The 136490-nt window shown below is 37.4% G+C and overlaps 1 protein-coding gene across 3 annotated transcripts; it reads left to right on the top strand.

Annotated features, from left to right (window-relative positions):
* The first annotated feature begins 25600 nt into the window (after positions 1-25600).
* Positions 25601-132265, top strand: BLNK (B cell linker). 3 transcript variants are annotated; one of them, XM_074908396.1, is made up of 24 exons: positions 25601-25667; positions 34473-34535; positions 60833-60879; positions 100739-100804; positions 108632-108681; positions 109660-109700; positions 110523-110679; positions 111904-112073; positions 112580-112661; positions 113404-113484; positions 114907-114932; positions 115484-115512; positions 115823-115918; positions 116694-116736; positions 118949-118976; positions 119293-119365; positions 119906-119936; positions 120971-121013; positions 121759-121843; positions 122262-122293; positions 125256-125335; positions 128971-129054; positions 130028-130183; positions 131551-132265. In XM_074908396.1, the coding sequence occupies exons 1-24, from the start codon at positions 25635-25637 to the stop codon at positions 131668-131670; spliced, it is 1716 nt and encodes a 571-aa protein (XP_074764497.1). In that variant the 5' UTR covers positions 25601-25634; the 3' UTR covers positions 131671-132265. The 3 variants fall into 3 exon arrangements, with proteins under 3 accessions (XP_074764497.1, XP_074764499.1, XP_074764498.1); XM_074908398.1 differs by lacking the exon at positions 131551-132265 and having other exon boundaries at positions 128945-129054; positions 130028-130138; XM_074908397.1 differs by lacking the exons at positions 25601-25667; positions 34473-34535; positions 60833-60879 and adding an exon at positions 82406-82579.
* Positions 132266-136490: the final 4225 nt, after the last annotated feature.

Genomic DNA, 136490 nt, shown 5'->3' with positions numbered 1-136490 from the left:
GGTGCTTTTATTCCTTAAAACTGCCATTATCTATAAAGAATTTACCCAAATAATATTGATCATAGTAAAAATATCTAAAATATCAACCAGGTCTCCAGCTGGTTTAACGGCCCAGTTCTATCAATTTCTGCTTTCAAATCTTTTCCAAATCTCACTTTTTTCAAATTGCACAGCACATTCATTTTCAATTTATTAAAAAAAAAAAATTCTTCCTATTGTTAGCTAGAAACTATGTCTTAGAATAGAACTAAATAACAGTATACAAATATGTTGTAGAATATACTGTACACTTGCTACTTCTGTGAAATTAATTTGATTAAAAATGGATAGGGGTTTTTTGAGAACAAATGAAAATAAGCTTTTGAAATTAAATTTACAAGAGAAGAAATCCTTTGCTGGTTTGATACTAAGGCAATGAAAGGCAAAGAGAAAGCATGAGAGAGATATTTAAATTTACCTTCGACATGCACTGCCAACATTGCTTTATATTGTTTGCCCTGGAATGCACTGCTATATGTGGTAGGTAGAGCAAGAAAAAGGTAACTACCTTCCTGATTTTAAGTACCCAGTGACTTCCAAACAACTGCAGAGGAGATTATGGAGGCTATGTACCATCCTCTCCCAGAGGATGGGGTATTGATCATCGGAGAACCACACTAAAGTTTGTTGCAGACATTGTGTTGGATTCAGGTATCACCCTGAATTTCCATCAGAGCAAAGTGGCTGCAAACAATCAGGTTTACAGCATTTCAGCACAAATCTACTTCAGTGGTAAATATCCCCATTTCCATGTCAACTTGGGTTTTTATTTTATTGTAGCAGAGAAGTCCTTCAGAATGTGTTAGAAATGTTGTATCTTGCAGTTCTCATTGCTCATGTTCAGAATAGGAAGCAAGGTGGAAAAATCCTGCCTAAGTCAGATCTATTAATTTTATTTTCAGTCATTTTATCACAGATGGTTATACAACCCGAGTTATGGAAAGATGAGTCAAAACCTGTTTCCTGAAATTATGGCCATGAGTTTAAAATAAAATTATAAAAGTACTGCTGACATTTCCCCAGCCCTATGGCTCTTGCTGGTTCAACTGTATTATCACAGATATAAAGAAACAGTTTTCATCAGAACAGAATCTAACCATCAAAAATTAATATAGAGCTTTCTGCTCTAGGGTCTTCCTGAGGCCATGAAGAAAATATATACATAGTTCAGTACATAGACTAGACACCATTAATTTCTTCCCTTGCCTAAGGATAACCCAGAAGCCAAAATATCTATTCCTCTTTCTGATTCATAACATTAAAATTGTCAAAATAAATCATTTCAAGGTTATTTTGAAATTATACAAGATATTTTCATATGAACTGAAAAACGGACAAGCAGACTTTAAGAGGCATCACCAAGGAAGAAAAAAAAATTAATAGTGATGGTTCTGGCATTAAGGCTAAACAATCCTGTTTTGGTTGCTCCATGTCTGTTTTCCAGACTACTAATCAACGACTGAACACTGGCCATACACTCTTTACAGCCTTCTAGGCTTGGTAAAATGCTTTACTTTATCTCAAGCCCTACGATGAATAATGTATTCGAGAACAGATTCTTTACAAATGTTAAACATAGTCTTATTTTATGTTATAATTAATTCAGTGCTCTCAAACATGTAAATATAATTTCCCCCAGTGTAACATCAAGATGCTCAGTGCCATTAAAATCCTTCTGGCATAAAAAACATAAGTTATTATTCCCTTCAAGTTACTGTAATAACACTTGAGCCAGATTTTCAAGGGTATTTAGGTGCCAAAAAGCTGCAAACAGAGGCCTAGTGAGATTTTCAAAATATCTAAGCAACCTAGGCACCCGGCTCCTTTGGAAATCAATTTCTGGCTTTGAACCTAAAGCAAAAAGATTTTCTCTGTCTAATAAACACAGTATAATATCATTAAAAGGTCTCTGTCAATGATGCAATTTTATTAAACACGCCTTCTAAAATTAACAGGATTTCCATATCCCAGATGAGTGAATAACCTACTCTCTTACAACATTACATTGTAATATTTTTCACAGTAACATAGAAAGTAGAATATGTATTAGGGAAAGTGCCAATGCAGCGGAGAAAAAACATGTCTCTTATTTACGACAAAAGAAAAGTATCCTGCTATCTGAGTCATGACACCACACAGGATTAGTGGCCTAAAACTGTAGAAACTTGCAGAAATTCTTCTATCTCAGTAAAGTCTCCTGGAGTTCAGATTACTTCACATCCCTAGAGGGAAATCTAGAACAAATTTCCATGTTCTGATGTTCTTGCTGTGGATGAGTTTTGTGTATTATCAAAGGCATGGATTAAGAACAAAATAAACACAAATGTTGATGGACATTTAAGTAAATATCTTTCATCATTTGTGATGTCTGTGCCAACAACAGTATCCCAAGCAGTCTTCAAGCAGTGTCTACTATAGACCTCAGCCTGAAGTTCACAGAGTATTGGTCTGGCTTCAGAGGGGGTTTTCTCGGGAGACAAAGTACAGGAACACACAATTTCTGGGAAGCACAAAATTTCAATATTTGCATGTGCTTTCACTGCACCTTCTTGATTATTGTCAGATAGTCTTTTAGTGCCCTGCTTTCATGTGAACTGCATTGTAAATATTTTATAAAATGTTACTTGCCCATTTTATATCACTTTCCTGTGAAGAGTGAGGAGTGGTGAAAGGTGCTTTTAACACACTGCTGCAGTATACTAACCTTAAGAGAAAGCATGTCTCAAGCATCATCAATAAAAATTAGAGAAGTGATTGTTTGAATACCTTTTTTAATTTCACATAGGCCCCCCTTTGCTGTTGATACCTGTTCTACAATCTCTCAATGCCTAAAAAGAAGATGGCAGATGTTTTTCCTGGTTTTAGTAAAAACTTTACAGAATCCAATTTTATCCTTAAATGAAGTCATTACATTGAACTTTTCTGTATTTGTTGCACTTAAACTTAGCCAATACGCAAACTTGAAGGATGTATATATACCAAAATATAAAATACTTCAAAACCTTTTTTGTGAATTTTTATCTCTCACAAACAAGTGCAGGTTTTGTTTAATCTTTTTATTTATTTATTTTACTTCGGTCTTCTGCTTCCCTTGTCACTATATGGACTCATGAAAACCTCAAGTTTCTGTCCTTAATTCCACATTATGTGGAAAGTTTTCATTATTGTTTAGTAGATAATCAGTTTTAAGATACAATTCTACTGGGCAAAAGGGTCAGTACCTGGACACTGCTACCTGCACTAGCAAATCTTGTTTGAACATATGTTACATGAATCTATTTCTTTAATCCTTATTTTTTTCCCATATACTAATATATAAATTCTTACAAAATAAGCATGGTAAACCAATCTGGCTAGCCTACGAAATAAAGAAGAGAACATCATGCTGTTACATTTGATTCCAGTGTTTTAAATAAATGTACTATTATTAAAGATAAGGAAATGCAGAAAAGTATATTCTGGAAGTGTTCATGTACATTTAAAAAAAATCAATTCTCCCTCATCCCCTTTGGTGTTTATATTCTTTGAACTGTTAGACATTTTCAGGGGGAAAATCTGAAGTATACATGCTTGAGATAGTCACATCAAAGATGATAAACCCCATAAAATACCCAGATGACCAAGAATTTTGAAAAACTGATTAATTGATAGTATGCTTTGAATTTGCTTACTTGACAGTATCATGGTATTTGGCATGTAAGAGTAGGCTTAGAGAGGACATGAAATCTTGTAGTTGTGGTCATCAATTATACAACATTTCTGATGTATGTGGTCAGAATAGCTGCTTGTTATTTTTTCTTTTTTTTCCTCCCAAATTGGAGATGAAAACCTGAATAAGAAGAATGTATTTAGCAACATGTCTCATACCAAGAGCTGACAGCTTCTTTAAATGATGTATTCACAGCTACTATAGAAAGGGTTTGTTCTTCTAAACCCTTTCTGAGGAAACTAGGGAAGAGTGGTATCAGCACTGAATAATTAAATAGAGCAATAGGGTTCCCCCTTACAGCATGGGGAGAAGTAATTGGTGACAATTCCTGGCAGGATCTACTTCCTACCCACATCAATATGCCTATATTCCCTAGAAACAATTATTTTTACTCTTCCTTCTGTCTCTCTGTTCAGTAACAAGGCTTACAATTGCTCTCTTTGGTTACTCTGCTAATGTTAGCTGCTGCACCTTGTGATTGTTATTGGGTTACTCTGATTTTTTGTGCTGGTGCATCAATGGTTTTCTTTATACTGTTGTCTCATGAAAGCCCTGTGAACCTCTTAGCAACAAACTGAGACATATCTGCATAATCCCATCAATATACATGCTCATGCAAGTCGTTTTGATAGTTAAGCATCTCATCTCATTGCCAGTATTAAGGACATTTCTGTTAATTAACAAACACCAAACAACCTTTCAGAGTTGAAGAGCTACACAAATGGTGTTGCATGGCCTGTATTTAAGCAGCTGAAAAGATTATTTCTCTCAACGATGACCAAATAATATTCCTGTGGATGTTTCAGAAACATCTTATGTAAAAAAACAATGCTAGAAATGTCATACAATGTTATCCTGCCACCTTCATTCTGCCATAAAGAATCCTTATTCCTTCCCCACTCCTTTAGTAAGGACACTGCTAATATAACAGCTAAATTGATCATGTATCTTCTTTTAATCAGTTGTTATGACAGTTGCTAAATGGTAGAATTGATGCATCTTGCAGTAACACTGCAAATGCAGTTCTAGACCTACTTACATTACAGAATATACAAACAGCAGTATGTGTGAGATTTATACCTTCTACACTTACAAATGGTAAAGCATGATGCATTTAATAAATATAGATGTACTTAAGTCAAAATAATGAAAAATGGGAAAAAGCTATTGACATACTTCACATAAAGCTTTCAACTATACACTCAATTTTCAGTAGTAGAGGAAAGTTTCACTGGCTTGCAGTTCCTACATCATCAAGCTGGGGAGATAATCAGACCAGGTAATATAAAAGAGAAGAGGAAATATGAATAAGTACCATAGATAATGCTGTTGCAGAGGGAAGAAAAACTTATGAATAATATTATGCGGTATGTCCCCTTGTCCTCTCAAAAGTTTATGTGAATGACACCAAGATAAGGAAGTTTATCTCACTTTCTGGGTGTTGAGCAAAAGCGACAGTATGGTGAGATCTGGCATACAGCACGGTGAGTCCTGGCAGAGCGATTTCTGCACACTCCACTGAAATAAGCTGTAAAAAAAAAAAAAAAAAAAAAAAGTCAGAGCCAGCATCAGAAAAGCTGAAAGAATTGCTGATGAGAATTACACATATCTCTGTGCTATCTCCAGAGAGAAAACAAAACAGATGTTCATCTGAGTGACGTGTGAATTTTGCAGGTGAAGGAAAAATCAGTTAGAAGCTTTTTTGTTCTAGAAATGTGAGCTGAAGGAAGCTAGAAAACAGAGTAGAATGGGGCAGAATTCTCACTTTTTTGATTTATTGAGGTTCTGAGTTCAACTAATGTAGAACTAATTACAGCAGAAGTAACCTAGCTGGATGATTAATTCATAGCAGGAAAGTTTGCTTTATCCAGCTGGATTTTTTTAATACAAACCCACTCTTGATACAGTTTCCACAAAAAGATTCTTTCCATTTCTTATTGACTTCACCTATAATTTGGCAGCTGCCTAGAGTATCACAAAACACTGAAATATTTTTTATTTTGCAGTGTGGATTGATGACTTTACCTTCACTACAATGAAACCTAATTTTTTTCAACTGCATAAAAATTTACTTCTCAAAGCCACTGGCAATTTCTTTTCCAGCTTATATCAAAATTTGCTCCCTCATTTCATCTTGCAGAAGATTCGATATTACTAAGTCAATTCAGAGTTGCAATATCCCCTACAAGCTCTGTCCCAGTGTAGCGTTGCATACTTCACTGTGAGCATATGTTTATCAATCTTTATAAGAAAACCACACTGTCCCTAGATATTTTTGAGAGGACAGCATTTAAAGTCATCTTTCTGACTCCTTAAATCACAGATGTAAATCTCATGCCATTATTTTATGATGCATATGTATGTGCTTATTAGGAAATTCTGTCAAAAGTTTTGACACATCTTTATACAATTCAAAGAGACAGTATTATTCCACCTAATTGAAGTACTTTCCTGTGCTTATAGCTGCAGAGAGGATTCTGTTTTAAGAAATTAAAGCTAATTTTCTACTATTTGAAAAGTCAAAAAACATACTATCACATAACTATGAATGGAGATGGCAATTCAATAGTTAAGTGACAAATCAGAAGACCACACCATACTGAAGAACTTTATGTCAGAATGCTTCAGCATCTTTCTTCCACTAAGGTTTCCTATATCCTTCTCGTTTTCTATTCCTACACTAAACTAATTATTATCATATATTATGGAGCATGACAGCAGGAAGGATATAAAGTAGGTAAATCTATTTGTGAATGCTGTTCTGTTACAACAATTTATTCAAGAATTTACTAAAAATATATGCTATTTATAATTTAAAGACATCACTTCGTGATGTTATTAAGGACACAATTCAATATCACAGTTTTCTTCTGCTGTTGGAAGATCATTATGAGGTTTACAACGCACTAGAATTCAAAATGTCTGGAATACAAACATGCTACAAACATGCTACAGATTTAGCCTCTATTTTGTTTAACTGTGTTGAAATATGTGGAATTACAAAGATGTAAAATCAGGCCAAGTAAGAAGAGAAAAGGCCTAAATCTGATACTATGTTAATGGTTATGAAGAGCAGGTACCAGCAGATGCCAAAGTTATATAGTCATGAGCAAAGTGATACAGTCATGAATTATTTTGACAATATTACTACATATGTATTTTCAAAACCCAACCAGCTCATTTCCAGCTATTCTAGGCTTTCTACAAGCTTGATTGAAGCACCATAGAAGTGACACCAATCTATCACTTAGCTTTCACTGTCTGAGGTAAATGAGCCAAGTAGGAGGATTTGGAGAAAATCTCCTGCAGATTTTAGTACATAGGCCAGACCACTGATTACTTACATGAAGCACTGAAGAAAATACTTCTTTTTCTCTCATACAGTCTTACCCACCAGTCTGTGCTGTACAGACTCATTGCATAGAACACCTGAATATCTCAACATAACATGCACAGCAATTGCACAATAACCTTCAAAGAATGAGGAAGCCATGGGTATAACAACATACACAGACTTCAACTTTGACAGCTGTAAGTGAATGCTTATCAAAATCATGTCAAGAAAAAAAGGTCTGCAGAGGAAGATACTTCAATACCAGTGAACTACTAAGACTAAAATATCGATATAAGATGTAGTCATGCTTTTAAATATATGTTGAAGTAGTCCAAAATGTCTCTTATAAGAAAAAGGTTACAGAAGCAAAATGGGACACAATATAGAAACTACATACACAGATTTGACAGAAGAATTATAAATTGTGTATATGAGTGTCATAATCACTGAACCATGTAGTTACCTTGATAAAATTATATTTTGCTAACAGTAGACTTTTCTGTCTACAGAAAATATGGTCGGTCAGTCCATTATCTTACATAGGCATCTGATAAGGTAAAATGTGTGTCATATTGCACAACTTGCAGAGGGAAAAATCCATGTGTAATTTCATACAACAGTAAATCCAGAAAATTCTATGTCACACATAATTATATGTAGGGTGTATCTTTCCCTTTATGCAGACTCAATGGCTTCCTGGTCACTTCATTGGTATTTAGGTTATGTGAGTTCAAATGTCTATTTGATCCTTTCCTGCACATTGTACAGATGTTGAAAACTTGGGGCGGGGGGGGGGGGGGGGAACAATGACTGTGCAGGATTTTGCTCAGCTTGGGCGGCTGGAAGAAAAGGTTCAGACCAACTTTGCAACAGCCCTTACTGTTCTGGTTGCATACAGCATTATGAAAGGAAACCTAACATAAATATTTCTTAACGACTACCAATAGAGGAAGGTTAAAGGAGCTACCTAAATCAGACTGTGAGAGTGGGTGTTTCTGAAAGAATTTCACATTTGAGGGAGAGAATATTAGAGGAAATCATAATTGTCACTTTGCTGCAGTGAGTGGAAAACAATGGCTCTGTCCAGGAGAAAGGTTTCTGAGTAGGAAGGAACTGATGATAGCAATGATTTAGGCATATATCAAGGGGATGTGATATGCTATTAACAAATACCCTAAATAGCTATTCTCTGGTAGGCATTGTCAAAAGATGAAAGGTATAAAAAATATCTTTAGATTATTTGCATTTAATTGTAAATTATGTATGTACACACATACACTATATATATATACATACAAATAATTTCTTATCTCTTTAGTTCTATATAAAATTATTTTGTCAAAGCATTAAAATTATAGTTCTAATAGTTGGATGTAGGAATTGTTGAAGCAAACATGCTTCAACATTAGCAACCATTTATACATATTCCCTTCACTACTGACTGGTCAAAACCAACAGACAACAAAACACAAACCCCACCAGCCTTTGTGGTGAGATACAAAGCCATAGCGCACACTCCCTGCCGCTCAGCAAATGACCACAGGATCACCTCCTGCCACCTCCACAGCTGCGCTACCCACAATCATGCAACAGCACAAACACCAGTGTAAACAAACAGAAGTACAACCTAAAAAGGTGAACATAACGGCCAGAAACTGAGGATAAATGTTTTAAAGGACTATGCAGGAAAGAAAACGTAACTGATAGTACTTCTTCAGTCATACTCAGACCTATTGTATGTGTTTGGATGCATAACATGCTCTCAAGGCTATTTTACACTGCTTGGCGCATCAATTTAATAGATTCATGGAGTAAAAATTATTGGGAAAATAATGGATCATTAAACTCACAAAATTAAACTACTTTAAATATGCAGTACATATAACAAATGGTACAATTTGTTACCACCTTATCACTTACAACCCAATACTATACATTTGACATAAAAAACTTACAACTCAGCCTCTCTGTAAAATATCTGAGCCAAAGAAGTTTACTCCTGCACCTGACTCTCTAAACCACTGAGGAAAACTTGAAAAACCTTGCTCTTACAAAGCCTGAGCAATCTGAGGTTAGAAGAATCAGCTGAGAAGGCACTCAATTAATATGATGGTGGAGCCAGTTGCTTTATGACTGACTTTTTATAAAAGGCTATACAGCCTCCTAAACCATCTTTAGAGCAAGCAAGAAAGATTTTAGCAATATATTAAAACAGTGATTTCTCAGGTTTTCATTTCTTGTTAAATTTGAGAATATTTTCTCATTACAGCAAAGATTGAAGGTCTGTCCTGTTGCTTTCTTTCCGGAGAAGCCACATTTTACAGGCATCCATTTAACTAGACACGTTAAAAACACTCAACCTTGTTAAGATTGCTTTTGTACTATAAATAAACTGGATACACCTGAACAGTTATATATCACTTTTCACACTAATTCATGCTGAATATGCCTGAAAAGTAGTCAATACTCTTCCCATTCCTCACATTTCAGAACAGGCACATATGTAAATTCAAGTGGCATACTCAGCACTCTTCAGGTTTTTATTTTCACAAGTGACTAGAAGTTCCAAACTCATTCACCTTCCATTTAGATCACTGCTTTTCAAACTTTTCAGCTGCGAGAACATGTAACAGTTTTCCAGTGCAGTCCTAGGACTCAAATACAACAAGCTTAAGCCCTACACATTTAAGAATGCCTATGTTGCAAATTATTAAGCCGCTATCTTGTCACTCCCAGATATAAGTATCTGGCCCCACAGTCTTTTGAGATACTGTCTTAACTCTGTAGCTGAAAGGTAAAAACCAAAGCCCACCTGTATACAAACCCTGAACTGAGGAACAGCTTTTATTCCCACTCTCAATATAGGGGAATGACCAAAGCAATGTCAACCAGAAATTAAGGGCAATGGTTTCTGCAGGATCTGATAAGGTAAGGTTAGGACTGCACTTAGGCCAAATTTAGTACTCTTGACATAATTTTACCTCCAGGACCATGATATTTTGGATAATAAATATTGCTTTTTCATGTTAATAGATTAGGATGATGTTTTGGATAAAGGTTAAGACTATAGCTGAAAGACACAAGAGGAAATAAAAAGGGGCTGATGTAGGTTCAGAAATATGTATTAGGGTTTAAGTTTGATCTGTACTTATCCAGAAGAAGTGTTCAATATGGCTACAAACAAAGGTAGTAAGGATAACCTTGGATTTAGGGTAGCTAAGATAAGAAACTCTAATTTTGGTATAAGGGCTAGGGTCCAGAACAACAAGGTCAGATAACATATACTTAGGTATCAGTATCAAAGGGGCCACCAGACTAGATTTAGTCTCAGACAGCAGCCTCCATTTATTATGGGTGATGCAATATATCAACAACCAGGTTAGGATAATTATTAGGTTTTGGGAAAACAGAGCACATTTACCAGTGTTTTAGACTAAGATTAGAAATAAGAAAATTGATCAAGCACTGATGCGAGCAAGGGTCTGAAACCTGTGCTTGGATTTTGTCTAAAAGGAATAGTTTTTCAACATTAGTTAATAGGTTAAATCTTTAGAGTTCAGAGTTCAGTAAAGAGTTGAATTCAATACAATCCCAAGGCCTATGTCTAAAAAAACTATTGGGCTAGCAATTCTGGGCATGTGGACAATATTAGGGTAACAGGGGTCAGGATTGCTGGGATTATTTAGCTATATTGCCAAATGGGTTTATGGCTAATTAATTCCTGTGAAAATAAAGAAACTTTCCTGTTTGTATAAGTGCGTTAGGTGTGGGGAGGTAACAGCTGTATTTGGGCTAACAGTGTCTGACAGACTGGAGTCAGACCTAACTCAGAAACAGCCACCTGGCTTGGTTTTGTGGTCGTACAAACAATAATTTCCCTCTCAGAACTCTCAGTTGAACTTTTGCATCTCTTCTCTATTTAATCTAAATCTAACCCTTTTCTTCATCCTGTAAAAGGACCCTATTAGGCTCCAAATTAAATACAGTGCTTGGGCAAATTAGTGCATTCGTATTGGCAAGTGCTTTATACTGAATGCAGAGGACCATACATGGTGTAGAAATGTGAGCAGGTAAAGAAAGTGTTTTCAGTTCATTTACTGAACAACTGTTGAAAGAAATGTTTGATTGATTGGAAAAGGCAGAATATTTTCCATGAAATTAAGCCAAACTGTTTCTCTGTGACTGAAAGTGTTCATTCAACCAAAAATTAAACTCCTTATATCAGTTATCCAAAAATACTCACATTCACTTTAGGTTGAACAATGTGTTTTGTTTGATGTGAAGCCAGGTAACTTAGAGCAAATTCAGAATAATTGTTTACCTAATACTTATTTTCTTTTTAAATCTAGGGCTATTTTTATTTTAAAAAAAAAATTTAAACAACAAGTAAAAAAAAAAAAAAAAAAAAAAAACCAAACCCAAACATAAATCTTTAAACAAAGCATTTAATCTATTACCAGTTTTTTCCTCTCCTGAAACTTTTTTTCCAGATTTTTCTGTAACACAGCAATGGTTGCTCTGCCAAAGTTGGTACTATTATGTAGTTAGAATTCACTGAAAAGAAATGCCTCCACGCTCCAGAAGGTGATTAAAAGACAAGTCAACATAGAAGTCCCTGTTTAATTAAACATCTCAGAGGTAATGCTGCTGAATTTAGCAGAACACTACCACCGTTGGAGAAACATCAGTTAGATGCAATGCCAATAAGGACATGATCCCACTGCTTTATTTCACCTCATTCTGCTGGTGACATTAACTGGTTTAGCTAAATTTTGTAAACACAAAGTCCTAAATGGGCATAAGCAATATGAACCTCAGGAGAACCAGTTCCATATAGTATATGTTGGATCTCCTGATTTTCGTAACAGCACTAAACAGTGTTTGGGATGGGGGTTGTTTGTGGCTTGTTTTTTGTTGGGTTTTTTGTTGGTTTTTTTAATATATACTATCGCTTAAAGAACTTGCAGCCATTTCTTTAACTGCAACCTTGATTTTTAAGAGTCATATCATGGCATATCAAGACTAGCACAATGGGATATATATACTTAAGACTTGAATGTATTGAGACTGATATGGTGTAATGTGTAGCTATCTTGATAAATTCAAGATCTCACAAGAAATACATGGCACACGTGATCCATTCACCATCAATTACTGTGCAGCTGGATTGCGGCAAATTTTCAAACACTGGCACCCTTTTATCAAAGATGGATTTTTTTTTATGAACTGTATGCTTCGGTTCAATCACAGTCATAGGATATAAAGCAAGAATTTATTTACATGAATCATAATTTCTGTTATGCAAAAGGTCACACTCTATAATGACTGTTAGTCACTTACAACCATAACACCTATGAGTTTATGAGTCTCTATTTGAAGTCTTCATGAAAAAGACGACTAAGATGAGTACTGTGATTTCTACACTTAGGAGTTTCCATTTTCATTCTTGGTTTAAGGCCAGCTTCTGCATTATTTCTGCTTCAGCTAGCATAACTAACTCAAATAGATGGCAAAAGAACTTGTTTCACTAAGGGATTTTCATTTAAGATTTTCAGAAGTCTAAACAAGCAAATAAGAGTTCAGTAAGAGCTAGGGAAGAGTGGTGCCCTTTACTCTGCAACTGGTACAGAAAAATCCTGCTTGGTATCTGCATATTGGTATGTACATATAGGCATGCACATTTTATTTTACGAATGAAAAAAATTTTGTCTGTATTGGGTAGGCCAAATGCTCAAAAGATGAAAACACTTATGATTCAGTTGGTGGTACTACTTTATTGGAGACAACAGTCCTATATTGCCAAAGATTCAGGACAGCAATTTTTTCCTGGGGGATTCCTAGATCGAAGGTGTACACTAATCTGGGGCACATTTTCTTTCTATCCAACTATTTATTAATATACTATCCAGGCAAGCATATTATAACATAATATCTTGCATAATGGCTGAAAACATTCTATGCTTTAAGACATGACAGTTAAATTCCAGTGTGGTTACTTGTACAACCCTTATGTGCATCCCAGAAATGTTGGTAATATCCATGTAAGTTTAATTTTGTTCTTCACGGGATTTGTTCTAGATGTAAATTCTTCTGGAACTCACCTCATACTTTTTAATAGAAGCATATAAGCCAAATCATTCTGTCCATAAAACAGGAATAAATCAAGCAAGATACTTTTTTCTTTTAAAGCCATATTCCAGTGTTACATCTAGCAATATTTTATCCACCAAATGTTTGAACATTGAACTGAAACGAAGGAAGAATTGTTCAGTGAATGATTTGGATCAATTACTTTAACAGAAAAGAACGATGTGCCTACATGAGGACAATTCTGTGCTAAGAACAGCTCAGCTAAATTCCCATATTTTTGCGATCACTGGTTTTGGTGGGAAAGGGAAGGAATGTTAAATACTTGAATAGTTTACCTGAGAAAGGAATGTGAACTACTGCCCCTGAGTGAGAACACACTCCCTGTTTCCCTTAAACACAAGGTCACTGGCAAGAAAAAGTAATCCTTTCAAAAAATGCAACAATTGTCTTTGGCTCACTGTTAAGACAGAAAATTCTCTCAAGGTTTTGGCCATTTTCAGAGTTGGTTTGATGGAGATCAAGGTATCATTTCCAATATACCGTTGATACACTTCTTTGAACTTGACCTATTGAAGCATGAAAACGTACATGGAATGTCTGTGTTCAATATCACTTATTCCCAATTCTCTAACTCAGAAATCACTGTTTAATCAATCCAAAAGCAGAAAGAAAATCCATTAGGCTTACAATCAATGACTGTATATCATCTTCAAATAAAGCCTTCATTTAAGACCTCATTTCAAACTGAACAAACATTAAGTCCTGAAATGATATCATCAGCAAACATTTATTCACGAGAAAGTGTATCAAAGCCAGAATTTGGCATATCATAATATTGTTTCTATTTACAAGGTGATGTATATACATTGGGAATATCAGCCCTGCCAGACAAATGAGAATGTGAAACTGAGCACTTTAATACTTCTCTCCCTTTCATATGCTGGTTGCAATAAAGAACAGATTTTGAAAATATCTTCTAAAGTAACCACACTATTTTGCTTATGAAGGTACAGTGAGAGATTGTTGCACACCTGTACAGAGCAAAGCTCTGACATGGTATTTGTTGTGTTTCCACTGCTGACAAATAGGGGAATGTTAAGAATTCTGTCTAACTTTGGTAATGGTTATTTGCTTAAACTGTGTGAATAGCATTTAAGAACATAAAGATTTCTAAATAAAAGGCAAAGTATCACATTTTATTTCAAAAGTGTGGCATTACTCAACTATTGTCTTCCACACAGAATTTGCTAGGGTAGACTAACAATCAAATATCATGTTAAGCCCACTTGATACCAAGTGTCAGTAATAAAAAATACAATCCTATATCTTGTAATTAATCTGCACTTTTTTTTTATCTACAGCTCTCAAAACAAGGCAATAAGCACAGCTGCAAATGTCTTCTGCATGCATGTATAGTGTGGGCTAGATTCCTATCTGTTACAGCAGTAAGAATAAAAGGTCTCTTAGTAAATAACATCAACATAAAAGAAGTGCATCAACTATCTATGGTAAAATTACAGATAGAACCTGTGTTTAGTGCATAAATATGGGGAAAAAAAATGAAACAGTGATTTTATATGTGTAAACTCAATTTTACATTTAATAAATTAACCATCCAGCCAAATAAATGAAGAAACTATCACACTCCTTTCCAAGTGACCAAAAATCACCACTTCATTTCTGAAAACTAGTTATAGTGGTTCTGATTCAGTAAGACATTTACTATTTGATTTTATGTATGCATGGGGTGACTTAATTTTGATTCTAAAGATCCAAAGTCTTCTTTTAGGAAATTTATTTTCATTATCAACAAGAGTTGAAGGGATTACCTATGTTCAGCTGCCTTGTGTTAAAGTGGCTGCTTTTGGTCTCTATTCCCGAGTTCTAACGATTCAATATAGTAGTTAAGTACTCCCCCTTACGGTCTGTTCCAACATGGCATTATAATGCTTTATGTTCCTCTTGATTAAATGCTTGCATCTCATATATGCTCTGTATATATATATATTCTTCAAATCAAGCAGTCTATATCAAAATACTCATTCCATAATGAACAGAATGGATTTACAACTTCATTATGCTACTCTTGGAAGAAAGCTGTAATAGTTGGAGATTATATAAAATCAGCTGCACTAGATTAAAAGCTGTTCAACATAAAATGCCTTTCATCATTCAAAGAGTCTTCTGCTGTTCCTATTTTCATCCTAGTGCTGACTGAAAACACACAGGGTATCTCACCTGCTAAGCAACTGTAATATGTTATTCCTCAGTACAGTTTATACTACATTCCCTGCTATATTATGTCCTCATCATGTTTCAGGATGGAGGAGGGAAAGAAAGTATGTTGATATCCTTATCTGAAATATTACTCAAAACAGTGAAATTCACAGCTACCATCAATCCCCTTCACTACTTTTTAGCTCCAACTCATCTTCTCAAAATGTACTGAAAAACATTAACAATGATGTGTTTTCACCGCCTTTGTGCTGTGCCAGTCCAGAAAAGTGCTCTGCTCTCTTGCAAAGTCTTCAAAATTCAGTTGGTAGCTTCAAAGGCAGGCAAGTGTTAACTTCTCCCAGAATATCCTGTAACATTAAGCAAACCACGCTAAGGATTAAGATCCTCTCTAGAAATAAACAACACTTTATTTGATTCAAGTTCTTCTCCCTGAACTTTAACTGAATAGTTTTGGGGTCATTTTGATAATACAGTTTCCTAGAAGGTATCTTTTCTGATAGTGCTTTTAACTTTGCTTACTCAGTTTATAAAAATGAGTGGGTTTAACTGTGATGGATATGCAATTTAGATCTCTAAACAAAAATAATCAGATTAACAATTTTGTGCAGCATATTTGGCGAGAGTGAATGTAAAAAAAAGAGATTTAGAACATTTATTAGAACAGACCAACAGATGCAATCCACTGGGAAATTAGGCAAAAACCTACTAAATCACCAAAAACTAAGCCTCAATACTGACATTCATATATAACATTTGATAAATATTTCCCAGTACTATTTTAATCTCCTCTGGGAGCACAAGAGAGAATCTAAAGAGCCATTCTCTACAAGTGCATTAAATGATGCTCAAGAATCAACATTGGAGGGTCAGCTCTGTTCAAGAAGCTCACTTGGTTTTGCTCTCCAAGTTTTCAAAGTCATACCCACAAAACAAATTATTAGGTAAAAATTTTACAACTAGGTCTTAAAGAAGGTGGTTACCTTCTGAAGCAGGGAAGGTTATTCCTATCAACTCTTCTCCTAAATTCTTCTATTGCTATGAAGCTATCAAATATCAGTGAGAAATTTTATATGAAATGCTACATTTCAACCTTGCTCTTTCTGAGACTGATTGTATTTGGACATACTACTTTTGCAGAATGGATGCTCCAGAATTCTTCTACATGAAGGTGCACAGAAATACTTTTAAGAGTTTCCAAAACTGGAGTTAATAGTAGAAACTAATTGTAAAAGTATTTTCTCACTAGTTATAAGTAGTAAAGGCAAGGATGTTTGTGTTAGAGAATTAAATGCCATAAATACAAAGGCTCTGTCTTTCACACAGGGTGAGCACAGAAGGCAGCTTTTCCAGTATAGAATCACCTTATTGTTGAGATGTATCCCATCTTTCAAGAGGGGGACAAACCCCCACTCCCACAGGCAGTTTGCAATCTGAAGTCAGACAAATTGACAGAAACAAAAATATAGGGAAGCAGAAAGGCAATCCTTATGAATATATTCATCAAACAGATTAATTTCTTTTTTCAGCCATCTCTCTATCAGTAGCAGGGAGGAAGCCAGTCTTTCAGAGAGACAGCCAAAGTTGGCCACCACATGTGTTCTAGGATGGTGGTTACCCTCTCAGAGATTCATAACCACACTTGTGCAGGAGTGATGTTTCAGAGAGCTTCTTGACAAGCAAGTATCTGTGCTCTCAAGTTTCCTGGGATACAGATAAGAAATTTGAAGGAGTCTAATCCAAGAAAACCCCCACAGAAATATTGCATTCTTTCTGGCCTTGCTCTCCTGCTGTTCTGCTCTTTCAAAGAACGTTGACTCACAGGGTTTTGCATGCTGTGAGAGAGACAGCAAGAGGTAAGAGAGCTGACTGCAGTTCATCTATTGTGAGAATAAGAAGGGAAATTTTAAAAGTATTTATAGCATCATGAACTTCCTGAGTTCAGTCTATCCAGAACAGAACCTCTACTGACTCCTCCTCTATGCAAAGTAGTTTTCAGCACTTAAACCTTCCAAAAGCTCATTGCTCGGACCTGCATTTATTTATCAGGTCTTGCTAGATAAACTTATGGGGAAAAAAGTAAGATCCCCAATAAGGAAAGAATTTAATGATTATGTGATTTTGTGGCTTTCCAGATGTAATATCAAAACTACTTGGTAGTTATTGTCCCTTACATGTTATTGAGCTTTCTTTAAAACTAGAAACAAAAAAAAAGACTCTAGAATAAGTACTTTGCAAACAGTCAGTAGAAATCCAAAACCTGTGCTGGCAGGGTAAGCAACATTTCTGGCATCATCTCAGTGATGTGATAGGGACACTGGATCAGAACACCTCCAGCACACAGTGATAGAGTGCTAACTTTAAATGATAAAAATCATTTCAGTGCCTGTAAATCAAACTAAACTAAGGTCAGCCACCCAAGTCAACAGGAAAGAGGAAAGACAAACTACAGTTAAGAGCAATTTTATAATTACATTAAGTAATCTGTAATCAGTTATAAGCTATGGACCATTCCATTTCATTTTGCTGATACTGGTATATCAGAGCCAGTGTACACTCCCATTTGCACTCTTGTGTGCCAGTCACATATACAACACATTAAGTGCTTTAGTTATGAACTGGGGCACAACTGATCAAGAGGTGAGAATTACCAGAGAATTCAATTGTCTGCTGTAGTCTGCCAATAATGGAAAGATGCAAAATTGAAAACAGAAATAATAGATCATGCTCTGGACAGTGGAAAAGATGTGGCAAATGAGGCATGGGATGTTATGCAGAATGTGTAAGTTGCAGAGGACTAAAGTCATCACTGCATCATCCAATTTGTAACTTCTGACTTCAGAGGAAATCACACCATAGTCAAATCTCACTGTTCTGAAGGTCAGTGGTAAGGTTTTTATCAGTCTGACATTTAGTTGACAATTTTTTTTTTTAATGTTTAAGTTCTCATTTCATTTCTTTTTAATAACAAAGGAATGACATGAAGGTTATTCATAAACAACTGTCACTGACTTTTCATAAAATACTTGAATCAAAATAGTCTTCAATTAATCAGGAATGTGTATAACATTATCAAGGTCTCATTCACATCATACATCCAATCAACTTTTGTAAGCAGGCATGGAATTCTAAGATAGGGCTGCTTTTGAGGTGTGTTCAAAAGAAAGTATATAAAAAAAAAAAAGGCAACAGAGTGCAAAACTTTAAGTATTCATTTATTTTCTTTCTCACTTCATATGGTTTATGGTTCACTTCTAGAGAAGTGGTTAACTTTCACTATTTCCAGAGAAGAGAACATTTCCAGAGAAGTGAAGCATTCATCACTGAAAGAAAATAGCTTCTATTTCCACTACTGTTCAGTTTATTGTCTTGCAAAGACCAGTAATGCAGTGCATGGGAAATCAAAAATAAGGGAAAATCTAAGATCATAATTGAGATACTCAGTATCCATCTGAATAGTATATCATCCTCCTTTACTGTTTCTGATAAAAGAGCAGTGTTCTTAAATACATCAACATTGCATAATCAATTATACTGGACACTGAATAAGTCATTTTGCCACAAAAAGTCTTGTAAATGAAGTTTAGACAGTGTGTTTATTTCCCACATTGCTTTAAAGCATATTCAGCATTTGAGATATATCATTCCCATGACAATGTGGATCACACATTCAGCATTTGAGATATATCATTCCCATGACAATGTGGATCCCGTGACAATGGGATCACAAGGAATCATGGTATAACAGTGTTAGACCAGGCAGATAGAATGTCATCAGTGTCAAACTGGCAAATATATAATTTAACTAGAGATCAAGAGAGAAAATCTGAAGGTCAGAAATACAATATTTATAACACTGTCAGTAGATGGATGCATACTGAACACCTCATACCTAGATGCTTAAAAAGCTTTTCAGAGGAATGATTACAACACACAAGAGTAGTTGTTAATGGAGTTTTCTCCACTGAGTTGCAATATGCATGGATACTGAGACCAGCTTTCCCTAGTATATTCCCTAGAAACACCAAAAATCTTGAGATATAATTTAATAGTACTGTTTGCAATGCAAGACACATACAAGTAGCATTCAGCTACTACCCTCATACCCACTGATTCCAACCAGTACCACAAAACCTTTGGCACATCCCATGTCATTATTCACCCTCTATCTCATTACATATAGAAGCCCCAGCATTTTTCTAATAAGCAACATATTTCCTTGGAAATAAACTAACATGATTAGCATGGTTTCTGCCTTTGGAAAAGAGACAAACTAAAAAAAACTATGTATTGTCATCAATTCATACTGGAACAGGTGACTTCGGCACCGTGCAAAGAAGATACCTGTGAGATTCACAGGTTTTCTTGAGCATCTCTATGACAGTTGAACTGAAGATGTTAAAGCTATGGAAGAAAGCGAAGGCAAAAGCTAGTTCACAAGAAAAATAGAAAGAGAATGGACATAACCATATTAAATTCTGACTGTATTCAGCATATAATAGAAGACTCCTCCAGATTTAGTGTGGGGAACAATCTGTCACTGAATGTTTGTTCCTTCCATACCTTCCTTGTTATCATAAGGTCTTTTTACTTAGATCCAATTTCACTTAATACTATGCCGATAGAGAGGTTTGATGTCATTACAATTACCTAAATGATAAAACTAAACTAATAAAAATGAGGTAGAATAAAAGATCATGAAATTGAGTTTAAGTTGTGTGACTCAAAAAAATTTTAAAATACTGTCAGTTTTTTCTTGATAGCTCTTTAATTTAAAATTTATTATCATAAACATAATATATGTTGAAATATTTTTGAGTTCTCCCCAAAAACTGCAGTCAGAATCAAAAAATAAACCAAAACAAACCTACAGATCTCTCAGCTTTTAAGGTCAGTCTTATTTATTGAGATTTTATCATATTCTCTCTCTGTTGACTGTCAAATAAACTCTGCTCATAAAATTTTATCTATGTCAGCAGGCTAAGGACAAAAAAAAACCATGCAAAAGCTCTGTTTATGAGTCCAAAAACCTTGAGAAACATTCACTATTCATACAGCCTGTCTCCCCACCACCTCTTTTCTCATTTTAACTTTTTTTACCCTTCCACTTCTACACCCCACCCCTTTTTCAATCTCTTCAATTTCTCTATCTATCTTCCAGGTCTTTCTTCACCTTTTAAATTCCTCCTTTCTTCTGTCTGTATTTAACAGGCTCAGAGTTCATTATTCCAACTTCATTTTCAGGGGTCTGTTGACTGGAAGTAGGGAGGTCTGCTTATTTTTGGTCCAAACAACATCTGGATGCTGGCCAGATGATACATATGCTCCACTCAACTCCTCTTATCCATAAGAGTAACATGCTTCCTTGAACTCTGAGCTCCACAAACCCATCACTTTTTGCTTCCTTCCTTCCACATGCTCTCTTTATGACAATAAGCCATAAAATTCTGCTCCCAGATCTTCCCCCCTTCATATGACAATTGACCACAGTTTCCCTCAGACCTTCTGCTGTTGTACAGAAAGGTTCTCGATTTTGCAGTGTCCTTTTGCCCCCATCCAGTTTTGTCTCAATGGTTCTAAGTAAATAGAACTAAAGCTATGACTTATGTGAATTCACCAGGTACATGTTTTTGAGCGAAGCCTGCATGTCAGTAGCACAGAAACGCTGTAACGTAATACTATAAATACTTTGCTCTACTACTATACTATATAGTATATATGCACTATATATACACTATATACTGTGTATACTATAATATGATGACACCGTACACCAGTGCTTCACTATTGTGATGCTTCTCTCTAAGTTCCCCAGCTCAGGAAGAGCATGGGTGAAATGTCACCTTTCTTCTTTGAATCTGTAGTTAAGCAGGAACAAATACCACTTCAAAACAAAAGCAATTCTGTTTTCCACGACATACTTTACATTTCCTGTTAACAATGCATCCTAACAACAAATACTTGAGTTACAACTCCGAAGTCTGTTGTGACTGAAGCTCTCCTGGTTCAAGCCACTATCAATAGTGAACTCCAGCAATACCAGTTTACTGTGGAAATCAACATAACTGCTGCTTGGTAGCCGGATGTACTGAAATATCAAAGGCTATTCCAAAGGTTATAAGGGCTGTAAGAAGTACCATGGAAGTATGGGGCAAGTAGGGAATGGAGACATACCTCTGTGCCTATACCTCAAAGTAATGAATGGTATCTATACCACTTGAAATAAATGCACATCTTTGTGTGGTTTTGTTTAAACCTAGCCCTTTTTTGGAAGTTATACTGAGGCAGAATTGTTAGAAACAACACTTGGAATTTTCTTTAACTGCAATTGGCTGGAGCTGGCTAAGTTCATTGAAATTACAGAGAACTCTGGACCTGGGAAGAAAACACAGAAAACCCCCCCACAAACCACCACTCTGATTCTTACACTAACTTCATGGCAGTCTTCAACACCTACAGGGTCAACTTTTGTTTGAGATGTTCCACTGTAATATACCATGAAATAATTCATTAGCATACACACTAGTAGTTGAAGTATTAATTTGACATTTTCCCATTTATCTCATATCAAGAGTCATGGGCATGGTGCAAGACCTTCTACACATATCAATGTACAAGCATCAAAGAAATCAATAGTGTTTAACTAAGAATTCATTCTACACTAACAAAATCCATCAAAAGAACATAAACAAAATAATTTAAAATAAGCACCAGCTGCAGCTTTTCAAATTTAAGCTGCCTAGGAATGTTATTTAAATGATAAGGCAAGACACTGAAATAATATTGCTTTTCTTTTTTGAAATTTACTTACTAGATTTTAATGGATACAAATGTTGCCAGACAGAAATCTGTTCATACACGTTTTCCTATATTTTATCAGGATAGACAACACAGATTAATTTCAAAGGAGAGGTTCTATAAAGAAACAATATACAATGTAAGTGCAAACCATACAAGTCAGCACATGTATCTAGAGGAAGACACAGCAAGCTCTGCCAAAGTGTTCAGAAGAATAAAAACAAAAAAAGTGGATGAGTTAAACTGCAAATACTGAGTACTTGCAAAGGGTATCACAACAACCAAACACTATTGCATCATTCCAGCCTTCAAAAAAACCAAAGAGAATTTCTAATGAATAATGTCATTTTTGTAGCAAGTTAGGTTCTTATCACTGTTATATTTTATTGTACTAGTTAAAAACATGGAATTTTTACAAGATAAAGAAAACTGGGTGCAAAATTCAGGTTACAAACAAATACCTATGAGAATAAGTACATTTTCAGTGCATGGTTAGATGTGGGAAAATCTCTCTAGAATAATTCAATCTGTTGCTAGATTCAAAGAGAAGGTTAAAGTAACAATCAAAAGCCATATAAAAAGATTTTTAGAAGGCCAAGTGATAACACAAACAGCAACTGTCCTTAAGACAATGGGTGTATCCATGTATCTGGTCTCTGTGATGTATCAAGCAACAAAAAACCTCAGCATTCGGCAATAATTATTCAGCTGAAATGACATGCCCCAGGAATGGGTTAAGAACAAATGAAAAAGTAAAGAGGGTATATTTATGCAGCAAACTGGATATAGTGGAAGTGATTTAAAAGTGACAGGTTTCAAATCAGTGTACAACCACAATCTCCTTGGTATAGCAATGATCTTAACCATTCTTAGCAAGGATTTTTGGATCTGGGGTTTGAGTTTTGTGGGTTTCATTCTCATCCATTTGAGTCTTCTTTTGGTCTGGTTCTTTTGCCATCATAAGAAGGAAATGCATTTTAGAGTTACTGTTTAGGGCTACACAGACTGAGACTTCAATTAAGTAATGCAAATAGATGTTTTTCATTCTTTACCATAAACAGTTAATTATTTTTCAGTAACATAGTCTAGTTGTCAGAATCCTCCAATAAATTTTATGTTGACTTGTGAGATAACTGCTCAAAGAAGTTCCATGGATTATTGCTCTGTATTACAACTTAAACTGCACAAAAAAATGACTACAATATGCAGTTCATGGAAGTGGAAAGATACTGTTTACTGAAAAAAAAAAAAACAAACAAACACTAAAACCAGAACAGACATCTATAAACCTCACACATTCATTTTACAATATGATAGCTTTCATAACATTTGGGCAATCATTGACATATTAAGGCTTCCTATGGTTTTCCCTGCTACAGTACTAAACCCTCTCATAGAAACAAGCATGGAGGAAAACACCAGGACAGAAAATAAGGAGATCTGCAAAGATCCATGAAGTTCCCTTTGGCCTCTGAAAAACTCCCTAATAGACTTATTCGGATCATAAAAAAATTAAACTACTTCAGTCACAAAAGGAACCCAAGACTCTTGAATTCCATTTTCCTGCCTCATATAATTGGCTGGCATACGGAAAAATAAAAGCAACTACAACTCAAAAAACAATAGTACATGTTGCCACTGTTGGAGCATATTTTGTCATATGGAAACAGTTACAACCTTAATCCCACTTCTGCAAAACCAGGAAATTGTTGAGTCTGCCACCTTTGGAGTTACAATCAAGCTCTGAGATAGGTCACACCATTACAAAGGTTGTTATGAATTTGGCATTACAGTTTCACAATTGTAAGAACAGATGCCAATTTTAAGCACTACAACATTGCTGTATAAAAATAAGTGATTTTGAATACCTTCTTGTTGCACGATTTTTAGAATTTCATCAAGAAATTCCAAAAAACAAATGTTGAAAACCAAAAAGACAATTTAATAATAAAGGCACGTGCCAGAATGCAATTAAGCTAAATCATCCTAAGTACATAATTACTTTCTGCAGAAACATTTTTGTGAGAAACTCCTTCCCTTAGTACTCAAATGTGGCACTGCTGGAAAAGCCTGTGACACTTCCTTCACTCACAGGTTCATCCAAAGTCCACTCAAGTCAGTGTGGTTCCTGAAATATTAGTAAGAGAAAAACAGGAGAGAATTACAGACCCACCTTAGCTGAAAAAACTAGAATAAATAACAACTATGAGAGAAAACTGAAGTATTTAATTACTTTTCACAGAAAAATTGTGAACAGATGTTTAATTTTGATAGTAGCCACAGCAGGATTAGAATATTTATTACCAATATAAAGGTGGATTAGAAATTTAAATAAGAATGGCATAATGAAATTCTCAACACAGATTATGTAAAAAAACTATGCAAAGCATCATCCTTGAACTCCAAGTGTTATGAATTCAGCATATAATGTAGGTCAATAAAATGATAGTAGCTAAAGAAGGGAAAACATCCATTCTTTAAGATGGGGTAGGGGGAAGGAAGACAGTGATATACAGAACAGTCAGTCCAACTTCAACACTCACAAAGACACTAAAGCAAATGTTGGGCCTTGATATACTTATTATTTCAAGTAGCGACCCATAGGAGTTTGTTCTGGCCTTAATTGTATTCAGTATTTTGTTAATAACTTGGGTGTTGAATAACAAGCACACTTCTAAAGTACATCGGGATGTTGCTGAGACAGCAGCAGACACCACAGAATAAATAATAGTATATTGGGAGCAGTTTGGCCACCCTATTTTTTAGTTAAGATGGAGCCAAATTGAAGACTCTGCTGAGAATGAAACGACAAAACGAGAGTTTGCTAAATGACTACTTATGAACAAACTGGGTTTGCTTCTTCAGGAAAGAGAAGATGTCCAGGTCCAGCCCATCTGGGCAAACAGACACTTTCTCTTGCACCCTCTAGCAGTATAACACAGAATTTATTATTATTTTATTTATTATTATTCTGCTGTGTCACCCAAGGATGTAGTGAACTTAGTGCTTACCCAAGAACTCAGAAAAACAGGTTACAAAACCAATTTCCAAAACAGCCAATTTGCTCTAGTTGTATTTGATCCTGCATCTATCTTCTGAGATCTCTCTCAGACCCTATAATTTCTGTCAGTTCTGGTTTTATTTTTATTTTCTGTTAAATGACAAAAAGACAAAACCAATTAGTAGAATTTTATCAAACTTCCAGACAGATAGCTGTAAGCAAGCCTCCATTTTCTGACATTCTCTGTAGACTTATTCAAACTATGAGATTATTCTAGCTTTTTACTTTAAGAATGTTTTTCTCCCACCCACTATGAATGCCAAGCCTGTCAATCATACTAACAACAACAAAATACATATGGGACCGTTTAAAGAGGAAAAGCAGACATGAGAAACTGCTCCTTTAACTTATTTGGAATCAACTCCAACATGTGTGCCTGGGAGAAGAAAAACAAGTATATGGTAAGTCATGTTACTTTCATTGTTTTTGTATAAAATGGGAAAAAAATTCAGTGACAATGGTTCATATTTTATATAGTGATACTTCATTGAGCTATTTTGTTCAAGTATATTTTCCCTGAGAGCACTATTACTGTATTATATCCAGTAAAATAAGTTGCTTGCAGTTGCTATGGGTTTTTGCAAAGCAGAACTTGACTTTGAAAGTTTTGAAATAAGTTTAGTTCTTATGTTTATGAAATATGTACTCACATTTAGTAAGAAATGCCAGTGGTATGATTCAGGAACCAGTTTTTATACTGCTTATTAACTCTTTCTGTGAAATCACAAATTGAGAACCTACTTTATGAAACTCCAAGGAGCTGTAAGGCTGTAAAAACATGCCTTTTATGTGGCTTGCACATTTCAGACTGTAGGAAAAAAAATAATTCAAATATATCCCATAAAGATGTGTTAACTCTGCTTTAAGTAAATGTTACATATGAGAATGAATTTCTGGTTAGAGGTCAAAATACCTGCTGTGTAAGACACACATTACAAAGTTTCCTCAAATTTGGTAGTTCTCAAGTACTAGATGTCATTTTTGCTAAGGTCTCCAGAAAAATTAGATTTCTTAATATTCAGACTCAGGTTTCTGCCTTTGAGGAGTGAATTTGTAAAGAGTACAGATGAAAAGTGTTGTTTCCAGTTAGATGTAAATTTAAAATAACAGATTACACTCTGCACATGTACCCAAACATATTTTTAAATCTACCAGCGTTCATGCCAGATCAAGAGGCTCCAGGGAATACTCAGTACCAAGTGAACGTGACCTGCCCAGGGCTAGTGCTCATTCTCATTCAACTGTCTACAATCTGCTTGAAAGTCATCTGTAGGCACCTGAACGTTTAGAAAGAAACTGCATCTGTGGCCTGTCTTTATCTAGTGGACTCTGGAAGCCTCAATATACTGCTCAAGGATGCTCCCACTGCAGACTGCACAATGTGTGTTCAGGTGCATGTATTTACTTGGATTTCCATGAAAGATGATACACTGTATAGAGTAACTAGAAGTATCAAGGTAATAAGTAGAATTTGTAACCAAATCTGGGGTCCTCCTAGCCAGCAATTCTTGAAATAATCCCCTTGAGTGTAGTGGAAAGCAAGTGGAAGTCCATGATAACACCTTCCATTTCCACACTTGGGGAAAGAAAACTACAGTATTGATCAAGCCAACATCAGTATCAGCATCAAGAGACTAGTTGCAGGATCTCAGATGATCCTACTCATGTCCCTGGTTTTTAATTTTTTTTGGTTTTGTTGTCATTTTTAATCTGACTAAAACACCAATGGCAAACCCTGTGGTTCAACCACCTCTGCTACAACCCCTTTGGGAACACAAAACTGAACATGACCTTCCCAAACAGATCTCTGTCTCACTCGGTGGAGAGAGGTGAACTGCCTAAACACTGCGCTCTGGTACTCTCCTGAGAGCCCAGAATACAAATTAAGGCAATGTCAACACGGGCAATGATAGGAGAATTCACTAGCAGTTAGTGTTGGGGGAGGGCAATCAGAGAGAATCCAGGTGGGAGAAGAGAGAGGACTGGGCACAGCAAGGTGGGTGAGCTGGCAGGGAAGAGCTTCAGCTCTTGCTGCAGGCTACCAGGCAGAGTAGGAACATAACAGTGGAGGACAGCAGGAGCAGCTCCTTGCATGCCAGTATTTCTGAAAAAACTAGTGGCCTAATGAGCAATCATAGGAAGAGCAGCAGGTACTGCTGGCAGCATGCACTGAATTGCAAAATCCTTAAAAAATTTTTATTCTGTCTTTGAGATGTTCTGAACTAGAACTGCTTACACCTACTCAGTAACCAAACTCAGCCTGTACTGCAGAAATAACAGCATTGCTGCACTTCACTTTATTCATGTTTCACACCTGATACCATCTGTTATTTTGGTGTTTCCCCTTAAGCAACCATTAAACCCCTAACTCACACATACCTCCCAGCCAGCTGCTTCCCACCTCCACCACACATGAAGACCCTACTACTGACACAATCACTCCTGCATTCAAACTAGGAAAGCAAAATTTTTTTAAGGAATAAATGTACTTCTCTCTTCTAGTCCTGCACACAGTGGAAAAGAGTATAACTCCCTCCCATCATCAAGGGAGACGTTGCCCCCCTTGGAACAACTCACAGCCAACACTGTGAAACTATGAAATTCAACATAATTTTTCTTACAGGGTGCCAGCAAGGCACTTGGAGACTATTCTGAGGAGGCCAAGTTTAAGATGCAAGGGCTTTGATTTCAATTCTGAATTTCTGAAATTCCAGGAGTTGAGTTGTCAGATTCAATGTTTTGCAAAGTCAAAAGATAGTAAAGAGTTAAGAACATTCACTAGCAACAACTAGTCACTAGTCAGTCACTCTAACATCAAAAATACATGCAGGAAAAATTGAAGAAGGATAAGCAGATGAGACATTTCAACTTAGCTGAAATCCATTTTAATCTCTGTGCCCCAAATCCATTTTGCAGGGGGAAATAAAACAGGAAGTGTAATTGGAAAGCAGAATATGACATTCCTTGGTCTCCGGCCTTTTATGGAAGCTTTCATATTTGTCCTGTTGTGGTGACTCAGAACTGCTGAGCAAAATAATCTGGGTTTGTTTCAGCAGCTGCAGCTGCATCTTTGCAATTTTACTGCCCACTCTATAAAGCAGTGGCTTTCAAACACTTCCCCCTTACTCCATTTTTGAATGCACACCCTGCCCCCTGCTCCAATTTAAGAATTGCTTATGCTGCTTCTCTCAAACTGGAAGGTTTTCTGTGTTAGAGGTGAAGAGGCAAAGAAGAGCTGTGAGTGGGGCAAGGATGCAGCTCAGAGCAGATGTCTAGACCGGGACAGGGATGGGAAGAAGCAGAAGTTCCCATCCGGAGCTTCCTTGGCTCTGCTCCCTCTCGATTCGGCCTGGGTCCCAGCCTCCTCTAAAAACATGTCTTCTCCTCCTGCAGCCCAGGAATGATTCCTGGCTGTGTCTGCCTAGTCCACTGCACTTCTTCCTCCTTAAAGGGTAACAGTCATGGCTCCAAATCTGGGAATCACTGGTGTAACATATATGATATATATGCATTCAGCATATGTAGAAACCACACCCAGACCCGTAAGTCACTGAGTTCAAAATGGTTGGACCCGGACAATACTATGGGAGTCTTACATGCTTGCCCTGTTTCTGTAGTTTCCTAGGTAGCTCACTTCTGATTACAGTCAGAAAAGAAGATGCTGGACTGGATGAGCTTATGGTCTGACTCAGTACAAGTATTTTGTTAGCCCTATCTTTTGAAAAGATCAATGTAGCACTAGAATGTATTTATTGACAATTTGTTCTTTAGCAGTAATAATGGCAGGAGGGAAAAAACCTCCAAAACCAAACCAAAACAAAACAAAAAATCACAACAAAACAAAAAACAACCTCAAAGCTTTAGATCACACACCACCTTAGAGTAATTGAGTGATTTATTTAAGACCAAGAGTATGATGCCTGGAATTGACAGAGAGTGAGATTATATGATGTGACTATACAGAAGTAAAAGTTTTGCAGCTGAGATCTGTCTTTTTCTGTCTAAACACCACAGCACAGTATGTTAAAACCCACAAGCAAGTCAAATGCAATCTGAAGGCAGATCCAAGCAGCTCGATCAAGAAGTTCAAGGTAGGCAAGAGACAGCTATCTCAAATTGGTTTTGTAATAGAGATGAAAAAGAGTTCCCATATTTAAACCTCTAAGACGATAAGGACTCAGAAATCTTGTATATACTGATTTACAACAGAATTTGTTTAACTGATTTCAGTAATGGCAGATATTTGCATATGTTGTTATAACAACTTACAGTTTCCTTATACTGGAAAGAGTCACTCATAGAAGTATATTGGTACTTCCTAGATGACCCTTTATAGGCATTCACTTTAAGTGAGCAAACCGGAAAAAAGTTGCAAATAGGACTTCCTCCTAGGATTTCTACAGCAGCTCGGTAAAAAACAGTGAAGCAACAGTTCAGTGTTACTCATATAGATCAAGTCTTTCTCACTGAATAGCAACATGGCTACAAAACTACCACCTCAAGAGGAATTTGAGAACTGGACAGCTTCTCAAGTTGCAGATCTCCTAAGACAGGTACTGAATGTCTGTGTAACACTTTACACAGTCCAGTCTATATTCAGCTAGCAGAAACTCTCACTGGATTTATCTTTGAAAAATAGATATGTTCTCCTAAATCTAGCACAGATACTCAAAAGTACTGAAAATAGATTACTCGGCAATTGTCACCCCCCAACAACTTCTTAATATTTCATGAATTTTTTTGTGCTTTTCCTGTTTTTTATAGAAATTTAATTCACAGTTGAAGCTGCTAGCTAAGATCTCCTACATCGCAAATCATATAAAAATGTTTGCTCACAGGGTTATTTCTTATAATAGAAAAGGTATTTCATGCCCCGATTTATTTCCTGCTGGGAAGAAATAACAATTTCAGTGAAAGTGGGTCTAGATTTTGTATTTTAATATAACTTTAAAATTTACAGTTCGTCAATAAGGATCTTATTAAATGTTCACCTTTTCTTCTCAATGCATATATACCACACTAGTTGCTAAATGTTGCTTAAGTTTAAGGTACCTGAGCTTTTGCTTTTTTCTTAATCATTCCTTTGTCTGTTTATAAATTTCTTAGTTCTGCAATGTCCTTTCTAGTGTATGTGAAATAACCTGAATTACACAAAACATTTCAAGCTTGCCTTCAGCCATCCTTTCACTACTGGAATAATCTTCTCCAAGATATATAAAATATATCCTCCATGATATATCCTCTTTTTGATATCAGACTTCTTGTAACTTACTGAATACTATGACTCAGGTTTTAGACTTCTGCCTGTAACTAATACAATAGTCCATTCACTGCATTTTGATATATAGTTGCATTTTACATACCTTTGGGGATTTTTTTAATGCAGATTTCTCTATATAATTTTATATATAGAATTTTTCTATCTTCTGTTCACCCTACTTCTAACTGTAGAAGCACCAATCTTTTCCAGTATGTGCTTTATAGCAACAGTGAGAATTTATTGTCATTAAGGTTTCTCATCTTTTTCAAGTGAAGAAGCATAGGATCTTTTTCAAGGAAAATAATATAGTGTTATAAAGTGGTTTTACACATAAAAGTAGGCCAAAGTTTGAAATGTTCAGTTTGTATTATTATTCTTCCATTTTGCCTTGTGCATAAATACATATGCTCATTCATGTACAATGTAAAAAAAAAAGAAAACAAACCACAAACAGATTTACAATGCAGATGTATCACAGGTAGACCATTGTCCTCACATTGAGAAAGCTAACCTGTTCCATGGAATTAATTCATACCATAACGATATCAGCTAAACTGTGAAGTTGTTACTGTGAACAGCTACTCAGAGGATTAATTAGCTCAAAGTCTTTCAGCTTAAAGGAAGTCAGACTAATTAATAGAAGACATAATGATTTTTAAGTACCCTGCAATTCTACAGCAGAATACAAGACAGAAAATTAATAACAATTGTTCAGCAACTAAGAGGCTTCCAGGGAAATTTCAACAGACACTTTAACGACTGGCTTCCTACTTGTTAAGAGTCTTCAAACTTTATAAAAAGCTGTTAATTCCTATGCTTACATCACTGATTAAAGCAGCTAAGTAATCTAATTTCTTCAGGATAACCAACATTAAGTGCTTTGCCATTCTGCATATCAAAGAGTAGCTCTGAGGAGTAGCAGCTATTTGCCTGTGACCCCCATGTACAGAGCTGTTCAACTCCCACTACCAGCACTTCAGAGAGAGATGGAGCACCAGATGCCACCATCATTTCCACAATCAGACAACATGTTACAGGCTGTGCTGGATCTTCCCCCCACTCCCCACCCCAAGACTGGTCATGTATGTGCATGAACCTTAAAATAATGCTGTTGCAGAAACAAGCACTCTAATATGCCAGAACTGAGATTACCTCTATAACCTGAATTTGTTCCCTTTTACATACACATAATGATAGTCTGTAATTGGTTCTTCATGACACAATTTTCATTCACAAAAACCTGACTCTTTCAATGCAGAGAAACCAGTATGTTTGTGCACTACTCTAGGCCATTACAGAAACTGTAAGGTGCACAAAGCCAGGGCTTGCTGAAAAAGAGAGAATGGATTAATGGTAATCTTGATTTAATTCTGCCTTCAAATACCAGACTCTGTCACTGCCCCAGCTCAGCATTTCTACCTGAAGCCATGCAAGTCACCCAGAAAAAAACATGACATTACCCGAATGCTTGACTTGAAATTTCAGGCTCTAATTTGCAGAGGTGGCAAGAGGGGAAGTTGCAACCACAGTGGCAACTCTGTTCAGAAGGTACAAATGCCAAAATATACATGTATATTTGCATATTCAATATCTCACTAATCCTAAATAGCTGTAGTTAGCCATCCAAAACTACAAGTTTTATTTCTCATGCACCTCAACTCTTCTTACTTATAGAGTTTCTCTCACAGGATGGTCTTCGAAAAAACAATTAATGTTTATGAAGCTCAGACAATAAAGAGAGTGCTGTAGAACAGCTCAGAACAAACAAAAAAAATATAATTCTGGGTTCAGAGAAGGTTTGAATACTCTGCGGTACAGATATACAAGACAGGAGACTAGCAGTGATCACAGAACACAGTATATCTAACAGCAGTTCAGGAAAGTTAAGTGCTATGACTGAAGCTGTGTTCCCTAAAAGAGTTATACTGAGGTTGGTGCAATAATATATGTACACAGGCCTTGTACATATATGTACAGTGCGATTTTAGCATTTCCTTAATTTTAAGTCTTAATGATGTTTCCAAAATGGATTTTTGCATGTTATCAAGTTATTAACTAGCCATACTGCAAAGTTTTTCCAGCCTCATAAAAGACATTTTGTATAAAATCAGTTAACTTCACTACTAAAAAATAATTAACCCTATTGAATTTGCTTTTTTCCTTATAAATAAGTGAAGATAATAAAGGAAACCTGTTAGCCATGTGCATGTATTCCCTTGTTATCTTGCATCTACACTGTAATTGTAACAACACTGAGATATTCCATGTTGCCTTCAGAAGTTACCTACTTGGGTGTCCATTTGTCATGGAGTCTAGTCCCTCTCTTCAATGCTGATCTTAATGCTATGGAGTTAATGTATTTGTAAGAAAATGAAAGCTTCTATGGTCATCACTAAATACCAGTAGCAAGACATTTGTTTGTCTAACAAGCTAATCACGTAAAAAGATCAAGTTTTCCCTTACACAAAAGTTACATGCTTGATTAATAGCATAAGGCAAAACACAAAAGCAGCTCAGACCAGTAACAAGATAGAGCCAATAACTAGAAATAGATGGGCAAAAGCCAAGAGCAGAAAGTGTGCATTGCCTTGATTCTTAGCCTCTCCACCAACATCAGTGCACCTGATGGCAAAACACATCCCACAACCAACCATTGGTCCAACACCCACAACAACCCTCTTTGAATTGTGATCTATTTTGTATTGCAAAAAAGCAGCACTCTCCCAATCATAGTATAAATGAACAAGTTATGTATAAATGAACAAGTTATAAACTCAAGCATATTGGCTTATTGGCCTAACAAACTGTCTCAATATGAAATTTTAATATAAAAACGTATATAAAATATACTTTGACTATTTTTAAGTGTGATCAGTTTTAAGTATTCTAGAAATAAAAATTGTATTGGAAAAGCCACATAAATTATTCTCATAGAAATATTTATTTTCACTATTTCGCTGTTAGTGTCTGAGTTGGTCATTGCTGCTACAGAAATTTACAGCTAAGCATTTCAAATACTAAAACTCATTTCAAGCGTGGTGCATTCTTAAATAAAAGATTTCTAAATTTCTTCCCTCTTTCCATGCATAACAGTGTAATTTCTTTGAAAAGTCAGGCTAAATCATCTAACACAGTGAGATTTTTATGATATCTTCAGCCCTGCTCCATTCCTTACTGCTTTTCAATAAAGGAAATGCAATGTGTTCACTTTTTTCAAAATTACTATTTCATTTCTGTCAAAGAACATTCCTGTTTTATTTTAATTTATAATCAACATCACCTTTCTTTAAAAACACCACCACCACAACCATTTACCGTTTACATTTTGGAACCTGAATTCTTCCCAGCAACGCCCATCTATCATGGGAACTGCAAGACACACTTAGCCCAGACATCTGGTAATGAAGCCAAACAGCAGCCAGTGCATACAGAGGTTGGCAAACAGGCATGTAACAATAGAGTTTTCTTAGATAGACTTCATCTTCCAGCAGTCAGTGATATAACCATTTCCTGAGATGGTGGCATGTCTACTGATGGACTTTTGTCACATTTTGACCTCTTAATCTGTTTCTAATGCTGGCCTCCTCTTATCCCATAGCAATTAAAGTTCCACAGTGTACTTCTGTTAGGCTCCTTATTCCATTGATGTTACATTTGCTGCTTCATAATTTTATCTTGTCTACTCCATTCATTATTTTATCAGCCCTTGCCCCCTGTAATCTTTCTTCCCAAGAAAAATGTAACACTGTCTTACCTCTTATGTGAAGTCACTACCTATTTCTAAGCATTACAGTCATTCTGTCCAATATTCTTTTTCTAATTATCCATGTCAACAAGTATAAAGATCTCCACAACCCTAAGTATTTGAGTATGGATATATTAATTAGTTTGTTTACAAATGTCAAGTTTCCTGCTATTTTAATAATTCTATTTTTTCTCACCTCAGTTTAGAATGCCTGAATCTGCTGTTGTTGTAGAAAAGTTGGGGATGAATGGATCTCATTTCTTGGTAAGCAAATATTTCATAAGAGCTATCATTCAAGCATATTTCAGCATGAGGCATGTATTCTTTACAGTGCCGGGAAATAATCTGACATTTTCTTTCTTTATACACACTTCATCATCTGCTCAGATTTCCCATTTTCGCGGGGTGATTTACATCTCTGACTTGAAGAACCCCCTACACAACAGAAATCCTAGCCAGCCCTTCTCCCCCTCCAGATAGAAGTGCAAGTATACAGAATCAGCCATTAGCACACATCTGTGGCAGGGAATGTCTAATGAAATATAATTTAGAGGGGTTTAGAGGGGTTTGTGGGGTTTTTAAAAGAAAATATATGTTTTAAAACCATTGTTTGTGTAAAAGCTTTTTCATAAAACTTAAATGATTAAGAACATTTACTTGTACAGAATTCTACATCAATTTTGCAATAAAAATTTACAGAGACCAGGAACAATGTCTGAAAAAAAAAAAAATCTGATGGCTTCCTTCGTTGACCTCTGTAGAATATTTCTGCATAACAGTGTGGTTAATTCATTGCAACTAATTAGAAGATAGGAATAGAGGAAATACTTGAACTGGCACAATTCCTCTACCACTAATACCATTTGTGTAGCTATTGAAGTAAAAGACCTTTAATATCTATTTTAAAGGTAAAATAATTGTTATAGAGTATTTATGCACCGCAGAGAAGTTACATTTGCTTGGCACTTCATCTCTCAACAAATCTGTTTTCTGAACGCATCAGGAGTTTTATCTGCTGCTTATGTTAACAAGGACTTCAGTCCTGCAAAGTGATTCATTAGACCACAACTACTCAGGTGCATGCAGGTTCATTTTGTTAAAAATGCATGGCCACAGAGTAAAACTGGGTTTTACTAACAATTCATGCTAGCATAGTAGGGTTAACAAAGCTGTCAAATACAGACTGATTCCTGTTCCATTCATGCATCATAAATTGAATTGCTAAAAGTGGTGTAATCTCCATTGCTAGGTGAGAGGGAGTGAAGTTAGAACTAGGGGTGAATGTGTTGGCTTCTTGTGCCGGCTGCAAGTAAAGCTGTACAGCAGCAGTGGAAAAGGATCTGAGAAATATTTGCAGACATTAGTGGCAACGCTAATCAAAACACAAGTGAAAAAAGCAAGGGGAACAATGGGTGACCTCTGGTGATGGCCTGCAATACAAAGGCAGTATGATTACACATGAAAGCATTTGCTAGTATGTTCTCCAAACTGTGTCTTCTCTTTAACACATCTTTAATTTTATTTTGCACTGCATAAAACATGGCAGTACATGTGTGATACAGTGAGCAACATCAATTTTTGATGACATTGCAGAGAAAATGAGACAGCGCTCACACACCAGTAGTAACCTTCCTACAGCTTTCATGTTTCTTTAATTGAATTGTTCAGTAGCATTGTCAACATAATAAATCTGTAATAAGGTATGCTTGAAACAGAATTAATTATGACAATACTACAAAATAACGATTTGAGAACTTATATTATGCTATCATTTGAGTAAAAGCAATAGTTGAGTAACTACAAGATGATATTCTCCCATGTACAAACTAATATGTATATTAACTTGTAAGTAATTAAAGCAATACCCCACTTTTTTATTCCAACCTCCTCGCCTAGTATACAAGAAACCTATACTATTCTAGGAATGAAAAGTTTAATCTCTGTTACAAGGTGTCTGATTTAGAAAGCATACCCTTAGTAGATCCACCTTAACAATATATAATGGAGTAACCAGATGGCTAAATACACGCTTCCACTCAGAAAATCTGAGTTTCTGTCTACACCACTTAAAGTGTGATTCCCTAACTGGATCTACTGCTTTGTGTAGAGGTGTCTGGAAATCCAAAATTCAAAAATCCTGATTCTCTTATTGCATCTGTTTATTACCTTTGGCAAGAACCATAGGTTTTGCACCTCAGTTTACCATTCAAATATAAAGAGGCATATGATTTACTTCACTACACTCTGCGAAGTCTTAACAGAAGTTCAATATCACTTTTGGACATTGAGCTAAAAGTCACTAGAAAAAAGCTGGCCATCTATCACTAGACAGCAGTGAACAAACAAAACCCATAGAACAGAAAACACTTGAGCAAGCCGGACACCATCTACTAAATAGGAGTGGCAGGTTTACCTTCACATATTGATTTTTAAAAAGCAAACACAAATTTGCCACTGTACATGTGTGCAAGGAGACACTATGCGCATGTGTAGATCTCATGATGTATGTGCAGCATTTCTATGCATCTACCCCAATGTTAGATGGATATTTAGATACAGATCTGGTTTTGCTATGAGATCTGTTAGGTCTCACTGGACAGAAAATTCCTTCTAGTCTGGCAGATAAAGAAGAAAGCAACTCTCTGTAGTGTCTGTCTTCCATGTGAATTTAGTGAAATTTCTCTCACTGCATATTCGAAGATGCACAATTTTCTGTTTTACCTTTGCACGGCCTGAAAAACTGTCTTCCATCCACGGGCATTGCTGCAGAACGCACATAAGTGTGCCTGGGAGGGCCGAGTGCACAGCCTGAATGAAGCCCACTTGATGCCCACCAGCAGCCCTTCACAGTTCTCAGACAAGCCCTTCTCACCAGAAAACTCCTCCAGCCTGCCCCAAACCTCCGCCATGGCACTAACGCCTTAAGCATATGCAGCACAGACTTTTTGTATTAGTGAGATATGCCAAAATTAGGAGAGGCAATGCCCCTCTGGGGCAGGCAGCGCACCAGCCGCTGGTAGGCCTCGCTGGCAGGTACATTTCCGGGAAAGCAATGCATGCAGCCGGCGTGCTGCCCGTTTATCACAGGATATAACCACCGATACACCAGTTGTGCCTCTGTTTCCTGTGTGGTTTCAGTGAGGACACTCACCTTTTTAATTTTTCCAAAGAAAAAATGTGGTCAAAAGTTGAGGAAACGCAGCAGAAAGTAATTATTCTAAAGCTCACCAACTAACTAACACAAAACTTCTTAGGGGGCCTTCCTCCACAACTCGTCCTTCATGTCAAATGCAAATTACATTTTATGTGAAAGTGAATCAGAAGGATTTATCAATACTAAGGTCTTTTTGAAGTTTAAAGTGATCAAAGTCAAGTCATGCAGGCACTGTAGCCACGTAATATAGTATAAGTTGGCCACAACACCTTAAATCAATTTTGACTGGTTTTAGAACAGAAATAGAGTAATCAACATTTATATAGTTGTTTCTTTGAATATTTCTTTGAATGGCTAAAAGACAATCACTTTTATATCAATATTATATTGTTTTATAAACATACTCAGTATCACGCTGATCTTTTATAGGAAACAATTACATGAATTTTAAAAAAATTTAGAAGTAATAACTCCACACACTTCTGTGGAATCTAAAAATGCAAAAGGGTGGTATATTAGATCTGAAGTATACCGTGTAGTTTAATTTTTTATCAACAGCACTATACTTGTGATAGTTATTCAATATGCAGGTCACATCTGAATGATGCTAATCTAGTCCTAATGTGCAAATCAGCATTTAGCCACAGCTGCATTGCACAAAGCATATTATATTCTCTCTTGCTTTTTAATGTCTAAACTTGCTACACTGTAGTCTGCCTTTCTGTTTCCTCTAAAAGTAGGTTACTTGGGGATTTTTTTTTAATTCTGTTTTGAATTCCCAGTGACAGGTCAAAAAAAAAATATATAAAGAACAGTGAATTTTGACTTGAACTTCAGAACTGAAAAAAGGTATATTTTCTTATTGAATTTGTGTATAGAAAACTGTTTTTAAAAGTCTCAGACATAGCAAAATTGTCAGACATTGATTCTAAACAATTTTCATGTATTTCTCCTCCTTCTTGCCATTTCAAAATGTGTTTTGAAATACACAGCTGGAATACAATTGCTTTGAAGAAAACCAGTCCCATTTTCTTCACCAATAAGCTAGTGGGGGTTTTCTGAGTAATATTTAGAAAATGGAACCTGTGTCTTGCTGTGAAGGATTTGCATCTCCCTGCCAGTGCAAAACATTGCCAGAGCATGCCAAGTTCAACTCACCAAGGCTGTACTTTGACATCCATTTATGTCAGCACTGCTACTGAGAAAAAACAACTATCATCCCACTTGGATACTCCTTCCCAACCCTGCAAGGCAGAGCAGCAGACAGGAACCACATCTACTTTATCTAGTGACCACAATGACCAAGCATCTAGAGCTCCTCTGTTGCTATGTGAATGCTGCAGAGCCCTACAAGATCTAAATCACTTCCCCAGTTTCAGCTAAGTATTTCCCAGTACTACAAGTGGTATTCTAGCAGCATGGCATAGGGGAATAAGTGGAAGGACAGATTAAAGTTGGTTTTGGCTGCTTGGATATCTGTTAGGAAAGAGCTAACCAGCATCAGGTTCCCTTCAATTGGATCTGACATCCATCCCTGTATACTTAGTTTTACAAATAAAATTTGGACCATGAATGGCTTGAATTTCCAGAGGAAAACAAAAAAGTTTTCTAGGTCCTACATAAACAACAGAAACAACAAAACCAAAAGAAATTAGAAACTTCAGCAACAGAAACAAGAAGTTTGCTAAACACTTCTTTATAATCTAATTCCTCTGGGAAAGGGCCAAAAAACTCTTGCAATATTTTCCCCCCATATCAAGCAAGTATAGAAAGTTTGCATATGGGTAAGGTCCAGAGAAACATGGGACAATTTGCAGGTACTGTTGAGTCACACTCTTAGGCTGGCTGTTGACCACAATTTCACAGCCAGAGTTTAATAGTATACTGCTTCTCTCAGCCATTAAAAAAAAAAAAAAAAGAAAAAAATTACAAATCACACAAATCCTCAATACTAACATTTTGGGGTACTCAAGTGTTTTGTAAAAGAAGTGATGTAGGCATGGTTTGTCCTGCCTTTGGCAAGCACACAAGGTCCCCATGACACCCACAACTGTTCACCACAGAAAAGTGATGCTACAAAAATACATATTTTCAGCTGCAAAATATGATTAGGCCATGTAATTGCATTAATTTATCCTTTTACATAATTTCTATTCCCATGAGATTCCTTTCTCCTATTCACATTTATCTACCATCTGACACACACCCCCTCTTGTTTTCCCACTACACTTTGCAGGGGCTGAGCCCCTCTTTGACCCCTCCCCTTTACGCATACTTACATTAGGTGCCTTCCAACACCTAGTGCTTTGCTTGGCTTTTCACCAAGGTCCTCCCTCCCTTTTCTCCTCGATTAGATCCTATTTTTCATGAAAGGAAATTTCTCCTGCTGACATTTGTCACTGATTTGCAGTCCTATGGGCTTTCCTCATTTCCATCCTTCTCAGCTGTTGAGGTTCCCTGTCAGAAGCAGCTGAGCTGGCTCAGATATGAAAGGTATTTTTTCAGAAACACTTCCATTTCCAGGTATTTCTACATGCTCTGGGCTCACTTTCTCGATGAAGACCCTAGATAATGATAGGAGCCAGGCATCTTTTATGCCAAGACAAGCGATCTTGTCATCTATCCCTATAGCAAGTGCTTTACAGAGTTTGAAAACGCTGTTACAATAAGGCTGTTTAATTTTAAAGTTTCTCAGGGCAGGTGGAAACTGAAAATTTTTCCTCAGGGGAGACAGATGCAAAGCATTAAAATGGAGGGCTGAAAATGTAATAAAGAGCAGACAAGTGCAACCTTTGCCCCTTAGCAGTTCTCACAGAGCAACACAGGTGGGCTGCCAGTGAAGGGACAGTTAGCAACAGCTTCCTAGGTCACCCTGAACATCATCTGCCATCAAGTAAGGAGGGGCTTGGTTCTGTTTCTTGCTGTTTCTAACCAAAAAGGAAACTGCTACTAATAGCAGAATCACCAGTACTTACAATCATTTCAAAGAGAGGAAAATGTTAAGAACATACCATAGAAAGGAGGCAAATGTTGTTAAACATATAAAGTAAATAGAATAAAAGAGTGACCTTAAGGAGACAAGGGCTAAAAGGAAAATATTTTACACTTTAGCACATCTGCTGCTTATCAATCATCTTCAATTAAGTAGTAAGGTACAAGGGCATTAGATATCCATGTATCTTCAACAAAGCATAAGGCATCTATGAAATAAAAGCGTATTTGTCTTTATTCTTCAAAAAAACCCAAAAGATAAATATGAAGATAGGTTACTTGAATGTAGATATAATTTCTGAAATCCAGAGCACTACTACACTAGTTATGCATCATTATCTGACACATAAGAACAGAAGTGATGTTAGCTATCAATTTATTAGTTTCAAAATATATTAACATTATTAAAAAACACTCAGAAGAAAATATTAGATTAAGATAAAGTCAAACATCATTATCACTTGATTCCCATGAACGTTACCTTAGAAACTGAATTTGTATCCAGTCATTGTGAATTATATTTCCCTGCTAAGTATTTTCAAATATCTCAAAAGCAATTTAATAAAACTGTCTAATGCCATGATCTATCAATATAATCCTGTATTAAGAAATCCTGAGCCAGTGCAGAAGTATTCATTACAGGAGTTGCCCTCTAATTTTTTCTGTGACAGAACACTTGTATTCGTATTCAAAATACTGCTGCCAGAAATGATTTGAACATAAATTTGTTTGGTTTATGCAGTGGCTGCAAATGATGGGAAGTGCTTGTCTTCTTTCCAGTATTTAAGCTCTGGCACACAACAATCTAATCACATTCTAAATGTCAAATTAGACATAATTACATTAAATATGGATTAAAATAATATATTTTAATGCAGAATTCTTTGTTCTTGAACTTTACTGATAAATTTAAATGTTATTTAAAATCCTTCAAGTTTTGCAGACCTTCCAAATTCGAGGAACATGAAAAAGAATCTGAAAAGTTGTGGAAATCTTTAAGGCATTGTGTCATAGTTTCCAATACTGATTTTGTAAGCCCCGAGCTGAAAAATAGGAAAACTTCACACAGTCTCAGGATTTTCAGTTCTGAATTTCCTCCTGTTTCTGATTTATTCAAACATCCCAGTTATATAAATGCCCCCTCTAATTTTAGGAAATTGTTTTTAGAGACAGTTTGTGATTTGAAGAATCATTTGTGTGCCTTTGTACTCTTCCCTTCCTGAAAAATCAGGAGCTTTTACAATGTGTGCAAGTTGGAACATCAAAACACTAATGTCTAAAATCATTAGTCATTTTTAAAAATCTAGCCAGAAACTATAATCACTCTTCCATTGTTAAAAACCAGCTGCTAATAATTTCAGACATTTTCTAGAGTCCCTAAAATGTCACAATTTAGTCCTTCTGCTTTCATATTTGCTCTTTCCAATACAGGGCTATAAATTCCTAATTCTCCAATCTTTATTTTATCCTTGAAGAGGTAGGTGAGCATGGGAACTAAAATTCCAAGTTCATTTTTTCATTATTTATATTTTGTACAAGACTGATCTTACAAAAAAAGGCAGAAAAATCATCAGTAGGCACAGGCATATTGTAAGTTACAGAAAGGTTATTTAATGAAGTAATTACAAGTTCTGGTGAGCAAGTCCCACAGGAAGTCAGTAAAGTATCTCAAGCAGAGAAGACAGCAGGATTTCTTTTCTCTCAGTACATACTTTTTGTATTAAAATTACTTATATATATATATGCATGTGTATGAGTGGACAAAATTTGTCATTACGTACTAACAGCTACAGCTCCAACAATGCAAAACTACCAAACTAGGCAATTATAGACAGTTTTGTCTCTGTCTGAATGTCACTCAAGACACACAGAGTTGGAAAGCATTGACAGACTGTGGCTTGTAGAAGCATTGGAGGAAGTTATACATCATGCTCTTCTATTAACGAAGAACTAACTGGAACCAGAGAAAGATTTAGACAAGGCCACATTTATAAGATAGGTAGTCTATCTTTCTGGCAGAGTGGAAGAGAATAACGCTCAGGAACACAATCTTTGCAGGAGTACTTGGCTTTTAAAAATTAGAACACATGTTTTCACAGAAGAATGAAAAAGACCTGAACTAACTAGTGGGAGCACTAATCAATTTGCAATTAGCATTTCCTTCTGTAAATATTGTTTCCTATGAACCCAAAATGACTGAAATAGAGAATTAAAGAAGAAAAATTCCCTTTTGCTCCTACTTAACATTCACAGCAGTTATGTGCACAAGCTATTTTATCAACAACAGAACCTATGCTGGTTCTGTGAAAGGGTATTTTATATTAAAAACTGCACATACAAGAGTCATGACAGCAAAGCTGAAAATGAATCAGGAGGTAAATGTGTTCGCAGGAAGGGGAAGCCTAAGATCATTTGGTTTTGCTGGTCTCACATTTCTATGACATCTCACATATAGATTTAATACAATGAGAAAAACACTAAAGAATTTATGTTCATTTTTGGGTCCAATTTTTTCCTCAGGAATCTTTACTACTATTAGAAATTTTAATTTATAGGAAAATTTACTCTTACAACATCAGTTCATAATGGCCAGAGAGTTAGTCTAGGTAGGTTTTTTTTTGAGGAGTAAAAAGAATTATTAAAAATTTAGTAATCATGTAACACAAAATAAAGCAGTGAGGACAATAGGTTATACATGTCTGGACCTCACTGACTAAACTCATAACTCTGTTGTTTCTTAACATTATTTAAATGAAAAGAAGTCAACAATAAATTCGAAGTAGATATAATCTCGATCTAATTAAACCAGGAGTTCCCAAGGATAATATACTCACACTGAGTTAACTGTCTTGTTGATGAGGGGGACCATAGTGCTCTTATCCTGGATGATATTTCTGAAAGTTTCTGGGAAAATACTTTTTCTTGTAGCAAAGACTTAAACCAGCTGAGTATTATTGATTCTCATGAGAAATCATGAACAAGGTTAAAAAAAAAAAAAATCAATGTTGTAAAAGAGTTTTTCTAAGGGACAACTCCTAGAGTTCTGGTGGTTTAGAAGGGTGAATACATACAATTCCACTAAAAACAAGGAAATCCTGTGAGAATCAGACAATATAGCAGAGAGAAAGGGCTCCTTGGGAACAGGCCAGGGAGAGTCTGAAGTTTTAAGTTGTTTATGTCCTGGTTTCAGGAAGGGAGGACTTCACTGATTTTCTATATAAATACAGGATTGCATTAGATAATATAGCTGGCTTCAGCAAAAGTTTCTATTCCAAACAGAGAGAACCTGAACAGGCCCCAAATATTAACATGTACTTGGGCCAGTGGGTGATGCTAGTGCCAAAATGAGATAAATTACCAAGGAGATATATCTCGAGGTGCTATTCCTGATGAATCAAAGCAGAACTAATTGCAGTCCTCATTGCAGAAATGAAAGATGGCTAGAAATAATTATTAAAAAATAGATACATTAAACCAACTTTAATTTCCCCAAAGAGCAGAGAAAGTAAACTTTTGTTGAAACACTTCTAAACCCGTCTGGATGCTGCTACTATAAAGCTAGTAAATATGAAGTGACATGAACTAAAGCAAAAAAGTACACTGTTATTCCCAACAAGACATCCATAGGGGTGTTACACGAGGATAATTATGCTGGGACAGTTGTGCTGCTAAATTTTTCACAGACATGCTTGCAGCCTAAGAGCTAGATATAACCACAATAACCTGAGCACATTTTGCTAATGCTGACTGAGCTGTTATGGCTGTATTAAAAGGCTTAACACAGCTAAAATGAAAATCCATTAAGTCTGCAGTGCAAATTTATAGAAACAGGAAACAGAGGCAGATAAAGACCAAAGTAACGAAGCATCAGGGGGTTTCCCTTAGTAAAATTAAGCCATCCTGTTTTCTTTTACATGATGCCATCTGCTCTGAATAAGCATGATGCTAGGGGGGAAAAACAAAAAGCAAACAAAACAGGAACAGCAAACCTGTAGATTGCTACAAACGGAGTGACCGCTAAATTTCACTGTAATACTGTCTTTAATTTAAAATTATCAACAGATGGATTGCACAACCTGTCAGTTATCAACATACTATTAAGAGCAATGAAAGCTTGTAGCCATTCCTAGAATGGCTCAGAGGACACTATTAAATATTTATCTATCTTTCCATATCTAAAAACTCACAGAATTTGCCCACATTAAAAAAAAAAAAAAAACAAAAACAAACCAAACAAAACAACAACAACAAAAAAATCCAAAACCAAAACCACACCATGACAAATACAATTGCAGAGATCTTTCATTAGTGAGTTTTCCCAGTGCTAACTGTGCATAAGCACAGACTTCAGCATTAGAGAATCTGGCTTGAAGTTTGAATTGCATTGCTGGAAACCCACATCACACACTGGCACTCAGAAAGAGGCGTACTGGAAAGAAATTAGAATTCCCAGAGGTCCTACAAAACCAGTGCTTAGAAGAATAAGAATTTCAATCATTTAATGTATTTTAGACCTCTGGAATACTGAAGGGTAGAATCTATGCAAAATTCACATTAGCGTGGCAAATGCAGTACAGCTTCTACTTGTAGGGTACTTGGTTTCCTGTAGGTACTATTACCTGCAGTATTTGAATTTACATTAGTAAACAAATAGGCACAAAATTACTATGAAAGATACTTTAAATTGTCAATTAATATTCTTGAGACTTGTAGTAGAATGCTTTTATTTTGTTTCTGTGCTTTTCTTTTTATTTCCTCCACTGTTCCTGCATAGCTGGGCTTTTTTGCTTAACAGTTTAATTTTGCCCCTTGCTAGTTGAATGCAATCTGCATTTTTAAAAGGTGTTATTGTCTGCATCCATTGCAACATAGTCTTTGAAGAGCTAATATTCAGAACTATTAAAACCTTACGAATGCCTGAGGTCCATTTGTCATGGTATGACCCTGATAGAGTAAAAACTTGATTTTCCATTAAACTTAAAAGTGTCGGTATACTAAAACAACATCTGATCAGCATAATATCAGTAGTCACAGTGCTTAGCCATCTGAATGTAGGATAAAATAGAACTAATAACTATACAGGTTATACAATTCTTTTGTTAGGGAAAAAAAAAATATACAGACACTAGATTACAAATGTGTATTTGAAATTTATAGTTGACAACCTATTTCACTTGCTCAGAACTACCCAAGGAGAATGTTGACAATTGCCCTGAATCTCTAGTTTCCTGGGAAGGGGGAAATACAACACTTAATTTGTGCATTAGATTGCCTAGGTCCTGCAGTATACAAAAAGCAGATTAGAAAAATGTCTGTATGTACAAGCATCACGTTGTAAGTGAAGGAGTCTCTTCACTGGAACAAACAAAAAACCCCTCAAAAACTCAACCTCTTACCTGAATGCTTTTGATTCAGGTGGTTCACAGAGTACCTGCTGTACAAACACAGCACTGAATTTTAAAGGGGCAACAGGAAGTAAATAAAATCTGAAACAATGAGGGTATCATCCCCAAAGCCTGGGCTTATATTTGGTCATAGCATATACACTTTCCCAACAGAAAGTCCTCTGCCAACAAAATTTCAGTCTTTTTTAGAACTGTACCATGGATTATTTATAGTGTTATTTCTTCCTTTTCCCTGTCCAATTAAGTATTCTTGAGCTTTACAGTGTAGAGCTACATTTTCTTTTGGGTCTTGAAGGATTTTTGTGAATGCGCTCATGAATAAATTCAGGAACACAGGAAACTGAGGAAGTCAACAATTAAGTCACAGGAGACTTTTTTTTTTTTAATGTTTTCCTGTGTTTTTCATCACAACACAAGCTACCACATTGGTTCCAAAATGGAAAAATATCCATTCAGACAGCACAGATAAATTGGGTATAATCTGACATTTGCAGAAGATATCTGGATTTCCACAATGTAACATGAAATATGGTTCCAAGGCCAATAATGTCCTGATTTTGCCTTTGTTGAGCTTCAGTTTGAAGTAACCCATATTCATGAAATCTTGGATATGAATTTTAATCAGCTAAAGCCAAACAGAACAACTTTTGTCATGCTAAATGGTACACGGATCCACAGACACTCCACATAAGCATGGCCATCAGTCAGAACAATCTATCCCAATATCTATCATCTGAATATGTGCATGCTCACATACACAACAATGAGCTGCAGATTCACGCTCTGGTATACAGATAATAGTAGGAAGTTCATTTTGCAAACATGTTAGAATGGAAAATGCCAGCATCTTTTACTTGGCAGGTAATGCAATACAAGAAAGAGGAAAAACAAATAATGCTTTTAAATACTTTAGAAGGCATCTGGTCATACTATAAAGGTATATTACATGGTTGGGTAATTACACTCACATGTAAAAAGCAGTAGAGTTAGAAAGTACTAAAGGAAAAGAAAATGGACTTTTATTACTTAATGCTTTGTTTTTCTGGAGTAGAAATACAATACTTTTGCTTAGGTTTATGTAGGAGGTGCACATCATTATGTGTTATTTCATTAATTTATAAGAAGTTTCTAAATGGATTTTGCTTTCCTGCACTTCTGAAGTTTAAAACTTGTTCTTCCCTCCCCTCCAATACTGACAAAAATAAGTGAAAATAAAGTATAGGTTTAGCAACAACACCCATTCAATTGCTATCTTAATTTTTTAGGGAGTTTTTTTTTACATTTTTGCATTTTAATTGCACCAGAAACAGCTACAATTAGTTGTATCCTATAATTGAAGGGATACGATCATTGCTAGTACCTTTAGTCACTAAAGTGAATGTGGAAAGCCATTCTGAAAAATAGTGTTTACAATATTTATTTAAATATGAAGGAAACTTATGTAATCAAAATTGACTGGTTTTATCAAATAAAGTTATTTTGCCTGTGGTCACTTAAAAAAAAGGACTGGATTCACATTGATATGACTCATTATAAGTTTTTTTATGACTCATTTAAACACAGTGGTGGATTAACTTCTAATATACATGCAACATTAATCAACATTTTATATTTAATCGACCCATATCAAAATTCAAATGTTTTTCTTGTGTTCTTTTCCTGTTTTACAAGTATATGCGCTGAGTCATAAAGATGGCTGTTACATATGATCACTGTCCATTTTTGCCTCTTGACTTTCACAAACCCATCAAATCATTTAGAAATCAGCATATGACTTTATATTGGTGCTCAATGATAATTCAATTTTTAGTTTGCTTCTGCATCTGGAAAATAGCACAACAGTCACTCTGCACTATAAATTGGTTTAAAATCTTGATTAAAGCATTAAGTGGCACGTAAGCAAAAATGGAAATATTCACCCTAAGTTAAATTTCAGCATTAGTCAATGGTTGGAGGGTGAGAAACTGAAAGAAGGTCAACCAACAGTGACTTTTTCCTAAAAAGAAGCTAATCCCACACACAATGCAACTGGGATTGGGAGACTAATTGATAATTAACATATTAGCCTCTTCTGGGCTAGCATAAATATCACTGGCCTTCAGATACCATTATAATGACAGGCTAATATTAGTACTGGTTTCAAATGTGCATATTGTATCCCTGGAATGAACTTATTTTTGAAGCCATGTGAATCTTCAGAAATGACTAGGATGTGAAAGGATATTTGCATGTACAGTTTTGACCTCTTGTCTTGCTCTTTGCCCATTAATGTATCTCAGCTGGTTTGTCTTTTTAACATTCCAAAACTTTCAGTAGCTTTCAAAGCTCAACTTTTCTCAAAGAAAATATGCTGCTTTTCCTTTCTCCTCCCACACTAAACTCTGCACAAGCTTGCCAATAGATTTAAAGATATACTGTTCCAAAACAGTCAGATGGTACTAGACAGAAATTCAAATGTTAATGTTTCATGAACTTCCAGGAAAGGAAACAGTGTCTGTATCTCAATGGAAAATTGGGATTTCTTGTAAGTGTTTAATCTTGGTTATCAACATGTTGGGCTGTTGACTTGTAAAGCCCTGAAACAAAGATATTTATTTTTAGACATTTTAAACAAATATCCTACTATTTTCCTCACTGCAAGAACCACACTTGCAAACTATTATGATTTAAACTTAAAAATTGGTAGAAACAAGTTTTTTCTAAAGAGATTCATGTATGCTTATATATAGTGAAACAGTGATTTCAATGACATTTGGCATTTCTATAGCCCACTTTTTAATTGCCTGTTCACAAATAACTCAGGTCACTTCAAGAAAGAGCCAAAAGGAAGTCTGTTTCATATCCATTCCTGATTTTACAGCATTAAATACTGTTCAGTGCAGGACATACTAAGAGCAGGATCATACAGTCTAAATATTTAGAAGCTTTGAGAACTTCACATGTAGATATGGACTTCATTGTTTAACATTGTGTAAAAGAGAAAAGACTGATATTCGCATTTCTGAAGATTCCTCGTGCTTAGGGAAGGAACGAGGTACATACTGGGTGCCCCAGGACCTTAAATAAGTACTCAGATTCAGCATGAAATCCAAATAAATATTTGTGTATAAAGACCAAGCAGCAATACAGCAGTAGAAAACACACTAATACTGTATCATTTATGTACCAGTATTCTGCAGAGAAATATATATGTACACGAACACCAGCAACTTTACTTAACCCAATATAACAAGTCCTATACCCAAAACTAGATCTTTTTCCTACTGAAATGCAACTTCTAGTTTAACATGTAGTAGATAGACATACATCGCTTATAATATTGTTACATTTTTATATAAGAACAAAAAAGACAAGAAACTTTCAAAGCACCTTTTCCTTTGCTTCTTTCTAACTGGCATTACCTGTTTGGCTCACGATAGGTAAAGTAAATCAGACCTCTCAAGTTACTCTTTAGCTTGATGGCTGTCTTCACAACAGTCTATTATCCAGAAGCATCACTAGCATCAGACGTGTTGCACTGACAGAAGACATTTTTAATTAAAATCTTTTCTGGTCCACTGCAATAAAACCATTTAAGCACACTAATAAGTCTAATGGCATCCCAGAAAGGCAGGGGATGTTGGGGTGTGGGGGAGGGAGTGTTATATTTACAAGCTATCTTTATTTTTCCCAGTTTGGAAATTTGAAAGCAGATGCTTAAATCAAATATCCTTAACCTCTTTGTAGCCTAGTACTTACCAAGAAAATTTCTAAAACTCTTTGTGTCACTGTCTGGTAACTAGTCTTTGGCTTTGCCCCTTAGAGAAGTGGCTCTCATGATTTGGGGCTGCCCTGCCATAAACCACTAAGCAGCACTCTACAGAGTGTCACGGAGCAGGAGAGAGTCACCACTCCGTGCTATACATGTCTTCCACCCCATCTTAGAAGTCCTCATCCACACTCACCATGCTATGACCCAACACAGATGAGGTTCATGCTTTGAATGAGGACATCTACTGACATAAACAACTACACATGCCTTTCTCCAGTGGCAGAAATACCTTCTGTTTGAGTCAGTGCCACATGCTGCATGCAGTATTGGCAGATATATATTTTTTTTTCAACAGAAAAGTCATGAAGGCTGAGTTCTTATGACTTAGATCTAGCAGATAGACGTTGCAATGAGAGATCTTAATTGTACTGAATCATGATAATACTGCGCTTACCTAAATTACCACAACTGTATATGGTCTTCCTTCTACTTGCAATGACCTGCCAGCACCTTAAAGCCTGTCTTCACAAAGTTATTTCAGCCACTGAAATGCAGCAGCCTTGATCTTGCTGATTGACTTAATGATTATTCACTATTAGTCATGTTGCTTACTGTAGCTGAGGCAACATGATTCAAGCAACTCAACTGCTCATTTTCAAGATATACATACACAACATTTTCATGACTGTATGAATTAAATAGTATCTATACCAGCTAGCTATAACCATTGTGATTATTAAAATGAAGCTAAACATGGAACTAAATGGAACTAAAGCCCTACCTCAAGAATATAAACCAGTATCAAAGAAGGTACAGCAAATCTATCTCACTATACATGGGATACTTTCAAAGTGAAGTAGCTCAGCAGATTTTGGGGTGGGCACATAAAATTGTTACTTCAATGTAAATGTGCAAGGAGCTCATTGTGGGATTTCCAAACAGAAGGTGGCCAGCCATCACAGCATTTGGAGCTGCCAGGCATGTACAAATTCACATCTGGTTTCTGATTCAGCAAGGGCATTTATTCTTATCATTAAGATTAGCTACTTCTAGATACCCTGGTGAAATTTAGCGTGCTTATAATTATCCATATGATCTTTCTTAATCTTTCAAGAACACTCTCACGTATATGTTTTGCTTTTAAGACTGTTGTTGGAGTTTAAAGTTTGCAGACTGCTTCTGCCATAGTATTTGCTATGAGAGGTGAAACAATTCTCATACTCCTTCTGCACTGCCCTTTCATGGTCAGCTATTTCCCAGTACTTCTTATTATAATTATTGGTTTTGTCCAGATGCAGGAAAGCAGAAGGCAGCTGCTTCCGCAGGCAGCGTCAGCAGGGAGCACTTCTGCACATTTCCCAGGCCCTTGGCCAGCAGGAGAGAGCTGAAGGCCTGAAGTCTCCCACTTTCTGGGATTCTCCAAGATTGATCCCATTGCTCCCAACAGCCTGAGACACCTGTGGAGTGTCTCTATTCAATTATTTGTCCTGTACAGCAGCATTTAAGTAGGATTAACTTTCCTCAAGTAACAAGGGTCCTTGCCAGTCTCACCTGAGAATTGATTCCTGCTGTGTTATTTCCTGTTGTCATTTTCAGCCTCCCTTATGAGAACAGGATGGAAACTCTTAATACCCAGAAAATAGAGATAACTTTTTTCTTTGTGCAGTGCAGAGAGCATCTTCCACTGAGACAGCCTCTGCTGTCATTCCAAGACAGTACTCTTCCTACTAAATCAATATTCAAATATTCAGAATGCCACCGCTACAACCTCCTGCCTCCCTCAATTTTCTCAGTAAACAGATTAGATTAACTCAAGGGACAGCTTCATACCTGGGTAAAGGGGCAATGCTCTCCCTTCCACCTTTGCCATGTGTTCCCATTCCCCACATACACTTTTGCTAGCACTAGGTCTCACTTGGCCACAAAGGCCGTGCATCAAGGTTTTATCCAGATGGAAACTTATTTTGAATGGTTATTTTTCATCCAGACCACCTCCCTAATCCAGATCACCGCACAACTGCTGGTGTCATCGAGGAGGTAGAGGAGTACCTAGAGTATACACCTCTCCAGGAAGTTTAAAGCAGCTGCAAAAAACAGCTTCAGTGAAAGTTTTCACAAAAACCCAGACTACTGGAGAGGCTGCTGGCAGGGACAGGGGTGAGTCTCCTCACCAAAAATTTTCACCCCCTGGCTCTCTAGGCAGAAGCTTCCTTTGGTTCAAGGGAATTCCCTCATTTCCTTTGCAGATAGTTCAACTCAGAAAAGGGTCAGAGAAGCACCAGAGTCAGCACAGGGATGGAAGTCATTACACCACGACAGGAGTCAAGGGAGAAAGGAAGGAGCAGAACTGGCCCTTCGGCAGCCACAAAATACTGGGACATTCAGTTACTTCGTACAGCTTCCCCCAGCCTGGCCTGGTGGCACCTTGCTGACATCAGGGAGTGCGCACCAGAAGGGCTCCCTGCTAGCTGCGTTTTACCAACACACACCCTGAAAGAAAATATGAGGAAATTAAAATAAAACTTGCTCAGGTTATCTAGGGGCAAGAGGCTCTGTCAGAGGTAGGAAGGATCTTGGAAGAGCCCCCGTACTCCCACCTCACCAAGAGCCTGGTACACAGGCCATGGTGAAGAGGTCTGTTCACTTAAGGATATACCAGGTAGCAAAAACAGATTGTTTAGGTAGGAAAAGATAAAGAAATTTTGCTAACCACACAGCCAAAGGACAGTCTTGTTTTCACAGCAGTGTTGTTTTAATAAGCTAGATGCAGAGAGGCACCACTTGAGTCACCTGCATGCAGTATTTGGAAGGGGAGTTGGATAGCTGAAAGGAACAGCTAGACTCTGACACTGTTCAGCCCTGTCAAAGAGCAAGATTATTAAAAGCAGCTGACGGTGTAAATCCTGTTAGATGCCTATTTTTGGACACGCTTTAATAGTGACAACAGCCTAGTACACTCCCACCTTGGTCCTGGGGAAAGGTCAAATCCTACAACACCAGTTCTGCTTCCAACAGAGCCCCATGCTGAGGACATTTCTGCATCATGCCCTGTCTCTTGGAATGTCAGGTCCCTGGTATCTTGACTACAGACTAGAAATATTTCCCAGGCCATGTGGCCAAAATGGAACTTCTGACATTTCAGCATTTCCCTCTGTTCTGAATCAAAATAGTCACAAGTATGCTTTGGAATCACTAAAGCGGTATCACTGACATGCCTCATTTGGGCCTTTTACCTTATATTCAAAACATCAAAATAAATGGATTCGCTTTGCCAAAATTTTCTATACATTCTTAATCATTGATGAAATGAAAGGAGTCCTGCATCCTGCATAAAATCTGTTTTAACTGATGAAGCATTTTCAGAGACAAATGGTTCTGCTAGAAGACTTTCAGCTGGCTTTTCTGAATTCTTTTCTCAAAAAAAAAAAAAAAAAAAAATCAGACTTATAATCTTGCAGCCCACATCAGCACGAGGCCCTGCTGGTTTTTGCTGAGAGTAAATTTCTAGTGGTCATAGCTGTTATTTCTGTATGTGGTGACTTGCTTCCTTTTTCAAACACTAAAACTCATTTTAATTTGCTTAAGCGTATAGCAGTGCATTACCATAAAGATATGGGAAGTGGTTCTATTTTCTGTGTTCCAGTAAGTGTCCTTTCAATAAGGACATGCAAATATAGAGCTCAGCCCACAGAACATTACACTGTCAGTGAGGAAGACAGTATGATTTTTAAAAGAACCTTGGAAACCTCTCATCTCTCTATCAGGTCAGCCTAAGACTAATAGGGACACCCATGTTCTAGGAAAAATAACATGAACTTTACCATTGCAAGCACTAAAAGACGGATTTATGTGGCAGAAGAAGCTTTACTGTCTTAGACCAACGCTATTTCTGCAGCCAGCTTTCAAGAAGCAAAGTAGTCATACAGCATGTGAGATTCAGTAAGACAGGTTCAAAAAAGTCTTAGATAGCAAAGTGTGAGCAAGAAGCTCCTGTGGTAGAGAATAGGCTGGAAACCCTAGGTCATAAACAGATAAATCATAGGCGAAACCACTCATAACATAGATGAGAACAAAGGATCAACTAGTTTAATCTTTCATTGGGGCTCTTCCAAAGCAAAACTGGTTAACCTTCAGTGTGTGCACTTTAGGTACTATTGCAAAAGGCAGTTTCCTCAAAATAATGTAAGCCATGGGTATTCACTGAGCTAATATGTCAGGAAAATATCTTTTTAAGAAAAAACAAGTTTCTAACATCTCAACAGTTAAATAAGAGTAACAAGGTATGTAGTACAGACAACTTGGCCTAGGAGTTCTGTCAAAACCACACAGTAGCTCAATGCATATTAAAGCTAATCAAATCGTTAATAAAAAAAAAACAGTTTTCTCTTGAAATGATAGAGCAGCAATACTACAAACAGATCTCCATCAATGGTGCTAAAGTAATGATGATTGTCCTAAAAACTTGTAAAATACTGCTCCTTACAGCATGATAAACATCTAGATCTCAAACTCCCAGCTCTTAGTAACACACCATTAGATCAGAGTTTTGTTTAACTAAAACCATGCCTGAGGACAAAGTGCCAGCAGCATTTCCTGATGGCTGACAAATCCACAATGGGCTAAGAAACTGATCCCCAACCGTCCTATTTACACCAAGCGTTTCCTGAATGTATTCCCTTGCTACAAATACTACTACCAACACAACTTCATTTGTACTATGTGAGATCTTACATAAGCCAAATGCAGAGATGGCTGCTGTGAAATCTTAGAGTTATCATGTATATCAACAATTCTGGCACTACTAGCATGACTTATCCTTATGTTTTCATTACTTTGGAAAAGCATCAGTGTTTGAGCAGTAAGAAGAAGCCACAGTGAGCACAGACAGAGTGACTCTGCACATCGCAACTGGCCTTGTGTCATTGGAATTGCTCCCACATTCAGACCTGAAAGGTCAAAGTATATTAGAACTGTTAAACACCTGAACTGGATTACCAGCTTCAGGACAGATAAGACTGCATCACCCAGCTCGGGCTGGCACAACTGTTAACGACTAATCTTGTCCTTAGAGAGCAGCTCTGCAATGAACAGGATTGCTACTCATTTTTGCTTTCACATTAAAGCAGTAAGCTCACCTATCTGAAATGACAGCAGCTGTTTCTCATACCACTTCTATAACTGTGACTTTAGTTTCATTACAGAATATCAACATCTGTGTTCAACAAATACGATTCACTGTGATTTGAAAGTAACAGAGATGGAATGATAGAGGCAGCATAGCATGATTCACCTCAGCCTTGAAACTACTATGATGACTAGAATTCTGCTACTAACATTTTTTCGCTCCAAGATATTTGCAACAGCTATTATGAACTGAGAAGACTAAAATTAATATTTACAACCAAATATTTGCCAATAGAGTTTGACAATTCTTGTCACAAACTGCCAGCCCTAAAAATATAAACTAGTATAATATTTTCTTATTTTTGCCCACTTCTAATTACACTTTCACTGAAGCACATTTACTTTTTTCCTTCCTTCAGATTTGTCTGTCTTCACCCAGCCTTCTGTTGCTGATCTCTTTCATTTTATTATCTGGAAGACATATTTGAATGGTGCTCTTAAATTTTTCCATGTTCCTTTTAAATTGCATTGACTATACATACAGCACTCCTAAGCCATACTTTAAAATATTTTTTTAAATAATATTTCATTTTTGTGTAACTTTGTTCTTTTCTTCCCCTCTTTATTAGCAATTTATCCATTATGTATGTAATAGCACTGGAGGCAAAGCTAAATTTAAGCCTCTTTGGGGTAGGTATCACACAGTTTTAGCAAGGGTTTTTTCTTCAGAGACACTAAAATCAGAATCAGCTAGAGAAAATGTGGGAAAAAAAAGAAAAATATTTTTTAAATGCTATTTGAGTAAAATTATGAATGAGAAATGAGGATATCAGCCATGACTCAGCAAACAGTTAAGCACAGGCCCCAGTAAATGAACATATCCTCTTGCCTTCAGTGGGAATGATTTAAGCACATGCCTATAAGCTTTATTGATTCAGACCCCACACATCTTGCCTGAATTCATGCAATATCTCAATTTTAGCCATAAAGTCCTGCTTCCCCTCCCAGAGAAGCTCACACTTGTGAGTAATGCCACACCTGAGACATGCATTACAGCTGTGAAGTCTGACTTCTCCTGTTTATTCGTAACACAACTAAAACTGGTAGCTGCCAAACAATTTCCTCAGCAACCCTGCTGAGATTCTTTAACCCTTATCCTCAGCTTTTTGGATGGGAATATTTTAATCCTAATACTCCTTCCAACCTTTTCCTCTCTAATGAAACTGTTAATCAGGATGACACTTCTCTAGCAGGAGTCCATGCATTCATAAAGATGAACAGACGCCACCACCTTCCATTATATAACTGAGATATTACTAAAAGGAGCAAGACTTAATTTGAAAGGCACAATGAAACAGGATTTGAGTCACACTAAAGTACAGGAAAGTGAAATTTTACTATGTAATATAGTTACAACCTGTTGATTTGCTATGCAAACTGGTCTCACTATAAAGCCACTTTGCACACAAAGTGCTCTTGCTACCACTAGATGTCAGTTTTATACACTTCAAAATGGATAAATACTTTAAATAGAATAATTCTCCATTCACAATAGAAACATATTTCTTTATTATGCCACTCTTTCTAGACTGTTCTTTAATTTTATGGATGCCACATTTTATTTACCTTCTCTTACACCCCCCACCCCCCCCTTCCCCCCCCCATGGGGCACTCTAAGATAAAAAGACCTAATAAATTTCCACTGTGCATTTTTTCCATGATTTACTCAGACTGAAACAGTCAACACTCTAACAGTTTTTGCCAGATATCACTGGCAGAAGTCTGTAGCTCAGGCTGTATTTCTAGAAGCCAGAACAGAGATCTTATTCCATAAAGATTTTGCATTTCATAAGGACACTTTTACTAAGAAATGCCGTATCTTCTCTGACTAATTACAGATAGTCTACTATGCCAGTTAATAGTGGATATCATTAACATGGCTTAATTCTTTGATTTTTCAGTTTAACTCTTATTGACTGCCTAAATGTAAATAGTTTTTATTCACGCCAAATTTCTGTCTTTCAGAAGTGAAAAATGTAGCTGTAGATTTCTCCAAATCCTGGCTTCTTGCAGGTCTTTTTATCAATACCTGATTCCACAAATATAAAGAGATCTTCAAATAAAGTAGGTCATACTGAATACAGAGTTTCTATAATACGTTATGTATTTACATTGCCATAACAACAGGAAATTGCTTTACATCAGGTAAATCTGGGTCTTTACTCCCCCCCAAAACAACTGAAGAAAATTAGCAGGAAATCAAATTCATTATACAAAATTATATTCAAATATAAACACACACAAAAAGCAACAAACTAATTCCACAGCAAACTTCTCCAAAGCGGTCCATGCTCAGAACTGACAATGCTACAGAATCTAACTCAGCATTATTGTAAAGTAATGACTAGACTGTCACCTTACATGCAGCTTTACTGCCCAGATATTTACAGCTTATCTAGCAATAGTATGTTTGTTTATCATAAAGTCAAAGGGAGCTCCTCATCCTTATTCATATCAAAATCTGACCTTTCAAACTCCTACTGATCCTTCACAGCTGTCCTGAATTGTTCAAGGTATTATTTGCACCTGCAGCCATAACCATCTTATACAGGTGCTTACCTACAAGAAAGGGCTGAAAAGCAAGGAAAGGAAAAGAGATGTGCTTCTATGAACTTCAAAATATAGTTGAAAAGACTGTGTCATACAATAAATTTTATGAACAATATTCTTCAAAGACATATGAAAGCATTTGAGGCAATAACTCTATTAAAGCCATCACTTGGCACAACCTCATCTAGGAACTGTGAAAGCATGGCAAAAACACTCCAAAGCAAATATGGAAGCCAGAACACATACGGTCCCATGACTTCCAACAGTCATATTTACGACTTAGAAGCCTTCCTTAGAGAAGTGCTAAACCTGGAGCAGGTGAAGGTGCCATATATGCTACACACCGTGTTATATTTTATCCCACATAAGATCCCCATTCCCTTTACCTTCCTACCACACTTACTCAGTTTCCTCAAACCAGGCCTTCATTTGCATGCTAACTACCCCTTATCCACTGACCAGTCATCCTCTATATGTCCTCAGATCTGCAAAATGCCATGTGCCACCCAGTCAAGGCACATAAGCCACATCCACACATGCTGGCCACTTGCAAAGCACATGCACAGAACCAAAGCACGTCAGATGTGCCAGTACTGCACAGTCCACACGCATGAATTGGTCTAAATGTTTCCAGCAAGAATGCATAAAACCTACTTACAGGTCTGCAGCTCCAGACTGTACAGAAATCTAGCTTCTCTTTGCTTTTGATGTAAGGCTTCCCCTTTGTCAGCAGCCATGCTGGCAAGCAGCTACAGCAGGGTAGGCTTAGATCCAAGACATACTTTGCAAGTAAAGGAACAAGACACACCTCAAACATTTGCACCACTGCAGGGTTTCTTCCCTTCCATGACACTATCTGCAGAACAAAGCTGGATCTGCAAACTAAGAGTTTTGGTTATGCTTAGCTACTGAGCTCAGTAAGCAAGCTACAGAGAAAGTTGATGTCAGGTGCATCAATCAGCCAGTAGAAAAGAGGAAATCAATAGTAGGTTTGAAGAGAACATGATTTTTATATGCTTTCTAAATTATAATCTAACATGAAACTGTAAATACAAAAACCCCAAACACACCAATCTGTCCCTTTAGTTCCTCTCTGTACACTTGACAACTCATATCCCTCCAGGAAAGAAAGTACTTAAACTTCTTCTTTATCACATGTATTCATCTGCAATATATTCCATTCATGCCAATATGAATCACTAACAATGATAAGCAACAACAGGAGCAATGGTTGATTAAAACCTGGAAGAGTTAGTCATCTTACAGACGCTACCACATAATTTCAAAAATGTTGAGTTTGCAAGATATTTTTGTACACTTTCCTAAGACCAAAATTTTGTTGCTAAAATGCAGCAGTAGCTCTTAGTTGCAATCAGTCGTGCAATTTACTGAAAAATAAAAACAAATATACAAAATAAGAAAAGATAGCTTTCAGCTGGACCATAGATACCAATCTCAAACTTCAGGGAGGCTCATAACTTAACCCCCTTATTGAAGGCTGTCTGAGAGAAAAAAAGGGATTAAGTTAAAACCCTCTATACAAAACATTCACCAGTATAAGAAGTGCTTAGATCTAGAACTTCCTCCCCTACCAAGTTCAACTATTATTTTAAAAAGTCCTTGATCTGACCACACACAGAGCACTTGCCTGTGTGGAAATGGCTGCTTAACCAACAAACACATTCTAGGAAATGGCTGCTTAACCAACACATTCCAGCAAACACCAGCTTGGAAGGCCAGTGAAAATTACACAAGCTAGTTGGCTGAAATCACCAAGCAATTATACTTCAGCAATCTTAATACACTCAAGAAAAAGTTCATATCATCTGTTTTGCAAAGAAAATGGAATAAACACACAAAAAAAATCAAGTCTTTACAACACAAAGCATAGCTGCTTCCTCTTATTTAGAAGGTGCAATAAGAGGGGAGGAAATAGCCCTAATATTGCTGGTCACTGATCTGCAGAGGCAATTTGGTGAGTCATCATTACAGCTGACAAAGTCTGAAGGAGCCCAGATGGACCTGTATGTCAATCAGCTCAATATAGTTTTAAATTTCCTCAGAAATCTGGTGATTTCTAGATCATCTGCTGATTTCCATACACACTACATGTAGATATGCAGCTGTTTTTTGTTACAGTGTAATTACAGGCTAAGTATTAAATGTAGGGAATTCTCTAGTGTCTGAAATGGCATATTTCCACAACAAATATATCAAAGAACTTGAAAAAATGCAAAGACTTGCTTGAATTTAAATATAAACTCATGAAATAGGTTTTCTCTGAGATTTTACATGTTCTCCACTTGATCTCCTTGTCTCATACACTTCTTATGAGTGTCTCATTTTGTATGCCTGATACAAACTCATCTTATCATGCTGACGAGACGGTGAGAGAAAAGGCAAACCAGTTTGGAGTGGGACTGATGGCTGCAGGGTTATTCAGAAAAACAGGTAGAGCTGGGCAAACATCAATCATATTAACAATGAACGCAGTATCACTGAAGTCACTGGAAAGTATCAGTTTGGGAGATTTCACATCTCTTACAGGTGTGCCTAGGAAGTCCCAGGAAACAAGCAAATGAGTTTTCTCTTTCTGACACAAAAGATAGGAGCAGAGTTCAAATTGTATCTATTAAATTAACATGTTTTCAGCCTGACCTATCCCCTGTTGAAATCTATGCTTAGAAAAAGGGCATTTTAGCATTAGCAGGTTTCTGAACCAAAACCATGCAATCACATGCTTAGTCTGGGTACAATTGGAGATACTGCCAGAAATTTTGCACTAAAGGAAAATCCATGGATAAAAAATGGTTTAATTTAGACTAGCTTAAAACTCTGACTTAAGAAGTTCGGCTGCTTACTAGCTTGAACATCAGAAATACTTCTGCTGCTTTAGTACAGTGTGAACTCTGTGGCATGTTGAGGTGAAAGGTATATGGAGCTATGCAAACTATTTAAACGATTTGGCTAAACTGTTTCCAGTACCTGAATTAGCTTGTGTGGCACTAGAATAAACACTGTATGTGCCAAGGTAGCACACTAAAAATTCAATATATTTTTCATCCCATTTTTCATGGGTCAAGGAGTCATGCAGAAGTCTAACACAAGAACAGACCAAACTTCATCTTAATAATCTCCCAACCATTGATAAAGTAATCTTCCACTCAGCCGTTGTTATACTAATCTGCTGATTCCAGTAAAAAAACCACAAAGAAATTCAGTGGTAGAGCTGGAAAGAGACCATATAAAATGTCTTGCTTATCACTTTTTGAATAATTCATTAACCAGCATACTTCAATCTGCCACATGCCCAGTTAAATTCCAGTTTAACAATCTGTGCTACCAGCTTTCCAGAAATGTTACAACAGGCCAGTAATAAAAAGTTAAGCATTAACCAAGATGAGACAACTATGTAGCTACAAAACTAAAAACTAGTTTTTAGGTCTTTGCTTAGTTCACTTAATGGATTGGTTTTGATTAAATTGCTCTTTATTTAAAATACAATACCTGTTTTCTCTCTTTTCAGAATGTATCAGATTATGAGCTGAGTCCATTCAAAATAACACACCATCTGTAAGTTTTTCACTATTTTCTGCTTCCCCATTAAATGACTAATACTCTATTGTGCTCTAACAGTTTCCTGGTAATAAATAACAAAAAATGAGAATTGAAACCTCCTGCTCATGTGAAGGGTGTTAATTGATAGGGGTAAAACTTCCTCAGGATTAGGATCCTAGAAGTTTTACAAGAACTGTGGTTCAGGCCCCCTGACAAAAAAAGTCTCTTCCGCACCAGCTGCTAGGTGATATTCTTCTTCAGAACAGACAGGGACAACCCTAATATTAGGAAAATTACAAGTTCAATTTCTTTCAGAATACAAAAGCTCTTTACCTGCATGAGACCAAATTTTCAGAATTGGTTCATGTGCTGCTTAGGGATCAATTTAAGTAATCAGATTAACAGTGCTATGTTGAAAGTAATTTAAACAGAATACTGAATAAGCAAATACAGGTATAACAGGAAATCCCTTCATCTAGTTTGTGACAAATCAAGTTCATTTAGAAGGACATTCTTCATGTTCAAGTATATTATGTCTCATGTATTACTGCACAGCAACCATGTTAGGGAGTTTTCTCTATGAGCCAAGGAAACCAAGAGCTCAGTTTAGTACGGAGGGAGTTGCACTGCTTCACTTAATGGTTGCTATTATTCCATGTAGCATTTTTTTTTCCCTAGCTAGGAAAACATTGTATCTGTTTACAAAACCAGAATTGTTTCTTGAATCCTGCTCTAATGGTAAGAAACTGGAGGAACTTGGAGGCATTTTTACCCATTAATATCCTATTTCTATTGATAAAAATTTGATGAGAGCATAGGTTGATATTCTTATGGGTTTGTTTTAATAATTAACTAGATGAGTAAGGGAAACATCAAAGGACTTTCTTGCAAACTAAGTCTAACAGGACATTATGTTGAGAGAAAAAGTAGAGAGCATGAATATAAAGTTAACCAAGGGTGTGACCTCTGTTTCTGTGATGCAGACAAATCTGCTCTACTACAGTATTGGGGCAAATAGAAATCTACTGAACTGAAACCAAGAGTTGCACTTCTACTGATGTGGGTATTCAAGCTTTAGATTCTCAAACTGTATATAGAAATAACAAAGGTGTTTTGTAATATGAATTCTGTTGTTAAGTATAAAAAAAAAGATCAGAGTAGTAAAACTCCTGAAACACACAGTCCCTAACATCCCTAGCACCCACTTGCACTCTAAAATCCGTTGCTCTTACTCCTTGCAATTGCAAAAATTGCCCGAGTTTCTAGCACTTGAAGAGTTTGCATGTTTTAGCTGGGAAAGGTCTATCTACATTGATCTACCTAAGACAGATGAACAGGCATGTTCAAGCTTGTTCATGCAGCAGGTAATCCCCAGTGAGCCAAAACACTAAAGATAGATAAACAGAAAAATAGTAATTGCGAGGCAAGGTGAGACCAAAATCCTGTGTTTCTTCTGGCAGTGGCCAGTACTTCAGGTCTGTGCTTGTTATGAAAGTTTCTTCATGGAGCTTCATTAGACAGAAACTAGGTCCCCTGATGTGTCATCATCAAAAGCTCTTTGCCTTTCCCATTCTAGTTCTCACTAGTGCAACACTTGGTGTTCTTTTCCATAAGAAAGATTTTTGAGTCTAGAAAGCTATAAATGCTCTGTGAACTAAACCACACAGTTTTTCTATTCTGCTAGGAAATCTCATCACAGATATACCAGGAGCATTCTGCAGCCATGCATGGTATACTTCACCAACTTCTGCACCAAATACCTCCACTAATACAATGGAAGGCTCTTTCCCTCTAGTTAATACTATACCTGCTCTCTAAAGGGGAAAAAGGTAACAAGGGCAAAAAAGACAAAATGTTTTCTCTAGGAAGAGTTTATCATAGTAATTCTAGTTTGATACTCTGAAATAAACATTTTGCACTACATTTTTCATGAAGATTCTTCTTATATTCTGTTATTTTAATTAGCACTGGCTTTGACAGTCTAATGATAGCCTGATGTAAACTAGTTCTCATCAACACTTAAAGCCACAGATCTACCTAGATTGCTTCTGAGCAGCTGCTGAATATAGTAGTGAAATTATCAGAGTGCAACCTCTACTGGTGTCCTATCCTATCTGCAAAATGCGATAATGAAAGATTCCTTCCCCACTTCCGAAAACAATAACAGAAAAGGGGTGCTGCTTTCAAACATGGGACAGCAGAGCACTGAGGCACTAGTCCAATGCTTTCTGGAGCTGGCTGTCAGGGTTGTGCAACAAACTGCTCTCACAGGTTTATATGTTTTCAACAGTCCTGACATCATGTTGAAATCTTGAGCTTTGCTTTGAGCCCTTCCTCCTGCAGAAGCTTCATTGTATTTTTCACTCCACACAGCAGACTCAGTTGATAGCACTCTCACCCTGGAAGCCTGGGGTCACCCAAAACAGTGAACAAGTTCACACTCAAGAATGGCAGTACAACTGCACTTTCCAGATACTTTCCATCAGAGAGGCCTCAAACATCCCACTGAGTACAGTCATGGCCTCATTTATTCAGTGTTAGTATTTATGCCAGGAAGAACACTATATAGAATATACATTCAGGAGCACTCTTTAAGAGAGCACAGATATCAAAATCAACCTCATAGCACAGATATTTCAGGATACTGGAAGGAACTTAGGTGCTTTCTAAATGCTGTTTTGATATCTTAACATTCTAATAAGCAGTGCAAATAAGATTGATGTTTATAACTGTATTCAGCAAAACTAGCATATAAGCTATAACTCCATTATAAACATCCATAATTTGGAAGCAGATCTTGAGAAAGAAATCTAATTACAGCTCAGTCACCTCAGTGTAGATAGTCCAAGACTTACAGTATCAGAAGTTTATGCAGAAGTTGTTTCACAATGCTTTCAGCTTACTCGTTTCACCTTCCCAGGGACCATGAAATTAAAAGGCCTTCTTCATAACTAATGTGTTTAGAAATTCATCCCAGTTCAAACTCAGAATAAAATTTTGCTCTCAACTCATGAGCTCTGGGGACTGTTTACCAAAATCAGGACTGGAATCTTTCATCACAAAATCAGTGCTCTCTATCACGTGTGCGAATTCAGAACCCTGTTCTGGCTGTGTCGGATTGCTAGGTAAATGAGAAATCTTCGCCCACAAATCAGGTATGAGATGTCAGGTCTTGAGTTTACCATTTGTATATAGCAACATGCAGTTATGGAGGATCCTGGATAATAAGTGAGCTGTGTTAAGGAACACATAATTACAAGTTTTGTTTAATTAGGGTGTGGGCAGCATTTGATCTCCTTTTCTGGAAATAAACATCCATCAATTTTCATCACTGTGAAAAATGTTACTAGTTTATTTTACGAGGAATTTATAGTATATGCAGAAAAATTTGCTATTCATAAATCAAGTGTTCTGTAATTAAGATTCATTTCTAGATTAGTTTCTGATATCTTTTTTCATTTGTTCACAAAGTTAGTAACTCCAAACTGAAATTTTTCAACCTTGCCTTCCAGCCAAAGGAGGTGTCTTTTTCTGAGACATATGAATAAATTCTCAATTGTAAGAGATGTTACATATCAGGAAAGTACATTTGTAATGCTGAATGTTCAACTTGAAACATCTGCGCTTGTATAATTCAAACTGAAAGAACTCGAAACATTACACATTAACTCCTTTTTTGTCCTCCCCCTCCACTCGCATTTTTTCTTTTATTTCTTCATTAAGGAAGGTAAACAACCTAATGTGGAAAATTCATTTTTCAGCTTTTTCACAGCTATCAACATTCAAATCCATGGACAAGTTCTCTATACACCAGCTACAAAGGCCTGGATCCCATCTTAACCCCTTTGTAGCTGGGTCAGGAGAGAGTTCCTAGGGCAAAATCTTTTGGAGTGATGGTGTCCAACAGTTACTAAACCTAGATGTCACAAATGTGGATTTGAGACCTTGCTTTGTCCAAGTAAATTCAGCTAAATTGTTTTAGCATCTTCTGCTTCCTTTCCCACCTGCTGTGTGGAAATAACAGTATTTCCCTATCTCACAGGGGTGCTATCACCCCTGATAAAAAGCATCAGGAATTTTCAAGTCTTTACTTAAAACAGTGAGGAAAACTGTACAACTACACTGCAGATGAAAGCCATACCTTGGTTCCCAAGGTCTCATTCACTGGCTGTGATGCCACAGGGCCATGGGAGTTACATGCATTGGGGACATCTGAATATTGTGGAGATTACTGGCCAAACAGTGGCCAATACTGCCATTGCTGCAGCTGCCAGACAGACCTCTGTGCTGTCAGGGGCCATCCCAGGCTTGCAGGTAAAAAAGGACAATGGTTCAAAGGGCAAACAGGCCTCTGCTGACAAAATTAATTCTAGTCTACTCATGACAGAGGTTTACACCCATCTTTTCTCAAAAATTTAGTCAGACACTTCAGTGTATTTTAACTCATTGTCCATTCTTCTAGCGAGAGTCATTGTCTCCAACACTTGTATGCATAATGCATCTTCTTCCGTCACATTTTAACTTCTCATTAAAAAGATAGGAAAACTGAAGGCAGTTAATATCTTTAATATTAAGACTTTATTGTTAAACATTATGAATAAAATAAAACAGAAGTCAAGATATAAATCGGTAGACTTCTAACAGACTACAATGACATTCAGATTTCACATGTAGAGAGTTTTCTAATCCTGTTTGGATGGGGGGATTGCATAGGCACTATTATTATATTTATTTATTTAATAAATGTAGGGCATGCAACATGATACTTTCAGTTTCACTTTGAAATATTTTGATTTTTTCACTCCTGTATTTTTATTTCAGTGGATTACTCTGCCTAACCAAAGACAAATCCTAATAAAATCAGCGAGATTTCTATGAGAATTAGATTGTTTCCTTAAGAATAATAAAGACAAAGAACTTTTGCTGTCTCTTTAAGCAAAATGCTGAAGTAGAGAAACCTTGTGACAATGTGCATTTGGACTTTACCCACTTCAGTGAAAGCTCCAAGGTGAGAAAGCAAAGGTGGCAGATGACTTCTATCCCAATACTTAGTAAGCTTGAAAGGTCTTCCTCTCTCCTTGGGATATAATGTAATGGATTTTTAATTACCCTATATCCTTTAAATACCAGTGCTGACTCAGGTTGAATGGTTTATGTCTAAATATGTAGATTTAGTTCCTTGCTTTCCTTAGTTTTTGATGTACCTTAAATGCCACTTTAAAAATCTCCACTTATCCCCAAAACTGGAAAAGGCTAGGGCTGCAAATTCAGAAGATATCTCTTCATACAGTGCCCTCCCAATAAAAATGATACCTAAAAGACACCAAAAGAGGTTTCCAGTACCTAACCACTCTAGCATCACAGAAACATACTACAGAACACTTCCTTGGTAGTTATATACACTCCAAAGACAAGAAAAGTAAAAAAAAAAAAAAAGAGAAGTATCTGAATTTGATTTTAAATCACATTTTTATATATTATTTACTCATTTTTAGCATAGAAAGGCTGTGACAAAAGCCTACTCAGGCATCCAATATTTCCAGAGGCAGACATTGCCTGCTGATTAGAATTATTTCTGGATATTCTCCTGTTCACAGGAGGATCCAGGAAATATTCGCTCAGCAAAGCAACACCATCTTGCCTCCTTTTACAGTAGCAGAGACTATTACACTCCTGCAGCAGAAAGGGGGCAACAGACACTTGCATCACAGCAGTTTCTCTTCCATCTTGCCATGAGCAATCGAAACTTTTGCAATGATGCCAGTCACTTAAGGAGGAAAAATCCCCTCACAGCCAGGAGCATATTGTGTTTCAAGTTCTTCTAGGAAGCTCACTTCTGCTCTTGTAAGTAGACTGTTCACCATCCTATCGTAGATCTAAAGTTACACAAAACTGGTATTCTGAAATAGTTTTTGAAGTGTTCTGCCAAAGCTTAACAATGAAAGAATGGAAATATCACAGCGTTAAGAGCCTTGTGGCACTACCATAGACCACATGGATTTGAACCTGAGACCACAATTTAATCATTGCACCTTCCCCATCTCAGCTCCATGTCAAAAGAAGTACCTAGTCAGGCGAACACAGACAAACATATTCCAATGCTATGAGTCTATAACTGGGCATTTTTCTTTGTACTAAGGAAATCCAATCCAATCTTCGAACCAAGCTTTGCCATATTTTTGACATTTGCCAAAAATTTATGATAGACTATCTTGGCAAAATATGCTGTTCACTGTTTAAGTCCAATAACATTTGATATTTTTCCATAGATAATCAGTGAATTTGTAGTTTATGCATTGGTTTATATTGAAAATAATGCATAAAGAAAATTGTACAAGGGAGAAACTATTTCTGTACCTCATATTCTCCTACAACTGCAACCACACAGAAGTCATTTTCAAACAATCTTTCTAAACTGGACATGGAGATGCAAGGTGGAATTACATTAATGGTGTTCTAGGTGGGATGAAAACCAAAGCCAATATAGAAACCATTCAAGATAGCAATATGTTCAGCTGAAGAGCAATATATATTATCTTATGTTCAGTCCTGTGCAGTATGGCTTTTAGATCACGAGCAACTCACTTCCTGTCGGCCCACCATCTGCACGTAGTTCACAATTAAGACAAACTCAGAGATGTAGTACTTAGGCAACAGCCTTACCTGTCTTGCAGCATCCCTCAGAATTTTAAATTAAGGATATTTTAAGAAAATACAGTGTCTAAAAAGCCCCTACTTCAGTGGTCTTTCCCACTAAACAATTTCTTCAACTGCAGTTGTATAAAGATACTAAGTCAAGTTGGAAATAGCCATGATTACAAGCCTATCTGTTCCAAAAATAAAGGTGTGTCTAGAAACTACATTTGGCAGAGCTTATAGAGGGAAAACAGACACCTATATACAAGAATCACTGGAAGTCACTAGAGATTATAAATAAAACAGCATTCAATCTTTGAAAATGATACTACAAATAGTAGGAATACAGTTCTCTCAAAAGTTGAAAATCTACAAACATACACAAAATATACAAGTTTGTATTTTCTGATCAAGTCCCAACATCCAGATATTTGCTGAGGTCTTACCACTTTCCAAATAGTGGCAGTTCAGATGTCACCATGCTACAGTATTGCAGCTGTGGTTAAGGTGGAAACTAACCTGGCAATGTTTTAGTTCATAGAATCATAGAATACCAGGTTGGAAGGGACCTCAAGGATCATCTGGTCCAAACTTTCTTGGCAAAACCACAGTCTAGACAAGGTGGCCCATCACCCTGTCCAGCTGAATCTTAAAAGTGTCCAATGTTGGGTAATCCACCACTTTCCTGGGAAGATTAATCCAGTGGCTGATTGTTCTCATTGTGAAATATTTTCCTTTAGTGTCCAATCAGAATCTCCCCAGGAATAACTGGTACCCATTACCCCTTGTCTTTTCCATGTGACTCCTTGTAAAAAAGGACTCTCCATCTTCTCTGTAGCCACCTTTTAAATACTGAAACATAATGATAAGGTCTCTCTGAACTTTCTCTTCTCAAAGCTGAACAAACCCTTGTGGTCCTTGTGGTTCTGTGAACTATATTGCTGACCCTGGGCTGAGTAGAAAGAATATACAACAAAAGGCTTTCTTTATGCACATACTGCTGTTAGACTGAATTATCACTATTGCAATGATGAGGAATGTCTTGGGGTTACAAATATATTGTCACAGTTGGAAGTGTTTTCTATTTTAATGAAAATTGCCTCCAGAAACTCCAATGAAGTAAAAGAATGTTGTGCTTTTTACCATCCTTTCTTACTGAAAACAATATCATTCTCAAACAGTTGAAATGCCAGTTGTTATTAATTGGAGGTTACCAAAGAACTGATAGAATATGGAGATGTCAGAGGAAATCCCAATTTTTCTTCCCAACACCCTTGATGCCTGCAATGAAACCAATTTCAAGTTGTCTGGGTATCTTCTATGGCACATTCTATCCTCCCTGTCCCAGTTAGGAAAATACAGAGAGAGGTGCAGATGTTGCAGTCTTAACTGGTTTATGGCTATATAATATATAGCCAATCAGTACAAGCCTAGTACTGTCTCCATAGTCTCCTCCTCTTCTTCAGCCCCATGATTTTCCATTACTCTCTGTTCTGGTCCCTGTTCAGGACTTCTAAAGTAGAAAATTTTAGAATTAGTCAACCTTGCCCAATGTCCTTTCATGATACCCCACTATGCTCAGCCATCTATGGAATGCCATTTGGTGGGAACTTAACAGTATAATTATAGAAGTGTTTCTTTAATATTTGAAACACTATGCTCATTTTTAGGGACATCAGGCAAGATAAATCACAGACTTTTTCCGATAACAGTGTGACAGACTAGTGCTAAATACTACGAGATGCCTGTTAACCCTCTTTGAAGAGCATGAGTGGATCAGCCTCTGAGAAAAAAGCATATGCTGGTTCAGCTGTAGGGAGAGCCAGATCTGTAACAGTCAGCTTAATCTCACTAAGTTTTAGTGAAAGTAGAAAAATCTATCTTCATTAGTACTCTAGACCAGCCTAAATAGTAATAGAATATCAGTCACAAAGCAACTCAAGTTGGGTATCAAAAATCAACTAAACAAGTCACCTTTCTAAGACACAGATCCAAATGACCTGCTTATGTTTGTACACAAAGCCAGAAGCAGAACCAGAAAAGGAAGCTGTTGCCCAAATCAAAAACCGGTTCTTCACCATCATCATATGTCTGGACAGGATCTTTTTCCTCTACCCTGCCAGTTAATGTGCTTTCCTTTTCTCTATTACGTGGCTGTACTCTGACCACAGAGAAAAGGTTGTTGTAGTTTCAATTCACTGGTCTTTCTTCGCTTTTAGAAAATTGTATTTGGTAGTCAGAAAGTGCTGCACCTGGGACTCAAAACTCAGAAGAAAATAACTTCTGGCTCATTCAAGCAATGAAGTGTGAAGGACTATTAATTTATAATCAAATTTCAGCAGAATTCCACATGTGCCCCAGCTCGAGTACACACTGGGCAGAAAATAGAGCAGATGTCTTGGCTCATTTTGCTCTAAGTCTCCAAACTGGAGTCCTCTCAGTTTTTGAAAGAAATACAATATTTAATTTACAGTGTCTTATCAACACATATTTATGCTCTCCACAGGAGAGACATTTAATTCTTCTCACTTTAGACTAACCTCTGTAAAAACGAGTGAAATCATAACATCTTTCTGCTTTTTTATAAGCAAGCAGAGCTTCATTCATTAGTTCATATATTTGTGCTGTGATGGCAGGTGGTAGTTTTTCTAGGATAATGAAGGAAAGTATTAAACTCTTTCATTCAGACTTTCTTGAATTCAGAAGTGAGAAGAGAACAGGTAAATGGTTGAGATAATATACTGAGCCATCAAAACTGCAGTGCTTTAAAATGAGGTCAGCTGGACAAGCAGGGTGGAGAAGTTACAAGATGAGCTGCAAGAAGTTAAGGGACTGCGGCAGGAGGGCCTGTTGCAGCTGCAAGCCAGACGGTGCGGTAGCAACCAGCCACTTGAAACACCTTCAGGAAAGGCTGTTCAGCACAGCTGGCCTGGCAAAAGATGAAGTGGAGTGGTAGGAATGCCACAGCAGCCCTCTGTGCGGCAGAATTCAAGACCTGAAACCCAACGGCCTGCACAGCTACAGGTGGCAACCTATAGAATTAATATATTGCCAGAAATATATATTTCAAATATTTGCCTGAAACAAATGCAGAAATTGCATTCAGCATGCAAATAAATACCCTGTTACTAGCACCTTCCTCATAAACTCCCTTTCCAAGAGCAACACCAATGTGAGGAATGTAGAACTACCTTAGTAACACCACAGACACTGGCATGATTGTACTTGTGCATAGCTACAGGACAGATGCTATTAACACTCATCAACACATGATTCAGAGCATCAGAGAACCTCTCTGGATTGATCATCACTACAAAAATACAGACAGTATTGTAATGCACTTATTTATGAAGTTAAGAGTCACAGGCAAGGTCCATGCTAGCTTTCTCTAATTTTCAATGCTTCAGAGATCTGTCCACTTGCAGTGGGTGCAGCATAGGGACTGAGGCGCTAGCAGCAAGCAGAGGAGCTGCTCAGCCGCCTGAAGCAGAAAAGCTGCACTACTGGATGCTGCACATGACCTAAAATGCCTTGTCTCAAAGTGCAGTGCCACTGTGTCTTGTTTCAGAGACTGCTCAGTTGTCACCATCTCCGGCGCTGTGCTCCACCACACAATGTAAATACACTTTGACTTTACAGTCTTGATGTTTGTTTACAATTATTAGAAGTAAAATTCAGATATGCTCAGAATTCTTGAAGAGGTGAAGTGTTTTCAGGCCAGACCGTGGCCTGTCTCTTGCCAAGCTAGCAGCAGTATATGCAGCTTCCCTGCAGCATGTTACAGTTTAAGACTACTCAGACCACCTCTTAGAGGTTATTTTATCAACCTTCTAGAGGACAGAGGGATGAAAGGATATTCTCCAGAGTAGGGAGGCAGTTGAGTCTCCCTGCCAAAGCTGCCTTGATCTGTAATGGAACAGTATTTCCTGATCTGTTTTAAAATATATTTTATTCTTCCACAAGCCATGCCTGATTTTTCAGAATCTGACAAGGTCCTTCTGTTTCTAATATTCATGAGTTCTGAGGGGGAAAAGAGAGATTTTAGGTGTTTTACAGTCCTTGTACTCGCTTTCCTGTTTTCCATTCTCCTCCACCCACTGCCATGGCACATTTTAGGTACTCTCAAATAATATCCTTGACAGAGCATTAAGTCTCAGTTTCTTCTTCACAATTCTGGCATTTCAGCTTCCCCAGACACCTGCTACCACAGCTCTGTCATTTCTCCTATTTAGTTCCTCACTGCCCAGTTTCATGGCTTTTTATTATTTTACAAAGCTCTCAGAATACAGATAATAACCTAAAAATATCTTACCATTTCAGTTAATTTGCCTTACCATACATTTCACAAAAGTAATCAGATCCTTTTCTAAATCCCTGATCCAGCTGATATAATTAATTACATTTATCAGTATGTATCTTCCTTATTTCATTCCTCTGGCTCAAGCAATAATGTTCTGAAGAAATACACAGGAATACAATGCATATACATGCTGTTACTTTAATCAATAGATATTACAGTTCAAGATCACAGAAGCAAAAGTTTGTATTGCTTGAAATGTCAGCATGAACTTCTAGCTATATTCCTTTTATATTATTAGTACAAATAATGTTTAAGAAATTATTCATAACTAGATTATTTTTGTCCATATATAGCCCACAAATAGATAGATTTAAATACACTCTGAAAAAAAATCTGAAGTCAAATATTTCCTGTCATTATTTTCTTTTTAAAGAAACAGAAGCATGATTCACATCTACAGTTTCACAAGTATTCTCTGCTAGCTAATCCTTTTCCAGGGATTTATTGAAGATTACAGATAAAACCAAAATTTCAACAATTATAGCTTTTAACCAAAAGCAGTACTAAACACGTACAATATACCTCCATCACATTGGTACTTTATTAGTTTTTAGCTGAAAAAAAACCCAAACAGCAGCTCTAAACCACTGAAAAATAACAAATATAGCTTATTTCACATCAGAGAGCAGAGCCCTTACAGGTGATGTCTTTTCAGCAATAATTCTCTGCCATCATCAAGGTGAATATAGTATCAGATCCTCTCTTAACCACATTGAGTAATGGGAATAAATTCTTCAGGATTAAAGACATAAATGGTCTAGAGCCAGCCTAAGTCAAAACCAGCATGTCATTATATACCTATAGTAAATATATATCTATCATGTACCTTGCACAGTCCACAGGACAGAACACCAGTTTCTGAGAAAGCCCCACTTTCTGTACAGATTTGAAGGGTTGTTCATTCCCAACCAATGCACCAAGAACATTTTGAAATGCAGCCCTATGGTGTAGGTCCAGCAGACACCTGGGCAGGCTTAGAATTTATACTATACCAAGCTCAGAATTTTGTTCCTTTATTATGGCATTTCTTTCTACTCTAATATTCTTGAGTACTGGCTTACGTAAAGTAAAGCAATCCTGGGTCAGATCAAAGGTGATTCACATGACATTTGTGACATTAGCTTGCATCAGGTACTTAAGGAAGATAAAAATGAGCAAATGGGTGTGGGTGGGTGCCTCTGTGTGCACACATATGAACAGCACGGCACTTGCTGAGCTGGCATAACATGCCAATGGACCATGCTGAAACAAATTTATGCTGTGAACTTTGATTCAGGAACGTGTTGCTGTTATCAGTTCCACCAGGAATAAAAATAATAACAGAAATCTGTAATTTCTTTAAAAAGTCATAATACTTTGAGGAGTCTTTTTCACAAAAGAGGAAATTCTACTGTGAATATAATGATGAAAGTTAACTGACATCAAGGAAGGCTTAAGCTTTAAAGAAATCACAACCCTTAAGGAAGAGATACCTTAAAACCTAATAATTTCTCCCTGGAAGACTCTACTGTACCACTATTTTCATATTAGTTAGCAAATAGGAAGACATTTTGTAGAAAAAAATATAAAAATAATATATACATTGTCAACAGTTTCAAATTACAAATAGTACATAGCAATCTAGTCTTCACTCATAAACATATTCCTGACTCAATATTATTGTGGCATTAACAGGACAATTTCAAATGTATAACATAACCCCAGACAGATCTCTACAACACGGAGAAGGTTTAACTACCCAAGTCCATGCTGCAGATGTTGGTAAAATTCACTAGTGTCCAGAAATTTAAAATCTCATAAGACTATCATCAATGTGTATTATTTCCAAACTACCAGACAGAAATGTTCTTTAATCCCAAAGTATTTTAGATTGTAATTTCCTCAGTGCAGTGATCTTTTTCTTGTTCTCTATTGGAACAACATATAATGAAAAGGAATAATTGTTTATGAATATGACCACTATGTGCTACTGCAATACAATGACTATTCAAATTTACATATATGCATTTCTTTACATGTAGACTTCTATCAAATATTTTTTCTTCTTTCACTTCTCCCTGAGTTCCCTTTATGTTTTAAACCTGAAGGGATGACAAAAAAATAGAAACAGTTATTCTGAAACCCAGTGTTTGATACCAAATGTAGATTTTTTTTTTCTCCCAATATATTCTGAAAGAAGAAAGATGCAGGCTCTTATGATCACAAACTTATGCAATAACTCTTTTAAAAGCTGTACTACAGTAATAAATGCCTCAAAATAGGATATATAAAAAAATAATAACCCACTGATATAGTGTGGCACTCCTATTCATCTGCTATGGTTTTGTAGTCTTAATGCAATTAAAGTTACCATCTGTGTAAACATATTCTTTACATCAATTCACAAAATTTGCAGTCTTAGACAACAGAAAAATCTCATGGCTATAGTTACAAGTCTGAGCAATTTTTGGCCACAGAAGAGAGTATTCCATGAAACTTTATCTCATTCCACAGCCATATGGCACCTTTGGTCATAAAATGTTATCTTCTTATTATTTCAAATAGTAGTTTGCTACTTTTTTAATTAATAAGATAATGTATTTCCTTAGAAAGTCCCATATCTCCTTGAACTTTTTTTTGAAGGTGGTATTTCAAATCCACTGTACTTTTGGATAAGAAGGACTTCTGGAACTTTTTCTATTCGGTGACATTTCTGCTCCCAGAACATAGTGTTAGGCAATTCCACTTATCCCAGAAACAGAAGAGAGCAGTCATAAGAAGATGGAAACACATGAAAACAGAGGAGGCTACAGACAAAGGTATTATTCCTGTTCCTAAGCAGGAACAGGAAAATGTACAGACAGCAATTATTATGGTCAGTGAAGCAGTGCAGGTTACCAAATTGTGCCAGAGAAAAGAGGCACCAACCATTTTTCTTGTATTACAGGCCAGTGCAGGAAAAAAGTGGTTTAAAAACTATTGGGTTTTCAGCATTTTCCAGTTACTGAAGGCGTCATTGTATGTTGAAGGAGTATCAGTGCTATACAAAAAAAATCCTCATTTTAAGTCATCCCTTTCATTTTGAAATTTGAAAACTTTGTGCAACCTTTTGCCTGTATAAATATCCACAGTGATTTTGTCAGCAGAGACACAAACAGACCATTCACTGCCTATGTCTGAATTCTGCCTGATTCTCAGTAGACACAGGCAGAAAGCAAGGACACAAAATGTTTCTCCTCCCCCATCCTCCTCTGCCCTGTGCAAGACTCATTCTCAGTGCCAGGGCCAAATAACCCACTCAGCTAAGCACTCCCACAAAGGCCTCTTGGGTACCCTGCAGGGTAAATCCACATCCCAAACAGAATCACAGACAGTGAAGAAAACTTGTCCAAGATTTAATCCAGTTGCAGCAAGGGATGAGGAGGAAAGGGGCAGGGTATACGAGCCCTGGAGAAAAGTCAGAAACAAGGTGGCTTGACAGTCTGCAAAGAAGCCCATGCCCCTACACCCTCCCTCCTGTGGTTAGGATCAGAGCTAAACTATTGATAAAGCTGGCCAGTTACGAATAACTGTTGCAGTCACTCTTGACTGCTGGACGGGGTAAGATTTGCAGGCCAGGCAGCAGCGCTGTTCAGAGTCACTGTAGCTGTCAGTGTCTCCAACACAGATCACTGCCTCCAAGGCAATCTAACCTCAAACACTTTCAGTTTAACATTAAAAAATTAGTCTGTCTGAAGGGGCAAATTTTGTGTTTCTGTGTGCACGTGGAACAGATGACAGTAAAACTGAAAAGCAGAAGTGTGTCTTTTTACACAGTGGTTTGTCCCCAGAGAAATAAAACACATTTTCTCTGCAGGTGCTAAAATGAGTTTGCTCAGAAGCCCCTTCATGAGAAAATCCTACTAAATTTACTGTTTTCACATCTTTGCCTACCCCGCAGTACACGCCTACGTGTCCAGCCTGTTTCCTCCAGTGAACCTAAAGACAAACCTAAATCCCATTCAATTAAATTTAGAGTTGCATTTTCAAATGCATCTCCCACTACTATTACTATATGAAAAACTTTGAATATGCCATTTAGTATCCAAAGTGATAACAGATTAAAGCTTTAAGAATTCTAGGGCAGTTAACTAGGAGTCTTCCAAAATTAATATGGTGGTATTCAGCCATTGGACCTACAATGAGAACCTTAAAACTTCCGAGAATTAGTATTATTTTAAAATACTTGGGACAGAAAAGTACCTTCCTCTCATCTGCTAAGACACAACTAAATGCTCACATGTAACTTTTCCTGTACAAGTAGTGTTTTCTAGTTTAAAACATCTTATATGCATCCTGGAAATGGAAAAAAACCCAAATAGACTAGTTAATGAAAGTCTGCAAGCAATGCTTGGAGAAAACATAGATGTATTATTTTAAACATGAAGCAGCAGTGTTTCACCAGTTTATAGCAATCAGTAAGTAGTAAATACCAAGAATGTAATGAGAAATCATGTTCCATAAACTCATGGTTTTCAAATACCAGCTATGGGACACTGAACAGTAGGATAAGTAGGCAGTGTATCAACTGAAATAGAAATCAAGGGGGAAAAAATCCCTATGTCTAAATTGGCATAGTTTTAAACAATAGAGTTTGAGTGCTTTTTTGGCCTACTACCAACTCCCACAAATTTGCATTCAGACCCATATGATCATGCACAAAGCCTTCCCAGGCAGCATGTGACAGTCTACTGCTAACCCTCTGTTTCCCCTCTGCTCTTCATCCCCACAGTGTATTGCTGGCAAATCTTCCTACAGATATTCGGAAAGCAGAAGAGAACAAATAGATACCATATACATGAAAATAGCAGGCCTTTAGGAAAAATTCAAGCCTGCAACTCAGCTACAGATTTCAGTTCAGATTCAGGTGGTATGAATTTGGGTTGTTTTCCAGTCCAGATGTAGGTTGAACCAGTTTGGGCTGTTTTCACTAAACCTCCACAGCCTTTATAAAGAGAACTGTAGCGTTTACTGACTTTCATGTGAACACAGACAGATCAAGCCAAATTCCTCCTACCAACCAGCAATTTACATTCACATTACACTGCTTCCATGGTTGAAGCTCCCATCTTTAGTGCTACCCCAGGAGTAGCATGAAAACAGAGCTCAAGCTGTAGACTCAAGTTTTAGAGGCCTTTATGTATGAATAAATACTCTCTTTGAAGCAATTATCAGAATCTGAGAGAGATTTAAGACAGCATGTAGATACAGGCAGGAAGAAGCACCTCTGAGCTGGGTCCTTGACAGCAAGATCAGACAGATATTTTGAAGTGAATTTTCAATCATATTGCTCAGGAGAGCTTATACTGCTGCTCTTTTGTCAGGAATTCCTGAAGGAGAAGCCAAGCAAAAGCTCATGAAGCTGTAAAACATGCAACATGTTGTGGTTTTCCATGTTCCCCAGAAGTTGGGAAGTCAAAATGAAAAAATACAGCAGCTACTTGGCAAGACAAGTCATACATGAAATACACTTGAAGAATTCTCTCCTATAAAGAGCAGCTACATCCTTGACTCTTGAGTACTTCTAAGAAAAAATGTTGGTATGATCTTCTCTATTAATGTTGGAGACAAAGTTTTCCTCATTGAGAAGGGGTTAAGGAATGAATTTTCTAGCATGACTGAGAAAAAGTAAGTCTTACATGGTCATGTTATGAATAAAATTAAAACCTCGTTATCAAACTAATTGCTTACTTCAAATCAAGTTTCTCATCTGGTTTATATACATTGAAGGCACTAGACTGTATCTATGAGCATTAATGCAATCTGTAAAAAATAGCTTCCTCTTGAAATAGTCATGCATAGTTCATTGAGATCTTTTGATGCAGCACTGTCTCCTCAAAGCATTAAAAATAAGAGTAAACATTAAAAGGATTTAATGTAAATTGATGTTTTAAACTAAATATTCGTTGTTCTTTTTATCCACCTTCTCATTGCTAAATGTTTATGCTACATGACACAGTTTACAATTCTCTGCTTTTTATTTCAATTATGTGAAATCCTAGCAGTTCAGAAATGGCAACTGAGAGCCAAGGCTGTACCTATACACTGGCTTGGATTTTGCACACTTCCCTGCAGCTTGATTGCTCATCTCTCCTGTGTGCCACAGCTCCTGCCTGGGACACATTCCTAGGGTTTCTTGTCATGCAGAGGAGGCTACAGGCAGATGCTCCTGCATCATGAAGCCTTGTCCCACTCTGCAGTCAGGATGTGGCTTCTGCTGCCAAATCCAGATCAGGAACTCAAACAGGCCCCTAAATTCCCTAGACAGTCATAATCTGCAATTCACGTTAAGACAATGGCATGAATGGTCTCCATGAAAAGGTGTTAGCATCAAAGATACGAATTTAAAAGGAAGGTATGTACAGCTGATATTTTATAGAATATTTAACATTGTAATATGAATATTAATTATATTAGTAGCTTCAGCAGGAAACCTGGACAACTCCAAAATCATCATACAAACCATGTAATGGAAGGTATTAAACTGGAGAGCATTCATTTCAGTGGAAATCAGAAAAGGCAATCAGGAGTCAGGGAGAAATCTTCAGCCAAGAAAAACCATCAGTCAAACTCTGGGTTTTGCCTAATGGTTTCTCTACAACGATTGGCTCTGTATGAAGATGCTTATTCCGATTTAGGGACACGACTTAAATGCTTCAGACGTCTTCCAATCCCTTGTTTCCTGCGCTACAGGAGTTTTCTATCTAGTCAGAGAAGCAAAGTGAAACCATAAATTATCTTAATAGCATATAGAAAACTGGAGCCCTTAGTAAACAGGAAATATCTGACAATTCATAGCAAATTTTGACCAAATAAGGTGAGATACTCACAGTCTCAGACAGAGTTTGTTCCACTGAGTCTGGTTTTGACCGTACCTCAATGACCTCACAGCTCTGAAACAGCAGTGAGGCAGTGTGTACAAGGAATGAGCCAGAGGGAAACAAATAACAGAAAACAGCAGACTGGTTAAAAAATAATTTTGGTTTCTGAACATACAAGATAAAGAAGTTGCTTTTTAAAATTTTTATTTATGAGCATAAATGGAGAATTACACAGTCATACTGTGAGAGGATCAGAGAGACAAACCTCAGCTAAGCCACACCACTTGCAGTGATGAGGAAATCATGTTGCAACACTCAGTGGCATTTAGGAAATCTGTCCAAGCATTTAGAAGGTCTTTTCCAAAATTTCAATGGCATTTTGAGCATCAAAAATAAAAAAGCATGCATATCCTGTGAGCCATCCTGCCAAGGTACTTTACTAGCAAATCCTGCAGTACCTGTGTTAAGTGATGGTGCCAGGAATTTATCTTGTATCTTTTGTAGCCATATACAGGAAAATAAAGTTAGTGGCTATCTACGTAATCACAAAAATGGCAGAGTCTCTATGAATGCAGGTTCTTAAAGCATTAGATAAGAAAATACCACTTAGGTAAAGAGCTTGAATGATGATGTTCCAGAAGACCAGTACAGTGGGAACACCTCTGCAAAAACCCTAATCCAAGATATCAACGTACATTCTTGTGGACACCATTATGCCCCATGTCCCTGCGACCTGTCCTTCAGCTGGGCAGCACGGGCTGGTCCAGGCTGCCAGGCCACACCCCAGCAGGCAGCAGCACTTTCCAGCTGGTGACCATCCCACAGTGTCCCCCCTTGGCCCCAGATGTGCCAGGGAGCATGGAGGTGGCACAAACATTCCTCAAAACAAATCCCCCTCTGCCAAGAATGGCACTCATAGCTGAGGAGGAGGGTTTGGTATTAACCATCACTCTGGTCAAGATGCTACCCACGCAGTAAAACAAATCCCAGTTCCTCTTTGGCATTCTCCAAATGAACGTATTAGGTCAGAGAGGGACAGTTGCTGGGGTTGCAACTACAAAAATAGCATGACATTATGTTCTCTGCATGGCTCAAACCTGCCACCGCCTCCAGGCCCTCCCAGGGCTCCTGAAGAGGAAGGCAGGGTGTTTCCTGGAGTGGGGGTTAGTAAAGCCCTGGCCCCTCTCCAGCCTGGGCCCCCAGAGACACCATTTTGGGGTCATGAGTAGTGCTGGAGCGATGGAGGAACTGCTGCCATTCACCTGACCCATTCCTGCCCCAGCTGCAAACTACAGTCCACTCCTCTCCATATGGACTATACAAAAATCCTCAAGACCACAGACAGGATCAGTCCCAATATGGGCCAGAAGTTTGGACTCTGAAACCACCTGCTGCAAAAAGAAGAGGTCTAGGGCTGTTTGGAGGGGCTTGGGCATGTCCTTCTTTATTTAAGCTTTTTCTCTAGTGGTCATCCTATCTTGTGGCACCCAAGCAAACTTTCTCAACACCAGGGTAGATGGCCAGATAGGCTGATTTGAAAGCAGACCAGAAAGAGCAAAGCGGGCTGCAGTCATTTTCTGGTGAGACTACCCTATTTAGAACCGGATGTTTTTGATCCATGTGCACATTTAAAATGGGGAAGAGGAGGAATTTCACAGTAACTAGAAAGACTATGTGAAACAAAGTCAGGGGAGGATGTCTTCCTTTTTTTAATTTCAGGACTGCCTGCAGTTGACTCTCTTGCTTTCCCAGGAACAGCATACTCCAAGGTGGCCATGAGAAACCACTCCTTCAGACACCTTGGGTTTAAGATAAGTGTGGGATACACGAGGCATCAGCAACAGCCCCTTCCCGCGAGCAGTGAGGTGTCAGCGCTGCGAGGACAGTGCGCCAGGCACTGCAGAGCATTAAAACTAAACCTGTAAACCGTTGAGTCAGGAAGAAACAAGGAGAAACCAGCACGGCAGTGCAAATGACAGGCTGCCACCAAGGATCTCAAAGGGAAACTGTCTGGGATTTCCGTAAGTCAGGCAAGAGGCAGTTGTTGTGCAAGAGAAGTCCCTGCAGGAGCCTAGTGAGCAAATCCCATGTTCCGATACATGCTTAGATATAGCAAGAAGATTATATAAGCAAAAAGTAAAGCGAGACTGCAATTTATTTACATACACTTCTTCATATTGCCAGAGTGTTAATTTTCACAAATTGAAAATTAATTTAATTTTCAAATTTAATTTTTAGGGAGTAAAATTGCAAAGGTGTCCAGTTCATAACCAGATACAATGCATGGTAGAATTCCAAAGTTTTGTGCAGCAAACAACATTCAACATTATTACATTATTCCTTAAAGCCCACATATATTATGATATCCCAAAAAGGGAATTTGTTCACTATGGGCCCTCCCTAGAGAAATACTGTATGCAAATATCAAGTAATTTCCATGTTGAAAGCTTAGAGACCAGAAACGCCATCCATGCCAAGATCAGAGCAATGCTGTTATCAAAGACACAAATCTCATGGCAGGCTCTTTCCCCAGAGTCATCTGCACTAACCAGGAAAGTCGGTTTTGCCGTTACATTTTCACAAGAAAAAACTATAGTCGGTACAATCTGGGGAGAAGACACATCCATGTGAAAATCTAGCCTAAGTGGCAAAGAGAATCTCCCCAAGAAGTAACTTTTTGTGTCCTCAAAACATATTGTACTTACCAAAACATATTAACATGATGCAGATGTACTTTTTTTGAAAAAGAATGAGTAGGTTTCCTGACTAGACCAGCCTTAGCTTATAAACTAAACTGCAGACAGGCCAAAGATACACAGAGAGGAACAAGAGCCATCCTCCAAAGGTGTGGAATTCAAATTAATCAGCACTTCACGATAAAGGCCGAGCATGAATATCTTGCTACATTGCCCATCAGAAGCAAGCAGCTGCCTATAAAGTTCATCTTTAAAGAGGAAAAAAATGGTTGAGCCCAAAACTAAGCAAAAAAATCCCAGGTTCGAAGATATCAGAGCCGTAAAACACAGATCAGCTGCCTACATCTTTGGTGGGAATGGCCTCACCCTACATCCCTGGAAGGACCAGGGTTTGCTCCTGCCTTAGTTTAAGAAACAGGGTGAGGAAGCGTTTTTACCCCCCTTACAATTATATTCAAAAGGACGGGGCTAACAGCATGGTTTTCTCTAGCTTTCCTGGAGAACGTCTGGGAAGGGAAAAGCTCCCACGGCACCATGTTGCTCCCCGGCACATCTTCACCAGGAAGCGCTGAGGAGCGGGGAGGAGAGGGGGGCCAAGCGCCTGCATCGCTCCCCGCCGGCTGCGCCGTCACCTGGGGCTGGACAGGCACCCGCGAGCGGGTCACCGGGCCCTGCCGCAGCCCCCGACGGGGACCCCCGGCCCCTGTCGAACCCGCTGTGGCACCAGGGCACCCGAACTGCCGGCTCACCTTTCTCCCAGGCCAAGCCAGAGCTTCCCTAAGCGCTCCGGCAGGTCTAAAGGGAGGAGCGGATTAGCGAGGCCTCGCGTTTCCATTTCCAAAGGCTCCACCTCGGCTGCCGGTGCCGCAGCCACCTGTGCGCGGGGCCGGGCCGGGCCGGGCCGGGCGGGGCGGGCGCCCCGAGCACCGGGTCCCTCCTCCGCCGCCGCCCGCGGGTAGGACGGAGAGAGGCTTCCCCAGCCCGGCACGGCAGCGATTTAACCCGGCGGAGGCATTACTGGCAGACGAGTTTTCGCCGCGCTCCGAGTCGTGGTGCTGGGAGGGAACCGCGCCCGGCGGGGGGACGCGGCCGCGCCGGCAGGTGCCGGGCCGGGAGGGGCGCGGTGGGTCCCGGAGCATGGACAGGCTGAACAGGCTGACCGTGCCGGCCGGCGAGAAGTTCAGGTAGGGCCTGGGCCGCCCCGGGATCCCCCGCGAGAGGGGAGCGGGGCCGGGCGGGGGCTCCCGCGGGCGCGGAGCCGGGCGGGGCGGGGGGACCCGCAGCCGCGTCCCGCGCGGGGGCCGGGGGGCGGTGGGAGACGCGGGGGCACAGGGAAGTTGCCGAAGTTTTGGAGTGGAAGGGAGTTCTTGCTGGTCGCCAGGGCGGCGCAGGGAAGGGCGGCAGGTAAATACAGGTCTGGGGCGTCTAATCGGACGCAGATTTCAAAGCAAAACGTGTGTCTGCTTCATCTGCGGTGAGATAGGGGAGACTTTTTTAGTTGTCTCTTTTCAAAACTGTAAGAAAATAGTCTTTGACTCACTGAGATGTATGAGCCTTATGCAAATTAGAAAAGAATAATTGATTGCTTAATAGTTTAATCAGAGTGTCCTCTGGAGGTGGCTTTTTCAGTTAAGTTTTGTAATATTTCCTGATCTTTGAAATAACTAGTGGAATAGAGGGAAGTGGAAAATGGGAAATGTTCCTGAGTGAAGGAGAACAATGTTAAATACAGTGTTTGAGAGGAAAAAAGCAGAAGCTGACCATTACTGAAGTATTTTTAGTGTGGCTTGATTGGTGTGCTGGTGGAGTTGGCACCTCAAGACTCTTTCATCATGACTTTTTTCTTTTTTTTTTTTTTTCCTGAATAGTTAAAAGAAGTCCTGTTTCAGATGAAAGTAGCATGGAAACTTTTTCTTCCCCTGAAAAATAAGAATAAAATACTGAAAAATATTTTTCCCAACATAACTCATACTTAAGCACACAATACTAATTTATAAACCATTCTCAGGTTGCTCCCTCTCACCGGAAGCTTTCATGCACGTCAGAATAATCCCTTGTAAAATTAATTTTGTTGATATGACGTTTCTTGATATCTACTCTTTCCATACTGCCAAAATACTGATGAGGGAGTGTGGCCTTGAAGACCTGCAATGACCCTTACGTTCCTCAGCCAGGCATGCCTAATAAAAGTCTTGAGAGGCTGGATCCTACAGCCCAAGCAAGATCTCTGGGGAAGGCTCAATGGGCAGGGGGAAAAAGACAGTGAGTTTCCTCATTGTCTGCAATTTATCACCTTAAATAGTTTTAAATGGTCTAAATGGTGTCAAGGCTCAATGTTGGTCTGAGCTAGCTATCTCGAGATAATAAGCTGAGTGATAACAATGGAAAGCTTGATGCCATCAAGACAGTTACTGGTATGTAAAGAAATAAAATGCACACTCCATGCTGTGATAAAATTGTAGCTGGGATGCATCTTCTGCACCTTTGCAAATGACTCAAGCAGGATTACTTTCAAATATACAAAGGGGGCCTACATGTGAGAGTTATGATGGTCCACAACTTGTTCATGAACTAATTCAAAAGCTCTAAACAGGAAAGGCAGACATCACACTCGGGCTGCATCTTTATGCTGGCTGATACTCTTCATCTCGTCTGAAGCTTTAATACTGTTGTAAAATAAGGAAGAGGCAGAGGTAGCTCTCCTTTTCTGTATTACCTTGAAGTATTAAAGGCTACTTTTTCTCATCTTCTCATGGCCAATTCACGCTAGTTGTGCGAGGAGCATAGGAGCACGAGTTTCTCAAATGTTCTCACTGCATGCAGTGGAATGAATGCATGCTTTGGTTTGACCGTGTTGAAATACCTCCTTAGACAGAAACCTGGATATTTGGCTACATGGTCTTATTACAGTATCAGGATGTTAAAAACTTAAGGCAGAACTTTCCGTAAGTACATACTGATAGTATAAATTTAGGAGATGTGCAAATATAGGAAGAGATCAGCATAACATGACAGCTTTTTCTTCCTTCTTTGAAATGGCTGAATACCCCCTTGCACTATGTGCCTTGTTGACAGTGCAGTTGACTTCCTAATACAGCCTCCTCTCTACATGGAAGACACATAGATGGTTCAGAGTTTAATGAATGCTATGTGAATGAGACGGTAACATTAGAAACCCAACTTCCTCCATATGCCAAGATGCAATCCCAAGAAATATTCCTACCAAACATAGTTTCAACTGGGGTAATGATAGTTCACATTTTTCTAAAGACAGCTTTCCTAAAATTTCTGCTTTGTAGCAGCAAAAATTAAAGTAGCACTGTTGTTGAGTCAGTGTCTGAGAGTAGAGCTTTTGATTTTTTTTTAAGGGTAGATCTGAAAAACTAGGTATTATGTGGTTTTGCTAAGCTTGTCTATTCTCCATGGGTATATTTGAGCCTACCAGACATAGCTTTTTGTTGCATTAGCAAGTCTTATGTCAGACCTGAATTCTTCACATATCCCATTTGTTTGTTTATTGCAACAATAAGAACTATAAGTGTTCTTATATGCCTCTAACTATTGTTAGAGGACATTGTTTGCAGTTGTCACTCAACTGTAATATCAGTTGAATAGGAATGCTGGAACTTCATGGAATTCCAGTATTATTTTTATACAGTTTTTGTTATAAGGTATGCACAGTATTATACAGGTTTTTCCTCAGAGTATGTTGTGTGTTCTAATTTCTTCCACATAGTCAGGAAAAATAAATTCCAAGGCTTAGTTATTTACCATGAGATAAAGTAATTTGTGGCGCATACAAATAATTTGGTACTTTGAATGGTTTTCTAAAATGTGGAATGAATACACAAGCAATAGCCATGCTGCCATGGCAGGCTCTAGTGTACCTTGAACTTACAAAAAAAAAAATTTATGCTGCAAATGTATACATAAATAGATGCACTGATATCAGGGATGGTAGGTGGCAAAGGTAACAGGAAGTTAGCAACTCAAAAGATGCAGCACTAGATTTTCAGATTCTTTCAGACTATGAGCCTATGATTCCTTGTCTCTAATTTCTAGCTGCTATATGTGACTGTTATAGTATCTCTTAGACTTGCTGCATTTTTTTATTATGACCACAAACCTTAATAATGACCCTCTGCTCATGGCTGTCTTTAGCTGTGTATCACAAAGTCCTTTTCAAAGGCATCATTACCAACACCACTGCAGTGACAGGCAAGCCATGGCACAAACCAAAAGTATACCACATACTTTCACTTGCCTAAGGTCATGCAGCCAACAACTTCCAGATTGCAAACAAACTTTTCCAAGAGCACAGTTTCATATTCATTTTAAATTACTTCATTAATTTACAGTTCTTCCCTCAAAAAACCCCTTCAAGTCACTGTCTCCAACCATAATTTCCAAATGAAAAGCAAGTGGAAAAAAAAGCAACTGACTTTTTTTCTCAAGTTGGACAAGTGTGTCTGTTTATTTGCAATATTTTGTTTTAGCATCCCTTGCTAAACAGGGGTGGTTAAGACCTATTTATATTAAAATCAAGAGGAGTTTCCTTAAGGCTGAATGGCTCTTAGTTGTCTATCAAATTTGAAGGTATTTATGGTCTTCTCTAATTTTCTACTGATAGAGATAGTTTGACTGTAACTACTAGGTCTTTTCATTACCAGAGAATTTTTTGGTACTGTTTCCTCTTTAAAGTGTATAAGCAGAAAATTAATTCATCTGGGAGTGAAATGATATTTAACTGTAAACTGATACCTTATATGTATAGGATGATTTATCACAGGGAATATTTACTTTTTGAAAAAATGAATGGGAAATTTCTGAGCATTGGTTTGGCACTGTAAGAAAATATTTTACTACAGTAGTTGTACTAGCTTCTGTTAATAGTTAATTGTAGCAAACAGACTTGGAAGCTTAATCTCTTTTTTTTCCAAGTCAAATTTTAATGTAGTTTATTGCATCAACGTACTTGAACAAGACAAAACCCAAAAATAAACTCAAGCAGGAAAGAAACTTATGTTTCAAAGTAAACTAGAGAATGCTGCCTGTGACAGAACTGGGTGCCGAAGTCCACATCCAACTTTAACATCTTTTTCCCTTTTCAGTTATATAGACTTTGGGGAAAACACTATGCAAATGCCCAGTTACTTGTACATTGCTCAGTGGTCTAAAGGCCCAAATCAGAACTGCTTCACATATGAGATTTTTCCAGACCAACCCCTTCTAGTTGCTCATTGATTTCTCATCTTCACAAGTCATGACCCCCTTGCTTCTGCTCTTTCTACTTGCTCTGTTCTTCTCCTCTTTCTAGCAAAAGTCTAATTTGCCTCTACCCTCCCAACAACATAATAGCTGTGAAGGTCTTCTGGGAATGCACCCTTTAGCACTTCCAGCAGGCTTCAGTATCAGCTTCCAGTACCTCCTGAAAACTTTCCACTGCAGTGACACTTCATTATGACAGCACCTTTTGTGGTGCACCCACATTTTAGTGCAACAAAATGTAGGCTGAATGTAAGGTCACATGAAATCAGTGTCTACGGTATGCAGTCTTCAAAGTTGAATTTCACAGGCATGGGGAAAAGGAGGTCACCAGCTATGTTTGCTGTGCTACTAAGTAAAAACAAAAGTTCTTTCTGTAAGATTGTTAGGTCCAGTTTGCTATACAAAGCATGGGACAGAGATTATACAGCTTTATTATTTAATCACAATTTCCTCTAGCTTTCTGTCAGTTTAAACAGTTCATCAATCTCTCTCACCTCTGGACTTTGGAATGGAATGAGATATGAAATGTAAACTTTCTCATATACTGCTGTAAAAATCCCTTCTTTTACCCCTCAATGTGACTTTTCCAGTCAAATCCTCCTGCTGCTTCTCCCTCTGACCTCACTTCAGCATAGCATATCCTCCACCTCATCTATATTTGTTCTCCTTTCTTCCTCTCTCTCTGCATAAGCATTTCATTCTAACAATCCCTTTAAAGATCCTTTTCATGCTTATCATCCTTCTTTCCAGCAATGCCATCTTGCCTAGACCAATCTCCAAGCTTCCCAAAAAAAACCACATGCAGAAAAACCCCAAACCACCAACATCCCCAAATCAAACACCAAAACAAACAAAACCCCATAAAAACCTAATTTTTTTTAAAACCTAAATTGCCACATAGTAAATTATTTTCATATAGAATTTCCTGCCTGTGATGCTGTTTATAAAAAAGTATGTTTAAGTGTGACTGTGATGCACCTTTGTTTTAAATGAAAATATGGCAATGTGGACAAAATGGTGCGGTGTAATATTGAAACAATGATGAAAAGCCCTGGTTTAATCTTTGTATGAGGGCAGGAGTGTTAAGGGTATAGTCTGTTCACAAGACCAGCTATGCTTGTATAGTACCTGTGGTTTCATTCTACTTGTGCTAGCAAAATTGTTCAGTTACTGGCATAGCTTATTGCACGACTGCCTCATACACACTGATCCTAATAAAATTAAATCTTCTAGTTGTTTTACCAAAATAACTGTCCACAGCTGGAGCATTTTCCAACCACAGCAATCACAAATTACATCGTCTTAGGCCTGTGACTGTCAGTTATTCAGCAAAAGCATAGTAATATAGATTGAATCCAAAGACTTGCTTTTATTTTTTTTTTAAATCAAATCATAAATTATAAATAACCAAGCAAATAACCCAATAAATTAATATTCTTGGCCAAGAAATAAAACATTCTAACAAACTTGGAATAGCCAGTTTTCACCGTAGTTTAAAACTATACCCCATACAGTGGTGTGGACTGCTAGATATTAAATCATAATATGACATTGCAGGTACCCAGTGATATGTTGATCCCAGAACAAAACAGTTTTGTGTTTTACAGAATCATTCAAACCCTATATATGGCACACTGCGTCATAATGTAATAGATGCTTTTCTTTTGGAAGGCAAATATGACAATCATAAAATGTTGCAAAAAAAACCCTTCCATGCTGTTACAGCTTCTGTCAGCCATAACAGTGTTGGAAAACATTAGATTATTGAGAGGGAGAAAAAGAGTTCCCACACTGGTAGAAATTGCTGTAAATAGCTCATCGTTTGGGGGAAAAAAAAAGTGTTGTTTTAGTGGCTTCTTTTTCACCTTGGAAAATGCCTCTGCTATTTGATTATCTGTCTGAGAGCTGTCTGATAGTCTTTGGAAGCAAAGCTCTTGTAAATCAACAATTGAAAAAGTTAATCAGGAGTAATGGAATCAAGTTTTAGTTCAGCTTTTGGTGAATTTAGTTTTGGAAAAGCATTTAACCTGATCAAAAATCCTGACTAACCATCTTCAGGGTTGTAATAAGCCAGACAAGATATAACTGGAACATTTCTAAATATCCTAAGAATTCTATTGGTTTTGCTTTCTGTTTAAAGAATGAGTGAAATCTGGAATTTCAACACTGCAGGCAGTTCCAGCATTGTGATCAAACCTAGACGAAAAAATAAGATTTCAGTTATTTGCAGAACAGAAACTGAAAAAATGACAGCTTAGCATTCACAATGTTACATTAACTGAAATTTTTGACATTGAAAAAAATTAAATGTTTCTTTTTAGTTTGTTGTACCAATGTAATTCGAGATTAAACTGTGATTTTCCACTGTAGTACATTACTGTGTGCACACTGCAATGAGGGAAATTGGTGAGCCACTGCATTTGATGTATTTAATGGAAAAGCCTTAACACTACTTATTCCATAGGTGAAGTTTGACTGCAGGAATTAGAGAAATTTTTAGCCATCTTCAGATGGCTACATTGTCTTTTGCAGATGATTTATGAGTTCCCGATCATTAGAAAAGAACGCATCTGCTCTACATAGGTTTTGGGTTTTTTTCTTTACGTGTTTTATGTGTTTTTTAAAATGAGTCCTCTAATGCAGCAATGATTTTAGTTTTATATAACATCTTTTATAGTCTAAGTACCCTAAAGCATGTTACAATATGATAGATAAGCAAATATTTCTTTTAGAAAGCAAGTATCACTGGGTGTATGTGCTCAGCAGATGAGAGAATTGGAAAACTGATGGAAAACAATGGCTGGAAGTGATAATGTTTTCTCATTTGGCTGTAGGGAACCATCTTAGATTTTTGGTAGGCTGTGAAAGGATTTTTACTACTGTAAATAAGTTTGTTTTGTGATAGCCATAGTAAATGACTGAGGGGTAAAAGAAGCTTGGAAATCCTGTTAGCATCTTTATCTTAATCTGATAGCATATACATTTTGCACAAGTCCATTTTCCAGACATAAGTAAAGCCAGACATGCAATGCTACAGCTTTAGGACATCAGCATAAATTATATACTAAACAGTAAATACTTTAGAAATAATTAAAATAATGCATCCTGAGGCAATAATAATATGAAAAATATGAGTGTATATATAATGTCAAGCTTAATGTAAGGGCAACTGGGTGAAGGAGGCTGTGAATACAAGCGGCTATGCTATATGGTTAAATGATTCCTTCATGTCTTAAAATATAGACACTATGGGCAACTCTGCAAGAAGTGCAGAGGCAGCTAAGTGCTACTGAAGCTGTAGTTACATGGCCAATTTAACTTCACCTAAGTCTCTGCTGCTGCCAAAAGAGTTGGTCCCTTCCTTCCGGCCTCTCAATGGCCCTGCTCGCCCTGCCACTTGTCTCTGCTCTCACACTGGCACTGGGGTTCCCATGACCATGTGATGAAGCTGGATCTGATCCTGCTGATGTCTAAATTAGCAAAAGGAAAAAGAAGTTAGTTTCCCAGCTGGAAGATCAATGATTCATCATGGCTGGGTAAGCACCGAGAGCATAGAAGAGCTTTCCCTTTCAGTAGCAGCCCATGTGGGCTCTATTAAAATGGCTGTATTACCCTAGGAACCAAAATACTCCTCCCAAAGTTCTAACAAAATTTGATAGACTTCAATACAAGATAAACCAAACAGATAGAGTAGCCTCTCTTAGATCCCTGCTAGTGCCACCCAGCATCTGTGGTGGATATAATGCTTCTGTAGCTTGAGCAAAAATACTTTCAGCCCAAGTACAGAAGTGTTTGTTAGTCTTCATCAGATGTGTCAAAAAATGTGCCCATATCCCTATCATTCTGGCTCTAAACAGGCGGTAAAATCACTTCAGCTAAAGGGAATTTAATGCAAAAGGCATTCAGCATAATAATTTAATGCTAAAGGCATAAAATACAATATCTGCAATTTTTGCTATAAGCATTGCATGACATTGGTAAAAATACACAGAGGAAATAAGTTGCTACATTTCAGTTAATGGGTAAGAAAAGATTTTAAAGTAAAAAAAAAAAAAAAAAAAGCTATGCTTTAGAGAAGAAAAAGTTCCTGTCTCCTTCCAACTTAGGCATTCCTGTAGAGAAACTGCCTGAGAGAAGGAAAAATCTTGTCAGAGAATGTAAAAGGAAGTACTGGGCCATAAAGGACAGTTTAAAAAACATGCTAAAAGTCCAGTTATGGGGGTTTTTCTTTTACTCTTATTCATGCTGAATGAGTATGAATAGAACAAATAATGTAATACTTTTTAAATACAAATTTTGGCTCTACAAAAAGCAATGCAAACTTACAAAAATACTAAAATTAGTGATTCTCTTCTTACCTCTATTCAGTCTATCTAGAATCTATATACATAAAAGCTACTGTTTTGGAACCAGTCTTAGTGATTTGTGAATATTGGGCAGTGTTAAGATATCTGAGGTTATTTTGTCTCTAGGAGTAGGCTAATGGGAGTATTTAAAGTTTAATGCCATATCTAGGAACTCTACTCTGTTTTATTTGGCTGTCGGAGCACTGTTTGGTAGAGCAAATGCAGACCATTATGCATATGAACACATTTGGTTTAAGGAGAGGAGTTAAGAGGCTTTTAACAAAGCCTCCCTTTTCTCTAGTGCACACAGCACCTTGCCTTCAAACTACTGAGCCCACAAAGTTTTCCAGCCCATTGAAAAATCACACCATTTTTTTATCCTTCCAAAGTCTATGAACTTAGTGGATTAAAATCACTACATTAGAAATGTATTTTAGTAGCAATCTTAAATGACACAAAGACACTGATGAAGACTGCACTCAGGTCATTAACTTACTCATTAATATACTCATCTTATATGAGTGCTTATATGCCCATGTTAGCAAGACCTTAACACAAAATTTAAATATTTACTTAACTTTAAGGTTGTTGAAGTTAGACGTGTGCTTAAACATCTGTCAAAATCTTGGTTAAGCCCATTACATAGTTAGACATAGACTTTTTCAATGTCCTTTGATAGGTGACCAGAGTTAAAATGACAGATTTGAAATTTGTGAAAGAGGTAAAATTGGAAAACCAGAACTCAGTCTGTTAGAACACAAAATTGAAAATTAGGCCTTTGTCATTCTGTGTTTAGTTCACTCCATTTTCTTACTTTTTCATTTGCTTACATGTCTTTCATGTGCCTGTAGTAGTCTGTCAATCTGTATGCCTACAGGAATGACAGAAATGTTATCTCACCTTTCAGAAATGCTTGTAAAACTGTGACTAAAACTAATGTTACTGCTGACAGGTGGTAATTTTCTGGGTCTATACCATGTCCTGTCCTGTCTTTATTAGCTTCCCTGCAATAACTTTGTGCTTCCTCTTTTTGTTGAAATATAAAAAGCACTTTTATTCTTTTAAAATTTCTGTCCTTGCTGTTCTTCACCTACTAGGCTGTAGGGTACTAGTCCTTGAGGGAGGTACAGCACTTGGTTTTAACTGGAACTGTATTTTAGAATAACCTCATGGGTTTAGTTTCCTTCTGCTGCTTGCAGACCTTTGAGAAAAATGAAGTAAGCCTTGTGTATGTGGCTTCTGTGTGGGTTTTTTTGTTTTTTTAATGAAGACAGCTGGTACATAAAAGGGATCAATTAACCAAAGACTTGGAACAGAGCAGGTCAGTTACAGAACAGAAAATACCTTTTAACATTTTGTGCCAAGAAGTGATGTGCAGTACTCACTTAGCATATCCTAATAGCTAGTTATTTTCTGTACTACTTACAGTATCACTATTATTCAGTTGGGATAAGGGGGAGAGCAAGCTGCACAAGAGGGAAGAGGTGTCCAAACCTGAAATGCATTCAGCTGTTATTAAGTATCTGTATTTTTTAAAGCTGTACTAAAAAGTGCCTGGCCATCACTGTTTTCTGATACTCAAAACCAGCTGTGAAGTCCCCAATAGTAGGAAAGATAGATAACAGGAACCAGGTCTACTTCTTCTCTGCTAAATAAAAGAAGAAAAGTAATTGCAAAAGATACTGTACAACTTCTTTGGTATTAATATATTGTCTGTGTGTACTCAGAACCAGCCTCAACCTTGATCTAAAATGAGGAAGCTGTCACACCAAGCAGCTGGTGTCATTGACGGAGCTTTAGTTGTCTCAGCCCCACTGATAAATCTGCATAGGTTCTTTCAACGTGCAGAATTCCCAGTCACCCCTAAGTAATTATACTAATTAATTTCATATGAGGACCAATTTGTGTCAAAGATGTATTATGCCTTTCCATGCTACATATTTACATTTGATAAGTGTGTGTTAGTGCTTACTAGTACAAGAGAGATTGACAGCTGCTTTGTGAAGATTACATAGAGGGCATACGCGGATGAAAAGTATAATCAATATTTAGCCTTTCTGTGCTTCTGTGTGTACCATGTAAACACACACCTGCTCTAATTATGGGTTTGGCCTTTAGACAAAATAGCAGATGATTTAAAAGTAAGCAGAATAGGATGTTATTTGGACTTTAAAGAAAAAAATCAACACTTGAGAAAATTAAACTATTTATAGCCCTCTTGTACATCTCATGAAGACAATTCACTGTTCCTTCTTCCTCTCAGATAGGTGTCTGCACTTGACTTTTCAGCATAAGCAAGCCTCTTTCAACTTTTCTTCACAGCTTTGAGATAGCTTTACAGATAAAGATCAAAGGCTTGGTGCCTTGAACTGATGGTTTGGTGTCACAGGTTACCACCTCCAGCTCCAAACTTCCTCCTGTCCTGTCATGAAAGGCATTGCAGAGGTTGGGCTACAATAAGGCCCTGGAGTGGATGAGGAGCAGTAACCCCCTGTCTTAGACAAACAGCAACTGAAGCAGTTTGTCTGATGGCACCTCAAGAATTCAGCTATGTCTTTATGCATATCAGCCATTGAAAACACCAGCTCCAACCAGCCAGCTGGTGCCAGCCTGCATTTCCTTGCAAACGAATTCCACTCTTACTGTTCCCAGTAGCATATGATGTAGGTGTGTGTGCATGTTGAGATCTGAAGCACCTGAAGGAAGCCTAATGAGAGGAATTAGATGCTTTCTGTGTTTGGGAACTTCCTTTTGCTTTCTAATGAGCAGGAGGAAGGTGGAAGGGGGTAGAATTGTTTTATACAATTAACTGAGTTGATTTAGATGCGTAAAACTGGCGAGTAATATGAAAATACATCTTATGATGACACTCAGCCAGTTCATGGAGACCCGTATGTGTCCACAAAGACTGTCAGGAACACTGTGTTAATGGAAGAATATTGTGAGAAAGGTGGTATTTCCTTGTTCATTAATTTAGCTTGAGAAGATAGTTCAATATAGGAGCTTCAAGCTTTTCAAAATCTCAAGTGGTACTTTTACAAATTCCCTTGTAGGTGAGCAGGTTCCCCCACCCCACTGCCCCACAAGCAGCAGTCTTACCCTTTGTCCAGAAACAGTAACCTTTTCTTAGTTTTGTCACCTGTACACTTGTTTATAAAACTAAAGGCTAATAGAAACACAAAATAAAGACCAGCTGGGTAGAAAGTGATGGAATAATTGTGCTGTGAGAAGCAATAAAGGAGGGTGCCAGGCATGCTATTCTTTCTCTAGTTTCATGTTTTAATGTGTCTTTTTAAATAACAGAGTTAGCTGTAGTAATTTTTCATTTTCTGCTCTTTTAAAGTTTTGTTTTTATCTTCTAATAACAGCTTTTATTCTCCAAATTCCATTATACTGTTCCTGACTTTTTCTTTTTTTGTGGTTCTTTTCTGTAAAACTTTATAGCAGAAGTGGGTGACTTGGGGGGCTCTTTTTGTTTTAAGTCTAAATTTGTACTTAATAAATCCCATTCTAGGTTTGCAATGCTAAGCATTTGAATTTGCCTGAAAAATAAGAAATAACTACTTCTTGTTTTCACGTGATATGTTACACTGCCTTTCTCAAGACAAAAATGAGGGCTACACCTATCTACAGTCTTAGTTTTAAGCAAATGGAGGTAGTAGTAGTGATCTTCAGAAAATAGGGCTTTCCAGGCACAGAACTACAGGGTGCCCAGTCAGTGAGAAACAGATGTATCCAAAGAGGTATAAGAACTGAAAGTGGAGTGTAAATTGATTTACAGTGTGATGATATTTTTAAAATTATTATTACTATTTTAAACCAGCTTAATCACTTGAAGAACTAACTGATGTTAGGAGGAGGAGAAGGAACACATGCAGATGTGTCAATATTGCTTACAAAGCTTTCCTTTCAGACATGCCTGAATGTATCCTGTTCAAAATTCTGCCCTTTTTTAAATAAAGAAACTGGTCTGTGATTGCAGATGGGGATTTTTCAAGAGGCAAAACATAATGCAGGCAGTCCAGTATGCACTAGGCATTTAAGGAGGTATAATTCTAATCCTCCAGATAAACAGAAATAAGTATGCTTGTAATATAGAAAACTTCCTGTGATTCATTTAAAACTGGTTTTGTTTTGCCACCACTCCCTACTGACGCTGCAGTCAGCCCTCTTTCCAAAAACATTATCGGCACCACTCCCAACTGCAAGCACACACATCTGTGCTTACAGCCAGATGCACTGAAACAACTGTGCCCGGTCTTCCTGCCCCGGAGACCAAGGAATGTATTCTTACAGCAGGGTGGTGTCACTTGCTATGGGCTGTCACGCTCCATGTGATATAGACAGCTTACAGCTAAAATATTGACAGCCAGTGTTGGCACTGCAGGTCCAAAGTACTGGATTCACTGTGTACGTGTAGGGGAACGTGCACACAGGAGATCCCTCTGTGTTCCCAGGAGCAGGGGGAGGCCGTGGCCACGGAGGAGCTGTTCATGCTGACTGCTCTGAGCCTTAATATACATATTTACCTTATATATATTTGTAAATGTCTTCACAAATTTATAATGCTGATAAATACAATTTCTCAAAAAATAGTCTAAGTGGTGGGAGGATTCCTTATTACACAGATCTGTCTGAAATTAAGGCAGACTCTTTGTTCTCAAGTCTGGTGACTCTGTACCTCATCTCACATCTGAGTTGAAAGCTTTTTACTCACTTTATTCTTCTTCACATTATTTATATTTTTCTCTTTTTTTTTTTTTTTTTAAAAAAAAAAAATTAACTTTGGTAAGATTTTGTGGAATAGCTTGTATGCAAAAGAGCCAAAAGCTTCCAGGTGATGTTTGAGAGTGGGGATGTGTCACAGGCCAGACCCACTCATCAACCTTCACTTGACATACATTCCTCCCACCCCGAGCAGTGACCAGATCAAAAAGAGGGTGATTTTTGTTTCATTTTGTCTTATCTCAAGGCAGCTCTGCCAGTCCTTGAGCACAGCTAGGTATTTTGTAGCAAACAAATCCTTCTTTCAGGTTATATTGTATTTGCAATGGTAAACCTTTCCACCTTCCTTTACATATGTATCACAGCTAGCGACCTCTTTGTTGATACATCTGATGATCCTGAATTCCTGGAGGTCAAAATTGCTAAGATAGGAAAAATAGCAACACAGGGCTAAAAAGTATTTCATTTCAGGATTCATTGAAACTTAAAGTGTTTTAGAGCCAAGACTTCTAAACTTCTCACCTGCAAAAGTTTGAAAATCTATTTGGTGCAGCAAGTTCCTGATCAAAGGGTCCCATCCAGTCCATACCTGTCACAATTAAACTGGATCTCAAAATAGCTATTGCTGAAAAGGGTTTTCAAAGATCATCAGTGACACGGACTGCACCTTTATCTGCAAGCCTGTTTTTACATAAAAAGCTCTCAACCAGATAGAATGAAGAGTTGGTGCTTGTAGTTAAGAAACATCTCTTAAGTTTGACCTCTTAATTACCTTTGATTACATGCAATGCAAGGTAAAACCAGCATTACTTACTATTTTCATTTACAGTATTAGCTGATTGAGGTTCTTGAATGTTTCTAGTATCTGTTCATCCCAAGAGAATAGCTAGAGAATAAACATTAGTTGGTAAGAAGGTCCTGACTCAGCTGTGTTGTGAAGAAAGAGGGTTGTAGTTTTGTACCTGAAGCAAGGGCTTGTCTGCATTGGCTCACGGTAGCTTCCATTTTCTAGATACTCTAAGGGCTGTTGCTCTGATAAGTTCCTCCCACAATGAATCTCTTTACCTGGAGTATTGTCTTAAGTAAAAAAAAAAAAAAAAAAAAAAAGTGTTTGAGAGCTAGTCAGATATGCAGATCCAGGCAAAACATTAGGTGTATAAATGCCCTTCTGTGCTTTATTTTTCTTCTCTCTCCGGAATCACCTTCAGGCTTGGGTTTGAGACCCTTAAGATTTTGAGAATCCCCTTGTTATAGGCCTCTCATTGTTTTCTACTGTCTCTAAAATCACAAGTCAGACAGCTCTTTGTAAAACTTGTCAGCTGTAGCCTATTATATCAGCTGGCACTTCAGGAAATCTCAGCCTCTAGCTAACTGGACAGACTGGTTTTTGCAGCTTGTTCAACTTGATGGGTCAAAGGGGATTCCACCTGAACTGGAGATCATTCATGCTATGTAACTTGAAAAACTGGAAAAAAACCCACACAAATGCATATTAGATACTCCCTAATTTATCACAATTTGAGATTAGAAAATGAAATGGTTCCAGAAAAAAGAATGAGGAATAAGAGGCAGAGTTTTTAAGACATTTGATTATGCAAAAATGGGAATGTTTTTATTTCAGTCCATCTGCATGGGAAAAATAACTGATAGCACCAGTAGTAGCTAATTTAAATGCATCCTTTTTAAAATGGAAATCTGTATTAAAATGCTCTTTTATTCAAGGCACATGGAATACTCATGATAGTCTAATCAATTCACCTGAATATAATCAAATGAAAAGCAAACTGTCTGGATACTCATAAATTTTGGAGTCGGTTTTATTTGTGTGTGTGTGGATTTTTTTTTTAGAGACCAAAGTGACAATACAAAATAAAATGTCACATGAAAAAAGAAACACATTTTTTTCAAAATAAAGCCATAATTTTGCTATTGTAAAGATATATTGATGTCAGAGATAAGTAATAAGCAATATTCAGATCTAAATCTACAGCTAGATTGGGGGCGGGTGGGTGGAGGAGTCTTATACCTAACAAATAAATATGGGAAGAAAAATAACTGTTGCTTACATGCATTTTTAATCAAAGGCTGTAAGCCTTTTTGAAAAGGACACAAACACTTGCAGACAACCATTCTCCCCCATCTAGAAACAAACCATTTAAATCTCCTCTAAATCTTTTCATTCCTCATTAATTTTCATTTATAAACCCAGGTGCCAGCTGGGTCACAAGACAGAAACAGTAAACTGCAGAAGATGGCTATTTGTGATGTTTCAAGCATAACCAGAAGTTGAATCTATTGGGGGAGGGGGGGGGGGGGGAATCAACCAAATCAAACCCCACAGAAAAGCAGAAGTTCTTCTGAGATCTTCACCCCAGATTTGCAGATTTAATGTATCTGGTTAGTTTAGATAACAGTCCAAGCTATTCTTACAGATGTAGTGCATTGTTGCAGGAAATCTCAAAACATTTTGCTGTGCATCCGTTTCTCACACCTATGAGTATTTTTTTTGTATCAGCAGGTAACACTATATCCTTTTGCTGTAAATTAATAGTATTAGTTTTGAGCAGAAGCTAAAGACATGCTTGTAAGTTATTTGTCAGTTGTTACCATTTTTGTTCTCTGAGTTGAAAACCTAAAAAGAATAGGTTGAATTGTTTTTTAAGTAAAATTGGGAAAAGATTTAGGCTCTAGAAAGGCTCTTTAAGTATCAGACCCATGACTTAGTCTGTCAGAGCAGGATATTCCATGTTGTTTTATTTCAGGGCTGCTGAAAATGTGGAATAGCCTTGAATTCCAGCTGCCATAATGAAAGGATCAGATTTTTCTGTTCTGTTAATATTAAGACAAAAATTGAACTTTGTTATTTATTTCAGGATTCCAAAAACTTACAAGTACTCAGTTACTTTACTGTTCTTTTTAAACAAGTCTCAAAGTGGGATTAATTGTCTGTAACTATCACAACTGCTCTAAAATCAGTAGCAGAGGAGGGAAGGTCCCTTTCAGCATGAGCCTGATACAACTACTACCTGATGCCTTGAGTGGACTGTATGTGTGCTCAGCCTGAACCACAGACTTCAGGAAAATAATCACATAATGTTAGTGCAGTTATTTCCTGATTTTTATTTAGATAATTTTCATCTAATTCCAGTTTTCTTTGAAAAAGTTATTTTAATTTTTAAGGAACAGCTGTAATTACTAATGATGAAGCTGGAAGATAGTTTCTTTTTAGTGAAGCTCTATGTGTTACCCAACCTTTTGAATAATGTTTCAAGTTTAAAGAAAGCTTTAAATTACAGAAATAATACTTTGATATTTGTACTTCTCTTCATAAGCAAAGCTTCCGAGAGTATTTTGGTAGCCTGATAGTGCATCAGAGATGAGGTAGGCAAGACAAAAAAGTTTTGCCTTCCATTCTTTATTATGTGTTCTCTATTTTAAAGTCCTTTATAAAAAAAAAACAAAACAAAAAACAAACCCAACACCCGAACATTGCTTTCCTTTATTGCTTGTGCTCAGGTCTAAAAGATATTTAGTTTAGGTGAACAGGAAGAACTGTGTGCAGAAATAAAAAATATATATGCATTCTATTGAAATGAATAAATTAACTCAACAGTCAGAATCCAATATAACTGTTAGGCAGTTATTACTTACTAGCAGTGCTGGGGTCACCCTGGGGATTCTCCACCGTAAGGGCTCCCCAGAACTAGCAAGGGAATTCAGTTTACATACAAATCATACCTATCCATTAGATTTCCTGGGATGTCTTATGATAATGAGTTCCTGAAATTCATTTACATAGTCCGAGCATGCGTAGTAAAATTAGAGTGAGGGTCTTTGGTGGTCAAGGGAAGAAGTACGTGGTCTTCTTCATGGTGTCTGCTCTTTCTGGAGCATGCACTGTGAAGTAAAGTCTGGAGGTCTTCTTCCTAAATCGGTGAGACCATCCTCCCTAGATGGTATCTCTGTGTCCTTTTGTTCGAGTCCCCCTTATCTTAGTTTGCCCAAGTGCCCACTGAAGGCTTTGAGTCTGCTATCGATGAGTTATATAGGGAGCGTTTTACTTCTGTCTAAACAGACAGAAGCCTAGGGAAAACAGTTGAGTTCTTGGTAAACAAAACACAAGCAAAACTTCATGTATCACACTTTAGTCTTAATCATAAATTCATTGGTTTGAGCCCTTTCGCTATAGAACTTTCTAGTATGACCAGACTTCCAACAGGTTTCACTGTAAGATCAGTCTTTTGCAGAAAGCGGTATCTGTGTTCCTGACATTGAGCTGATTTTAGTAGTGTGGTTTTTTAAACGAGAAGGGAAGTGGGATTCTAAATGATACTTGCTGAGTGAAAAATGAGATATTCCATTTAAATTGTCTTGATTACAAGTAAAATCTTAATGAGGTCAGTACAGCTGATGAATAAAAACAATCTGTGATTCCAGATATCAGTCCGTGTAACTGGGGTCCTGAGACAACAAGTTTTTACAGCTCAGAGTCACAGATACTGCAGTAATTTCTCAGATGGTCTCAGCCTGGAAATGTATCATTCTCCCCATTCTATTATAACTGCAAACACTATGGGAATGAGGTAAACAGTCCACTGATAAAATGACTTGTGTAAGGTTAGAAATCAGAGGGCGTTCCCATTATAGACGTGAAGTGTTGTAAAGTAAGTTCTTAACAAAATGTTAACATTGAAATATTCTAAACTATTAATTTAGGCAATTGTGTTCTTTCCTGATGTACTTACTCAAATCAATTGTTTAAATTGCAATTAACTTTATTAAGGAGAAGGATAACACAAATCATGCCAAAGAACTCCACTAAATAGGGATGAAGACTTCATATGCAAATGATTTACCAACTAAACTACTTATTGGACATGTATTAAGCATTTTTGATGTGTGAAATATTACTGGAAATGCATTTCCTGTATTTTTCTTAATTTATATAAATAAGTGTTCAAGCACAGGGTAATTTTAGTGCTGACTTTCTTTAATATCTTACAGGAAGCTTCAAAAGATGGTGCATGACATCAAGAAAAATGAAAGTGGGATAATAAACAAGTTCAAAAAGTAAGTTTGAAATGCCAGTCCTAATTTTATCAATTTGGGGTAGTTCAGATTGCTAACATAGTGTATAGTACTTCAGTGATAGGACCATGTTGTTCTAGAGGGATGTACTTCAGCATATGTAAAGAGCTTGAGTTCAGACCGTGACATGCAGAATTGTCGTTAATATTAAAAGTATCACAAAGCAGTTGCAGAACTGCCCTCCAACAGGAGGTTGTGTTTGTAAGCCCTGAAAAACAGTATTTGGGTAAATGCATTTTTCTTTTGAGAATTATCATTGATTGTTTTTTGGGTGTGTGCCTTTCTTCTCAGGCCACTGTTTAGGCTACCTGCTGCAATTAAGGTTTAATTTGAGCTCCACCTTGAACCAACTGGTCAAACATCATAGTCAGAATTCCCATAAAAATGCTAATTCCTCCTGTGTTTCAGTCCCATAAAACAAAACCCACCATTACCGAACATCCTTATTCCAGTAAGAAGCACTAAACACATGCATATTGATGTCATGTGCATATGAGTATCATAAAATATTCATGGGTATTTATACATAGAAAGAAGTTCCAGTAATTCTGCATCCTTGTCAAATGAATACACTATTCACTATTTCCAGTCAAACATCTATTTAAACCAATTAGCTATTTAGCACACTTTCTCTCATTCTTAATGCAATAGCTCATTTGCATTGAACTTTATTTGGATGCGATTTTCTCATTCAGATGTCTTTCTTTACATGGGCCATTGACGACAAAAGTACTAAGTACTTTTAGAAGTTAATTAGTACACAGTATCTGCAGTGTTTCCAGGACGACATTATTAAATTCTAGAAATACAGCTCTCATGCATAAAATGCACATGCAAACATTGTTTACAATTGTTCCTAAAGAGTGACCATGATGGCTCAGTTCAAGGAAGAGAAAAAGTAAGATTTTAGCAGAGCTAATTCTTGGTATATACAAAGCGATCAGTAGGCTGGTGGGAGAAGCAGTAGGGCTCTGCCTGGTTTGGCTCTGCGAGAGCTCTGGAAAGCCGGGCTGGCTCAGCTGTCGCCCCTGCTGCCAGCCATGGCAGGGCTGGTGCTGCGGGGGGCAGCCGCTGTCCCTGGCAGAGGAGGGGGATACACTTCTAGGAGCAGCAGCGACCACCTGGCTCTCCCATTGCCCAGGCAAGAGGTGTAACCTTAGGCTGAAGGCCCTCTTTTGTGGCCTTTTTATCACAGCTGTGTTTCTGTCCACAAACCTTGAGCAGGCTCTATTGGTATCACCTGATATATCAGACAGATTCTTGAGATCACTTTTTTTCCTTTACTCATCCTCTTTCACTCTAGCACTGCGGCAATTTGCAGTAGATCAGTCATGTGGTATATGTACTTGTTATTTTCATGCAAGTGCAAAAGCAAACTTTCCCTTAAAAGGATACTCTTTCAACTGCTTGGACATTTAATTTAATCTAAGCATGTTTTTGTTTTTAACACAGTGTATATGTAAATAGACCGCTGTGTTCAGAGATCAGTCTGAAAAAACTGTTTCACCTGGGACCTGCTCACAGGGAAGAGCTTCTAGGCTGTCAAGGCTTTTGGTGGGTTTGTTTTGGGGGGTGAGGGGGACTGGGTTTTTTAGTTGTTGCTTTTTAATAAAGGGTGACTTCCTACTTCACAGTAGTAGTTTAAGTGTAGTTAATGTTAATAATGTTGCAGTGGGTCCAGTTCAAATGCCTCAGACAGGAAAGCAGATGGCAGAAACAATAGAAGCATCTCAAGTTTATAATTCAAGGCAACAAATTGTATCCCATGGTTGCCTGGACATGGATTCTGCTGTTAACCAGTATTGCTCTGACTGTGTGTCCTTCACTGTGAGTAAGAGAGGAAAGACAGACAAGGGAAAAATAACAAGAACTAAACGTAGCCAAAGCTGGGAAGGTCAAAGGCGCCATCATTAAATGTCAGATACAAGATTGCTGCTATAACACTGCAATTCTTTGATTCTGTCAAGATTTACAAAAAAAAAAAAAAAAAAAAGAGCAGGCTCATAAGAACTCTCTTAATGTATGACTGCAGCACAAAGCTCACATTTCACCTCCCCCAGCTACAGGAATACAAACTGATATGTAAAAAAAAGTACAAGTAATAGAAATATCAGAAAGTCTATGGTTCATCTGAGTCATATTAATCTCTTCTACAACTATGAAGATCAGAATTTTACTCTTCTTTTTTTTAAAAAAATAAAGATTCTCACATTTTGCACAACTTCAGAAACAAAATCTTGAACCCAGCATATGAGACTTGCAATAAAAGCATGTGTTGACAACACTGATAAGGATATGTACAAGACATGCCAAACTTTGCAGAACTAGAACGGGCTGTATTCCTCTGAATGTGCCCTTTGGGGACTTTTTGTTTGATTTTTTTTTTTTTAGATGTTTTTTCCTAAAAAATGTGATTATCCAGTTGATCACTTCCTTTATTTCAGTTACAGGATTATTGTATTAAATGTCAAGGATCCAAGTATGGCTGAAGCAGGAAAAATTTTATAAAAAATCAGTTTTATGTAGCACAGATTTGGAATTTGTCTGTATGCTGGAAAAACTAGCATTATGACTAAAATTCAAACCTGTTAGAAATAATTTTAGAGAAGTCAAATAATATACCTGTTTATCCCAAGCCTAAAGTTGTCATATGTATACTGTAAGCTTCTGCTACTGAAATGGAAAGGATGATCAAATACTTATGAAATACATTTTACTTATTACCAGTATTTGCTAGGACACTTCTAAAATCTGAATTGACTCTTGATTATGCAGAAAAGTAAGCAAAGTTCTTTCATCAAGGGTCTTGCTTTCCAATCTGGTTCATCTGTGGGTTGTAGGTGGGGAGGAATACATCTACCATCCATGTGTGTCTTAAAGGTCAGCAGAAAGCAGTCTGAACAGTGATAGTAACAGGAAAGAAAACAACAGATTGTTTCGTCATTGCTTAAAAGTTCCTGTTGCTTATTCCCTATCCTGTCTCAAAATATTGTGACAGTAGAAGTATTGCCCACTGCAGGATAGCATTTACCTGCTTGCCCTTAATAACATGAAAAACTGTTTGCAATATGGGAGTCCCAGCTGTTGTGCAGATCATGATGTCAAAGAGGATTATGTACTCAGGTGTAGAAACAATAGGTGTAGCCAAATTTGTATAAAGCTGAGGGCATTTTTTTCATATTTACATCTTGGTAATACAGGACAGGGATTGTAAGAAAGAAATCGTAGGTTTCACACTTCAGGATGGTTGCCTGTGCTTGAAACACACTGTAAGGACATAGCACTCTTCTGTAGATTATAAGCTTTAACCCTGTAGGCTCTGTTCACTGGAATCCTAGCTCCATCAAAGTCAATGCTAAAAGTCACTGCACATACAGCAAAGTCAGGACTTTACCCTAAAGTTTTGATACATGCTGACCTACCATGTTGAATAAGAAACTAGAAGTTCAAGTTACTCACCATGTTGCAATATCACATCCTATCAAAACTTCCTTTGCAAAGCCATCAGAAATCATGCACTTGTAGTTATTCGTCTAACTGCACACAATCTAAATATGTCCATTTCTTGAAATCACATTTTCCATGTGACCTGAAAAATGGAAAGAAGATACATCGTAATCTCATCCACTTTACCCAGCTTTTTAGTGGGTAAATTTTTACTTCAGATTTGTCTGGTCCATTTTTCTATATTTATGTGGTTCATTTATAACTTAGGCAGAAAAATGTAGTTGTGTCACTAAATGTCTCTTCAACCTGCATAGCTGCAACTAGAAGACAACCATGATCAAACCCTTGGCAAGGGAAAAGTGGTATTTTATGGACCAAATGGTGAGAGAAAAAGTACTAAAATAAAGCTGTACAACACTTAGAAAAAGAAACCAGGGAAAAGTATAATACCTACTTTTAACTCTATTCTGAAGAAAGATGATTTTTCAATGTGTAGCTGAATAGAATGTTTTGAGTGCCAGGATTTTTATTAAAATGACAATATTTCATCAAAGTGATGATAAATAAATCACAGCTATATGCCATTTCACAGGCACAACACATTGTAAAGAAAATGTGCAAAAGAGTAGTAATAACAGGGTTTTTTAGGTTTCAGACCAATTTTACTTTGTACAGTTGTCAGATACTTCCAAAGCTATAACATACTATTGCACTAGGTCATGAGAATACAGCTCAGGAAAACTTTATCTTTCAGCTGGATTACACCTGTTTGGAACTCTGAAAAAATTTTTGGCAAAGTTTGATTAATTTATCTTCTAATAACAAGTGTGATGATCTAGTGCACTAATACTACTATACTCAACTCAGTAAAATTTTCAATATAATTTTTGTAAAACCTATTAAGTTAAAATTGTTCCTAAGATGAGTGTGGACTTTGTACAGAGTTAACAACAGAAAAAGTAAAGACTCTTGAAAACAAAGAGGTTTTAGGCACATCTTAAATGCTGAGGGAGTGAGCAGAAACACTAGTAAGGAAATGCGGAAGAATTAAGTGCTACATGTGAAGGGCTACTACTACATATGTTTGGTTACTTTTGGGTGTAGCTTGTAAAAACAAATGTTGCTAGAACAGAAAATTCAGACCTCTACTGCAGTTTACTTTAAAATTCTTCATTTAGTGCAGCAAAACACAAAAATGTGCCATGAACTTGAAGTATGTGATTTAATATTTGCAGTTCCTACAGGACTTATTACTGAGAAGAGCTAAGCACATGCCTAAATGTTTTGTTGGGTTAACCTCAGCATGCTATAGGGGGGAAAATCTCAGAATATGTTTTTTTTTTTTTTAAATGAAATAGTTTATTCTCTTAAATTGTTGTGAATTTCTGTACAGCACATTCTGTTTGTGTATAAGCAGCATCTAGACCCCATTACATGAAATGTCTCAAATGCCATCTGGTTATCTGTTGAAGTTAAAATGTGTATGGTAAGATATGTTATGTTGCTTTTAAAACCTGTAAACATATTCTCAAAAATGTTCCTGGGTTTTGAGTCCTTTAGAACTGAAATTTCTCAGGGATATTTCAAAATCTCCAGAAAATTACTTATTTTCTGTTAAATTTTAGAAAAATACTAGTCTCATTAAAGTAAATGGAAATCTGAATTATTTGTGTTCTATCACAGCTAATAAAGAGATACTTTACCAACTGTAACTTAAGTCCAGAGTAGAGTGGCACTAGAATATTTTACTTGAAAATTTCACTTGCTATAATTTTACATAAATGTTAACAGATACGTAGGAAATCATTCTGTCTTCCACTTAAGTATGTATGCTCAGTTGGATGGCATTCCATTCTTTCAGTCCTTTCTCAATAGCTTCAGGAGAACAGGACAGTCAGTTGTCACTCTAAGCATCTATGTGGATTATTACATTGGAATCAGAAATAGCTAGGTAACTGTTTCTTTGCATAGGGGTTATGTCTTTTGAGCTTTGCATCATGGTTTGCACATTGAGTAAAGTTCGGGCTCTTGCAACGCAAAGCTCCAGTTGACTTCAAAAGAGCCTGGATTTCAGTTCTGGCACTCAGTAAATCATATCAGTACAGTGAGAATTATTTTAAGTGAATTTGAATTTTAGAATGAATAACATATTTGAAGAGATTCTAGCAAATGTAGATGTGGCCGTGAACTGGTTCAGCTCTGACAGAAACATTTTTCTTTTCTTCTATTGATATTCAGGTTCCAAAATGAACAAGTGGCCTTAATTTGCAAAACTGGGAAAGATACTTGGGATCGGTATGCTATTTCAAAGCTGCACAATGGCATGATAGGCTGCTTAGACACAGACCTCTGTTCTGTGCTTCATATGCTTTCATTGTAACATATTTACATTTTCCACCCGGGCCACTGCCAGGATTTACAGGGCTTGGGACAAAGTGTTGCAGTCTTCTGCTGAGCAGTTTGGGAACATCATGTGGCTTAAGCCACATACTTTACACTGTGACCCAGCCAGCCTCCTCCTATTGCCTCAGTTCCACTATTTTCCAAGTATCCACTGTCATTCATCATCTCAGGATAGACATGTTGCAAAGTACATTAATAGGTTTTGGTCTACCCTTCCTAAGACCTGATATCTGCCCTGGCAGTGGCCCTGGGTTTTTCTTCTAACATGCCTGTGCTAACCTGGACAAAAGACAACAGCAGGGGTGTTGAGAATGCTTTTTAATTTACTGTTAGTACACTGTTATATTATGCTCCAGGAAGCTGAAGACTCAGAGGCAGATATCCATCATTAGTGTTGTTACTAATGAACAAAGCAGGTAAACACTTCAAAAAACATGTGCCTAGATTTGATTGTCTTTTGGTTTGGTTTTCTGGGGGTGAGTTTTTTGAGTTTTAGCAATGCCTGCACTATTTATTCATGCGTGTGCATTTTTTTTTTTTTTTTTTTTTTTGGTGACTATCTGAACAACAGAATTTCATGAATTCGACTCAAAAGTAGCCAAAGCATTTCTCAAAACAGATGGGAAAAGTCTGTAGATTGATGTGTTGTTAGTGCCAGCATGCCACCACCCCGAGTTACATTGGTACCTGAACAATAACACCTAAGCAGCATGCTCAGGACCTAAATACTGAGTGTCAAGTTCTTGTAGTAAAGCAATATTTGTAGACATCACTGTTGCTCAGAGATCACAAGAAAAGACTTTAAATTCTTTGTGGACAATTTTTTTTTTTTTTTTTTTAAATAAGTTGCTTATTCCTGCAAATGTGTTTGTTAGGACCTGATTGAAGAAGGAGTGAATCAATTCAGTGGACAAAGGTTCAGGTCCATGGGAGGTCTCATCAGTGCTACAAGGAAACTGTCAGACAATGTTCAAAAGCCACTTTGAAGAGCCATTTTAATGTAAATTGTGTTAATGTTTTGTATGACTACAAAAAGCAAAGTTGTTTTTTTTTTTTTCTTTTCAAATGCATCAGTATGGCCTCTGTCACACATGCACCATTTGTTTTGACTTTAAACCCAAATTATTCTTTTTTTTACACGGTAGTGAAATACTTGATACATCAACTCACTGTAAATCAGTGTCTTCTCTGGACAGTTGCAATTTAGCAAGCAGGAGTATACATATATACACATATATACATATGAGCAGGAGTAGACATATGTATGTGTATACACATAAATTACATATATTGTATACTCCTGTTTGCTAAATATATATATATACATATGCACATACATATATATGTATAGCCACAAGGATTCTTTTAGTATTTCTACAAATTATCTTTTGATTCACTTGGCATTACAAATGCCTTTACAACAGTATTTACCAAAAAAGAGCCATAACACCATAAAATAATGGTAAGTGGAAACAGAATCTGGCCCTGAGAGACCTGGTATACATTTAAACATTTATCAGAAAATAAAGTACATGCAAAATGATAGCTCTAAAAATGGGACTGGAGAGTGCTGCACCACTTTCTTATGCCATAGTCTTAGCAGAGCCTCTGTGAACCTGAACAGATTTTCATCTTCAGATAGACATGCATTTATCTCTGACCCCTGTTATCTGTTTCTGCATTGGAAGTGAAGAGGAGGGTGGCTGGGCAAAGAAGCTGTTCTTTCAAAATATATTCTTAGAAAAAAAAAAAATCTCAGAGTAGATTCTAATTTCTTATCTGTTTCTAGCATTTCAAAGCCTTTTCCTACAGCTATTTGCTAAGCATCTTTAATGGTAATCTGTATTTCTTCAGCTGCAGGTATCTTTTGTTACCAGCTTTTTTTATGTGTCTGGCACATGCTCCTTTCTAGTGGATGTTACTTTATTAGATCATAAATGTAATAATTATTGTTTACAGGCTAAAAAAAAAACCTCCACCAAGTCTACCACAAAGGGATTATGCTTCAGGTAAGGCTGTATTAATGTAAACTTTAACTACATGTCTGTATTTTTGATATGCCTAACGATATTTCAGCTATACATTTCTTCATAATTTGTTTTTAATGAGAAAATAGTGTACTGTTATCAACAACTCTGAAGGTAGCTCACATCTCTGAAATGAGAGTCATGTAAAACATGACAAGTTATCCTAGTATGAAGAATGAAGTAGCAAGTAGCTACTCTTGAAATCCATATTTATCAGGGTTCAGCACGTAGGCTGCTCTAAAAATGGAGAATTCACATCCAGTCTGTCTCTGCCAGAAATTATGATGTGAGAGTAAATAGGGAAATAATTGAACAAATGGATCATCACAGATTCAGAATCTTAATACTGAAGAATTGGCGTGACAATGATGATATTATGAATTATCTTAGAGGTAGAACTATACTTACTTATCACACAGCACTGCCCACAAAATAGTTCATGATCGTTTTTACAAGTTAACGGCTATCTTGTTAAGGAAACAATGATATGAAAACTGAAGCAAAGACGACAGGGTTTGGAAGTTATCAGATAATTGTTCCATGTTTAATGTAAACACTTGTAATTAGTGTGATGTCTTGGAGCTTTAACTGAAAAACAAGAAAGTGCAAGGCCCAGGGGTCAGCGATAGTTGTATTATGTAGAAATTGTTATTCCTACTTAAAAATGAAATGCATTAGCAGGACATTCTGGGGTAAAGTGCATGCTCTGCTTTTCAGACCATGTGCAGATTGCCATTTTCTCATGCTTTTCCAACAGCTCTGAAACAATTTATTAAAAACAAGCAAGCAGGCATTTAACTATTTAGTCCAAACCAGATGTGTTGCTTTGAACTTTTTAGGAAATTTTAATCACTCCTTTTTTAACTGAATATGGTAAGTATAGCTTGAAAAATCAATCTATGATAAACATTTATGTTCACTATTCTATCTCCTTAAATAACTCTCTAATGTTTGGTTTAGAACATGCAGACAATGAAGAGGAACAATGGTCAGATGATTTTGTAAGTACACATTTTAGGGTAGTAAGAGGTTACTGTAGCAACAAGTTAGCACAAGCAATAATAACAACAGTTTATTTTTTGAATCAACACTTGTAGTTGAACTTAGTACTGTTAAAATGTTACTTTATTTGTTATATCAGCATTATTTACAAGGAGCCACAGATTTTTAGCTATCTCAATTTTTTTACATTCAGCTTAAAAGTACAGTCAGAAGCACTGTCAGTGGTAGCTATGGATGCTAAGATTTTTGGAGAAGAGCGTGGCATCGATTTGAGGGACTTCTCAAACTGAACAAAAATTTCAGAAACCAGTAAGATCTTCCATTTAGGGGAGGGAGGGTGGGAGGACTGAGGAGACTGAAAGCCACTTCTTGCTGAAAATGAAAAACTTCTGATAAGATTTTAGAGACCATTAGAATGAAGCAAGTACAACCATCAGCCTGAAGTGACTAGTTTCCTTCTGGAGTTAGATCCTGGGTACCTTTTTAATAGGAAAGGGAGAGGAAGTGACAGGACAGTCAAGCTGGACGAGGAAGGAACTATCCTGTGAAGGGAAACAAGCTGTTGGTCCATAATTCAAAGAGTGAGCTCTTGGTGATAGCAAGGAGACAGGGAGCAGGAAGCTCCTCAGAGGATTAGAAGGGGAGGCAGGCAGGAGTACCTATTTGTGTAGAGATGGAGCACTAAGAGGCAGTGTAACATGTCCTTTCAAGGATACATTATTGTAATTTATTTAATTGTACTCCTGCAAGGATATTTGTGTCATACAGTGCTATGAAGCTGTATGTTATGAGATGAGAAATTGGAAGTTCTGTCTTTCTAGGACAGTGATTATGAGAATCCGGATGACCACTCTGACTCTGAGATGTATGTGGTCCCCAGTGAAGAGAATCCTGATGACAGCTATGAGCCTCCTCCAAGTGAGCAGGAGAAAAAGAAGATTCCCTCTGCATTCCCTATTTCTAGGGGTGAATATGCAGGTAGTTATAGAATAGTTGACTATATCAGCTTGATAATTGCCTATTTATCAGTACCAGAAGAGAGGTGGCCTTAAGTGGACTAACCTGTTCTTTCCTCAAGAGTTTGCATTTAATTCTGGCAATCAGGTCTTCAGTTTTCAGGGGTATGATTTGTTATTACAGCATGAAACAGGTTGGTATTGCTGGTAGCAATGTCTAGAATTTTAATATAATGTGTCCTAGAGACTTTGATAAACACCTAACTTCAAAATTCAAACAGGGGTATGGAGATGTCACTAACTTGGCTCCAGATTCATCCACATATTTTAATGCAGAAATTTGTATTGAAGATTAAGTATGTAAGGCTGGACAGGTCCCTTCTTAATCTTTTCTGCATATCAAATCATTATTGCAGAAGCAGTGAAATGGAGGACAAAGCAGCCCAAATATTCACTCCATGTTGTCCTTCAAGTTTGGTACTGAGGAGGATAAATATCCTGAAACACAGGACAGGATCAAGATTTTATTTACATCAGTCCAGCATAAAGGTGTTTTTACTTCCTGTTTTGATTCTTTTCAACCATGTGCAGATCATCCTGAAGTAAATTAAATTTAGCTTCAGTTAGATGAAGATTTGAGCCATGGGGAAAAGAAACATTGGTATGATGCCTGCTTTCATTTTTGTATGATACAAGACTGGTTATAGAATAATCATCGAAGTGCTAAAGTGCTGCATGTGTACTCACAGAAATTTATTAGCACTTCACCTGTATGTTCTTTGAAAAAGAGAGGAATTTTTAAAATGACACCCCAGAGAACTTGGCATAATTTGTGCTTCAGTCCCACCTTTTGTGCTGTATAACAGTCGATTTTCTTATGTGTCAGGTATGTTCTTTTGCACTTCCTATCACCAAAGTTCATACTGGCACAGGACATACTAAATAATGGAGTATACCACCCAGACACCACCTTTTCCTCACTGAGTTAAACAGTTGTCCATACAACAGTCAGTGTCTATGCACCCTCTGCAGCCTGATACAGAGGTCTAGGTTGCTACCCTGAGCAATGAAATAGGACACACAAGTTTACACACAACTCTCAACATCTGGACCAGCATACACTCAGGTCTGCCTTTTGACCTGAGCTGCAGCCACAGTAAAGACTTGTTTGCACAGGTAATAGAAGACAGTTCAGAGGCTACTGTCTAATTTTTACTAAAATTGTTGTTTTCTTCCATATTAAAAGACAATCGTGGTAGTCACCAGCAGCTTCCTCCCATCAATAAACCTCTGCCAAGTACACCCAGTCCAGCCATGTCGAGACCAAAGAAATCATCCGTGCCATCCCTGCCGTTGCCATCTCCTGCTGCAAAGCCAAAAGTACCACTGAAGCCGAAGGAGTGTAGCGATGATGAGGTAATGTTTATAGATATACAGTTTAAATGACTCATGAACCCACACTAGTCATAAGATAGAATGCACAGCAATGCCACAGCCTGGTTGCTTTCTTAGTATGGTACAAATACTATTAGTATGGTACGTACCACAAGCAGTGACCTGCAAGTACCATGCTGATTCCTAGAGGATACCTGCATACTTTGAGTATCAAGGAGGCTCTGTAGACTACAGATTAGTTTCTGTTCATCTGTAACAAGCTGTGGGCAGGGGGGAGAGAGCAACCTCAAAGGCTACCCCAGGACCAAAGGGAAGGGAGGGCTTTTAGCCACTAGTCTAGAACTGGAGTAATTTGGTAAAGGGTTTTCATTCTTGGGGAATCCCATCTGTGTTGCATGACAAATGTCTGAAATAGCAGTCACTGTGAAACAGCAACTATTGTAAACTGCTGCCAGGGCTTCAGTCCCAACAGTTTGTTGATATGATAGAGGTTTAACTGGTAGATTTTTGTCCTGCATTTCTCATAGGATAATTACATTGTGCCAGTGGACAATGACGACGATAACTATATTGAACCCACAGAAAGCAGCATGTCACTACCTACAAGATGTGAGTTTTAGTCATTTAAGTTAATAATTATTGCCTTGTTAGGAACAACAGTGGAAAAAAAAGGATCAAATTAATGTCTGTTTCTAGGGTTCAAAGAGTGGAGGTGCAGCTATTAAAGAGAATACAGCCTGCAAAAAGACAGTTGGCTTCTTTGGCCCATGACAAGGCCAAGGAAAATTATTTTTAACTTTATCAGAAGCCATATTTAATTCCTGCTTCTCTCACTCAGCTGTTTCAAAGTCCAGCCCTTGTAGAACCAGGAAGATTTTCATGGTATGTGATCTCCCTCCTCATCCTAAGGAGCCAGAGCATTAAAATTTTCTGTTTGCTGAAGTGCCTCAGGAGAACAACAAGCATTTTTAGATTTTCAATTGATAAACAGACTTTGATTCTTTATTTTTACCTCACTGTCTGAAGTAAATTTAGCTGGAGAGTGAAACTACTACTACAGTCCAAAGGTGAAAACTAAATAGAGAAGAGTAGGTAGGTCTGCTCTGTGACATTACTGACAGTATCAAACCTATTCATCAAGGCATGAGCACTGAATAATGTTTCCCTTTCAAAATGTGATCTTTCAGTTGATTTGTTCAAGGTCACACAAAAAGGCTATGACTTGGACCTACTTAATATTTATTCTTATTGTATAACTGTTACACTATTAGTTTTTTAATCCATATGTGTATGTATATGTGTGTATATACACACACACGTGCAGATATATACGAATAAAATATGGTTTTAGCTCCTGTGAACAGATTTATGAAGACAACAAAGTCAGTCCTCCCTACCTCTCCAAAGCCATCTCTTCCTTCTGATTTGCAAGGTACGTGGATTTGCATCACTGTTAAAATAAAGGAATCTAAGATTGAGGAATATTAAATTACACTTGATGTATTCACAACACAAACCATATGACATACTTCAGAAAAACAAAAATATGTTCCCTTTTAGGTTTTTCTGTGTTGTAGTGGTTGTTTTGCTTGGCTTGAATAGTGTATCTGTTTCAAGCTTGAATAAAATTAGAACAAATAATTTACCCCAAACTAACTTATTTTTAGTCTTTTGCTCTAGCTGAGGAGTCCAAATGTATCAATACAGGAAAAACAATTATAGGACTTGGTATGTTAGTAATCCCATTTCACTGTAGGAATCAAGATTCAGTACTTTAAAATCACATCAAGATTCAACCTTAAAGAAATTCCGTATGTTTTGCATGTCCGGTGATAAGTGTTCCCATTTAAGCTCTATAAAGAGCAATTTATTTGGAAAAAGAAACAAAAGCAGAAGCAAATAAGAAAAATCATATTTGCTTTTATAAATGCAGATATAGTTGCTTAATCTTCCCTAGCTGTGCTAACTCTGAGTTGTTTTGCATCCTTATCTCATTAATTGCTTGGAATGTAACCTTTACAGACTGATCACACAGTTCTTTAAAAGTCTTTGCATATTCATTAGCGATGTGTTTAGCTTTCAAGTCGTAAACTACATAAGTTTTTTCTGAATTACTTAAGATTTTATGAGTTACTTTTCAGACCTTTTTAAATGTCCTTTTCAATCATAGCCCTTCTGCAAATCAGTGTTGAGCAACAACCCGCTCCTGACCTATGTTACTAAAAAAAAATAAAACATCTCCCCCTGGTGGGAACTCGGACACTTTGTCAGCGCAATAAAAGCGATGAAGCCTGACATGAGCTTTGTTTAAATATGATTCACTTGTCACTCAGAATGACATAGATAAGGATGCTGGTGGTTTTGGCATTTTAATGTATGTGAATTAAAATACACCTTATGGGACAGAGCTCAGGGATGGATGCTGGCCATGCAAATAAGCCAGCTTGTATTTATGATTCACCTGATCTCTTCCTCCCTGAGAGTCAAGGCTGAATGCTACCACAGGTATGATAACACATCTTGTGCAAACCTGGGACAGTTTGAAAAACACAAGCATTCATTTTTTCTTTGAGGGGGGAAGTAAAAGAAAAACAACAAAGAAAATCTTGTGGGCTGGGGGCAAGGTTCATTAATACAGTGACTGTTTAATCAGACTTCCCAGGACTTTTCCTGAAGACCAGGGATGTAGCTACCCCAGGGTTTTTGAATCAGAACAAAGCTCTGAGCAGATTCTCCAAGTTATTTTTCCAGAAGCAGAAGTACAATTGATTCAAATTCTGATCAGTTTTCCTGGTAATATGCAGGACATTTTTTGCTAATCAAAGAATATACATTTTTCCTCCCTGTCCTACAGAAGTCTACGAGGTTCCTGAAGAAGAGGTAAGGCCTTTCTATAGTCTATGAACTCACATTGTCCTCAGGCAGGGCACAAATGTGATTGTGAAAGAAGATGATCCCCTTTTCAAAGGGGGAAAAAATGGGAACTCTGTTTTCACAGAAGACCTTCTGCTGCTTCCTTCACAGAAAAGCAGGCAAACCAATTCAAAAGGTCTGCACAACAGAGTAAATGGGAAGGGGCTGATGTTTCCCAGTCCTATGTGATAGTGAGCTGGTCTGGGAAGCAGCAGCCTAAAGGAATGTTTTCCAGAAGCAGACCTGCAGCAAAGGAGCAATGACGGTTCTGACACAGTAATTTTCTTCCCACTGCTGGTACTGACATGACATATGGCCGAAGCAGTGTGCTCAGGGCTTCAGAGATTTACTGGTGGTGCCACTCCCATCCTAGTGCAGATTACCAGGCAGAGTTCTAGTAGAAATCTATACCACAACACAGAAATAAGATACTGCTGTGATAACATAAATAGGATCATACAAATATCTTTTACTAAATCAAGAAGTGACCAAATAATTCACTGCCTTCTCTCTTACAGGAAAAACCATCACCACCACCGGTAACCAGGTAACCCATTGCTATGGATGTTTGTGCATGCTTTAAAACATGTCAGAAAATACATTTTCTCACCTAGATACTATATGTTTGGTAATGCTCTATCTAGAAGATATAGACAGTAATTCCCTAGATTATCTACATGAAGATTGTCATCCATTTCTATATTAATTTCAATAACCCAAACAATACATATTAAAAGGAAATACCTCTTAAGGGTACTTTTTAGAATTTTGAGGGGGTAGGGGAGGAGAAAGAGAAGTTACCTTTGTATTCACTGTTAAATATATTTTTCCTTTCTAAATTCATGTTTTATCATTAGGTTCACTAAGCCACTCCTGTCTATGCCTGCTCAGAATACAGAGCACTCCCACATGCACAGCATGACCAGAGAGTCACCTAAGCTGGATACTTCCAGGTAAGTCAACAGCAGCTTATATCAATAGGAAATATTAGCAGAAACAATTTTCTCCTCTTTATCGTGTAGCCTTCAGACAGTAAGCACTTGTCAGGACACACAAATAGCTAGGGATATTGGGGCAAGGTAAGAATTGAAAGTTCTTATTTCCTTACAAAATTCTGTATTCAAGCTGGTTTGCTAAATGGGTACTGTTTTCTTGAAGGTCCCTTTAGGGATCCAGTGCAGGGGTAAAACATCTCTGCAAGCCAGTTTAAAGTCCTGTTACCCATTTCTGTACCCTTGCAAATGAGGTGTTTTTGTAGGGGGTGGGGCACAGGATTGCTTGTGAAGAAACTGGACACAGTAAATCGATGATTTATGTGCCAAGTCTCTGGAGGAAAAGAGGCAAAGGAAACTTGAGTGTGCAGCCTATTTCACTCCTGTGTCCCTAGAAGAGTAGGAATCTGCTTCATAACCACTGTCTCATCCTTAGGACATTGCTCTCCAAAAGAGGCCATATGCCCCAGGAAGAGCAGGTAGCATCCACAACACTGTTACAGTGTTTGGTGAGGTCCTGTGCACAGCTGCAAGGGGCCCAATGTCCAGGACAGAAGCTCTTCTAGAGTAGTTCCACACTAAGGGCACAGCATCACAACCACTGCAGCAGTGCATTGCTACAATTAAATCCATTTACTGCAGACCTCCTCCTCTCTAGATCTTGAAATGCTTATCTGAGCCAAGCAATTAAATAAGTAAATCCTACTCATCTTAACTTACTGTGTATATTTTCCAGAAATATTTTGCCTCTTCCCAGAAATCGTCTTCATCCAAAACCAGTGAGTAATGTGCCGCTATAAAAGAAAATGTTGAACTTAGGCTGCTTTGTGTTTTATATATATAAATAGATGGATGCTTTTTATTATCTGTTCTGTATTATAACAGAAGCAGATGACTCTGAATGTCAGATTGATCTAATATTGTAACTGTGGCTATTAATCTTTTGGACAAAAAAGGTACATTGGACATCTGTATTGGTCCAAGAAAAGACTTCAGATGTTTTGAGTGATATTTTTCGCAGTCCACAAAAATAATTTATTGTACTGAAAAATACCAGATGAACTCCAGGAACCTTACTTTTGGTAGCAATGGGTGATTTTGCACAATCTGAAGCATCCTTGAGTCTCACTCCTCTCAAATGATGAATGATTAATACTTTCTGAAAATGGAATCCTTCCAAAATGTCAGGCTGTAGTCTGAGCAACCAGTATCACTATGAAATGCAGTCCATGAAGCAGTAATTACAGGCTTTGGGCTCCTAAGGCTGTCTTTAAGTTATTCCTCCTCTTCCTCTACTCTTGTCCCTAGTCTGTCCCTTCCATGGTGCTGGAACAAAAAAAAAAAAAAGCATAAGTAGTTCTTTTTCAGCCAGATAAGTTCCATAAATTGTTCTGTATCATAGCTCTAGTAACAGTTGTGCCAGCACAAGAGAGGGTGCACTTGAAGCAAGAAACAGGGTGACAGTAACTGCATCAGCATCTGTGCCAAAAGCTGCGTGCATCAGACTCTGTCCCAGCTCCATGCTCTGAAGTGTGCTTAAGAAATAATGTCCACCAATAACTACACAGAGAAATTAGACTCCTAAAATTTAGGAATTTGCGGTCATACCATAGCATTAGATTTTACAGTAACATAATGCAGGAGGTATAAAAACATCTTATAGTCTTACTTTCAATCCTTGAATTTCTAGATATACCAAGTATTTATGTTGGGGTTTTTGCACACTTCTGCATTCAACAGCAGCACCATTTTAGTTTCCCTTTCACCTCATCACAACGTTCTTTCTTAGATCTGTATCCTGTAAGATGCTGAACAATTCCTGAGTGATGCCAAGTCCAGGATTTATCTTTTTTTGAAATGGCTTGATTTCTCAGCTTTTCTTAGCAATATACGGTTAGGAAAAAAAAAAACAAAAAACAAACAAAGAAACAAAAAAAAAAACACAAACAAACAAACCCAACAACAAAAACCCAAAAGGAACAAACAAACAAAAACCAACCAAACAAACAAAAAACTGCCACACACAATAAAAACCAAAACAGTTTAGCACAAGAGTCAGCCTAGTAAAAAATTACCCAGTGTTGTCCAAATTTTTGAGTCTTTCCTTGTTGTATAAGTTGCCAGCCATTACAGTTTTAAAGAAAAACATAGTAAGGAGCATCATGGTTGTCCAGCGCTGTTCTGTGCCTTTCCACCTCTGACTATGCACACTGACAAAGCAAAACAATAATTGAAACATCTGTTAACTGCTCCCATTCAATCCATTCTCGACACTAATCAGCCATGATCATGTTAACAGAACTGCAACCCTTGTTCCTCTCAAAGGCCTGGGCTGACTGGGAGAAAAATTTCTCCAGATCTCACGCGCTCAACTGTTGGATGATGGGTTACACCTCTCCAACCAGAGAATGGATGCATTTGTGACCTACATTAGTGAAAAGCTATTAACCCAATGGATGAAGATGGACAAATTAATAACTGGTGCCTCTTTGAAAGGTACTTATCATATGGGAGTCTGATTCCCTAAAAGACAAGTGGGAGCCGAAAAAAAGCATCCCCAAAAGAAACTGGGAAATGGGTTGGATTGCTTCAACTCTAGTATGGTTAAAAGACAGTCTACTTGGTATCCTCTGTTGAGTGGAAGATGTGTTCTTAGTATATTCAAATGTGCTGCAGAATTCCTGCTTTCCATCTCGGAAATGAAATGTGAACCAAAAGGTCTTGTTGCAAAGTTCAGGGCCAATTTTCTCAATGCTACAGACAGTCTCGAGGTTAATGGAATGTTCAAAATTAGATTGTGGTTTGCTAAAACTTTTCAAATGTTGTCATAAAGGCTGATGAAAAGTGGATACTATATGCATCTGTACAAATATTTCTTTAAACATTACTACAGATCACCAAGACCAGATTATTTATTTATATACCTTCCATTTAATAATAATTCATTTTTTAATTGCTTATTATCAAATATAATGTATTTTTCCATTACAGGACCATGAAACAAACAATAATGATGAAAGTAAGTATTCTCTACTGAAAACATAGCAATATGAGAGGGATTTATTGTTAATATGTCACTAGTGACCTTAATATACCATATAGTGGAGTATGTCAGTGTAAATCTTATCTGTAACAGTCAGCACTAAGCAAGAAATGTTACTGAACTGTTTTCTAGTATAATCAAACACATTAAGACTGAAAACACATTAAGACAAAAATTTAAAATAATGGATATTTTTTACTTTTACTACATTTCCTCACTGCCATTTCAGTGTTAACTCCACTGTTCAGATACGGCTTATATTGCATACTGAATATGTTGTTTCCATCTCTAGATCATAGCTTCAGTAACACACAAGAATCCAGATTTCCCACTGGAGCAGCCCCATCTCCACTACCAAGGGGCCTGTGAGTAAAAAATAATAAAACTACTTTGGGGATGGGGTTAATAGGTGTATTAGGAGCTAACTCCTATCCTTGCCTATGGCAATCAGAATTGAGGAGTAATTTTTATTGCGGATCATGAAAGATACTCTGACTAGGTAAAGGCAAGCTTTTGTTTTGTTATTTCTGGAGCAATGCTGTTTGAATGTCAGTGGCATTGCCCTTCACTGCCTATCACTGAAGGCAGATACTCACTGGCTTGCTTAGTTTAGTCACATTCTGCAGCAGTAGCACGTGCATGCCTATAAATGCAGAAAGTTGTGTTTTTCATTAAAAATCTTCTGCCCAACCCAAATTGTCATCTTAAATATTGGACAGAATCTAGCTTCCTTGCACATCATAAGTACCTTTCCGAGTACCCGTGCTACATCTGATACCCCACCCCTCAACTGCTACAGCTGTCCAGTAAGGATATCGATCTTGGCCAGAAATATCTTGGGAATCAATGAACATGATGCTTAGTTGCTAAATGAATTCACATATTCTTTTTCCTCCAACCTGCAGAAAGAAAACTTCTAATGCAGTAAATTCACCAGTAAGTTGACTTGTATAATCAAACTATAATTTTACAGGTAACTTTTAATTTATTGTAAAACTTAATTTTATCATTCGTTTGGGTACAATATAAATGCAAAAAAGTATAGGAGACAGGCTTATAAAAGAAAGGAAATATTTGGGTGCTGTTATGTGAACTAAGCAGCAGTGAGAAAGCTCATGTAGAAAAATATTTTGATTAAAGGGATATTTGGACTCAATAGAATGTAACAATGAAAACAGTGCAAGAACTGAATAAAATGAGAAATGGGAACACAGGCCATTCAGAAGTATTCCCTGAAATACACAGGGCTGCATATGGGGAACATGGATTTATTGTAAGAGTGATAGCTCAAGAAAGGTGCAGAATTTTACCAGAATTTATTGGAGGTTTTTCACTAAGTATTTCATCATTAGAAAAATATTGTGAAACCTCTTGTCGGAGAAAGCAAGACAACTGGTTGAAATTTTAAAAGAAATTAATTTGAAAAATGTTTTGAAACTGACAGTTTATGATCATTGTTTCAAAATGAAAAAAAAATGAAACTGGAAGGTTGTTTTACTGTGAGCTAAACTGACAGTTTAACTTTCAGTAAAAACAAATGTGTTCAGACATTTGTGAGCATAGCTTGACAAAGATGAAAATACTGAAATTTTTGATTCGCAAGTATTTGGGATGGACATTTCATTTTTTTTGACTTGTGATAAGAACGAACCATTTGTTACACCGTAAGCTTACTGATGCGAGTTTACCAAAAAAAAAAAAAAATAGGCTTGCGTTTCTCTAGATTTTACTTTTGTCCATCTATTTATACACACAAACTGGGATCCTTTCCAGATCTACTTTACAAAATCCCAGGCTTCAAGGTCATACAACTAGGCTCTTCACAGAATGGCCATGTAGCTACCGCCTAATCCCTCCAGGATGCTGTCAATTTTAAATGTAAACTAGTTCACAAAAACTATAAAAATACAAACATTTGCTGTACAAGTGACATGCCATTTAATACTTGATTGCCTTCTGTTTTACTGCAGAAACCATGTTTACCTTCCAGAGAGACCTTACCTGCAAATGAAGGTAAACTATCTCTACTATTGTGAAAAAGTTGACATTTATCAGAATTTAATTTTCATTTTATTAAAAACATGAGACAAACAACACCACATTCAATTTACTCTAGGTTTTTGAGGGGGTTTGGTTTTAGCAGTTTCAAACTGGATCTGCCCAGTCTTGGTTGCACTGAGTATCATTGTTCTCTAAAAGCAGTCACAGTGAAACTGTTGAGGTTACTGGCAGGGTAACATACCACATAACGGACCAGCAATGTGCCATACAGTCCTCTGACGTGGGGAAGGGAGGCAAAGCGCGTGCATCATGGTGAACTCAGCCAGAACCACCTCACACGGAGGCGACTCCTGGCAAGAGGCAGAAAATGCATCTCCCCTCTGTGCAGGGCGGCAGCTCCTCCAGGCAAAAACTCAGCAGGAGCTGCTGTCTAACGCGAGGGTAGGGTGCAGGCAGCCGGCCGCTCGCCCGGCTGAGCTCTGGCAGGCAGCCTGCCCAGCGCGCTCCCCGCGCTCACCCCGCTGCTCGGAAGGCAAGTCTCCCGCTGAGCTCCTGCAGGCGTTCACAGCGTGGCTGTTTGCCTAGAAATTTGGTGGTATGCCACTTGTTAATAAAGAAAGCAGCAGCTTGCCAAGCTGCCATGTAAGGAAAAACCCCCAAAGTTACAATAATAAAAGAAACCCTCCTTCAACTACTGAGACTTACCTGGGACAACATATTTCGGAAGAAACCTTGACTCTACAATTTGTTTTCCCAGCTACAGAAAAACCTACAGCAGCAGAACGACGACGAGGTTCCAGCCAAGAGCTTCCGCTTCCACCCCTTCCAAGTGGTTCCCAAAAGTAAAATCTCTTTTCATCATCTTTTGAATATTTCAGTGCACCAGCTCCTAGTGCTCAGTCTTAACATAGCTGTTAGAAGTTCAAAGGGGAGCACTGTCTTCTCGGTATCCTTCTGTTGCCTTTTGAAAGTCATGTTTCTTGAAGCCTCACAGTAGCAAAAAATAAAACACAGGAAATGCATCCAAATACTATCACCACCACCAAAAAGCATGGGAGGATATAATCACTAGGTGATGAAATTTAAACCAGAAGTACTAGTGCGATAGGATTTTTTTTTAATACCTGTATCTGGCCCTTATTTCTCAATGGACAGATGGATGAGATGGAATATGTTCTATCACTGCATGCTTCAAATACATAATTTTAATATTTTCAGATCTCCTCAGACCTTTCTGTAATCTATTGATATTTATTTCAGGCCTCTGCTCCAAAAGTCCTCAATTCTGCCAAGTAAGTATAATCCAGATTTTGAATTAAAATGCAATTAATTTGTAATTTCAAATTAATATTTGAATTAAGATTATTTCAAGATGCCATGCATGGAATTAACATTTGTGTCTGTAATGGATACAAAGAGGAGATCAGGTATCCAGGGGTTTAGCTCAGCTAGTAAAATTATGGGAGTATGTCAGGATTATTGCATAAATTGATGAAAATTGGGTGCTTCATTCCCATTTGTGACTACTGCAGATTTCTACCAAAAGAAGCTTGGGTCAGTTCCCATCACAATAAAGATACTGTCAATTTCTGCCACAGAAGAACCCTAAATATGACATTTCTGGGCTGTTCCAGGCTTCTGTTGCCTAGAAGCCAGACAGATTATTATTGCTTCTAGCAATTTATTCTTTCTCTGCAGGGAGGAAAGAAAAAAAAAAAAAAAAAAAAGTGTTTTTATAATGCAAACACTAAAGCTCTTCTGTAAGTAGTACTTTCAAAGACAGATTTCATGGCTAAAAATAAATTAGGTAATATGTATATGAACTCTCTTTGTACAGAAGTGCAAATTAGATCTAATATTTTTCTACTCTCTTGTTAGCAGACACTTGCAGCCCTTCCTACAATCCTTTTTCTGCACATTTCAGTCTGAGCATATCTTTCCCATTGTAAATGGATGGTGAGAATTGCACGTAGAAATCTGCATTTGGTTTATCTTAAATTTAGGCAGTGTTTTTAGTACTTCTCTCTATTTCCTGGAAATGTTTGCTTGATGTATGTTGCAATTACATCTCCTGTGCTGTGGAAGTATAATAATGGTTCATATTCATGCAATAGACTGTTCCTGTTGCACAACTGATGTGCTTCAACTTGTAGCATAAATTCTCACTAATCCCTGAAATGTAACTATTCTTCAAGGTCATCTGGTGCTAAGTGATGCTGTGATTAGTAAACTTTCTTTAATACACTCTTACTCTGTGACAGGTCCAATAACAACTTAATCACAGATACAGTTGGTTCTAATCACTATTGTCCCTTCAGCATAACCTGCCATCTCTTCCTTTTCACCAACCTCAAGCCTGGTGCCAACCTTCATCATCTTCATAAAAAGTACTAATTTCCCATATGGCACAGTATTAAATGCTCTACTGAAGTACAGTACCATATTAATACCCTCTGTAGAACTCTGTTATTTTATGAAAGATCTGTAACATTTTTACCTACTTGGGTAAATTTCAGATTTTCTCTTTGTAGTTATACCTTTGCCTCCAAATCTTAATGTTCTTTCCTTCAAAGTCTCTCCTAGGCCTTTGTGTTCTGTAGTTGCTCAGGTCACTTTTTCCACTTTAAGTATAGCAATTATGTTTGGTCTTCTTTAATCATATGGTACCACCCTGACTTGAAACTTATTTAAAATAATTGTTACCAGACCTGTAATTTCATGTGCCAGTCTTTAAAATTTCTGGGAAAAAGGTTATCTGGGCCCACCAGTTCAATTGCACTAAGGTATATGAGTTTTGCTTAGAGTTTGGTTGTGGAAATTTCCATTTCAGTACCAGAACTACTATTGGTTTACTACCTGGATTATCTTTAAAATCAATAAAATTCTTACTGCAGACAGTCCCATTTCTCTTTCTTTTTTGCACAGCTAAGGAATCTCTTATTACTTATTTTAATTTCCTTTTATAAAGTCTAATTCAGCCTGACTTCTGGCAATTCTTACTTTATTCCTAGAATGTACTTCTCAGCTGTAACTTTTGCAGCTGGTCAGTCAAAATTTGACAGAAAACCCAAAACTCTTAATATTGAATAGCCCTCTTCAGGTGATTATTCATTCATTGAGAGCTGGAACTGCTTCTTATAATGTCTCCTGTGTACTTGGAATGCAGCTTCCAAACAGTTGCACCTTTACTACAAAAGAAGTTCTAAACCTAATTCACACAGGTATCTTTGACCTCTCCAGTCCAATTCAATTGTTTAATTCTGAGTCACTGTGTGATCACCCCTATAATATTCTTACTGATTTCTGAAACCAAAATCTAAATCAGAATTGTATTAATGAATATTTAATAAAGCAGTCTGCAAAGTATCATGTCCAGGAATAGGTGAGTCCTAAAAATCCTAGTAGTATTCTTTTACCCAGTAAGTAACACCAAGAGCAAATAAAACCTCCCATATTAACAGAATAAGTAACACTCAACTTTCTACAATCATCTTCTCTGGTGTAATGATACTGATCTTTACCCAGCGCTCATCACAAGTACCTAGAGCAGACACCTATACTGTCTTTGACCAAGAATCTGTTTCACCAGAAGACAATTACCTATACTTATTTCCTATATTCCTGTCATATCAATACTACGCAACACTAGGTAACCATTTCCCTTCTAACTTCTTAAACTCTTCAACATCTGTATTCCAGCCCTAATAGCTTTTTTTCTACTATGATTTGTTATTACAATTATAATTAAGCTTCACAATCTTTCCTACTAGTTCTGCTTCTCTGTTTAGCTGTCTAGACTTCTTGCACACATATACAAACACTTCAGTTGGACTAAATTAGTGAAAAATTATGTCTGAGCTACATTTGTTTTCCTGACTCCCTCACCTATATAACTACTTACACTGGACTGTGCTTTTTTGCATTGTGTTCCTTCGTTTTCTTTATCTGTTGCTACATTGATTCACTTAGGTGGTGGTTGGTTTTTTTTCTTGCATTTTAAGTCTAGCTCTGGCTTTTAACCAAGTTGTTAACCAAACTGTTATTAACCAAACTGTTTCTCTCCCTATAAGCAAGTCTCCGGAGCAGGCAGGTGTCCCAGGCACTTATATAGGGTCCATACATTTACAGTAGAAAGCTTTGCCAAATGATACCAAAGATTTCCAGATCTTCCAAAGTCCTTGTAACAAATTGTTTTCTTACAGCAAAACAAATATACTTTGAAAACTTATACATGTTGTTCTTTCCCTTTTCTAGAAGTGCCAGAAGCTGCAAACCGTTCTCTGGGTACTTCCCCTCACATCAGCATTTCATCTAATTCAAGTACAGCAGACCAGGTATAACATCAGCTAAATACACATTCCAGAAATCTTATCTTTTATTTGAAGTATGTTTTCCGCCCCTACCTGCTTTCTAAATAAAAATCATGCCCCTTTTGTGGACAGCATCCATGTCCCCTTTTGCAGTGAAGACTTTCTGTAGCACAAATAATCTGACTGTTAGCTTTCATACAAAAAAAAAAAAAAAAAAATGCTTAGAACATATAGCATAGGAGAGCTTTAACAAACTGCAGAAAAATATGTAAATAGCATTATACCAAACCTTGGCACTCTACTAGTCACTTTAAACAAAACGTGAAAAAGCTTTCTAGTTTCAGGTCTTCCTGACTCCCCAGTTTATAATACTTTGACATCATTTGAAACAAGGAAAGCTTGTAAAATGCTTGTAAAATGTACTTTAGTCTTTGATATAGATGGTTATAAAAAGTTTTTAATTGCCTACTTTTTTCTAACTTATAGCTGTACATACTGTGTCCTGAAAAAAAAAAGTGTACCAAGCAGATACAACAAAGCCATCTGCAGGTATTAGCATTAGCCTGCACTGATGTGACATGCTAAGAAATCCCAGGAATTTGTAGGAAGAAACAGGGATGCTCTGCTGGCTGGCCCAACACAGCAGGATGCAGAGGGTAGAATCACTTTTATGAACATTTCCCTATTTATTACGGTTTGGGGTGTCAGCAGAGTTTTAAGAACTGACAAAAAACTCACTGCTGCCCCTCTTATATGATGCTGTGATGCCTCCCCTACATGTTTTAGTCTCTTCCAAGTCCTTACTGCTTTCTGTTCCTTTAAACAGACCTCATTCCAGTTAATGCTGTCGGTTTTATGACCAATTCTTTTTTCTGTGTTTTGTTGCAATATTAAGCTTTGAATAATCTCAGCAACTGCGAAGTTATTCTTATTACAGTGCTGTTCCACTTATTCTCATTTTGGATGAAGGGAGACTACAAAATGCAGGAAGCCATTCTTATTAGCGTAGTAGTCACAAACAAGGTAAAAATAGTTCTGCTGAGTGCAAAACAAAGGCTCCGTTATGCAGAGCCAATAACATTAAATGTTCTAAAGCCTGACATGACAAAGATAATACAACAGTGAAGAACACAAAGGACTTGAAGTTCTGGAAAAATTTTAACAGTATGTCATACTGGATATTTATTATAAAAATTGCTTTCAAATAAACAATCCAGCAGACACTAAATAAACAGCTTGTAGCAATTATATTTGCAGCTTTTATGCAACAGCCATGGGTAAAACCAGAGCTTAATAAAACATCCTTTTTGGTTTTGTTTTTTTTTCTTTTTTTAAAAAAAGGGAAATATATTAACTGTTAGTTAGTGTTATTTTCCCACCAATTATGTTGAGTGGTATCATTTGCTGTAGATCCTGCACAATACCGGTGCTTGCAGACATGATTCATGCCCATAAGGTTCATTATTTGTTTGGTTCCCATCCAAACTTTGGTAGCAGCTCTCTGCTTCCGGACTATAGGCTACAGATAGTACTAGAAGAAAGGTATAGGGGCAGTTAAATCCTTGTTCTGTTGAACAAAGATTGGTTTACTGGACTTGTTCTCTAAGTGGCTGAGTACCCTGCATACTTGCAATTCCTCTCATTGTATCTTTTTCCAATGAATAGTGATTCAATTTCTCTGTGACTGGGGAAATACATGGAAGAAATTTAGAGGTAAAGTTGTATGTTGCTATGACTTGAGCCAATCTTAAAAATTTAGTACAATGCCCTCAAAGTGAAGGCTCTGTTCTCTCCTTGCTGACAACTCCCCTCCCAGCCACAAACTTCTCTGGTGTTTCTCTGATCCTCCAGTGGGCTTATACAACTCATTAAACTGACAGAAAACCAACCTGGCAGTCAAATACAAAACAAGACAAAACAAAAAAGTAATGATTTTTTTTCTGCAAGATTACTAAAGTGAATTACCTCACTGTGGGATCAGATGAGCAACAAAATGAGCGCAAGGGAGAAGCCAAGACATTCCCTTTCTGACAGCAATAAGCCAGCTAGACCAGCTCAGCCATAAGCTGCAACTTCACCTTTCATCTGTTTTGTACAGAGGTGACAAAACTTGTGTGAAATGAATTTTATCATTAAGCTTGTTACTATAAAGTGGAGCAAAACTGTTCAAATGACCAGAAAGGTCAATACACAGAAGTATCATTAGGAAATATGTGCAGCACCATTTCTATAGCCTCTCCACTCACTCGAGTTAGCTTTTGCATCAGCCTCTGCAGCAAGATCTCACTTCTTATGATTGCAGGTTTTATAATGTTAGTTAATCTTCTAGCTATTGAAGTCTGATAATGCATAAATTTCGTGCTGCTTCTAATCCCACATCCTGTCCTTTCCTTGAGTATCATTCCTTTTTATACTTCTCTGAAATCCCCCATATCTTTCCCCTAAACTTCACTCCTGTTCCCAAATACACACTCAATCCTGCATCATCTTGCTACAGTTTTCTACCAAAAAAACTTCCTCAGATCATAATCTCATACTATGCACTCCCAACTTCTATCACCTCCTCACATCTTTTTATCTTTGCACTTACTTTGCTATGAGAGCTTTTATCTTCTACAACAGAATCCTGCTATCTTTAGGATGCCGATCTTTCTACCTTGTATCTTCAGGTCTGCACCTATGCCCCCATCCATGAAGTCCTTTGTCCCATGTTTTCCATGTGTTCCAGGAGGAACAGGTTAAGTTCACTTACTGTACAGAACGCAGTCAAGCATTTAACAAAATACGGAGAAGGATGATCTTTGTGAGATGTTCACAGGGAATAACATACAGAGATGACAAAAGATATGTTATAAAACATAAGCCGCTCTTGTATTCTGTCACAGCTGTAATCCTTCTCCACAGTAAACATGGTTTTATGCCTTTTAGAGAAGAGCAGTGTTTCAAATGTAAAGATATATTCAAACTCAATCCAACAGAGAACTGGAACTGAATCTGTATCTCATGTGTCGGATGAAGGCACTGGAGGCTGAACTGCTCTATTAATAAAGACATTAATTATTCCTCTGTTTTGTAGAACTTCATCCATTTGTCCTTATTTAATAACAACAAAAAGATGCACTTATCCAACCTGCATGCTATCCAGATGGAGGCAATCATGATCATGTTCACAAATAGCATTAAGTATATGGGAAGCTTCATTCCCAAAGCTCAGATGTCTATCCAGCCTGGACATTTCATTGGCTAGCCCACAGTTGAGCAGCATTTAAATTCTTAATGTTCAAGTTATTCATCAACATTTCCTAGAAACACTATTTAAATTCTACTAGAATACCTTCCTGCTTTAAAAATACCAAACCACCCTCCAGTTGAACCTGACTACCTTTCCCAAGGCATTTTTCTCTCTTCTGTCATCCATCAGCCTTCTATCACACCTCTGTTACCACTGTTTTGACACACTAGTTTTTCTTTGTCCTACCTCTATCCAACAAAAACAGTGAGCTCCTGGCAAAGAATTTTCTAAATTCTGTTTTCTAAAGTGTTCTGCATTTGAGCTCTTCACAGCTGTCATTATTAGCCATAACTCCCCTATAGGGCATATTCTTTATTATTATAATTATTATTATTTTACAGGTGAAACACTGTTCCTCTCTTTCTAGGATGCTGGTGTTCATAGTAAAGCATGGTATGCTGCTACCTGTGATAGGAAAACAGCGGAAGATGCATTGTACCGATCAAACAAGGTACGTCACTTTTAAAGAATGTCTATTTTATGAAAAACTTCAAATAAAAAAAGAAAAACCAAAAGTCAACCCAACATATTCTAAGAACATCAGTTGTATTCTGAACAGGTCAGAGTACTGTGCCATGCAAATACTGTCAAACATGAAATTATTGTGGTGAAACTAACTATGGTTTACATCCCAAGACAAAATTGGATTGGTGTAACTCAATGGCTGGTGCACTGCAGAGAAAGGTATTGCAGATTAGAGAGCTGAAGAAGACCTGGCAGTTCATGTGCACCCACTAAAATGGAAGGCAAAGCCCCACAACTTTTAAATTATCTCCACCACTGTCCAATGGCTCATGTAAAAACAGCTACTGGAAAGGCTGATGCTGCAATGCGTTTTGAAATAGCAACACTATGCATTTAGATATTTGGAGAATTTTGAGTTCTCTCAACTATTCTGTGTACAAAAGCTAGCGTCATGGAAGGAAATGGTAACATGTAGAGGTACATCTTCAGCATCAGGTCCATTTCCACCCTTGCCCAGCTCCACAAAGCAGGATAGAGGGGCAGAGCACTGGAGTTATCACCAGTGTGGGCCACTGTTAGCTAGTGAGCACTGGGCTACAGAGTGCTTTTTACAGCTCTGGGAAAGGATCTCCACCTCACTACTTTCTTGCCTACTTCTGCCACAGATAGTAACTTCACTTCCTAATAAATCTGTGGACCCCAGCAGACTGCTGCCACCGTGTGTTTATTTCTTTGTTCTTTCTCTGGCTGAGAGAGTACGGGTAGCAGCAAAAGTGGGTCTTAAATGATACCTCTGTAAGCTACTGTTAGCAGGAATACATGCTACTTCTCACCTCCTGCTATACAGTTTTTCTGATGGGATGAAAGGGTTTAATGCTAATATAGATGAAAATACTCAGCTAAAAACAAGTAAGTTGTTGGAAAAAAGCTGAATGCACTTACTACTTTTCTCTCTTTAGGATGGATCTTTTCTAATAAGAAAGAGTTCTGGGCAGGATTCACGGCAACCATACACACTGGTTGTGTTTTACAACAAAAGAGTATACAACATTCCTATACGATTTATTGAATCAACAAGACAATATGCACTGGGCAGAGAAAAAAGTGGTGAAGAGGTGAGATGACTGGGAGGGGGATTCCTAACTGTTTTCAGTTATATACCTTTAATAAACAAGGATTAAGATATACTGCACTATGACCAAAAGGATTCTTCATTTATCAGGATAAAGTATACCCTATATAATGACTGATCTATTACATCAAGCTAGAGAAACCAATGTAACATCAGCTCCCGCATACTGCAATTAAAACCACAGATCAATGTAAAATGTAATCGTAGAACTGTTTTGAAAAGTTATTGGGATCAGAGCTGCAGCTGCTAGATAAATTCTCCAGCTGTTGATAGTCCTCTATTCACCTTCTAGTTAAGGTGAATAGTTAACTAGATAGTTAATAGTTAAACAGTTAACTAGTTAATACTCTATTTAAGTTTCTTGGAAAAATCATAAAGGAAGAACCATCATGCTCAAAAAAAAAACCCCAAAACCAACCCCAAAAAAACAAAACACAAAAACCCCCAACAAACAAATACCAACAAAACCCCTGTCTATCAAAAGTGAGAATGAAAGTATTTTACTCATGTTTTCACATAAAGAAAACGTTAAACTATAGTTCTATAGTGCAAAAATCACTGGTTGGCTATTATATCACACAGATAATTACTCTGACAGCAAAATAGAAACTTGAAACCCAAATACCAATAAAAACTGTTATCACTGCACATGTCTTTTCAGGGATGTGAAAGCAGCCTTGCCTTAGCCTAATTATCTGCCTCCCAGGCAATGGTTTTCAGGTTACAGAATAAATAAGAGCCTGGAGCTTATCTGGCCTTCAACAAAGGGTCAGAAATTACCTCAGGAGAAAGACAGTCCAAAATCTGTATTTGACCAAACACCAAAAGGAAAAGCAACAGACCTAGCAGGTTCTGGATATTAATTTACAGTGACAGATATTAAAAACTGCATACCTGAAACAGTTCTCGTTGATGGCTAGCTGTACCATATTACTCCTGGAGACTGCCCTCTCTCTGAGGTGGCTGAACCACAGACGAAGCAGTTTCCACAGTCTGCAGCCTGGTATATATTAAGCTAAACTTGAAAGCAGTGTCAGTTTAATATGCCATGTAACAGCCTCTGTGGTTCAGTTTGTGCAGGTGGTAATCAAAAATGGAGAGAAACATGAGGTGAGACAGCTAGTGACCACAGTATCTTCCATTGTCCAAATTTAATCTGTTTATGACTAGAATCAGGACTAAGAGCAGGATCAGTGCTCTTACTAAAAGGCAGAGCATCTCACTTGGTAACTAGTTTCACTTTCTTTGATGGTGGGAGAAGCAAAGAAAAAAAGATAATGCAGTGATTACTAACAATACTACAGCATTAAAGGAAGCAAGCACTAATTAATTTTTGTTTTCTCTATCCAGCGCTTTGACAGTGTTGCTGAAATAGTAGAGAACCATCAGCACAGCTCCCTGGTTCTAATTGACAGCCAAAACAACACAAAAGACTCAACAAAACTGAAACACATTGTAAGAGTTTCTTAAACTGAACTGCTAAGACGAAGACTTTTTTAATAATTTCTTTCAACATCCCAAAACACATGGATCAGATACTAAAAGAAGAAAATCCAAAATGATGGAAAATACTCCTTAAGAGCACCAACTGAGTAGCAAGAGATGTCATTCATAAAGTTCAATCCCACGTCACTTTTATCAGAAAAGCATCCGTATTTAACACAAGAAGCCAAAGCGTATGTACTCGTTTCTGATTTCCATCTGTGGCAACATGGGTCTTCCAAGCCTTGTGAAGAACAACTACATACTACAGCCCAGTCCTTTGACTGCTATTTAATTCCGATTTCCTGTAGGACATTTTCACTTTTAAAATGAGAATTCCCACAGTGATCTACTCTTTCCATTTGTTACCTTTACTACAGATCACTGATTTCAGCAATTTCTTTGTAAAGTGAACAGCCCCAGACGTTAGAGCAGCTTGACCTAATGTACTGCTGTGTACAAGCTGAAAATAGGACTCTACTTCATATGATTAGTGGCAAAAAAGCTGTCTGAATGTTTTAGATTAATGGACATGTGTTGTCCTTTTCCTCAGCTTTACTGTTTCATTAATATTTTTGTGTGTATTTTCAAATATGCAAATAAAATTAATACTGTAACATCAATAGTGTATGGAAGCATTGCTGGATCGCATTTCTTAACATCCTTCCAGCAAGGAAACATCAATTCGCTATCGTTGATGTTTTAATGTATATATTTGTATGTGCTCATTCACAAGTTCTATTGTTACAAAAACTATCACTTTTTACAGCTTTAACATACGTATTTGGCTTAATAGCTCTCCAGACTTCCGTCTTCAAATTGACTGTTGATGACTCAAGCATATTGCTTCACTGCTAAACCAACTACCTGCTCAATTCTTGCAGAATTACTGTTTACAGACACACATACACACAGAAGAAACCCCTTTCCTTTTTCAAGCCTGTTCTATCACGGTGGTTTACTTATTGTATTACTGCAAATTGATTTCCACAGACTTTCAAGCGGTGAAAATTAAATTGATGGATGTGTAAATAGCACCAATTAAAAGCTTTTAGGTGCAGTTGTTAATTAATTCTAGAGCTATTTGATTTCACTGGACCCAAAACCTCATCCATCTTAAGGTATTTTCTAAAACTGACACTCTATCCATACCTGCTTTGTTCCTTTTGTTACAGATTAGGCAGTGTTCTCTAGAATTATCTGCAAGGCATTTAAGGCAAGACTGAGCCAAGACTCGTGAAGTCTCAGCAAGTCACTTAAAGCTACGTTGTAGCTGTATTCTGCACTACTTCCTTGTGGTTTTGATCAGTTACTATTACAATTAAGGCACCTGTCTTCTAGAAGGAACTGCTTACTAATATGATGAAGATGTTCAGCACATAGCTACCTACCTTGCTGCATCTATTTCTTCCAGCAACACTAGTAATACTCCAGATGTGAAGCAAATGGGATACTGGCAAGAAACAATGTATACAGACTTTACACGAGTCTGTCTATGACAGACTATTCATACTAGTACAAGAATGCTACCTTTAGTATATTGTTTAGTTGTATTAATTAGTAGTATACTAATACTATACTTAGTACTAGTGTAATGTTTAGAACATGAAGACTGCCAAGTCAAGGCCTCAAAATTAACAAGTTATTAGTCTCTGTAAGCTTAATTTATTCCTGTATGTGTACTGGTATTAGTTACATGAAACATCACTTTAGAAGGTTACTATATCAAGCAATGCTCACAGTAGAAAATATTCTGTGAAAAAGCAGCCACTCAATATTTAGCTTTCTTTGCATTCATGTAGAGTCCTTGCCTTATTCACTCATGTACTGCACAGTATTTAAACTTTGTTCTTAACCAAAATGCCTGTTTCTTGTTAACCTTCCTATGTTGCTCCTCACAAAGGAAGTTCTTCAAACATTGCTGAGTTAAATGTGTAGTTATCACCATCATTCTAGAACTGGGTGGGGAAAGAAAGGCATGAAAAAGTGAAACTCAGGTGTATGTACAGACTTCCCTATGAGAGACTAATTATCAGTTTTTTAAGATAATTAGCAATACTGAGCCCTTTCCATACTCTGAGCACTGCTGTTCCTGCCTCTTAGCACTACATGTAACCTTGTGACTGATATACAAGTAACACTTTTTAGCCATGTTCTACATCATTACAAGGGTACCTTACAATCTGGACAATGAAATGAGGCAGGGATTTATTTGATAGGCAACACCACCTTCCACAAAATAATCCATACTTCTTGAGATGATGCTAATTTTGCATAAAATAGATTAGTACTCAGGATGGAATATGCTATGTTAAAAATCCCGATGCTATTGATTCAGCAGCCAGTATAGAATCTAGCAAATGGTAACAGTGCAATCCTATATCTGAAACTTTCTTACAGCTGTTGCAGTGCCAACAGCTGCCACTAGTTAATGCTATCAGGTGTTTTCACCAGGTAGTAGGTAGGACAAGTCTGACCTCTGACAGACACAGCAACACACCTTTCCCCCCATATTTCTTTGGTATTGTTAGCCAATTTCTGTTCTATATAATTTCATTAACTAATAGCTAGGGAAAAAACAAAACCAAAACAACAAACCAACAAACAAAAAAAAACAAACCCAAAGACCTAAAACTAGAACTAAAAAAATGGCTTTAAAATGAAGTAAATTTTTTGACTGAGAACTCAAGGCAATGTATCATATTTACTAATGTACAAAAAAGCGTGTTGTGTGCCTACCTGATACAGTGAGTACACCAAGTACTGCACATCACTCCTGACAATGTTGTTCCATGAAAGGAGTAAGAACTTGCATTCTCAAAAATTCAAGTGTTCAGACATGCAAGTTATAAAACTACAGCAGCAGGCAGAGATTTTTAGGAAGTGTTGTGGGGAAAAAAAAAAAAAAAAAAGGGCAACAACAACATGTCTCACATGACAACAGCCCTGGAACAAATACTAAACACAAGCTTTTTGTTAAAACATTGGAATCACTAAGGAAGAGAAACTGTGACTTGCTGGTGAATACACATCTTGCAAAGAAAGTACAGTGGACTAGATTTTAGGCCTTTTTATGGCCACTTTACACAAACACACAAATACTGTCAAAACATTTGACCTTGCATCTATTCTGTACATTCCAAATCACTGTAACCAAGTTAAGGTTTTCTGATTTTGCTCTATGTGTAATGTTACAAGCTATTTTAAATGTTATGATTGTAGTCAAACACTCAAAATCAAGACACTCCAAATCAGGTTACCTGCGCAACCGTGTCACATCAGATACATCTATTACAATACAAGCATTAAATGTATGATCAACTATTTTTCCATATGGATTTATATATTTCACTTGGTTCACACAATACTTGAGGGATAAGTCGTAGCTGTGTGAGGAAGACTGTGGTTTGTAGGATATTTCTAAGAGATCTTTCCCATTTACTGAAGATACTGAGAAATGTGCAAACATTGCAGGAGACAGCCATTAAAAAGGTAACCTCATATTGCTAAAGCTGTTGGACATATCATTGAGAATTGTGTATTGTCCCTGCACCTTCTACTGCACCATGTGCTGTGATGCTGGTCAGACTGCTTAAGCCAAACTTTCTCCTGATGATCATTAACTGTGATCTTAATTTCACTGAAGTCTCACTTAAGATTCTTTGAAATCAGATCTGCAGAAGTGCCGAACTCCGAGGACCTCAAACAAAGCATTATGGAAAAGCTTCTAAGAAAAAAAGAATTACATATTCAGAACAGTACTTGAACAACGTGCACTAAATAATACAAGGACATAATTAAGGGGGGGAAACAAAACATTAAATCACTGCTCAAGAGGGAGCAACAGTTCTCTGCCCTGAATGAGGTGGATGTCCATGGATAAAGTGACACATGACAATAAATTAAGATTGTATAAAGCAACCTTATTGCAACATTTCCTAGCTTTACCCTTTTTCACAGTATTAAAGGTTACCCAATTCATAGGAAAACAAGCTGGTGGGAAAAAAAATTCCAGTGATGACAGTTGTCACTCTCCTGATTCATCAATATAGAGAACACACCCTCACTCCACAGCAGAACTTCCACCTCAATGCTAAGTTAGTGTTAATAAAAAATTGGTCATCTTTGGTGAAGTCATACCAAGTAGGTTTTAGCAACAAACTTCACATATATTTCTTCCAAAGGCAGCAAAGGCAACGTCCAGAATTCAGGGGTTCAACTTCAGGGTTTATAGGAGAGCAAGCTGAGGTAGCCAACAGATCCTTCCAGTCAAAAAAGCTTAACACATTTTTGTCCTTTCCTAATGCTGTTTCTTTTCAATACACCTCCTCACCACTACACTAGTGTTCTTCAAAGATCCTAGCCAAAATAATGTCAGCACTCAAGCCCACTGTGCAGCACAAAATGATCCGATTCTGATACAGAACACACACCAACGGTAAATTAATTCACCCAAACTCTGCTGCTTTGACTGTCTCAGGTACTTCAGATGACTCCCATACATAACTCACCAGCTACAAGGGTAGTTTGCATCTTCCTGGCAACAGATATATCAAGAAAGAGCTTGAGATTACTTCTTAGCTACTGAAGTAATTTTTCTTTTAAATCATTATAACACTTTTCAAAATATGTCAGATTCTGTTACTGGTGACATCCCTGTAACATCCATGAGACTTCCAATTGTTTCACTGGTAGCAAGTCAATCTTCACTTTCACCTTATGAAAATAGTCACAGAGAACTACCCCAGGGCTTGCATACAATCTAAAACCTCGGAGAATTAAATGCCCCAGTCCTCTCTAAGTCCAGT

This window comes from Athene noctua, chromosome 5 (genome assembly GCF_965140245.1).
Source record: "Athene noctua chromosome 5, bAthNoc1.hap1.1, whole genome shotgun sequence".
Taxonomy (NCBI): domain Eukaryota; kingdom Metazoa; phylum Chordata; class Aves; order Strigiformes; family Strigidae; genus Athene; species Athene noctua.
Note: the sequence above shows the minus strand (reverse complement) of the source record. Positions and strands in the feature narration are given on the sequence as shown.

Coding starts and splice junctions, on each gene's coding strand:
- BLNK (XM_074908396.1), top strand. CDS start 25,635: ATGTGTGCCTGGGAGAAGAAAAACAAGTATATG. Junction 60,880..100,738: donor TTCAAAATAACACACCATCT/GTAAGTTTTTCA, acceptor AATATCTTACAG/GAAGCTTCAAAAGATGGTGC. Junction 118,977..119,292: donor AACAAACAATAATGATGAAA/GTAAGTATTCTC, acceptor TTCCATCTCTAG/ATCATAGCTTCAGTAACACA.